This window comes from Miniopterus natalensis, chromosome 19 (genome assembly GCF_054644295.1).
Source record: "Miniopterus natalensis isolate mMinNat1 chromosome 19, mMinNat1.hap1, whole genome shotgun sequence".
Taxonomy (NCBI): Eukaryota; Metazoa; Chordata; class Mammalia; order Chiroptera; family Miniopteridae; genus Miniopterus; species Miniopterus natalensis.
The window spans coordinates 27,615,869-27,758,224 of record NC_142099.1 but is presented as its reverse complement, the minus strand read 5'-3'; the positions used below and the strand labels follow the sequence as shown (position 1 = coordinate 27,758,224).

General features: G+C 49.0%; 3 protein-coding genes and 1 long non-coding RNA gene across 4 annotated transcripts; 2 read left to right on the top strand and 2 right to left on the bottom strand.

Moving 5' to 3' along the window:
- Positions 1 to 44,334: 44,334 nt before the first annotated feature.
- Positions 44,335 to 73,228, top strand: CAMK1G (calcium/calmodulin dependent protein kinase IG). The gene is made up of 13 exons (XM_087827584.1): positions 44,335 to 44,465; positions 55,030 to 55,150; positions 59,618 to 59,746; positions 62,716 to 62,790; positions 64,946 to 65,084; positions 65,743 to 65,866; positions 67,184 to 67,259; positions 68,329 to 68,441; positions 69,200 to 69,278; positions 70,784 to 70,871; positions 71,074 to 71,495; positions 72,051 to 72,178; positions 72,320 to 73,228. Exons 1-12 carry the CDS (start codon positions 44,414 to 44,416, stop codon positions 72,139 to 72,141), a joined length of 1,509 nt encoding a protein of 502 aa, XP_087683710.1. The 5' UTR covers positions 44,335 to 44,413; the 3' UTR covers positions 72,142 to 72,178; positions 72,320 to 73,228.
- A 1,108-nt stretch (positions 73,229 to 74,336) lies between these two features.
- Positions 74,337 to 107,583, bottom strand: LAMB3 (laminin subunit beta 3). The gene is made up of 22 exons (XM_016207465.2): positions 107,526 to 107,583; positions 106,574 to 106,728; positions 96,248 to 96,362; positions 95,674 to 95,747; positions 93,786 to 93,977; positions 92,427 to 92,490; positions 91,863 to 92,056; positions 89,986 to 90,106; positions 89,118 to 89,306; positions 87,502 to 87,657; positions 86,948 to 87,144; positions 86,500 to 86,611; positions 85,323 to 85,701; positions 84,015 to 84,175; positions 83,675 to 83,895; positions 83,209 to 83,406; positions 82,729 to 82,873; positions 78,898 to 79,105; positions 78,349 to 78,490; positions 77,804 to 77,980; positions 76,879 to 77,032; positions 74,337 to 74,632 (listed from the first exon to the last, which is right to left on the bottom strand). Exons 1-22 carry the CDS (start codon positions 107,551 to 107,553, stop codon positions 74,496 to 74,498), a joined length of 3,519 nt encoding a protein of 1,172 aa, XP_016062951.2. The 5' UTR covers positions 107,554 to 107,583; the 3' UTR covers positions 74,337 to 74,495.
- A 5,373-nt stretch (positions 107,584 to 112,956) lies between these two features.
- LOC107532932 (uncharacterized) lies at positions 112,957 to 127,978 on the bottom strand. Its single transcript, XR_001602797.2, has 4 exons — positions 127,916 to 127,978; positions 121,970 to 122,114; positions 115,065 to 115,134; positions 112,957 to 113,094 (listed from the first exon to the last, which is right to left on the bottom strand). It is a non-coding gene; the product is annotated as an uncharacterized LOC107532932 (long non-coding RNA).
- Positions 127,979 to 128,270: 292 nt separating this feature from the next.
- Positions 128,271 to 128,755, top strand: G0S2 (G0/G1 switch 2). The gene is made up of 2 exons (XM_016207467.2): positions 128,271 to 128,287; positions 128,413 to 128,755. Exon 2 carries the CDS (start codon positions 128,444 to 128,446, stop codon positions 128,753 to 128,755), a length of 312 nt encoding a protein of 103 aa, XP_016062953.2. The 5' UTR covers positions 128,271 to 128,287; positions 128,413 to 128,443.
- Positions 128,756 to 142,356: the final 13,601 nt, after the last annotated feature.

Genomic DNA, 142,356 nt, shown 5'->3' with positions numbered 1-142,356 from the left:
GTCATTGGTGCTGAGCCATACCGACAGAGGAGCTCTCAAGGGAAGAGACGCACCTTCACTATTGAGGCCCCCAGGGATCTCTGCTTCCCACCCCGCCCGACACCTGTCAGTTGACTACTTCCTTAAAGTCTGAGAGATACCACTGCCCTACTCCCTGTGAACATATACAGCTAGATTAGCTTTGATTTATTTTACTTGCAAACAAAAAATAAATACACCATCCATTCTAATCTTATTGGAACACCCATTCCTGCCTCCAGCTAGAAGGGATCAGCTCATCCTCAGAGCACCCATAGCATTTTGATGACTTGTTTTTTCTGTGCTATTGATTTATCTCTAACCTTCAATGCAGACCACAGGTTCCTGAAGGTAGAATCCACGTCTTAGTCATCATTTTAGCCCACATAGCACCTCGCACACAGTAGTTCTTGATGAGTGTACGTTGAACAAATGAGCAAATGCATGATTGAACAAATGAATGAATAAATAAATGATCTCAAGCAATGCTAAGCATTTCTTCTGTTTTCCCCAGGAATTCATCAGACCATAATCCTAGAATCTAAAATCCACATAGGTGAATCAGTTCATTTTATTTTATTTTATTGATTTGTTGTCATCAACGATGTGCCACACACGGGGATACAAAGATGAGAGTAACATATGTACTCCGTCCTTAAGAACCCCTGGTGGCACTGGGCTGAGGATGGGCTGGGGGTGTAAATGAGGCAGAGGTACATGGCTCGCCACCTGGGGACACAGCCCTGAACACCCTGTTCCTGGGAGCGGCAGAACTGGGAGAGTCACACACTGTACACCCGCCCCAATCCTGTATCAAGGCCGCATTAAAAGCCATTTTTCAAGCCTGAGTAAGATGTTTATGACCTGATAGACGATGGCTGGCAAACTCATTTCATCATAAATATCACGGCAGATAATATACTCAGTATAAATGATGCACCTGCCTACGCCGGGATCCTCAGGGTGAGCGATGCTCCTCCACATGGGCTTCTTAAAGACAAATTATGGGCTGTAATTACCTGGTGTTTGATTTTCTTTCTTACGAGCTTTTCTTCGCCCTAATTACACTCAGGTGGGAAGATGGAAGCCACCACTGGGACGGGATGGAAGAAAAGGGCTCTGTTCCCTCAGCACTGAGGGATGTCAGAGAGGTGCCTGGAGAAGGGGCTGGTATTTCCGTTGCTCGAGGCGTGGGGAACGTCTGGCCCGCGGGCTGTATAAGGCCCGCGAAATCATTTGGTGTGGGCCTGCCAAGGCAACTGTAGGCAGGACTTGACATTCAACAAATCTAGGAGCTTTTTTCATAGCTACTTTTTAAGTCGATAATTTTGTATGGCCTGCAGAACGATGTTATAAATATCCAAATGGCCCTTGGTGGAAAAATGTTCCCCATCCCTGCGAGACTGAAAGAAAAAACTCAGCAAGTCAGCTGAGGAGAAAGTGGAGAAGTCGGTGGGGGAGAGAGTGGTGAGTTCTCAAGAGTGTATATTTTTCAGAAGATGCCAAGGACATAGAAGATATCCTTTCCCTGTCTCTATCACACACACACACACACACACACACACACACACACACACTATGCAGGTGAGATTCTACATCTCCAAACTGCCCCCCGACTGCAGAGGGTGGGCCCAGGTTTGTACACTGTCTAACCCACTGTGACTCCTGAATTCGACCCCCCTCCTGCTTTCTGGGTACACCCTTTCCTCTGTCCTCGCCAAAGCTTAGCTTAAACTTCAACTTTCCAAATACCCGAGCCCTTTACCTTCTGATAGACTCCCGACTGCTTATCAACTATTCCACCAAAATATTTCCTCTATGGTTTCTGAGCATTTTGTTACAATTTATACTTAAAAATTAAACCTCACCTTAAACAAGGGACCAGATTCTATTGGCTTAGTATCTTCTCTTGAGGGGGTCAGAGAAATTCTTCAAAGTGGGCAGGAAATATGTCATTAAAAATAAATCAGTGGATGCATAAGAGGGTCACTGTAATGTGGTAGAAAAACCTCTGGGCTGGAAGTCAGGAAGTGGGGTTTAATTAGTACTTTCACTATTTCTTATGCAAGTGATGTTTCTTCACTTCCAATTATAAAGTTAAGAACTTGGGTGATGGTAAAAAAAAAAAAATTTTCTTTTTTTCAAAAAGCCCATTCCGGAGCAATCTCATGTTCATTCACCTCCTATTGAGAAGAAAATGGGCCACCCAGGAGATGTGATGACATTTCCCCCCTAAGGAGTGTATGCTCCTGGCCTCTGAAAAGCTGCAGGCATCCTCCGTAGCCATTACTCACCCAACCAGATGTTATCCATTGTGACTTTTCACATCCTATTTCCTGATTTTTTTCCAACTACCTGGAGTTTCTCAAAGACCTCCAAAGGAAGACAAGTCACTTTAGCATCAGCCAAAACAGACACCAGGAGAGAGGAATCATAAATTAACAGCAGCAAGGCCTTGGGGCTGGCAGAACACTGGTGTGTGTGTGTGTGTGTGTGTGTGTGTGTGTGTGTGTGTGCACATGCATGTACGCTTTTCATGGAAGTAGGTGGAAGTAGCAGAAGCCCATCCATGTAGGCCCAGCCATTTCCAAGCCTCAGGGCTCTAAAATCCCTGGCATTGGAACAGCCACTCATAAAGGAAAGTCATATAAAATAGGCCGAATTTATTAACCAGGGTCTCCTCGTTTTTGTTTTCTTTTGCCATATTGAAAAGTAATTAAGTTTGGCTTTCAGGGTAATAGTCCCCATTCCCTCTCCATCACAGAAACCTGCACTTTAAAAGAGAGAGCCATAAGCGTACAGGTCCCCCCGCCCCCCAGGGAAATTTCCCACCCCAGCCTTACCTGCCAGGCAGCTCGGGTCAAAGGGCAGGTGCAAGCAACCCAGCACCATCCTCGGCCACTGAGCATCCCTTTGGGGTAGCGAAGATGAAGGGCTGTCCTGCACTTCTGCATAGTTGAAGCTCTGGGCTTCTGGACTCCCAGGTCCTCTTCTTTCCCGTTAGACAAAGGCAGTGAAGTGCCCAGCTCCAAGGACACCCACGGAAAAGGCGGCGAGTTAGTAGGTACTGATCTCACATGGTCACATCATGGACTTCCCGAAGCGGTTGCTGCTCATTCATTCTCATGGTGACTGTCACTCACTCCTTCCTTCCCTTATTACCCATTTATTATTTTCTTCTATGTTAAGCACTAGAACTACCAAGATGACAAAATTTAGTTGTTACTCCTGATTCAAAACAAGAGCAAAGCAAGTAAAAGGAAATCCTGAAGCTGAGGTCTCAGGATCATAAACTAGAGGGATGGACCCTTTTCCCCGAGGCAGGCCTTCCCTATCTCCTCCGCAGGGCTGAGGCAGCTCTAGGTAAAGTCACACAGGAGTGTTTGGGGACCTCTCTTCCAGCTCTGGGACTACCCTCTGTCAGGTGTCTAGCACCCCCTGATGACCTTCTGACTGGAGACTCCTTAGTTCATCATCACTAGCTATGGCACACCAACCAGTTGGTGGGACCAAAACCTCAGAGTTAATGAGCTAAGAGAAGTTTAGTAGGGACTGGAAGTCTGGAAATTTGAGAAGGGAGACTGTTGTTCCTGTAACTCACTGCCTAGTGTTCCAGGCTAAAAGAGAAAGGGCTCACAGCCCAGGAGTGTGAAACAACAAAAACAGACATGGGCGCTAGCAGTGCTAAGTAAAGTCTGTGATGACTACCTTTAGTTTTCCTGCTGGAATATCACTTGACCTAAGAAACACCCACCCTGTAGGTTTTTGTGTTTCACCTTAGGACTCCCATGTGAGCATCGGTAGCCAGGGTGGGGAAATGGAAGACTGAAGTCTCCATCCTCAGTTCCATCCATGCTTCGCCTCCTCCATGGAGCCTTTCCTGATTCCAGCTCTCTGTGCTGCTTTCCTTTATCTGACTTTTTTCCACATGTAACATTACACAGCTTAGAACAGGACTGTGTCTTACTTTGAAATGCTCTCCATCTGTTTTGTTTGCATACTTCTTGCTTTATCTGGCAAGACTGCAGGCTCTCTGAGAGCAGGATCCAGGTTTGAGATGTCCTTTGATGAATCAAGGAGGTAGGAAGAGGGACAGATCCAAGATCCACTCAAGGGCCTCACACTGGAGTGAGACGAGGGCTGGGGACACTGACTGCAGAGGCGGAGTCTGGGGGCATCTTCCCTCCAGTGTGAGGTTGAGCTGCAGCGTTGAAGGCTGTTGTGACTCTGGACGTGATTCAGGTTACAGTTGCTGGACGGAGAGTGACTGGGGGAGGAAGGGGAGGGCAAAAGACAGAGCACAGGGCAAAAATCCCAAGTAGTGGTTGGCATTAAGGCCTAGAGAGCAGGAAGCTGTCACCATCCAAGGAATGTCTGTTGCCAGCTAGACCCCAAGGCTGATGCACCAGTCTTGCACATCCAGGGAGAGGCACAACACAGCCCCCGAGGCACCAGGATGGGACTCAAGTCCTGTAACCAGCTGTAGAGAGGCCAGCTGGTGGGCAGGAAAGCCATTAAAATTGCAAAATGGGGCCATTGGGACTGAGAAGAAAGACCTGCCCTCAGGGGCTGGCCCTTTCCAGAACACTTGCAGCATCTCTGCTCCCATACTCCACCACCTCAGGGGACTTCAGGATTTGGAGTTGACTCCCTGTCTCTCCTGACCTGAGCTCTCTGGCCGGTTCTTCTCTTTGTAGCTGGTCCTAGGTATCTGCTGCGAATTATTTCTTGATTCCCAGGATTTCATCATCCAAGACTGCAACTTTGTTCCCTTTTGACTCAAGTCAGCAGTGGAAGGAAGATCCTAGCTGGCACCCTCAGTACCTGGAATTGTGCAAAGTACATACTTGTCTGTCTGTTCCAACATATCACAATGAACAGCTCACCAAAGCCAGTGCACACCTGGAGGGTGTGAAAAATTCCCTGCTGGTGATGTCAGGCCACTACAGAATCCACTTAAACTTCCCAGTTAACCTCTCTGTTACTCCTTACTTTCCCCTTAAGATCGAGGAGACCTGAGTTCAAATCTGCCACTTACTAGCCTGGAACCTTGGGTGACCCTCTCCAAAAGATAGAGATAATCAATCCTGTGGATAAGAGGCCTCTGCCCCTAATCCCTGGTGCCAACTAGCCAACATGCTTCTGTACCTCACACATCAAACAGTAAGCTCTGAGAATCGGTGATCAATGAAGACTTATTGACTTGGCCATTTGATCTGAGACTAAGGACATCAAGCTGCAGACAAGGACTCATTTATAGCAGGGGGGAGGACCACCAGCACCAGGGACACATGCCATCGGTCAGTGTTTGTGGGGAGAGCTGATAGAATGCACACTGGTAGCCCATGTGCAACGACAGGCACAAATTCTTCTCAGAAGACAAATAACCATGTAAATATGTAACGTCATAGCAGCATAAAGGCATGGGTCAAAAGACGGGTGAAGAAATGGGGACGGGGCACCAAGGGGGCAGAACTATGACGGAGCAGGAACCTTTCTGTTCAGGCCACTGCCCCACACTCTGTTTCCAGGTTTTAGTATGTTTTTAATCACTTTACTATTCCTTCTGCAAACCAATAGCAGGTCCCTGGTGGAAAGAGAAAATAATGATGCAGGCATGCGAGCCACTTTCTTATTGATCTCCTTTCTCTTCATTTCCTTTTGACCTAAGCAGAGAAAGCACAAGTCTCACTCTTCCGAGAAACCATAACTCAGACCTCAACTCGTGGACTTTAAGAAAGTGCTTAATATTTTTCTTCTTATGTCCCAGGGAACTACATTTCAGGTGTTTAATCATCTTTACAGCCCCCAGATATTTGGGATTTATGGAAAGCATTTAAACTCAGTGGAAAAAATAAAAAAACAGAGTGTCCTAAATTCAGGGTAAATCTCTGCTCTCGTTATGGGTGTTAATTTACGACTCGACGGTGATTTCAAGGCTTTTCCCCAGATCCTCTGAGGCTTGTAGTTGCCTGTCATTCAACCTGGTTTTATTCTCAGTGTCAAATGAATCTTATGTTCAATCATACAGAGTCTAATGTCCCCGCCCAGGGCCTTAGTCTGTGGAATTACAAGCCCTCTGAGACAAGACCAAAGCAGTCTTTGTGGTATCTCGTGTCCAGCCCCACCGTGGTGAAAATGCCTAATCCTTCAAAAGGCTTGGTTCTTGGGCACAATGCTCCTGGGGGCTGAGCCTGGGGGCCAGAGTGTCTCAGCTGCTCTGAGTGTGTCCCCAGCTATGCAATCCCATAAAGTTACTCCAAAGCAATGGAGTGGTTTCTGGGAGCATTAATCTGTGCTCACTGAGCCTACCTTCATTCCTGGTCCCTGGTGGTGGACCCTGCAGTCATGCTTCGAGAAGGAAGAAGGAGCTGGGGTCTGGGGCCTCCACTTAGGAGTCCAGTTTTCTCACCCTTAGGGTGGGAGACGAGAAAAGTGGTTAGAACCAATCAGGGAAGTGGGGATTCAAGGAAGATTTAAAAAAAAAAAAAAATGTATTTATTGATTTTTAGAGAGAGAGGAAAGGAGAGGGATTGAGAGATAGAAACATCGTTGAGAGAGAAACATCATCGATTGGCTGCCTCCTGCCCACCACACACTGGGGATCGAGCCCCCACCCCGGGCATGTGCCCTGACCAGAATCGAACCGGTGACCTCTTGGTTCCTGGGTTGATGCTCAACCACTGAGCCATGCTGGCCGGGCATCAGGGCAGATTTTGGATGGCAGGGGAAATCCTCATATCTCCTCCTGCCCAAGGCTGCAGGCACTCTATGAAACACCTCTGCAGCTACCGTCTCAAGGCACAGCACAGTCTCCTGCACCCGCCCTTGCTGTGAACCTTCACCTCTGGCTTCCCTGCATGTTTTCTCCTGCTCTCCCCACCTGAGCTCCCCCTTCAAGCCCATAACTTGCTTCATTAGCCTGCCCGGACTTGGGATTCAGCTGCTTCTCAAGGTGACCCTCCCGAGCCTATGTTCCTCACCTGCAGGCTGGTAATGTCGTCATCTTCACACTCCACCCAAATCTCCCAGGACCCCCAGGTTTCCATTGGCCTAGAAGAGAGACCAGACTGCCTGTTCCCACCCTGTGTCCCCCGTCTCCATGTCTCCAACCCACTGTGGATCCACAGGAGCCTCTCAGGCCTGCTCTCCCAGAGCTGAACTGAGCCCCAGCTCTCCTCCTCCACGTTTCCAGAGCACAGTCACCCCAACCATGTCCTACAAGGCCTGCTAGGTCCATGACACACCGACAGCAGACCAGACGAAGACAGAAGTAGCTTTTCAAAAGCCTATTGAAGGGACAGTGCCTTAGCCACATGGAATGAGAGGTAAAATTACAGAACTTCAGCTGGCGGGAGAAAGGGTATTTTAGGGAAAATCATTCAGTGGTACTGCTCTAATCATATTATATAGGATGAAAAAACACAATAAGGGAGAAATAAACTAAGGTTCACTTGGTTCCTACTGTGTGCCAGACCATGTGATGAGCTTTTCCTCAGACATTATTTTATTTCCATAATAACTTAACAAAATCTTATCTTACTTTTATAAAATTAAAACTAAATCTAAAAGAGATTAAGAGAATTAACTCATTCTATCCAGCTGGTAAACTGCAGAGCTGGAATCAAACACAGTCTATATTTTCTCCTAAATTTGGGAGTTTTCTACCCCAGCTTTTCCCCCATGGCAGGCTTTTGGCTTCTGGAAGCCACTTGTATTGATGCTCACATCCTTCCCAGAGCAGGCACTGGTGGTGGGCATGGTGCTCTTTTCTCCAGCCTCACTCTCTCTTCTGGCCTTGCACCACTTGCCACCCCAGTGAAAGGTCCAGGTTGAGCTGGTCACACTGGCTCTGATCCAGGGCCCATTAGCGGGGAGACTGACTGTCGTATTGCGCCCTCACCACCTTGGGACAAGGCCCTCTCACTCTCAGAGACTCCAGACCCTCTCAGGAGCTCTGCCTTGCTCCTGACTCTGCAGCACAGCTCTTCCAAGGAGAGGTTGCAGAAGGGAAGGGTCTGGATTTGGGCCCCATGTCACTCCCCACTAGCTTACTGCTCCAATGTAATTAATCTGGAAACGGCAGCCAATCCTTCTGCATCCTCCTGCCTATCTAGAAAAGAACCCCACAGAGGTGGGGGAAAGCAGAGAGTCGTCTCAGCTTGTGGTAATCCTGTAATATTTGAGCAAGATCCATTCAGAGCTAAGCTGCTACTGAAATGCTTGAGTGCTTGAGAAGCAGAAGAGCCACATGGTGCTTTTAAGAAACCAGCACTAGCCAGCAGCCTCACAGATGCCCAGGAAGTCCCAATTAAGCCAAATGACACCCTGCCCAACCCCAGTGATCATTCATTTACCTATTTATGATTTAGAGACTGTCTTCGGTGGCTCAGCCTCTTTCTCATAGTCCACCTAACAACTGGCTCCAGCCGTCTATGGTCACTTACAGCAGTGCCAGGAGGATAGCCTCCTTTCTCCCTCCCTCCATCACTTAGCTTCTTTGGAAAGAAAGGGTTAGTGCAGGAGCTCCTGAGACCCACAGGTCTCCTGACTCACCTTCCTGAACTCCATTCAAATCTCTGCCTCTCTCTGAGGTGTGAGTCAAAGGAGCTAAAAGATGAAGCATAAAGCTGTCAAATTAATAAGAAAAAGAGAAGCACACTGTAGTGGCTTAAATTGTGTTCCCCCAAAAGGTATGTGGAAGTCCTCGCCCCATCAGGACCTGTGCAAGTGACCTTTGGATACAGGGTCTTTGCAGATGTGATCACGTTAGGAGAGGTCATGCTGACTGAGGGTGGGCCCCAATCCAGTGACTCGTGTCCTTAGAAAGAAAGGGAGATTTGGAGACACACAGAGAAGCACAGAGGGAAGACAGAGGCAGAAATTAGAGTAGTGCAGCTACAACGGAGGAATAGTGAGGGCTGCTGGCAACCCCCAAAAGCTGGGAAGAGGCAAGGAAGAGGGAGCCCTCAGAGGGAGCAGAGCCCTGCCACCACTTTAATTTCAGACTCCTGGCCTCCAGAACTATGAGAGGATAAAGGTCTGTAGTTTTAAGCCACCTAGATTACAGTAACTTTTTATGGCAGCTCTTGGAGACTAAGACACACACCAAAAAGCAAATCATGAAGGAAGAAATGCAGACACAATAGAAAAATGTAAACAACGCTCAGCCTCCGTGGTAATAAAAGTGTGGCTTAAAACAATGACGTGCCCGTTTTACCTTTCAGATGGCAAAGATTAAAAAGAATTATAATGCCTGCTGTGGGCAAGAAGGTGGGAAGCGGGCATCTACACGCTGCTGCTGGGAACAAGTGGGAACGAATCTTCGGGAACATAGCATGGTAACATGCGTCAGAAGCTGTAAACCCATCCTGTTCCGGGAAATAATTAGGCAAGCGTGCGAAGATCTATGCCGAGCACTATTTTCATTAAAGCACTCTTTATAGTAGCAAAATAAAGAAGGAAATTTAAAGTTCAAACAATAGGGAATTGTTAAATAATTTATGTTATGTTCGCACAATAAAATTCTGAAGCCATTAAAAATGACGTTGATATATATGCATGGGTATCTATATTTTAATATATTTTTATTTATATCTATTTTTATATACAGGGGGTTGCAAAAGTAGGTTTATAGTTGTGAGTAGGCAAAACACACTTGGATTATTATTTATTAATCACTGTATTATTTTCCATATAAGTAACTATAAACCTATTTTTGCCCACATATATATACATATATATGTGTGTGTGTGTGTGTTTGTATATATATTTACCAGTCTTCTTTTATTGAATGTTAATTCTCAAGTAACATATAAAAGGGTACAGAGGTGCCTGGCAGAGGAGCTCATGGCCAGGGACGCAGAGCACCCCGTCCACCCTGGGACCTCTCGGTCGTATTTGTGGGGCCCGCTAGTATTTGTCCCTCATAAGAAAGGCAGTAGTTGAAAAGCACAAAACTGGCTGCCCCACAGAGCCCCCAGGGGTGCTCCTTTCCTCACACTGACGAAGGTTTTGTAATTCTGGCAGCAACCTCTGAAATGCTCCAACATGCCTCTGGGGTGAAAGCCTGGTCAGCATCCAGCTTGGCATCTCCCCTGTTCGACCGCCGTGAGTTTCTTCTCGGTCACTGGTATGACTGATGCCATCTTGGAGTCCTGAGTGTCCTCTGTAGAAGTCAGCTTATATTTATCGACAAGGAGAGATGTCCAAACATATTGCCAAGTAAGAAAATCAGGAAATAGAATCATATAAGTGTGTGCGTGTGTGTGTGTGTGTGTGTGTGTGTAGCCCCCTGTGCTCTGCCAGGCCTCTTTCCCCCGCTGTCCCCTCAGCCCTGGCCTGTCTCGTCCGGTCCCTCTCCAATGTCCTCATCCCCTCTGACCACACTTCTCAGCCCCTGTCCAGGTTTCCAGACCCCCGTCTCCGCCCCACCTCGACTCCCAGCCCAGCTGCCATGTCCAGTGGGCCCAGAGAAAGCGGATTGCGCCAGTTGTCCCTTCAGGCCTCACATTTCCCTTTCAAACCCGTGTTCCAACCCAAATACCTTTCACCTCGATCTGGAAGGTTCTCAGCTTCCCCACAGGCACAGCTCACAGGGCCTCAGCTTCAGCCCCTTTCCTGAGAGCGGCTACTGCCCACCTGTAGCGAAGCCCCCTCACCCTGCCCTCGAGGGTGCCAGGCCAGCCCACAGCCCGCCGGGGCCTGTCTACCCCACGGGAAGGCATGAGCCCTGCGTTTCTCAGAAAGGCCTCCAGGGCTCTGTGGGGGCAACCAGGTCTCTGCTACCACCCACTGCGGTGGGACCTAGAGGAGAGAGAAGTGGTGGGGACAGAGCTCAGGAACAGGGCCAGAGACACATGGGTATGTGGATGAGCGGGACACTGGTTTTTCCACCGGAGCTCCACAGACACCAAGGTCCTCGATGTCCCTGGGAGGGGGGAAGGAGAGGCCGGCTGGCTGGGCTCAGCGCCATCTCTCGCTTCACAGAGTGGCCCACAGCTTAGCTCTTTTGTGTGTACAGAATACCTTCAGGTCGTACTCTTTAAATGGGCCCATGGTTAAAATCAAGGTTTAGGAAAATACTGAACTGGGGCTCTAGAAGCCTGGGTCTCAGGGCTAAGGCAAGGGTTCAGTTTCCATGACCGAACATGCAGTCATTCATTCATTCATTCATTCATTCATTCATTCATTCATTCATTCCTTTAACAAATGCTCTGAGTCACTACTATGTGCCAGGCGGAGAGCCCAGGTCAGGCTCACCCGACTCACCGCAGAGGAAGAACTGCCTGACATTGAAGTCAGGGCTGCTTCCGAGGACGGGGAGCCTGCCTGGGCCCGGGCCCCAGTTTTCTAACAAGCCACGTCAAACACGGGGCTGAAAACAATCATTGATTTTCTCACAAATGCGCCTTTTGGACAGGACTCGGCGGGGATGCTCATGTTCACTCTGTGCAGAGGTGCTCCTTTGAAGCCCTGCCCGCATGTCTGGTGGCCAGTGCTGGCTGTCAGTTAGGACCTCAGCTGGCCTCATCAGCTCAGTGTGTCTGTCCCTGTGTCTGCCGGCTTCCTCGAGGCGTGGTGGCTGCTTCCAGGAGTGAGCAAGAGCGAGAGGAAGTGGAAGTGACCAGTTTCTTAGCGCCTAGGCCCGGGAGCTGGCGCATTGCTCCTTCCCCTGTGTTCTGTGGGTAAAGGAGTCACAAAGCCTAGATTCCAGGAAAGGGGACACAGACCCCACATCTTGATGACAGGAATGTCAAAGACCTTTGGGGTCATGTTTTAAAATCACCACAGCCTGCAAGTTGGGAAGAAATGGTCCCAGCTACGGGAAAGAAGAGTGGTGAGGGCTTTAAGACCAGCTATAAAAGCTTCTGTCCGTAAAATACAATGGTTGAAAATGTGGGCTATGGTATTGTTCACCCCTGGACCGCTGCACTGCTCCATGGAGTGACATGAAATATGCTTACACCTTCTGCTTATGGAAGATCGCCATAGACTGAATGATGGCTACCTTAGCCAAGTGCCCAATCCCAGGAATTACCTAGGCCCCAGACTAAGTATTCTCAATGTATTCCTCCATTCCTTAACTGACTTGATTTCCAGGCCCCCTTACCAAGATGGTCAGCATCCATAGGAAACATCTACACTTGTCAGCACTCCTTGGAAAATGCCACCCTTCACCTAATACCCAGGTCCATCTCTCCATTGATTAACACAGTTTGGCATCTCAGCAATCCTTTGGTTGTTAACACATCCCAGGCTTGCAGGAGCCTGAGGCCTTCACTCCTGTGGTTCTATTAAACTCTGGCCCCTCATATATAATAATTCAATCCCACAGTTATTAAAAGGAAAGCCTGTGCTTAGGCAGCTGACAGTTGGGACCAAAGGGTAAGATTTCAAATTACCCACAGAAGGGAAAAATCACAGTGCACATCACAGTTTTTCTCTCTCAAGGGAGTGAGATGTTACCTGTACAGTGATTTTCACTGAGTTTAAAATACACAAGAGGACTTTGAAATAATCTTGAGAGACGGCAATATCTCATTTCACTTCTCCACCCAAACCAGCCATCCTGCTTCCCCCCGAGTGAGAGAGGACACATCCAAGAAAAGATTCAGCTCCTAAACCGACAGGTAGTGACACAGGGCTAAATTTATTTAGAAATACCTAATTAAGCTCCAGAGTAAACTAGTCATCAAGGTGTTTAATTGGCAGCATGTGACTATTAGGAGCTAATTAAGTCGTTCTGTTGTACTTTAATGAATGTTTCTCATCCAGCCACTGCATGGCTGGTGCAAGTTTAAAGAAAAGAGAAGGGCCCTGCTGGCCAGCCAGCCCCTAGACTGTGTCTGGAGCTGTTAGCAGCACCAAGGAGGAGCTGAGCTGAGCAGAGGGGCAGTGTATGGGGCTGCGCAGCTCTTTCTATGCCCAAGCCCCCGAAGTTACTTTGAATTCACTTAATAAATAATTGTTGAGGCTCTCTTCGGTGTCAGCCAGGCAAGCAGAGAGGATAGTGGGGAGATTCTGGCTAAGCCCTGGTTCAAATCCCACCTCTGCCTCCTAGTTATTACATAGCCACACATCACCTGGCCCTTCTGAGTTTCAACTTTCTTGTCTGAAGGATGACAGGTAATACCTGCCTCATAAAGCTATGGTTTTAAAATAAAAATCAGGTATCCTCCACCCTATGTTCAAAATTCTTCAATGACTTCCCATCTCAGAGGAAAAGCTAAAACCCTCACAGTGGTATGAAAAGCTTTTAATAATTTTTGTTCTTCCCTGTCCCCTACCCCCTTATTGCTCTGCCTTCTACTTCTTTCTCCTCGCCTCTCACTTCAGCCACCCTACTCTGTTTGCTGTTCCTTGGACATACAAAGTCCCCTCCTGCCCCAGGGCCTTTGCACTTGCTGTTCCTTCTGTCTCTAATGTCCTTCTCCCCAAATATCCACATGGTTCACACCCTCCATCTTTCCCCAAGTCACCTTTTCAGAGACTTGTCTTCTGATGTCCCTATTAAAATTCTAACACTCTCTCCCACCTAAACTAAAAAGTTGGCAAATACTCTCTTCCATTCCTGCTTTATTTTTTCACTTAATGCTCAATCCCATCGAACATACAATATATTTCAACATATTGTTCGTATCTATTGCTTTAGAATGCCTACCTCATTCCAACATGGAAAGTAGACTCAATGAAAACAGATAACGTTTTGTCTGGTTTGCTCCCAGCTGCATTTCCAGTGCCTAGAACAGTGTGCCTGGTCCTTGGTAGGCACTTATTAATATTTGTGGAACAAATAAATGAATGTTCAATGAGATAAAGCAAACAAAGGACATAGCACAGTGCTTGATGCATATTGGTGCCCACATTAAAGTGGGAGAATCCACCAGGGAAACAACTCATCACACCCCTGTTGTTCGGATAAGCTTCCAACACCTCATCACTGGGAGCAGGGGGAGAACGGCCTAGAGACCTCTTGTGCCCAGGCAGAGTTGTTGCACTCAGCAACCCGCAGGATTTACCCAGCCCTGGCTGTAGGACAAGCATTCTGCCACACGCCCTGGGAGTTCAGATGAGAATGGCACACATTACCCGCCTATAAAAGCTGAGGGTTAGGGCTCAGCAAACTCCCCTGTAAAGGGCCAGATAGTAACTACTTTTGACTTTGCAGGTCATCACAGTCTCTCCCAGCTGCTCAACTCTGCCATTGTAGCCAAATAGCAGCCTTAAAGAATCTGCAAATGCTGGGCATGACTGAGTTCTAATACTTAATTGGGAATCCTAATACTTAAATTTTATATAATTTTTATGTGTCACAAAATATTATTCCTCTCTTGATTTTTTTTCGACAGTTTAAAAATGTGCAAACTATTCTTAGCTCACAAGCTATACAAGAAATGGACCAGATTTGGCCCGTGGACAGTAGTTTGCCACCCCTGGTCTAGACAGAGAAAAAGGAGATAAAATATTTTGCTTGTGACTGAAGTTTAAAGCAGGATGCTGCAGGCCAGACAGGAGTGGCTCAGCAGTTGAGCACCGACCTAGGATCCAGGAGATCACGGTTCGATTCCTGGTCAGGGCACATGCCCGGGTTGTGGGCTCAATCCCCAGTCGGGAGCATGTAGGAGGCAGCCGATCAATGAATCTCTCATCATTGATGTTTCTATCTCTCTCTGCCTCTCCTTTCCTTTCTCTGAAATCAATAAAGATATATCTTTAAAAATAAGTAAAATTAATTAAAAATTTAAAATAAATAAAATAGGATGCTGCAGACTAAATTTCACATAGGCTCATGGGAGATGGGGGTAACTAGGTAAGGGCCAGAGCTGATCTGTCAGGAGAGGTCTTTTGTTTAGGAGCAGGGATGGGGGCAGAACTTATGCCCAGAGACTGAAATTGTCTTTGCCAATCATTTATTTAATACAGGTTCCCTGTGGGAATTATAATAATTTCACAAGCCAATAGCATACAGGATAATGGCTTTTCACAAGCCAATAAAAATAACATACTTTGAATGAATTTACAATTGTTTCGGGCAAGAGTTTAAGAAAATAAAGTCAGGTGTAGTTTGAGGCGCACCTTTCTACAAGCTGGTTGTCAGGAGAGTCAGCTTAGCCAGCTCGGAGCAGGTGTCCAGCTGGGAGCAGGTGTCCAGCTGCCAGCGCAAAGTGAAAGTTTCTTGCTCCAAGAGCTCATTTCTAAGGAACCAAGGCACCGGAGTTGGTGGCAGGATACTATCCTTCCCGGGGCTGCTGCTCGGGTGTCCCCTCTGCTGGTGGAGTCGCTTTACCAGGGCAGGAGCCCCAAGCTCTTCCAATAGCACTTCAGACCAGCAAAGAGCCTCCTTGCCCAGACTGCACACTCTCGGGTGGTCCTCATAAACTCTGGTACTTCTGGCCCAAATGTCCCCCAGCCACAGCTGCCATAGTGGCTTCTCCAAGTGTTCTCATCAGTAAGTCCTCTGCAGCACCCTCAGGAGCTGACCTATTGGGTGCTTATCAGACGCCCATGATGACATCCTGGCACAACTTCATTTTTGTATCAGGTTTGGGGACGAAAAGCTTCCCCAGCATGGAAAATAACAGTATTAATAATAATAACAACAACAGCCTATTGAGTGTATCGGATGTGGCATGCCCAGCTCTCTGCATTTTATAAGCATTATTTCATTTAATCCTTATAGGAAGTAAATTTACCCCTTCTTTCAAGGGAGAGAACCAAGGCTCAGAAGCTTAGAATAAGTTTTCGAATTTTTTTTATTTAGAGAGAGAAAGGAAGTGAGAGGAAGAGAGAGAAACATCCCTGTGAGAGCAGAACATCAGCAGGCTCCCCCTGCTCACCCCTACCTGGGAGAGAGCCTGCAGCCCCTGCATGTGCCCTGACCAGGAATGCAAACTGGCAACCTTTAGGTGCACAGGACCGACACCCAGCCAACTGAGCCACACTGGCCAGAGCGGAAGGTTAATACTTTTTCCCAAAATGCACAGCCAATAGCAGAGCGGGAATCTCAGCCCAGGTCATCAGCCTCCAAGCCCACCCTCCGTCTCACTAGATCCCACACTGTGATCGAGACTCCCTCCCGTTTCCTCTGATCAGCTGCTGCCGTGTCCCTGGTGTGTCTGTGCTCATGTAAATAACCATTTCCTAAATACACTCAATGAAAAATCAATTACATAGCAAAGAGGCTGAGGTTTGGATAAACAACCTAATTGTTCCTCTGGGGCTGCTGGCTGAGCAGTTCCTGCAGAAAGAAGACTAAATTAAGAGCTCCACCTCAGGCACTGAATATACACTCTCTTCCTACATGACCCCGGAGGCCTGAGCCCCTGGGGCCAAGGCCCCACAGCATCCCAGGGGAGTTCCTAGTCTCTTATACCACTCCCAAGGGGGCTGAGTGAGAACCCCATGCTCAAAGTAGACCCCTTTGGTCTACTCAAGGTGCCTTACTCAAAGATGAACACTGGCTGCCTTCCTGATTGACTTGATTGCATCCCTCCAGGAAGACCTCCCTGCTTGCACTTCTGGATGCCCTTCATGAGTTCTTCGGTTCTATGCCTAAAATTTGGCTATCAAACTTTCTTTCTTTTGAGTCAGGACACCGTCCCTGACTGATATGAAAAGATCCCAAAAAGGTGTCAGTCATTAACACCTTACTGTGAATTAGTTCTCAGAGCTTTTCAGCCAGACAGGTAATTAAAACTGAGCCTTGGCTAGAGAAGATGTAGAATCCAGGTTTGGGGCATAGTAAGGGATGGCTGAAGACAGAAAAGTGGCCTTTGACAAGAAAAACTATGAAAGGATGGTATTCTAAACTGAATTTGCATGGGTCCCAAACCCATAGTTAGCGATTATCATCAGTCATTTATGGTGAGCCAGGCAGGGTGCGTGGTTGGTGATGCTTGAAGAACTAAGGTATGGTTCCTAACCTGGGACTCACAATTACCACAGCATACAGTTGGCTCTGTGGGAACACAAGAGCACACCTGTCAGCACTGGAATAAAGTGTTCAGAGGTCTGGCCATCAACTATGGAAGCAGTGAAATAACTGAAGAGCCCTGGGCAGAAAATCAAGAGACAGAGGTTCCAATCCTGGTTCTTCCGTGCGCGTTGCTATGTGATCTTGCACAAGGACCTTCATTCATCCATTTAGTCATTCATTCAACTTTGTGATAAGCTCTGGGGGTGAATAGAGTGATATTACTAGACCAAAGTCCATGTGCCCAATACTTCAAAAGGTCAAAACTTAAAACATCAGGCTTTGGAGTAAGGAAAGGTTAATTGATGGAGACGGCACCAACCAAAAAGATGGGGCCCCAAATGGTGCCTCAAATCCATCTTGCTTGCTGGCCTAGGTTAGGAGTACTTAAGGGGTTGGGGGCACATGTATGCAGAAGTGCTAGTAGGGCGAGTTTTCATTGTAGTGAGGCAAGAAAGTTAGGATTGGGAACAAAGGCCTCAAATTCTACCCTCCCCTTTTCCATCCTGAGCTGGTTCTGTGCTCATAGTGGTAACATCATAGATACTATTCCTGCTTTATTGTAGGTTTTACAGACTAATGGGGGAAACAGACATCAAAGAAATACTTTCATAGACAATTTGCCTATAAAATGACGAAGTTGGTCTAGACTGGAGGCTTTCAATCCTACCTGCAGATTAGAATTAACTGGGAAGCTTTAGGGGAGGGGAAATATGACTGTCTCCAAAGATTATCTCCAAAGACTGCAATTCAAACTGGTGGGGCTCAGGCACAGGTATTTTTATAAGTTCTCCCAAGTGATTTTAACTGTAATCAAGAGTAAGAACCAGTGAGCTAGACAAAATTTAAAATCTCTTTCTACTCTAATATTCTATTAGTCTTTTATATTCTATGGATAATCTAGGACATTTATGTGTACATATATGAATTTCTGTCTGTATGTGTATGAGAGAAAGACAAAGATACCCAGGGAGATTGAACGAAGGGGGGAAGAGAGAGAGAGGAGAGAGAGATACCAAGACCAAGTGGAATGTGGGTAAGACAAACCATTGGAGACCAGTGGGAAAATCATATATATCAATACTTCCAAAACTTGGCCAGAAGAATGTTCAGTTACAAGAGGCGACTGGCCTACTCAACATTCTTTCTTCCATTCTTCTTGAGTTATAAACCTCTGATTTAATTCAGGGCAGAAATGTGCCCAGCTCTCAACCTGCATTTCCCAGGCTCCATGGCAGCCAAATGTGATCAGTGAGATGCAAACAGAAGTCATGGATGGGACTCTAGAAACTCTCCTTAAGAAAGATACTCACCAAGGGGGAGCAGACTTCCTGCCCTTCACCCCTTCTTCCAACTTTCTGCCTGGAACAGAGTGTGTGGCCAGACATCTTTAGCCATCTGGAGCCGTGTAGTGACCTTGAGGATGGAAGTAATGAGCTAAGGATGTTAGAACAGAGATAAAAGGAGCCCGGGTCTCAGAGAGAATCATGTGTCACAATCTCCTGGACTGCTTATTTTTGGTTTTCTTTCACCTGAAAAAAAACCTAAAACCCCACTGTGTTTAAACAACACACTGCAGGTTATTTGACTCTGATACAGGCATTCTATGAAAAAAAAACCCTATTCATTCAAATAAGTTTGGGAAACACCGCATGCCGCAGTGGCATTCTCCACCTGGTCTGTCAGGGCTCCCATGGGACACTTGCCCATAATAAAGGTTCCTCACAGAGAAACCTGGTCACTTTGTTTAACTTGGCACTCAGAACCTGCTTTCCCCCCACTCCTTTCTCACGGTAATATGTAGTCAAGCACAGACACACAGGGAGTCTTTCAATATTGCACGAAACTAGTGTCTTTCATTCAGTACATTGAGAACCTCTGACATGGAGGCGTGAACACCCACCTGTTGAAATCCGCGAACACTCAATATCTGAGCAGTTCCATCCCAAACATCAATCAAATGTTTCAAAGCAGATGTGACAGAACAACCAGGGCAATGTTTCCTTTTCCATTTAGTTGTTGGTGCATTGCAGTGACAAAGTCACAAATGCTTCGCTCAGAACCAGCTCCAACAGCCCAGATCCCAAGTGGCCCGGGGGGGCTTTCTCACCAGCAGCCAGTCCGTCCCTGCGGGTCTTCTGCTCTGGCTCAGCTCTGTGTAGTGTGTTGACCTGTGTTTTCCTGCTCTGGCCCATCTGGAAGGCTTCCTGGGATGTACATGAAAATCAAGGCCGCCCAAGAGCTGGCTTTCAGAGTGAGGCCCCGCTGCCAACCCCATTTCTCAGGCCACCTAAGGGAGTGCACATCACCCAGCCCTTGGCTTCTGCTCCGTGCTAGCTGACTGTGGGCACACATGCAGCCTGCCCTGTTCAGGGGTGGCGTTTGACTTGGCCGTTTGAGGACTCCCAAGGAGATTGCCTGAATCTTCTGCGTTTAAAATCCTGAGACAGGTGACAAGTCCTTTTATTTCACAAAAGCATCATCTGAAAAAAATTCCTCTGAGAAGAAACACCAACAAATTCACAAAAAATACAAATGCCTGATATTCTTTCCCAAATTCAAAACAATGGCTCTTGTCCCTTTACATTTAACCAATACGTGTCTTTAGGTTCTTATAGATGATGCAGTTGGGCCTTGTTTTTTTTATCCACTCTGACATTCTTTCTTTTAATTGGTGTATGTAGATCATTCATACTTAAAGTGATTATTAAAAAATAAAGTGATTATTGATGTAGCTGAATTAATAGCTCTCAAACACTCACACAGCCTCACACTCACACACTGAAACATGCTCATGCTTACACACGTTCACACATTCACACTCATGTACACCTGCACACACTCATATGCTCATATACATGCACACTTACACTCACACACATTGCAGAGGTTGGTGAGAGGCCCAGAAAGGCCTTTTATTTGCTCCAGTTCACACAGCACAACTGGGACAGGCCTGGAATGACACCCCAAGGTGACTGTTCCCATTTTGGCGACCATACTGCTTCTCACTGGGCCAACAGGACCACAAGGGGCACGAGTGTGTCTGGGCACATTAATAGTGATCCTGTTTGCCGCCAGCCAGAGACCGATGCTTGACCCAGCCACCAGTGAAGCACATTCTTGGGCTTTGATTCTGTTAGGACGGGTCTCCAGGCCTCAGAGAGAAACCCTGCTGACCCTCAGGGCTGGCAGCGCTTTGCTGATACAGCGCTGGGCAGGGGGGATTGGGGGGGACTTGCCAGGACCAGGACCTCATCATGCCAGGAGAGAAAGGGCTACATCATAACAAAAATCAGATCACTCCTACCCTCCTAGAAGGAAAGCAAGACCTGTAGCCCGGGGGAGGGAAACTATAGATGATATCCTGGAGCAGTGGTCTTCAAACTGGAGTGCACAGTTGTGCTGTGTGACCTTAAGCAAATAAAAGGCATCTCTGGGCCTTCTCCTGCAACGTGTGTCACTGCAGGTGTGTGTGGCTATGTATAAAAATGTGAGTGTGTGAGCGAACATGAGTGTATGTAAATATAAGTGTATTTTTCAGTGTGTGTGAGTATGTGATCTGTGTGAGGCATGTATGAAGGTGTGGATGTGAGTCTGTGAGTGTATGTGTGCGTGAGTACAAGAGTGTAAGTGTGAGGTGTGTGAGTATATTTGGGAGTGTATGGTGAGTGTAGCTTGTGAGGGTGTGTGAATGTGAGTGCCTGTGTGTCGATGGTGAAGAGAAACATTCCACACATGGGGACTTTCCAAGAAGCATCCATATATGGCCGATCGTACCAGCTGCAGGTCCTCGGACTCCACACATACTATTCCTGGTGTCATCAGAGTTCCCTTTCCTACTCTCCCCTCTTTTAATTGCCCTTCTCCTACCTCACAAAAGAGAGATGCTTCCCTCACCCACCCCCATCCTTGGTAAGGTGCACTCTGCAGGTGTAAAATCCTTCAGGGCACTTAACAAAAAGACAATTAAAAATATTATTTGGGAGGTAGGCCTCCTTACCGATGAAGTCAGGCACAGCAAGCCCACCTCAGGACTTCACTCCTTGCCTGGGTTGTACATTCTGTAGCTAACAGAAAACCGCACCCCACAGCCTTCGTCGCAGGCCGTCAGGGAAGTAGTCTTTAATCAGATATATAGGGTGTCCCCAAAATGTATACACACACTTGGAATAATTATAAAGGCAGTGTTTATTAAAATGTATTTCATTTTCAGAAGCGAGCTGTCAGCTGTTAAAGCGTGTATACGTTTTGTGGGACACCCAGTATTATAGAGTAAGGGCAGGGGGCCTGTTGATAATTCTCTGGTCAGGATGTCATCTCTGCGTTCCTCCAAAGAGTCATTGCTCTGACAGGGCCTGGGGGAATGAAGAGGTGACCACATTGTAAGGGGTAACAAAGACCAAAAGTGGCTCTCCACACACACGCACACGCACAGTATTACACATAAGAAGCTCTTTTCAACTATTCTCAGCACTCAACCCTAGGAGGAGCCAAAAAACCAACAGCAAACAAACAAAAAAACCTTTGAACAGCCAAACCAGCCTAAGTTTGCAGCACCAAATGTTTTAAACAAGACAAAAATGCTTCCAGGGGCTCCTGAAGTTGACGAGTTGTGCTAGATAAAACCCACAGATAAAAATTTCATGTGATTTCTTTTGAATGCAATGTGCATTATTCAATAGGTAGTTAAAATCTATTTTATCAAATAATATGTTGAGATATGTATTCCAATTGCAATCAATCTTGAGACTATTTTGTCTTATAAAATGTTTAACATTTTTTCCCTCCTACACCTTCTATTAATCAAAAAAATTAAATACTAAGCTGCTGTATAAATTAATTTTTAGCAATACAGTTGACTCTTGAACAATGTGGGGATTAGGGGCACTCTCCCCGCTGTGCAGGTAAAAATCAGTGAATAACTTTTGACTCCCCCAACACATAATAGTCCCTTGATATCCAAGGGGGAATGGTTCTAGGAACCTTCACAAATACCAAAATCCATGGATGTTCAAGTCCCCAATACATATAAAATGGCTTAGATCAATGCATACAGTCAGCCCTCCACATCCTTGGACTCCAAACCACACATCAAAAATAGTACAGGTATTTACTGAAAAAAAAATCTATGTATAAGTGGACCCGTGCAATTCAAACCCACGTTGTTCAAGGATCAACTATATTATACTATATATACTTTCCTCCTTCACTGAATGTGTTGGAGAGTTTATTTCAATGTCTAATGAAATTAAAGGGGCTATTTCTGTTTTTTAATACAAGATTCCTATTTAATTATTCCCAAAAGCTAACACCAAGTTCAGGGCACACTTGCAGGCACATTTACTAAAAAAAAATGCCACACCATTTATCATGTTTTTTGGTTCATAAATAACTTACAATTTCAACTGCACATAGCATTGAATTATGAAACAGCTTATATTTATTCCTGTTTTTATAACTCTTTATAAAATAGATTAATTATATTCTTCATAATTTTAATCTTGACTGATTTTAGTAATATTTTTTCATAAAATTAAAAGTAAACCTTCTTATGGTGGTTTTCATGATCTTCCTCACAGCGTATATTGTAATGTTGATATGGATTAAAAATTTAAGTCGGACTTTTTCTTAGAGAAAGTAAGTCTGATTTGCAGCCTGGTTTGACAAGGAAGACTAGCTTTGCTAAATTGATTATGCACAAGGCATTTTCCATGAAATGAGTGAGCTAAACCTAAGCTGAGGTTCTGACAAAAAAGATACTTAAGCACATCATAAAATAAAAGCATTTTCTGTTTTAAAATTGCCTTGGGAAAGTGAATTGAAATTAACAATATTTTAATTTTTCAACCCTTTTTTAATAAGTTGGGCTAGGCAAGGTGAAAAAAATAACATGTAATTAACAGTCTTTGAGTAGACTTGAGAAAAGGCTCTCTGGATACTCCCAGAAATGGAGAGTGAATGCTTCTAAGGATGGATAACAAATCCCTCAGGGAGTCTTTTACTCTTTCAACAAAAGTGAAGAATAAATATTTTTGGATAATGGGTCACTGTGTAAATTGGGGCATTTAACCCAAAAGAGTTCAAACAATTAATGAAGTTATCATAATTAAAACATCTAGTCCTGTCAACTGATCAGTGTAAACAAGATTTGTCAGTGTTCACACCTAAAAAACAAAACAAAAAAATTTTAAATAGAATTGATGCTTTCCCCTTTCTCATTCTAGCAATAAGTGATATTTATTATCTAATTGGGAGAACCACATTAATCTCATTTAAAAATATAATTCCCCAGCTGATGTTGCTCAGTGGTTGATCCTGGACCCATGAACCAAGAGGCCACTGGTTCAATTCCAGGTCAGAGCCCATGCCCGGGTTGCAGGCTCGATCCCCAGCAGGGGGCATTTCTCTCTCACAGATGTTTCTCTCCCTCTTCCTTCCTCTCTCTCTAAAAATCAATAAAAACATATTTTTTTAAAAAGAAATATAATCCCAATTATTCTTATTATTTAACTTTGTACTGACAAAATTTGTTATATTTATGTTAGTTTGATTATTTGTACACTGATGATAATTATAATGGCCATTCATTTAAGAAGTAATTTTAACACATAGAGCATTATGGAAAATTTTAATATTAAAATTTCTGACTACACACAAAAACGAGTATATAATTAACACTACTGAACTGTAACCTTAAAAATGGTTATGAGGGCAGATTTTACATTACATGTTTTTTACCACAATTAAAATTTTAATTTTTGATTACATACATAATATTTTTTCAGAAATGCATACTTGGTGATCAATAAAGGATTAACAAGCATAAAAATATATTACATTAGAATAAAATTCTAGGAAGATGAGTTTGTGAAGATTAGATGATGCAATAAAATGTCCCAGTGTTGAAGAAACAGTTTAACTTCACATGCTTTTTTAAATGAGCAGTGATGGATGTTAAATCACTATGGTATTTAGGTTCCATTGAATGCACTTAATAAGTGATAACGATTTTATTTTAGAGTCAGTATTTATAATACCCTAAAATTATATCCTTGGAATGATTTCAACTTTTGGAGAAAATTGTAGATGTTTGAGGAGCAACATAGACTTTCAGGAGAACTTGGGAGGCATGTGGGTAGAAATGAAGGTGCCACCTTTGAGTCTGAGGACAAGCAGGGGTCCTGGCAGCAGAGACGGGCTCAGGCTCCCCATGCAATCCTGATTTTCCATCCTGTTCTTCCAATTTCATTCCTTAAGAGCCTTTCTTTCTCCTGGAGAAAGCAGTGACCCTGTGGACAGCAGTTTCCAAGCTGTATCCACTCTGTGTTACGCAGTCTTTCCTTTCGTGGGAAACTCAGTCAGGCTGGGATTTTCTATGCATGGTCTAGATCATTCCATTTAGGAAGGCGAGGGGTGGGGACCTTTATTTATTGAACATCTGCCATATACCAGATACTGTGCAGGATGCTTTATATACATAATCTCATTTATTAATAAGAATAATTAAGGTTATCACATGCAGTTATGATGATTATACTGAGCACTTAGTATGTACCAGACACTGAGCTGTCGACTTGACATGAGTGACCTTTACCAACCCCTACAATGATCCTATGAGGTAGGAGTTCTGATCAGTCCCATTCTACAGACGAGGAAAATTAGGTCAAATACATCTTTCAGAGTTAAACAGATAGCACGTGGCAAAGCCTGATCGTGGCACCAAAGTCCACCCTTTTGACCTCAAGTGCCATGCCCAGTGCAAATGAATCTCCCTGAGTTTAAACATCTTGACAAGGTGCCACTTGCCAAGTCTCAGGTCAACCTCACTCATTCATTTCCTATTTTGTTCCAGAAAGGAATTGAGGCGCTGCCTGATAACTACAATATTCGTATTTGTCTAGGACTCTCCCAATATGGAGTCACCTTGCTTCTTTGCCAATTTTATAAAGTGGACAGAATTGACTTTAGTATAATAATTACTTTATTATGATTACATAATTACTCTCTCCCTGCCCCCCTTTTTTGCAAATGAGGAAACTAAACCGCCCACAGTGCTTTCTGAAACTCACCCCACCCCATCGGCATCCCCCAAAGCCCTGAGCAGACAGCATCTGGCAGCTGTGAAAGCTGAGTCAAGGCCCTGATGCAACACCGGCGCCCCAAAGCACACAGGGCTCCAACAGCCGAACCAGGGGCGAGCTCTTAACACTCTTTCCAGCTTTGGACATCACCGAAAGTGAGGGCTCCTAATGGCCTGTCCCATCAAGCGGCGCCTGGCAGTCCCCCTCGTGGCTTTAAGGAGGGAGCCCGTGGGCCTGGCCCGGGAGCACACCCAAGGGGCCGCTTGCAGGTCCAGAGGAAGGAGAGTGCGGGGCTCAGTCCTCACGGCCACTCCCCAGTAGGGGTACTTGTCCCCTTGCTCAGAAATTGGACTTTGCCAAAGGGCCTGTTTTCACTAATTATCCCCCAGATAATAGTGTGGACCTAATATAACACGCAAAAATGCAAACAGAGCTTTGATTGTGAGAGAGACAGAGCCCTGGAGGAGCACCTAAGGCTGATGAAGTGACAAGAGATAGAGTAGCAGGGTTGGGGACAGGGCCTTCACCGGGGGCCTCCCCTGGGTTTACCTGCGGGGACTCCCAGAATTTCCTGCGCAGTCCCAGCTGCTGCTCCCAGGACCTGTGCATCGCAGGGAAGCCAACAGTCTCATTCTGGTGCTTTTCTTTCTTTAAAGGATTAGAGGGGAAAGAAATAGCTTTTGTTTTGCTTTTTTCCCAGTTGGCTAAACATGACATCCGACCTACAGACTTGAAAACAACTTGACTAGCAGTGTGAGCGATTAGACAGGACAACAGCCCCGGGGCGTTCTCTCCTGGAATGGGGGACGCCCAGGCTGTCTTTTCTTCTAAAATTTGTGGCAATCATCAGAAAAGAGCAGCTGTCAAACTCGCCTCCTGCCCCAGTGGGGCTGCCCGGTCACTGCAATCTTTATTTAATTGGGTTATTAATCTTGCAAAGCACTACCAGCCTCTCTCATTGTGCCTTTCCAGCTAGCCAGGTCTGGATTTTGCAAGCATGTTTAATTAAGCTCCAAAAGCCACAAGCCTCTTGTTGACACTCTCCCACCGGGCTAGACACCAGCCAGAACTCAAATAAATAAGTGGCTCTACCTCCCTGTCCATCTGTCCCATTGGGAGGTGGTGATGTGAGAACAGGACATTCCGAGGGGAAAAATGTCCACCTCATCAGAGGTTTGCTGCTCTCCAAGAAGGGAGGCTGCTATCCCGTGGAGAAACATGAATTAGAGTGCCAGAGGGAAAGGAAAGGAAAAGATGTTATTCAGACTTGTGCAGACCAGTCACCCCTCCCAGCCACGCATACTTGTCGGGAAGGAGACCCCCCACCACAGGGGAGCAGCCCCTCTCCAGGACTCTGTGCAATCCTGGAGACAACGTCTGCACCCTGGCGAGTGGGGGCGTGTAAAGCCAGGGGTGGGGGGGGGATGTCCAGAGATGGGTCTGGGGAAGAAATGCACTTGTGTATGTTCTACAACTGTGTTTTAACAGCTGTGTGCACATCTGCCTCACCTAATAAACTGTGAGTCCTAGCAGGCAAGGAATGCTGTCCGGCACAGTGCTGGGCACATAGTAGACACATACATTTTGAAGGAGGGAAATAGGAACATGGAGGGAGGGAGGGAGGGAGGGAGGGAGGGAGGGAGGGAGGGAGGGAGGGAGGGAGGGAGGGAGAAAAAACAGATGGGCAGGTGAGGATGGATGGATGGGTGTGTGGCTGGGTGGCTGGGTGGCTGGGTGAGTGGACAGGTGGCTGGCTGAATGGATGATAAGGATTTGGATGAGGGACTCCTCTCACTGTTACACAGACCCCATGGCTCTAGAAAACCAAGTTTCTTCCTCAGGCTCTTCTTTCACTGGCAGAGTCTCTCTCCCGGGCGGGTCCCCAGAGAGTGGTCAGAGGCTTGCGCGAAGCCTGCATAGTACACCACCGAAGCAACGCCAGCAGGGAAAAATCCCCATCTGTCTACCAGCTGTTTGAAGACAAGATGCTCAACAACTCACTGCTTGGGTTGTAGAGGTTATCTTTATTTTTTCATCTATTTGTTTTTACTGAATTACGTCCACAGGGCACCAAGCACTCAGAATAAGCAAAACTGCGAAAATGAAATCTACCATCTGGACTTTTCTAAACATCTGGGTACTTGGTATCATGTTGACCCCAGCTGGGTGTCTTATGGTCAAGTAGTTATATCCCAAAGCAGCAGCAGGGCAAAGAAGGAAGCATAAATAAGGGTGTTCAGGGTGACCATACATTCTAGAATGTCCATAAGTGTTCAGATTTCAAATACTCTGGCCCATTGTCAGGCTATGTCCCTATTTTTAATTTGGAAAATATGCTTATTCTAGACACATGGGTAAAGGAGAGAGTACAAGGGATTAGGGAGAGAAAGGCAGAAGTGAGGAAGGGGACTGCCTGGGGGTACTTCACTGCTTGGCGGTGAGACGGACAGCTGAAGACAGCACACGTGCCACAGGGTATTCCTCAGAGGGTGCTTTTCCCAGCGCCGCTACTTAAGGCTGGCTTGGGCCGCTCGCCTCCTCCCAAGCCCAAGCCCCGGGTGGAAACAGCCAGAGCACCAGCTTCTCCTGGAGTTTATCTTGCACCACTTTCAGTAATGCCCCCACTTTTCCTCACGCTAGCAATGTGGGTAGAGAAAGGAGAGTGAATCTCCCCATTCTACAGAGAAGACAACTGAGGCTCAGAAGCGAACAGGAGCTACCGGTGCTGAGCTAAAGGGAGAGGTGGAGGGAAGCTCTGGCTTCCAGGGGGCCTTCTCCAGACGGGGAGAGTACAGAGAAGCCTTAGCTGAAGTTATTTCCTGCTGCCCAAATAGGTATCAAACAAGAGGCAGGACGACAGGGAAAGCCTGGAAAAGACTGGCATCACTTTAGACATGACCCGGGCACACACACACACACATATGCCATATGTCCTTAAGGTTCATTTTATTTTAAACCCATTAAGAGAAAAATATTCTCTCTCCGGGACGCCCCTCCCTGCCTGCCTGCCCCGCATCTCCTCTTGGCTGTTCCAGGCTCGCTGTGGTGTGTTTTTGTTTTCTGACTGGGTGATTGATTACAGAGGAGCAAATTAGCTCCCACTGCTTTTAAGATGCATTTTCTCGCTTAAAGAGAAGATGATATGTGTGAGCATTACTTCTGTCCCCCGCTGCCCTCCTTGGCCGGGAGCCGCAGTCTTCGCGGCTTTAGAAGGGCATTCTCGAAGGGAGGAGGCACACAGGTGGCCCTCAGCACCCACCCTGCTGTGACCCAGCCCTGCACCCACCCACCGTCGCCTCCTCCGAGCCGCAGGGGATCTCTCCGGTTACTCCAGGCTCTTTTTACCCATCTCCATGTCAATCCGTGTGAATCCAGCTGCTACGCACAAGGTAGACAGTGTTGAATGAATGAATGGACACATAATGATGAACGGTGTATAAACACTAAGGTCTCTACCTAATAAAATACCTCTCTGTCTCCCTCTCTCCTTCCCCCTCCTTTCTGCTATGGACCTTGCTGCTCAAGGTGCAGCCCTGGACCAGAAGCATCGGCAGCCACTGGGAGCAGGATTTCCAGGGTCCCAGGTGACCTATAAACCTCGAGAATTCTCTGCATGTGGTGCTAAGTGGAGGCAGGATGGTAGACGAGACGAACCCTCATATGTCTCTCACTCAGGATATCAGATGGACACAGGTATAAAAGGCTTGGCTCAGGGTCATTGCAGACAGAGCGCTGGCCTAGGAGAGGGAAGGTGGAAACTCAATTCTGCCTTCCTTTTGGTTCTAGCCCGTCCTGCTATCTGCTCCTTCGGGGTTCTCAGCTGCCAGATCCAGAGCACAGCAGAGCTTTGCTCTAACTAATTGCCAACAGTTGGCTGTAGCTGCATTCGTTACTCAAAAAGGCTCATTAATCTCCTAATGCCAGTGCAGCCACAACTGTTAATGGCACCTGTCACCTCCCAACCCCCAGTGCCCCGTGGAGCATCCTGGCTCCTCCGGCAGCATAGCAGCAGGAAACAGCTTCCTTCTCAGGCTGAGTGCCTGGGGACATGGAGCCAGGCTGGTTTAGAACCCGGTTAGGCCCTGTCTATGGTAATACGGGGGGGGGGGGGGGGGCAGCTATCTGGGACCTCTTAGATGAGCTGAGTTGCATTCTCTCAGTCAAATTACGGTAGCTGTCCTTTTTTTTCTCAAGTATAGGGGTGGGCTCTACCTTTGAAAACCTTGCAGGATATTTGGGAACATGGAAAAGGTACCTTCTAGAAAGCTAATGATGTCTGAAGAACTTCAGAGCCTTTGGCCAGGGCTAGAGTCAGAGGCTCAGACCTGTATGTGTCCTATGGCTCCAAGAGTGTGATTTGGACATTCCCCTGCCTTTCTCCTCTAGCTCTGCTTCTGTGGGCTGTCTTTCTATGACTACGCGTCCTTAAGTGACGGGATCTGCTGTGCCTTTCACACCCTGGCCACCAGGGCCCGGCCCTGCTAACCCACCAACCAGCCGCCTAGACTCACAGCTAGACTTGGGGTGAAGGAGAGAGTAGGAGGGGAAGGGAAAGAAAAGATGGGGAGGGAAAGAGAGCAACTGAGGAAGGGAGCTGGTGGGGGCACCTCTCTGGACAGTGGGAGTAAGATGAATGTTAAGACTAAGATGCTTGTCCTGGCCGGCGTGGCTCAGTTGGCTGGGCACCGTTCCATGCACCGAAATGTGGCCAGTTCGATTCCCGGTCAGGACACACGCACCCGGGTTGCAGGCTCCATGCCCAGGAGGGGCGTGCAGGAGGCAGCCAACCAGTGTTATGCTTTCACATCAATATTTCTCTCTTCTCCCTCCCTCTGTCTCTAAAAATCAATAAACTATATTCTTTAAAAAAAAAAAAAAATGGGATACGATGCTTAATGGAGACTGATGTCACTGTCCCCAGTGGCTAAAGGACCAGTCCAGGTGAATGAGCCACCCACTAGGGCTAAGGTGGCACAGCTAATGGCTTTATTCTGTTTCTTCCAACATTTTAATATGAAATATTTTTTAGACAGAAAAGCTGAAAGAAATATATGGAAATGCCAATTGTTGAATATAGGCGGGGGTGCATAGGGGTCCATCTCTGTTGCTATTTCTGTTCGTCCAGTGGACCAGGCTCCCCGGCGTCGGTCAACTCCGTCAGCGTTGCACAGCCCACAGGAGCGGCCCTCTCCCGAAGCAGTTGTTAGTGCAATGCCGCCCTCTGCTGGCCGCAGTCCTCACTTCCCCAGGACGGCTCAGGCGGGCAAAGGGCTCTGACGGGGCTGGTCCAATTGTCCCCACTCAGCCCTTGGCCGTGCCCCTCCCGTGTCTACCCTTTGCCGAGGCCCCCACTTAGTGCTCATGGGACCCACTCAGGCCTAGCCGTGGGCTCCGGGACTGAAACCCAGCTAAGCTCAGACTGTTGAGCAATGCGTTGGGCCAGCCAGCGTCTTTGTCTTCATGTTCCTGCAGCCGGTCCCTGAGCATCTGCTGAGTGAGGCTCTGCGCGCAGCGAAGCTCCCTTTCCACGCTGTGGACAGATGCCTTGACCTCTCGGAGCGCCGTCTTCCTCCTCGGGGGCAAAGCAGACAGTGAGAAAAAGTGCAATAAATACACCTGAAATTTCAAATACACCTGAAAAGAATTAGAAAGCATTTGTCTTCTTAAAGCAACGCTGAACCCATGTGCCAGTGTGTTGCTGGCATCAGGTAAGTACCCTGGGCCTTGATATACTTGAGGTCATTCGGAGGTGTCTGGTGCTTAGACATCACCACCAATGGAAGGGATAAAGCCGAATGGGTCATCCAGACGGTGGCCCCCTGTGGGGGGAAGTCCCTGTGCAACTGGAAGCCGAGGGAGCAGCGTCTCCCCTGGGCCCTGGGCCTGTTTTATTCAGGGGAGGTTAGAGCAGCGGCTCTCACACTTGACCTGTGTCAGCATCGCCTGGAGGAGCTGTTAAAAACCCAGACTGCTGGCCCCGGCGTCGGTCTTTGATTCACGTGTGGGGTGGAACCTGAGAATTTGTATTTCTAACAAGTTCTTAGGTAACCAGAGCAGACTGAGAACTGCTGGGCCAGCTGTGCTTTGGTAACAGCTCCTGAACCTCAGTGGATTCACACCGTAAAAGGTGATGTCTCGTTCACTACATATGGAGTAAGAGTTGGTGCGGGTCACAAGCCAGCGGATGCCCTTCCATCTTATAGTTGCGGCTTCTGGAACATCTGACCTCCTTGGTTGACAAAGGAAAAGAAATGAGGTGTCATGTTTGGGTTTTTAACCATCTGAGTCCACAAGTGATGACATAGGTCACATCCACTCATTTCACTGACCAGAACTATTCACATGCCCCACCCATGTTCCAGGTAGACTTCTGCTATGTCCCTAGAGGAAGAAGTGAACTGGATGTTGGTGAACAATTGTACAGTCTATTACACCACCCAAGCATATCTCTTTTCACCTTCAAGAACATGTGCAATCAATTAAAACAGGATGGTGGTTAGTGGGGGCACATTTTTGGCCTTTTAAATGTTGGTCATAGAGTAAAGATGATGATGATGGTGATGGTGATGGTGATGATAATAAATACTGAGTGCTGCCAGGCCTGGTGTGGCTCAGTGGTTGAGCATCAGCCTAGGATCCAGGAGATCGGGGTTCGATTCCCGGTCCGGGCACATGCCCGGGTTGCGGGCTAGGCAGCCGATCAATGACTCTCTCATCATTGATGTTTCTCTCTCTCTCTCCCCCTTCTTTCCTCTTTCTGAAATCAATAAAGATATGTTTTAAAAATAAAAAAATAAAAATAAATAAATAAATACTGAGTGCTTACTATGTGCCAGGAACTGTTCCTAGTGCTCTTTGTGTATTAAATCGGCCCTCACAACAGCCCTCTGTGATAAGCACCATTTATATCCTCATTTTATAAATGAGGCAAAGTGTGGTTATGTCATTTTTCCAGGTCACACAGCTAGTGAGACCGAGCTGGGATGTAACCCAGCCAGTCTGACACTAGAGTCCATGCTTTATAACCATTCCTCTGCTCCATCACTGTGCAGTGAACTTATTTTTGAAGAGAGAGTAAGGGAGACCGCAGTGGGACTGCCTGGTGTCTGGATAAGCAAAGAGTCCAAACCTAAATGATCGAGAGATAAACAGCTCTACAGAGAGAGCATCCTCATAAAAGCAGCTCCACTGATGATATACAAAGGAGTTGGCTCAGCCGAGTAGGTTAAAATGGGATCCAGTTCCAACGGAGTGTTTTTAAGAGCACTCACTGAGGCCCCACAAAAGCTACAGGGCCATGCAGGTAATATCTCCTCCCCGAAAAGAACACAATCTTCCCAGCAATAGGTCAGCGATCAGGAGGACAGGACAAGATATTTCTCAATATTTCTCATAGGATTGCTTCCCATATCATACAAGGGCTCCTTTAATGAAACCCCAGAAATCCCCTTATTGTCACTTCCCTCCCTCTTCCCCCAACCCCCTCTCGGCCTTACTCCATCTGGAAATACACTTCAAGCTGCGTGCTCCCACCCTGAGGCCTGAGCATCTTCTCTCACTCTACCCTGGGGGGTCAGTGGCAGGCTCTTACTTACTACCATAGGAAGAGGCTTTAAGTCTTAGCGTGCCTGGGGTGCAGTCCCACTGAGCAGTGACTGAAACAGTTCCTTTGGGTGGATCACCTACATGCAAAATAAGCCTTTCTCCCACTGATGGTGATATGTTCTCAAAACTTTGAGGAGTTAGGGTCATCAAAACTGTTCCTTTTTTCTGTCTTACCAAAGACCCCCACTCGGCAGGCGATTAGGAAAGGAGGAGCTAGGAACACGCAGAGCTGGGAGAGGGAAGGGAAATCCTGCCTGCACACGCTGGATCCCAGGCGGTCAAGTGCCTCTGGCCGAGCCAGCGGTGGCCAGCAGAGGGCGCTGGCCTAACGCCTTAGAGAGCTTGGAATCCGGCCTCCGCCGGCGCCTCCGGTCACTCCGACATCTCTGGGAGAATGGTGCCCCCTCAGAGGGACCTGTTTAACCCAAACGGTCCTTGTCAGTGCATCAAACGGCTTTGGCCTCAAAATGTCAGATTTCTTTCCTGGGATTTACTGTCTTCCTATTTCCTGTTTTCCTTAATAGAAATTCAAAATCTCTTTGGCCATGCTTTTGAAACACCACGGTTTTCAGGGCAATCTGAAAATACTGGCTATTTTGTTTAAAGAAAACAAAAGAGTTCCTTAGTTCTCAAGGATATGTGATGAGTTATTCCACCTTTCTCTCTATGTCTCTCTCTCTCCTACACACACATGTGCGCACACACACTCAACATTCACAGTTTCTGTTGGCAGCTCACCCCCACATCTGCAGCCTGGGATCCAACTGAGAAGACAGATGATTGGGAAATAACTGAGTGCTCAGATAAGTTATTCTGCATCGAGTGTCTGTTTTGTAAGGGCCTCCAACCTGTTCGGGAGTGTGCTTAGCATTAATTACCAAGCACAGTTCCACTGAGTGGTGACTAACGCAATTCTTTCTAGCCCAGTCTCCAGGTGGTAAAAGGCATGGAAACACATCTTTTCTTTCTTGCAGGAGTGCCTGTCAGATGGACCAAGAGTGGGAATTGTGCTTTGAAAAACAGGCAATAACAGGTCACTTCTCAGCTGATTCTGACATGGAAAGCATGTTGCATACACACGCTCCTGGAGGCCCCCCTGGGCTCTGCCGCCAGATTAAGAATGAAAAAGTAGGGATTGAGGATTTCACACTATTAGCAAATCCAAGTCTTGAGAGGGCAGCGAAGGCAGACTGGGGATCTTCTATAACTCTTGTTTCAGGCCGTATGCAGGGGAGGCTGGCTGACCCCAATACTTCCTTACCCCAGCCCTGCCCAGTTGCAGAGGGATCCTACCCCCAGAGTCAGCCTGGCAATCCCTGTGGAAGTGCATTAGTTTGTTAGAGCTGCTCTAAAAAAATGTCACAACTGCATGGTTTAAACAACAGAAATTTATTGTCTCACAGTCCTGAACGCTACATGTCCAAAATCAAGTGTTGGTGGAGTTGGTTCCTTCTGAGACCACGGAAGGCAATCCATTGCATGCCTCTCTCCTTGTTTCTGCTGGTTTGCCAGCACTCTTTGGCATTCCTTGGCCTGCAGAAACATCACTGTGATCTCTCCCTTTATTTCACGAGGTGGTCTCTCTGTGGGCATGTCTGCTTCCAAATTTCCCCTTTGTATAAGGACACCACTCGTATTGGATTAGAGCCCTTCCTAACGACCTCATCTTACCTAATTACATTTGCAATTACCCTGTTTCCAAATAAGATCACATTCTGAGGTACTGGGGAGTTAGCTGGTTTGAGATGAGTTTTATAGATGAAAAAAATACAAGATGGGTGTCGTAAGCAAAAGGAGAGCAGCGACAGGGTACAGTCCATGAGGCATGGCACAACAAGGTCACACAGCCATGCAGCTTAGCTTTGATCCTGCAAGCAGGCCTGCGTGCTCAGACGTGCATTCCAGGTCGAGCCCTCTTTCAGGTGCCTGAAGAATGGAAACGCGAGAAGGTCAAACCCAGAGGACACGGGCCCAGTTCCGAGCTCTGACTGTAATTCAGCAAGAAAAGGTGATGTCAAGCCATGAAGGAGTGGGAAAGGGGCACGTTGAAGAAATATTTAGGAAACGAGATCAGCAAGACTGGGGGGCTGCTGGATGTGGACCGGTGAAAGGGGGGTGGGGGGGGCACAGGTGACGCAGGCTTCCAGGCTGGGTGACTAAGCGGATGACACAGGATACAGGTGGAAGCGCAGGTGTGGGCAGAGCTGGTCAAGTTCAGCCTTGTAGCTCCTCCCCACCACCCCCGCCTCGCCCTTCTCACCTCCCACTAGGTACAGCTTCAGACGTGCTGAACTTGGGGAGCTGTAGGACCCTCAGGGAGTGTTCCTCAGTACCCTTAAATAATTTACATTTTAATAGAGAAAATAAACGTTTGATCCAAATATACCTAGGCTCAACTACCTCCAAGTCCGCAACCTATTACTGACAATTCCAAAATCCAGAAATCCCAGAAAACCTGAAGTTTTTGTTGTTATAAATTCGAAGTTCGTTTGGCAGCAGAACTAAACTGAATGGACTTGAGTCTGACCCAACAACAGTGGCCAAGGACAGGTCCTATGTAGACACAGTGGCTTTCATTAGAGCCATGTGACACCCCCAGAAAGGGGGTGGGAGTGTGTATCCAGAAAATGTAGAGTGCTGTGTAGACCCCCCCAGGAGCCACCCACTCTGCTCATGAGAACCCCTGTGCCATCAAGACTACACTATTCTTCCCATTCTATAGATGAAGAAGCTGAGGCTCAGGTCTAGAATGGAAACCTCTTCCATGAGATACGAATTTGTCTTTATTCTCAGACCTCCCCAGTTCACTTTCTGGTCATTTTCATGTTGACTAAGCACCCCCCTCCCCCCACAGACATGCTTTCATACCTGAGCTTTAAATCGCCCTCTCTGAATCCATCCTGCCTTATTCCTGCAACCAGTTTTCCTACTGGACTCTTGTCCTGGGATCCCTGTAATAAAATCTGCCCAGTGCCCAGTTCCTCTGAGACAAGGGCATTTATTTGCTTTTGTTTCCACCCCTACCCTGGGCTTGGAGTCTCGTCTCAATACCTCCCACTAACACACACACCCCCATGCTACCTGCCAGCCTGCCTTCCCGAATCCCAATTTATATTTGTTGAATGAATTATTAAGTTACTAGCTGCTATACGCTAGGTACTTAAAGTCAGTATCTACTCTCAGGTCTCAAGACTTTGTGAAATAATAATTTTTAATATAATAGAAGATGGAATCAGGTATTGCTAAATGCTGTGGAGAGAGCGAATTATTTTGTTATGGAGGATTTTATAAAGGAGGTAAGATGTGACCTGAAGCACGGTTAGGAACCCTCCAAGCAGAAAAAGAGAGGACAGTCCAGGCAAAGGCATGTGGCATGAACGTCTTAAAATCCCCACTGCTGTTCTCTGCACACCTGTGAGACCTCGTTAGCTCTTGTGGGAACTCTGGGGTGTGAGGGTTTGCTGGACATGCCAGCCACTGCCCATCACCCCCCTCGCCGGATCTGAGCTGCACCGGCCCCTAACCTGTCCATTCCTACCTTGGTTACAAGTTATGATGAGGTCAGTCTTATCTTACGGGTGTCCAAAATGACTTGCTTTAAAGGCTGATGCTTCCCAAGTGTCCTAGGATTGCAAGAGGAACAGGGACTGCCTTTGGAGCTGCCCTTTCTTGTCCCTGGAATCTGCCATGCCCTCGTCCAGCAGAAGAACAGAAGAAGTGTCTCCTTCCCTTCTCTCTGCCACACCCCGTCTTGCAGGCCTGGCCCCCAAACATGACCCCATCAGTCCGATAACTTAGTTCCTCTAGGCCCCAGGATCAGTCAGTAATTTTCCAGTGCTACTGAGTACAGCGGTCTTGCCACCTCTGCAAGAAAATGATCCCCGCCCTCTCTGCAATCCTTTAGTTCCGTTGCTCTCCCCAAGGTTTTGGAAGGCCTGCACCGACCATTTTCTCTCTGCTTCCTCCCACCTGTTGGAAGGGGGGGAGGCAGAGTGTAGAAATGCTGAAAGTTGAGACCACAAAGCAGAGTGTGAATGCCAGCCTGCTCCCCACCGCCTGCTGAGTGTAAAGTGCAGGCGCTAGCCTTGGGTTTGACGTGCATTGTGCCTGTTCCAAGGCGCTGCACAGAGAGGCCCAGCCACTGTTCTCTGCCCACAGACCTTGCCCTGGAGGCATCGCACCTGCATTCTCTCCTTCCACAGGTTTTTTCAGTCCACCCCTGAAGGTTGCATTTGGACGATAGCCCTGGGAACAGTCAGACAAGAGATCTGGTGTCTAAATCCAGCAATTGTTCCCTTCCTCGGGAGTGAATGACTTCTGCTGCTTTGCGTTTATTGTCATTCTCTTCTGTAAATGTTCCATCTCAGCAACAATAGCAGATGAGAGCATCTAGGTGGGGACGCTGGCAGCCTCGGAGCCCTCCTTCTGAAGGCCTAGAAGGGAGACAGGGAGAAACGGGGAGGGGAGGCAGAGGGGTTCACTGTCCTCAGGAGGTGGGGGCAGAGGACCACTTGTGGTTGCTACTTTCCCCATGGGCCCCCGGGGTGGGTGTGCTCTCAGAATGTTGTCCAGCTCCCAGGTCCTGGGCACTCCAGTGGTTCAGCACCCTCCCAAGCCCATTATTAAGGAATGGTTAGTCTTTCACTGGCCCCCACTCACGATAAGTTCATAACCAGGGCATACGTTGGACTTTGCTGGTACTAGCATGCTCAGGGGCTCAGGACCTCTCTTCTTCCTGGAAAAGACAGTTACCCCAGGAGGCAAGAGGACCTGTCATCTCTGTACCTTAGGATCTTTTTTTTTTTTTTTAAAGTATATCTTTATTGATTTCAGAGAGAGGAAAGGAGAGGGAGAGAGAGACAGACAGAAACATCAATGATGAGAGAGTCATTGGGGATGGAGCCCGCAGCCCGGGCATGTGCCCTGACCGGGAATCGAACCTCGATCTCCTGGATCCTAGGTCGACGCTCAACCGCTGAGCCACGCAAGCCGGGCTGTACCTTAGGATCTTAAGCTGAGACCTCACTGCCCATGGAAACCTTCTGTCCCAAACATCTGGCTTACAGAAGTGCACACATATGCACACCCACAAGCACACACACACCGATGCCCACACTGCCCCTTCCCTGGCCCCGTCTGCTGGCCTCCCCGAGCTCTCCTGAGCTGCCCTACTCTCTGTATTGGTCTCAAACTGAGTCATGTCCCCAAAGGGCCCTCTTCCTGAGTGTTTATCCTTTCCAAGCATTTTCTAACCGTTATCTCATTTAATTCTTATGACCCTCTTGTTGAGAAATGTACTCCTTTATGCCCAATTTATGCCTGAGAACCAGACTCAGATATGAGAAGAAAATTGTCTAGGACCACGCCTCTAGTAACAGGGCTCCCAGTTCAATCCCGAAGCAGCTCTGCGCCTGACTCTTAGCTTTCTCACTGTAACTCTCAAAGGGGTGCGTGCATATTGCAGGGGCTAGGGCCTGTCTGAGGAGACACTCCTGAGGCCAGCTATTCACTCACTAGTCAAGTTCTTCCCTAGATGAATCCTTGCAGGATGCCTGCTCCATGCCTGCTCTGTGCTGGGCACCATGGGGACAGAGAAGATTAGCAGGCAGTCCCTGTGGCCCCGTTAGGTCCTTTCCACAGAGGGCAGAGGGCTTGGTAATCACCCTGGAAATGTTCCAGAAGGTTGACATCGTAGGGACGACTGGCCTAAGAGCCCCTTGTCCTAAGGGAGGAGGGAGCAGAGGGAGGCAGGGAGGAGGGGGGTGTCACCTCAATGCCTGGCGTGGTGTTTCCCCAATAGCACACACCTGACAAATGCTTGTTGGTGCTTATAATACCACTGAAAAGGAGCAGCGGTGTCCAGCCCCATCAGGAATGTGGAGAACTATGAGGCAGGGCTTTTTGAGGAAGGGTTGGTCGGAAAGAGTCCTGCCAAGAAAAGAGCAGCCAGAGGGGTGGACACAGGCCCAGGTCTGGGCAGAACGCTGTCACTAGAGGGCAGTGACAGCTCACTCTTGGGACTGAGGGAGCCCTGCTCTGCCATCCTTCTGGAGAAGCGAGAGCAATCCTGCCGCTTTATAATCTGTCCGTGCCCTGAGGCCCCCGAGGTGGGCACGAGACTTCTGCTGGGAGTAAACGCAACATTACTTTTCATGTGTCATTTGACCTCGACAGTAGGCTCGAGGGGTAGACTGATATTGCCGGCCCAGTTTGACGGGTAAAAACAGAAAGATCTTGATGTTTTAGGCTCACCCCAGGTTGCTTGGCTAATAAAGATGTTATGGAGACAAATGCCAGCCAGGTCCCTTAAACCCCAGACTGGGGCCCAATCCAAAACCTGTCTGCACATGGCGATGTGGGCCAAACGTTTTAGGGAAACCCTCACCATCATAATTTTCCCTTTAGAGGCCATCCCCTTTGTTATTTGTTCATTCCCTTCAGGCTTAGGAAGTAACAGAAAAAGATTAAAATGAAATTGGACAATCAGGTACTTGGTAGGTAACCTTGATAAAAGTTTGGATGGGGCAAGTGATACTCAGGACTGCCGGCCCGCTGCCCCTGAGCTCCCTTCCTGCTCTTTCAAGGTCACACGCCGGTGACCTTGGAGAGCCATGACGTATTCCTCCAGCTGTGGATACAGAAATACACCCAGATAATGATGGACACCAGGGAGAGAGGCACTGCAACCCCGGCAAGGGCCAGAGCAGGCTCTCACTTCAGGACCGACTGGGTCATCAGCCAGAACTCTCAGGTCCCTGGGGGCCTTTATCCCGCCCCCACGGCTTCCGGGAACAGGCACAGTCCAGGCCGGCTCAGCTGGGAACGTGACTCAGGCAACAACGGCGAGAGATTCAGTGCAAGGACCCAGCAAACTCGCCAGGAGGGGATCAGGGGAAAAGCTACTCATCTTGTAGACACCTTACCTGCAAGATCCAGCGCCACCCCGCCTCTCCCGGGGGAGAGCTGGAGACAGCAGAGGCCCAGGGAGAGGGATCTGAGCAGATGCGTGGCCCACCCGACACCCAACTCCCTGCGGACTCTAAAGAAACTGGAAGGTGCAACACAAATCAGAAGAAACGGGCTGTTACATATTCTTCTGGACTCTGCATGTGTATGGGGAGCCCATCCATTACTAACGCTCGGGATGCTTCCCCCTTCTGCTATCAACAGTGTCAAGCTCAGGACACACCAGGAAACTCTTCTTTTAGGTCTGAGTCAGCCCTTTGCTTTTGTAGATCTTTATGGAACACAATCTCTGCCATGATGGAGGTAATTGGATCATGGTTTCTACCCTCAAAGAGCTTGTCACTGTCCGGCAGCCCTGACATGTATCAGACCAATGTTCACCCCAGTGGAGCAGGCTGGATGCCGTTGCAGAGATGGGCTTTGGGAGAACAGAGAGGGTCATCCATCTGCCTGTGGACCCAGGAGAGGGTGTGCAGGGGAGGAAACTGTTTGCAGGTCCAGCTCAAATAAAAAGATGAGAGCATCACAGGCTTCAGGAACAATGCACACAAAGACACAGCAGAGTCGGTTCCTGGAAATACTAGAAATCTGGTGTCTTATTTTTAAAACAAATAAACACTAAAGTAACGAGTCATACATTGATCCGTGCCTGCGTGCCAGCCTATTGTCCCTTAATTCTATTCCTTCCCTCCTACCACCCCTGCCTGTACCTACTCCATCCTGTTACCCAGCTTCAAATTGGAATGTGCTGTGAAGTCAGTGTCGTTTGTTTGTTGGTGGCCCCTCATTATCTTTCTTGTTGTCCTTTCAGGCCATGCACAGGATGTGCCTTTCCCCCTCACCAGTTGCATTTGGGGCTTCTCTCCCTCATGCCCTCACTGACCAGCCACAATGCACTTCTCTCTGTCTCTCCAATAGGTGTGGCTCCTTTCCACCCCAGGACCTTTACACATGCTGTTCTTCTGTTTCTCTGACTTTTCTTCTACCTAATTCTTTTTCCTTCTGATTCCAGTTTGAAAGTCACTAGGTAAGGTCCCCATAACGTATACTTTCATAATGCCCTAAACTGTTCATAGCACTTATCACAATCATAATTATCTGCATTTGTTTAAAATCTGACGTTACTGCTAGAATGTAAAATTCATGAAAGCAAGACTACCTATATCGTTTATTACTGTATGCTCAGAGCCTAGGATATTGCCTAGGACAGGGTAAGTGCTTAATGACTACATGCTGCATGCATGCATGCATGAATGAATGAATGAATGAATGAATGAATGAAGGTACTTTTCCCTTCCTTTTTCCACCCTGGCATCTCATTACATCTTATTAGCATTTGGCTATCTACAAAGCTCAATCTCAAGATCTAATTAAATATAAAAGACAATGCAGACAAAGTGAGGTGAGAAAGAACTGCTCTGTCCTCATGAGCACACCTCCCTTTTCTCTTTCTTACATCAAACCATAAGAGGGTCCCTTACTTTGTGTATTTCAGGGAGCAGTGGAGGTGAGCACCTGAGAGTACACTTGGCCACACCTCCCTTTGCCAGCGTTACCTGCATCAGCTCAGACCTACCAGTCATTTAGGGGGAGAGAAGGCTGCTCCCTGGCAGGCATCGGCACCCCCTTCAGGTCCTTCCCTTCTTTCCACTCCTGCTGCCCCCTTAATCCAGGTCCTCATCCCTCAGCTCAGGGACTGCAGAGCTCTCCTGCCGACTTTCAGTCTCCACCTCCCAATTTCAGGCACATTGCGGTTTCCCACCAATGCTCTTGCTTAGGAACCTACAGTGAGTGACTGTCTACTGACTTTGCAGCCAAGTCCAAAGCCCTCTGCCGGGCTACTCAAACACCCTGCCCACCAGCCTCACCCCCACCGCATTGCAGGCCCATCTTGTCATTTCCAGCATGCATCTTGTGTATTCCAACTTCTGTGTCTCTCCTAATCCCACCCCACCCACCACACCTCCCAAATCTGGCCCTGCTCATCCTTAAGGCCCAGGCTGACTCCCATGAAAGTCTTCCATGAAAACTTTCTGATGTCTCCAGCCTACTGCAGTCTGACCCTCGTGGTCCCATCTCTGGTGACCACCTTACTTAGCTATTGATGGATCTCTGATGGTTTTCTGTACTTTAGCCTTACCTTGTCTATAGGGCACTTAGCTGATGTTTAATAAATATCTGGTTGAGTGGTTGATTGGGGAAAATGTAGAGGTAAAGCCATTAAAAGGCTCTGAACCAGCCCTGGCCTGTTTGACTCAGTGGTTAGAGCGTCGGCCCTCGGACTGAGGGTCCCGGGATTGTTTCCTACCAAGGGTATGTACCTCAGTTGCAGGCTCCATCCCCAGCCCCTGTTGGGGCATGTGCAAGAGGCAACCAATCCATGTGTTCCTCTCACATCAATGTTTCTCTCTATCTTTCCTCCCCTCCCCCCCCCCCCCGCCACTTTCTCTGAAAGGCAATGGAAAAAAATATCTTCAGGTGAAGATTAAAAAAAAAAAGACTGAACCAGATAGACCTGCAAGCACGGGTGTATATGAGGGCTCTACATGTGTTACCATGCCAAAAGCTCTCCTCCACCTCCTGAGAAACATTCCCGAATGCCCCTTCCATTCTCTGGTCACCTGTGCCAATGCTCAAGCAACAGATGCTCTGCCTGACTCCTGCCTCTGATGTCTGACGTGTGGCCTGGTCAGTAGCTGCCAGGGCATCTGCCTTCTGAGCTCAGCATAAAGAGGCAACACTCTCTCCTATGGCACCTGACACCTGCAGGACCTATTTCTGTCTCCACAGCTGAGCATGTATCCCTGGCTCCGGGGCTCGCCAAGGCCAGCACTCTACAGGTGGATTGGAAGAAAGGGGGCGGAAGGTGGAGGGTTCTGGTGAGCTGATGTTGACAGGCAGTTCCTCGCCCCATTCAAACTTGTACCAGGGCATGTGACAAAGCACAGAATGGACTGATTTGTGTGTTTGGACTGTAGAAGTGCTATGAGTATAGAGTCTGGGTCTGGTTTTATGTGCCTAGTACCTAGAACCCAGTCAGTGCTTGATAAATATTTAAGGAATAGTGTATGTGTGTGTGTTCTGGAGAAGATGTCAGACGCAGAGTTCAGCACCCTACAGAGATAAACTTTCTAGTGTTTGTTGATATCCATAAGCATTGCTGGACTGCCTCAGGCTGTGATTAAACTCCCCAGTCCAGTGTTCAAACCGAAGGAAGACAGCTGCTAGTTGGGATATTATACCTAGAGAATCTAAGCAACAGAAATGCAAACTAGAATTCAAGGCAGAAAAATATTAAGAAACAAGGGCTTTCCAGTCTCCACATTTCAGCCAGTGTAGAAACCCTACTACTGCTCAGGTGGGCATTTTCAGACAACACGCCCCAGCAACTGAGTGGTTAAGAGGGAAACTGAGGCAGGCAGCTCTAGAAAGCTTCTTGGATTTTCTGTAGTCACCTCATTCAGGGCAATGGAAACCTCTCATCCGATGTTTTGTTTTTGCTTTTTCTCTTTCCTCTTTCTCTATCACACACATCAATGCAAACACAATTGCACACATGTGCGCACACACACACAGCGTAGAAGGGCCTCTTTGCAAAAGCATTTTTCTGGATCAGACTAAATGCTGCTAGGAGCAAAGGAAAGCAGGGCAGAGGAGCGGAAGGAGAGCTGCAAGCCACCTAGCTACTTTCCCTCCCCTTTAAGGCTGCCTGGTTACGGTCCTGGGAAAGAAAATCCCTGCATTCCTCCCCTTTAATTCGGTTTATTGTTACAGCGCTGGAGCAGCTAATCCGCGCAGACCTGTAGGAGCTGGAGTGGGAGCACCAGGAGCACGAATTCTTTCCGAGTCCCTGGGTAAGACGAACCTGCTTCTTTTCTTGATGTGAGGAGGTTTCCTTGCTTCGTGGGGGCACGGGGCTCCCAGAGAGTGGGTTTGATGAGCCACTTTGTGAGCAACTTGGGTGTTTATTTCAGCCTGGGTTCCAGTCTCGCCTGATGGTTGTGGTATCAAGGGTAAGTTGTAGCTGCCTTGAGAAAGAAGTCTGAATGAGGTCCGAGTGGGACCTCCATGGGAGCCTTGAGTGGGAACCTTATGCACTTCTGGGCAGGAAAGGGGGAGCCCCATATCTGTCTGTGCCCCTCCTGCAGGCTGCATTCCAGGGACAGTCCTCAGGGCTCTGTGCCCGGGAGGGGCAGTCCATCCGCGGGTGTCGGGACCTCCAGAGTGCTGCACCCTTGCCCCCTTCATCTCTTAACCTCTCTGACCTCATCTGTCACCCAGGCAATTCCCGGTCAGCCTACCTGTCTGGGTTGTGGTGAGATTTAGGACGGCCAGGGGGCAAAAAGGAGATTTATAAACAGCCTGTGGCTCTGCAAGCCCAAGAAAGGGAAACCAGCCTCAGTGCCCCTGGCAGGGTCCGGGCCGGCTCCAGCTCCGCATCCCTGGCTGCATTCGGCTGCAAACTCAGCCGCCCGGAGCGTGCGGAATTGCTGTCGGTCGCCAGACCACTCCTCCCCCTTCCCCGGGGGCGCGCCCATCTCCCTCCTGCCTTTAAACTTCCTTAGTTCAGTTCGCAGGTAAAGATGCTAAAAGGAGGTCTGGACTCACCACCACCACCCCCATCCACGCTGTGGCCCCTTCTCTCCACCACGTAACTTTGACGCACAAACCTTAACCCTGAGGCTCCCGGAGGCACTGCGGGGCTCGGCTGGTCTGGCTGCAGTGCACGGCTGGCTGGCTGCTCGCTCTGGAGCCAGATAAATTGATCATGAGGAAAATCGCTGAGAAGGGTCAAGAGAGTCAAGCAGGTTCCGTCTTGGGTAAGGAGATGATCTTTCCCAGACCAGAGGCTGGGGGCAGAGCCTGGCCCCTGGCAGTGCTACTGACCCAGGCTTAACCAGAGCCGGAGATGAGACCCAATAGGCCATAACACAAAGTGCTTAGTAATACTGGCCGTGGGGGCCACACTTCACAGTTATAATGTGCTTTTGCTTAATTATCTTTAGGACGAGTCCATCAGGCTGGTAAAGTATCATTTCTCTTTTAGTAGAGATGAGACCACTGAGGCTCAAAGAGGTTAAGCGGTTTGCCTGGGGTTGCAAAGCTGGATGCTGGCAGTGTCCACTTGATGATAGTAGCATTTGAACCCAGGTCTTCTGACATAACCAGTGACCTTTCCCTGATGCTGCAGACAGCCACGGTGTGGGAGTGGGGATGGGGGGGGCGGGTATCGAGAACACTCTTTAGAAAAGGTGCAGAACTTGGGGAAGAAGCTTCAGGTTAGAGAGCGAAAGGTTTGGGCTACATCGGGGAGAGGCTCAGGCAATAGGTGCCTGGGGTCCCAGCCTCGATGCTAAGAAATCTGAGTGGTCCAGGGATGCAGCCTTTCTCAGGCCATGCAAGCCACGTGGGGGGTGGGGGGTGGGCAGGAAGGGAAAGCAGTCAGGTTTGGGAATGCATGAAAGCATCCTGAGGATGAGTGTGGAGGTAAGTGAGACCCAACCGCCACCACCAGGAAAGAGGCAACAGGTTGTGTGGTAGGGGGACTAGAGGCTGCTGCTGGCCTCTGTTGGCCTGTCATTTACCATCTGCTTGATTTGGGGCATTTTGTTTAACATGTTTTACCCATCAGGATCCCAACTATAAAATGGAGTTAATGATACCTGCCCTGAAAGGCGCCCGTGAGGCACTAAAGGAGAGGATGCTGGTGAAGTGCCTAGCACAGTGCCCACCCAGGGGACCAGCCGGGCAGGACTGGAGCGGATTCTGGCTGGGACTGGAAAGAATGAATCCCTCTCTGAGGGGAGAGCGCCTCCCTCGCCCCCTCTCCCCCGTTCACGCACGCACATGGCCATAAATAAATGGCCACACGGAGTGCCTGCGAGGGATGGGGCCAGCCGCAGCCTGCCAGAGCCGGCGGAGTGAATGGGCCGCGGGATGAATGAGGGAGGTGGAGCGGATGGCCTGCCGAGCGGCTGCACGCTGGGGCTACAACTGCAGGCGCGCGGTCATGGTCAATGGCAAGGGGGCCGGGGCTGGGCAGCTGCCAAAAGGAACACGGGTCCGAGCCCTTGGGGGCCAGCAGGCTGCAGGGGCTGTGCTGATTGTCAAACCTGGTGCCTCGGAGGGAAGGCTGCTTAGACAGAGCTGCTTGCCACAGCAGACCCGAGCTCAGCCTGCGCCACCTCTGCGCTCCCTCCCCAGGTGCAGATCCCTCCAGTCACCTTCCAGAAAGCTCAAGGCGCACTGGCGTGCCTGGCTGGGGCAATTTAGCGTAATGTTCAAAGGAGGCGCCTCTTGAAGGGGAGTTAAGCTCAAAGGCAGCATGTGGCAGACACAGTGAAAACTATTACCTCTGAAAACTCCTTAGGAAGGGGCCCTGGGTGGAGATGAACATATTGCCCATGAAAAAAAAAAACCCACACCAGCAGTGTTTCCCACAGTGTTGCAACAGGTCTCTGTTTTCTTGGTCGAGTACCAGATGAAGTAGTTGGTTTGCATTGCAGGGCCCTGATGTATGAGAATTTATATATCTTTAAACACTTCGGAATCACAGGGAGAAGAGATGCTCACGCTGTGAGAGGCGTGTGGGAGCTGAGAGCAGCTGAGGAAATAACAGATTCACATTGCCTGTCCTGTGCTCAGCCCGATTTAAATTGTCATGTTTCCCTCTCTCTCCATGTGCCTGTAGCGTGGGCCCACTGCAGAGCACGTTGGAGGTTGCAGAGTGCTTTCAGGCCCCCTGACGCGCTGGACAGCCACAGGAGTGCTGAGCAATAGACAGAGATCTTTGTTCCCAGTCAGCAGATGAGGACACCGAGGCCCATTGTGGTTAGAAGCCCATTAAGAATAAGTAGCCACCCTGGCACATGTGACTCAGTTGGTTGAGTGTCATCCTGGGCACTGCGGGGTTGCTGATCCTATTCCAGATCAGGGCGCATTCCTGGGTTTGGGGCGTAATCCCTGGCGGGGGGGCGTGCAGGATGCAGCCAATCAATGTTCTGCTCTCACATCAGTGTTTCTCTCTTTCTCCCTCCCCTTTCCTCTCTCTCTAAAAATCAATTTAAAAAATCCTTTTTAAAAAAGAATAACTAGTCCTGCCAGAGTGGCTCAGCGGTTGAGCATCAACCTATGATTCAGGAGATCACAGTTCGATTCCCGGTCAAGGCACATGCTCAGGGTGGGGGCTCGATCCCCTGCAAAGGGCATGCAAGAGGCAGCAGATCAATGACTTTCTCATCATTGACGTTTCTCCACCTCTCTTCCTCTCCCTTCCTGTCTCTGAAATCAATAAAAATATATATATTTTTAAAAGAATAAATAGCACCCCCTGCTCTTTCCAGTGACTCCTATGTGTTGACCTCTCAGCACCAAATGAAGCCCTAGGGAATGTTCCTCATTTCCTAGACGAGAGGCACACAATAAACCTCAAGCAACACATGAACTCTGGCTCGTCGCTGCAGATGGAGGAAACTGGTTAAACTTAAGTGTGGGTTTGAGCCTGAAATAAACTGCATGAGGCAGCTGAGAAACGTCCTTCCTCAGTGATTTTGTGAACAGAAACTGGCTAACGGAGTTGGCCTTGGAGATGGCAGGATCAGTGGGAGGGCTGGGGATGGAGTCCAGGTTCCTTAGAAGTCTGTCCCACCAGAAGTCTCCAGGAGCTTTAGGGTCCAGGGCCTGAGCTCTGGCCAGCTGACCAGCCATTTGAGTTGCAGCCCATGAATTGGAAACAGGTTCTGACAGCACACACAGACCCAACCACATGCCTGCGACCGTGAGGAGAGCGGGGCTATGAGTGACAGCAGCAGGCTGCTGGAAAATTCATATATTGCTCGAACAAATGGAGAACCACAGCAATAGACATAGCCCAGTCCCCGCTTTCCAAAGTAAGCTCTGAGAAATTCTAGATTCCCCTGGATGCTAGTAGGTGTTATGAAAAGAAAGCGTTTGACAGTCTAGTAAATTTGGGGGGGTTCCAGGTTAAATAGCATTAAGCAGGTGTCTGTAATAGTCCCAGAACCTTTTTAATAAGCTAATGTGGATCATTAAAGATACCTGCTGAAGAGGCAGAAAATCCACTTTGCTCAGAATCTCCTGGGACTAATATTCTAAAAAACAAGCTTCAGAGAAACTTAATCTAGTCCAATCTCCTGTTTTTACCAAGGAGAGAGGTGGAAGCCCAGAGAGGTACAGTGATCTGTGTGGGGCTGCACAGCTCCTCAGTGCCAAGCCAAGACTGTGCCAGAACTTGAGTTCTTTCTAGTGTGTCTCTCAATCCAGAGAATGATGGAAAGTCAAGTATGGGCCCGAGTCCAGGAAACGGTGGGGCCCCAGCAAGAACCATCCCAGCATTAGCCTTCCAGCCCCTTTATAACCAGGGTGCCCCAGCCTGGAGGCAGACAGCACATTCTTATGACAGATGATCTAACTGATAACCTTCCTCTCAAGGCCCACAGGCCTTTCTGAGTCATGACCCAAGGAAATGGAAAACTGTGGAAGCACAAAGCAGTCTTAGGGGGGCCTAAGTCCTCTGAGGTGAGGAAAAGGCCACATATGGTCCCTCGGGAAGGCTCTGAGGCCTGCTCACCATGCCCCACGTAACAGCACCAGGAAAGGCAGGTTGGCTCTTCCTGTAGGTGGAGCTGAGAGCCGTTACCTGAGGGTTGAAGGCTGTAAAGGTGCTGCTCAAAGATTCTCTCCTCCCCTGTCCCCATCTCTCTGATTTGTTGTGTCCAGTCTAGGTACTGGAGTGTGGGTTTGGGAAGCACACTGCATTGCATTGCATTGCACTGAACTGAACTGAATGCCTCTGTATTAAAACCTGGTGCTCCCAAGACTCTTATCAGGAAGGGTGACATTCTTAAGCAATTAGCCCAGCTGATTGATTTAATAAGCACCTCAGAACAAAGTCCTTAGTGGCTGTGACTCGAAAAAGGAAACTTTTGATAAGGAGGTCACATGGAGATAGGCAGGCAGGAGTGAGGGTCCAGAGAGAGGCTCCAGGGCAGTGTAGGACTTGGCACCTTCAGGATATGGTGATGACAATGAGAAGGCCACCGAAGATAATAAGCTCATCCTTCTGGGGCTAGTGCTGCTCCTGGAACCAAATGGAGCCTGGGAAGGAAGGAAGGAAGGAAGGAAGGAAGGAAGGAAGGAAGGAAGGAAGGAAGGAAGGAAGGAAGGGAGGGAGGGAGGGAGGGAGGGAGGGAGGGAGGGAGGGAGGGAGGGAGGGAGGGAGGGAGGGAGGAAGGAAGGAAGGAAGGAAGGAAGGAAGGAAGGAAGGAAGGAAGGAAGGAAGGAAGGAAGGAAGGACAGGGGTGCCCCATGGAAGAAGCATGTGAAGGACGCCTGCCTCCTGGGCTCCCAGCCCAAGATCTCTCACCAGCACCTCATAAGTAGCCAGGCTGGATGCACGGGGGTCACACATCATGTTTCCAGAAGCCCAAAAAGGCCTACTCAGAGGCTGTGTCCACCCCAAAGCTGTGTGTCTGCCCTTCAGGAAGAACTTGTCCTTCTGTGATCTCCACGCAGTTGTGAAATTTTCCCCCAAGAGATCAAGAAGACCATCCAAAAATTACGACTGAGTGCTAGCTGGAGCCAGGCACTGAGCTAGGCCCAAGGGAGACAAGGAGATGGACCAGGTCTTTGTCTATATGGAGTCGCTTTCTAGTGACGACATGACCTCAAACAAACAAACAGAATTTCAGGTTGTCAGGTGTGTTCCAGAAGACCGTCCCAGTTTCACATTATAGAGTAACTCTGGGGGGAAGGGGAAATGACTCTAGGTAGAACGGTCAGGAGAGGCCTCTTCAAGTGTCCCAGGAAAGTTCTGACACCAAGAACTGGACCTAGAGTCCACCCCAGGCCCTGCATTATCTGTCCCAGAGGTGACAATGATGGCAAGGGAGGCAATTCGATTCTGCCCTCCCTGCGGCTAGGCCCCAGGCAGAGCCTCTCAGCAAGAGCTTAGAGAGGAGGCCCTACTGCCGACCCTTCCCAGGTGCCCGGCTTCCTGCAGCTGTTCCTCTCTAGAGCAGTATCAAGACCACGTCTCCCCACCCTCGACACCCATCTGAAGTCCAACTCCTTCGCAAAGCCATCCCTGATCACGCCCCCCTCTCCCCTCCCTTCAGGGGTCTCCTCCTCATTCACTCACTTAACAAACATGGGCACTAGAGGTTCCAAGATGAGGAACGCATGGCCCTGCCCTTTAAGCACTCGCATTCTGGTGAAGGAAACCCACCCGTAAGCAGTCACCCCAGTCGACCCCTGAACTATTTTGGCCCTGACCCAAGGTGCTCATTCATTTGCTAACTCCCATCAACTCGTCTGTGTTCTTAAGTATTTATTTACATACCTCTTCTTGGTCTTTTCAACTTCATTGTAAGCACTTACCAGGGTTGTCTCATATCATAAAAATGTCTGTATTTAGTCCTGTGGGTATACAAGAGATACTCAACAAGTGCATGTTGAATGAAGGAGTGTTACCTCCACCACTCAAAAATGGTCCCATGAAATGGGGTGATTTCCTTTGCCAGGAACCATTTTGCAGAACATTCTTGAGGGTCTGGCCCTGTTGGGGAATGAGGGACCTGAGCCAGCCCCAAATGCCAGCATCCTTGTGTCTTCTGAGCCGTACGTGGGAAATCAGCTCTAAGTCTCAGAGAAGTCTGCTGGCTGTTGTGGAGCTTTGAAGCCCAATAGAAATTGTTGCCAGAAACAGAGAGAGGTGGGGAGTACTTTGGAAACAAAGGAGAGCAATACGGGAGCCTCGACCTTTTCAAGATTTGTTTTCTTTTCTTCTGAAAGGGCCTTGAAGTTTCTCTGCCATCAGGCAGGGGCGGGAATGAAGCAGGGGTTCAGATCTGGCCCCGGGCCCTTCCATGGAACTCTGAAGATGGAACTAAATTGTTAGGATTGAGTGTATGGGAGGAGGGGTGGGCGGGAAAGATGATTTCTTGTAGCCTAGCTTAAGCTAAGAATACTATGTTTTTAAGCAGCTATTTAAAAGAGATGGGAAAGAAGGAACAGTGAGTACAGATCTGCTAATGAGGCGGCGATGCCTCCTGGAGAGCAAGCGGGTCGTCATTCCCGGGGGCTCCACAAGGGGGAGTGCTGCCCGCCGGCTGAGGGCCTGGCGCCCGAAAGAAGGCTCGTGATTCGCTCCCACCTGGACAAGCAGCGTCCGCAGCCCTGTTCTTTGGAAGGCGAAAGAGACAGAGAAGGAGACCCACATACTGACCCCGCTGGTCTGGTTCCTTTTAACGCCCACCCCTTTGCCCTACACTAGTCAAGACTTCTTAGCTGCAGTATGTCTACACAGTAGGAAGCGTTTGGTCCAAGCCCAGATGCCAACTGCCCTGAGAAGTGGAAGCTACTAGGTTTGGGACTAAGAATCTGCAGAATCATATCTGACTAAAAATAGCCACATATTGTAATATTTCATCTTCCTCAAAGCAGTCTCTGCCAGTCAGGGTCCATTTGTCTCCACTTTGCAGACTGTGCCCTCAAAGTCCAGGGCAAGTCCTCCTCTGGCCAGTGTCGTGGTCCCTCTGGGCTGCCACCCTGCCAAAAGAAACAAATCCACAAACGGGCCCGAGATTACCGGCACCAGCCACCAGATCCACACTGAGCTGTATCAAATGTGTTTTTTATTAATTCTATAACCAGGCTGTGAATTTACACACTATACTAAAATGTGCAAAGAAAATGTAGATTCTTTATTTCCTATAAAATCTTACCCCACCAGGCAGCAAAGAGAATATAGGAAGCTTCACCTTTGAACTTGTCCATGATAACATCTCAGATTTCATAAAGAGTTTCATCTAGCTCTTGATAAAGTGTCTTTCAGAAAAACACAGGTGGCCTTTCCTCCTCCTGTCCTAGTTCAAGGTGGCATTTTACTTATAATTTACTTGATATAGCTTTAGTACGGGAGAGGGGGCATCAGACTCCGCAGGGACCTCAACTCCCAGCTGTCTGGAATCTCCTCAGAAGCTGATCGGTGACCTCTGAGATGTGACTGGTCTCATCTGGCCCATGGGAGTCATGCTGACACCTTCCACTGAAGGCCCAGATTCCAGCCATTTGCTGTTACCTGAGACTCCCTGATTGTGGTCATGTCTTCACCTAGACCCCAACTGACATTCCCTCTAGCAGCAATATTTCCCCTCACCAGGGCCATGGGCTGAGGAGAGCTGATAAATGTTTTGTTTGTTCGTTGATAAATATTTGACATCTGGTTCTTGGAGGGTGGGGGGAGGAGTGGGGAGAAGCCCTGATTGTAGCATTTGCCTATTTCCATGGTGTAAATACTCTCACGGTGGCTAACAACATGAGGCCACTAAGGATGGAGCAGAGAAGAGACATACACAGTCAGTTGTCAGGAGCTGGTACAAGCTGGCTCCAGCCCCCCACAGACCCTGGGCAACTCCTGCAGGTATGGGACTCCATCTCTCCCAGCTGCTCCCTCTAAGCCTGCCCCTTGGGTACTTTCTGACCTCTTAGATGTGGCTGCAACAGAGTTCCCCTTAGGCTTACAGTCTCCCACCAGCAGGGTCCAGGGAAGTCCACCCATCTACTCCTGGATGGATGTTAGCAAAGATGCATGCTTCTGACAACTACACTATTTGCCTCCCCATCTCCTCCCCAGGATCCACACGAGCTAACAGTATCTGTCTTTCCATGCCTAGTCCTCCCTAGCAAGGGCCTCACTGTGTCACATTCTTCTTATTCCCAGGATCTAAGCCTCACAGTTATGTCTTAATGGCAGAAGAGGTTTCCTTCTATGCTATAGACCCTATTTTATGACATGAGTGCTCCAGATGGGGATTACCAGGAATGAAAAAAACATCAACTTAATATCCCCCAAATGTTATCTCTGTTACAACTGGTTAATACAGGGGAGACAATGTGCTAAGTTCCCGTGTACACAATTTCAATTACTCATCATAACCAGAAGGGGCTTTGTCCCCATTTTACAGATGAGTGAATGGACTCAAAGAAGTTATTAACCTGCTTAAGGCAATGTAACTAGTAACTAGTGGAGGTAGGATTTAAACTCAGGTTGACCTCCAAACCTATGCTCTTTGCCTAATGCTAAATTGTGGAGACACAAACTTTCTCTTTGTTCTAAAGCTATTGGAAAACCCCATGGATTGTACTGGCTTTTTTTTTTTTTTTTTTTTTTTTAATGGGGAAAGAGGGGCATTGCCTAAGACATACAGCCATTAGACATACTTTCCCCCTTCTCTGTCAGGTTCAAGAAGTCTGCGGAGAAGGGTGCTGGCAGAAAAATGTCTCACCTCCCTTCAGTATCCCCTCTGTCCAGCTAGGGCAGAGTGTCCAAAGGAAGAGAGAGTCCTTCCAACCCACTCAATCAACCCCAAGAACATGCTTCTCTCTAGCAATCACGGCCTCAGAAAGGGCACCGTAACCCCGGGATGTTCCTACCAGAAGCATGAGAGTCAATCTAGACTCCTCTTACTCCACTGTAGACACATCACTTAGTATCGTAGAGAACTGGACCCCCAGAATATATCCCAGCCACCCGCCTCCCTCCTTCCCTACCACCATGGACCAAGCCACTTTCAGCTCCCTCGGGTTTCTGCCCCCTACATGCTCTCCATGGACCAACTCCTGCCCTCTCCACCCCATTCTCCATAGGGCAGCTCGAGTGAGCTCTTTAAAACCTCAGTGGTCTAATTTAACTCTCTTGCTAAAAATCCTTCAATGTCTCCCAGTATCACTAAGAAGAAATTCCAATATCTAATGGAGCCTTAAGGCCTTCTAAGGTCTGTCCTGTGCCCGCCTCTCCCTGACCACCCATCGCCCATGCCGTGCGGAGCTCACTCTGCTCCAGCCACACTGTCTCTTCAGTCCTTGGGGCTCTTCCCCCCTGTGGACTTTTGTATTTTTTTCCTTCTGCCAAATGCTCCCTCATACACTCTATGTTTGACTGGCTCCTTCGCAAACTTCTGATCTCACCTGAAATACTACCTGCTGGGAGAGGCCTCCCTGACCTTCATCTAAAGAAGACCTGCCCTGCTTGTCTCTTTTCCAAGCCCGGGCTTTGCTCTTTCGTGGTTTTCCCACACTTTGTCGCTGGGCACATGTTAGTTCACTAGCTTGCTGCCAGCCCCAGGAAGGCAGGGCCGTCACCTGTGTTTTCCATCAGGACATATCCTGCACCTGACACATCACAGGTGCCTACCAATGTGGTAACTCCAGAACTCTGATATCAAAGTTAGGACATGAAAGGCTCTTTATTTCGCCATCTATTTTGAATGATCGCCTAAGGAGTTTATCGCCACCAAACCAACACTGCAGGAAACGTTAAAGGGACTGCTGTAATAAGAAGTAGAATGCTCGGTGAAGCTGCCCTGTGAGGCCCTCCAGACCTGGGCTTTTGTTTCCTGGGAGTTCTTTTATTGCTGCTCGATTTCATCAGTTGCTATTGGCCTATTCGGGTTTTCTGGTTCTTCCTGATTCAGTTTTATATGATTTCACTCCTATGTGGAATCTAATAAACAAAATAGATCCAGAGACACAGACGCATGGAACAGACTAAGGGAAGGCAGGGGTGGGAGAGTGGGTGGGGAGAGATTAATCAAAGAACTTATATGCATATATGCAAAACCCATGGGCACAGAAAATAGTGTGGTGAGGGGGGGGCGGATGCAGGGTGGAGGGGATCAATGGGAGAAGGGGGGGCATCTGTAATACTTTTAATAAAGATAAATTTTTTAAAAATAATAATAAAGTTAGGACATGATTCAGTTCAGATTTTAATGAATAACTATTGAATAACTATTTCCCGGCACTGTGCTAAATGCTGTGGGAGTTACAGAGGAAACACAAAGCTCATTCATCTAGCATCCATGGGTTTAATCCTTAGCAGGTAGGAGAGATGTGGGAATAAGAATGATTGGGGACTGGGGGAGGTGGCAGAGCTGGGACAACAGAAAAGGAAGTTGGGCTGGCTCAGCAGTGTGCATAAACACCTTGGGGATCACCTGGTGACACAGGAAATGCGTCAGCTCAGCCCAGGTCCCATCAAGGTGGGTAATCCCATGTTAATCTGTACATGGATGTGTTACTGCCCTTAAATGCATAGATACAAAGTAGAGTTTCCACTGCAGACTAAACTAAAATCCCTGAACACTGGGCAAGCATAATGGGCGTGTAGTAGATGCTCAATAAATGTGTTGTAGTGATTTACAAAGCAAGTGGAGAGAAGAGTCTTATTTTTGCCAATTACCCAGGTTTTGCTCTTCATACTTCTAGTTGTTCCATGAAGGATGTATTTTCAATTCTTTTTACAACTTATTTTATTTGGGAAATGAGCTGACCAGGCCCTTTCTTCCCTTCCCCAAACAAAAGCATCCCCAGAAGCTTCAACTCTGGAGGCGATGGGCCGAAAGGAAGAAGATGACTGCAGCTCCTGGAAGAAGCAGACGACCAACATCCGGAAAACCTTCATCTTCATGGAAGTGCTGGGATCGTGAGTGCGGGCTGGGAGAGGAGGGAGCGGCTGGGCCTCCCGCGGGCATTGGAAAGGGGGCGGTCCAGGCCAGCAGAGGCTGAGAAATTGGGACATCTCTGCAGCTCCAAGGGACCTCAGGAGGTGGAGTAGAGGCCTTGCGGCGGCCGGAGAATAGGGAAGGTGCTTGGGGATAATACAGGGGACAGTTTAATACACTGGAGCCCTCAGGGAAAGCCCCTCCCCACCTCCTGCCCTGCCCTCCCCGCCCCCACCCCCACCCCCACCCCCGGGACCCCATAGTGGCCACAGCTCCTGACTTCTGGTCCTGGTCAGAGGAAAGAGACTTTCTGGAGCACTTCTGGAGATTCAGTGACCCTAGAACTTTCCTGGGCCCCCTCACCCACCTTGAGGGATCTTCATCTCCCCGGGCAGTGAAAGGTCAACCCCACTGTCTACTGCAGATGGAAGAAAACATGCTTTGGAGGCTCAGAGCAGGTGGGGTTCACACACCTGGATCAGCCGTCTCTGCTCCGTGGTTAAGAGCTGTGTTGGAAAAATAAAGTGGTGCCGCAGCCCGAAGCCCTGCCAGCCTAGGGGTGTCTGGGCCTGCCCCTTGACAGTGATTACACAGCTGGCGGAGCAGAGCGGCTCGTCTGGAGCTGACTCCCCCTTAGTCCTGCCTCTCCCGGGGGAGGCCACAGGCTCTGACGCGGGCTGGCAGCACCTCCACACCGCCGGCCCCCTCGCCTCCGAACCCCAGCCGGTCAGCTAATTAGCCCGGGCTAACTGGGCCAGGGGCCTGGGGAAGTGAGGGGCGGTTAGTGGGCTGCGCATCCAAGCAAGCCCTGCCCTTGGCCAGCCTGGCTAAGTTTAGCTCCCTCTGCCCCGGCTAGGAGGCAGTGACCTCAGGAGCGAGGGCTGGCCAGACTCGCAGTGTAGACGCGGAGGAGCCAGGCTCGGCCCTGAGAGGAGGCCTCTGGCCCTCCCTGCCCGGGTAGGGGTCGGGCAGGCCGCCAGAGCGTTGGCCCTCCACCAAGGGCCTTTGCCAAGACGAGGGAGGCTAGAGAGCTGGGTTTTGGCACAAGAGAGAGGAACAGGACTCATGAGTGAATCAGAAATGGTTTGATAAGAAGCCTAAAAATCAAAAGAAGGAGGCAGAAGGAAGCCTGGGATGACAGAAGCGTAGTCACCGTCTGCCCAGACTTGTGCTGTAGTCTTATCCGAAAATAGACACGCTGACGCCGTGGAGCCCAGTGGGGCCTGCCACAGCGGGTCCACACCCGGGCACATCAGAGCCACTGGAGTGTGTCCCTCTAACTGATCACTGCGGGAATGCTTAGGTAAAGAAAAGGTGAAATAGGTACAGCTGAACACCAACATACCCGCCTCCTAAATTCAACAGCTGTTAACACTTCACTATATTTATTTTACACACACAGACACACACTAATATGTAAGCTGGTTGCAAACATCATCACACATCACTTCTGAATCCTTCTTTCTGCATCTCCAAGGAGTAAAGGCATTTTCTTCTATATCCACAATGTCATTTTCATACTCAGATAATAATAATAATAATTTGCTATTATTGTAGCCTAGGTAATTTTTTGAAAAATACAGATTCCTGGGCCCCAGACCTACTAAACTAGGATTTGGGAAGACAGGACCCAGCAGCCGGGAATCTATATTTTGAGTGTTTCTGGTGGCTCTAATGTATCCAGCCCCACACTGATTTGGGGAAACTGAGAGGACAAGACAAGGTCAAGTCACTGTTTAGCAGTAGAGCTGAGGAGAAGCTAAGGAGAAAGCCCCTCTGTGGTGCTCAGGATGGGGACAGGCATCCCCCGCGACTTACCCAGGGGAGGTGCCGTGAAGGGGGGAGCAGTGGCGCAGAGCAGGCTCCCCCACTGGGGATGCACCAGAATCCCAGAACAAGGCCTCTTCTCTCCAGTCCTCAGCTCGGCTGCAACTACCCACCAGGGAGAATAGGCTTTTGCTAAATCTGCCCAGACACCACCCACAATTCCAGGGCCCTAGGACAGCTGTAGGGACACTGGGCAAAGCTAGTCCATAGCAGGAGGTATGTCACCCCAGTTCCAGGCCTCCTCCTTTCACTACCCGGGACGAGATTTTCCTCCTTGGTGCTTGCCCCCACCTCCCACATCACCCAAGCTCCCAGGAAGAGCGGAGAGCCGTTCAGAGCAGGAAATGCAGACCCAGAACTATGAAGCAATTACTCCTGGCTCTGAAGGCTCTGCCTGTCTTGCCTTCTGACCCGCACAACCTTGACTGCTCAAAACTAGCTCTCTGCTCCCCAATCTGACAGTCTGACAGATGGCACAATTAAATCTTCTCTGTCCCTGCCACACACACACACACACACACAGTAGAAAGCAGCCAGAGGCAGAAGAGCGGTTCAAATTGCCACAATAGGTGCCACTGACATACACCTGGATGTAAATAGTGCCCCAGGAAGGCCTAAATTTGATCTCATTGCACAAGAGGATCCCGAGTAGATGTCAGCTTTGAAATCGGGGGATCGTTCATGTGTGGTTGTAAAGGTAAAGGTGAAAGAAGCTCTCAAGGTAGATCCTAAAATGTCACAGCTGGAAGGAATCGTTAGGCCACAAGGTTCAACTCTCATTTTATAGATAAGGACAGTGGAGTCTCACCCCAACCTGCCGCTCCCCACCCGGGATTTTTCTCCAGCTTCTTCCCCGACCTCACCTGAAACATCACTTCCAAGCGTATTTTCCCCCCACTGGACTAACTCTCATTCAGTCCTTTACACTGGGCCAGGGCGCTCTCAAGTCAGCCGTGAACCATGTTCTCAGCTCTCCCGGGGGGCACTGTACACATCAGGAGAAGTCGCCGTTTCTCTAGCTGCTGTCTGCTGGGGGCAAGTGTTGTGATAATTATCCTGTGAAATACACAACGGCTCCGAGGCGAATGGCGCCTGCTGGAACTGTGCAGTGCGCAGCCGGCCCAACCACAGCAGGGCCATGTCTTTAGTCTCGGTTTTCTGTGATCTCAAAGTACCTCCTGCTCCTCTGTAAGTGTCTGTCTCTCAGACTAGACTCTAAGCTAGAAATTGATCCCAGAGCCTAACACAGAGAGGCTCTGCCAGCACGACAGGCATTCACTTGAATGTCTGATCACATTTTCAAGTTAGATATTAATTGCTTATGTGTCGGGGGTCTTCACCAGTCTACAGGCACCTTAAGTGCAGAAACTTACCTCTTTACCTGCAGTGGCCAGTCTCCGCAGGTGCTCACTAACCCTTGATTAAAGAGACGAATGAATGAATGAATGAATGAATGAATGAATGAATGAATGAATGAATGAATGACTAGACGAGCTCCGGAGGCTCTGATTAACTCTGCTCCAAGTGCAGCTGGGGAAACAGGAAACTCAGACACAGGAAACACCAAACATTTTCTGATTATATTCTCAAAGTCCTTTCACCAGCTTGAATGCTATTGGGCCTTCATTCTAGAATACCCTACTGGCACGGAAAGGATGGCTCAGCTGTTTCCTCCCTAAACTCGATCTCCTTTTGTTACTCCCAGGTGTCCTCCCTAATGGTAGTCAAATAATAATAATAAATCTAACACATGCGGTTTAATAGATGTCAGGAATACTTTTAAGCACTTTTATGAACTCATTTAATCTTATAAACAACCATATGAATCAGATGCTATTGCTATTCACACTTTTCAGAAAAAGAAGCTGGGCATATAGTTCAGGGACTAGTCACCTAAAAAGCCAGTCAGGCTCCAGCATCTATTGCGAGCTAACTGCCGTTCTGATGGCCTGGTCTCCAGAGGACCCCTTCAAACCAAGAAGCCTGTACTTTGAGACCCTATGCTCTGTTACTACGGGGTTCTGTCTGCTCCGTCTTGAGGAGCCTGCCCAGAGCTGCCGGGTTCTGTCTTCCACTCTCTCAGATGCTACCGAATGAGAGGATGCTCAGCCCCCCTGCCTCTGATAACTGGTTCAGGGTGATTATCACCATCTACAGTGCGTACAGGAGCCTTTCCTCTCTCACTGTATCTGAGCACTGTCCCCCAGTGCCACCTCCACCTGCCACTCTAGTGCGCCACACTGTGCCATTTAGGGAGAAGAAGGGAAATTCACTCCGCAGTGACCTCTCTTTAATGGGTTTGCCAAGTGAAGGAATGTCTCCATAGCAAAGCAGGGTCTCTGGGGGTCCTTCCCAGATCACAGATGCAGGAAGTAGCACCTCTCAGTCCGTAAGTCTGTAGTAGAATCTTTTCTTTCCCACGAGGTGGATGTCTGATAGGTTCTGCCATCCACAGCTCCCCAGGGGCCCACGATGACAATGGAAACTCATTCCCCAGTGACAATGGAAACTCATTCCCCAATGACAGTGGAAACTCATTCCCTGCCATGATCCCTCGGTTTTGCCTCCAGCAATGTTCTCTAGCCAGTTCTAATTTTTATCTCCCGGTGTCTTCTGCTCAGAGGCGCTTTCTCAGAAGTTTTCCTGGTAAAGCAAAGGGTGACTGGGAAGCTCTTCGCCCTGAAGTGCATCAAGAAGTCGCCGGCCTTCCGGGACAGCAGCCTAGAGAATGAGATTGCTGTGCTGAAAAAGTGAGTGGGGCTCGGGGTTGGCTGAGGACCACTGTGGGGTCACAACGTTTCCTTCACAAATTGCCTTCGAGAAGGATGGGGCTGGGTTTTTCACTCCAAGAGGCACTGCTCTCTTTGATTGAGCGAATGGGTCAGTTTGACTCATCAGCTACGTTTAGCCAGACAGCTGTCTTGGCTGATTTTTGCCCCCCAGCAAATTGTCTAGTGAACCAACTTGTAACAGAGCTGGTTTGTGTGCACAGACCAGAGGGTAATTATCCCAAAGAAACAAAAATCAACTGAGGGCCAACCCTAGGAAGAATTGATAATTAGCCTCAATTTGTTCCAAATCAAATGTAGGGTCAGCACCCCAAGCGTCATGGTAGAGGCTACACTAATAAGTCATAATATTTACAGCAGGGCTCGTAAAACCCTTGTGGAATTCCTTTGGTGTGTCAAAAGTGTAGTAGGCATCAGGACCACAAGGATGGAGCCAACAAAATTTCTTACCCTCAGGAGCTCACATTTTCTGGGCAGAGGCAGAGGTACTCATAACAAACTCTGTCCCCATTAGATGTGAGCCACACCAGCAGGAGGCAGAATTTGAAGGAGACAGGAATTCATTTTGCTACATGTGTTTTTTTATGAGTATGAACTATTAGGTACATTTTCAAAGATGAGGGACCTCGATGGATGAGTGGAATTTTGTGGAGGCAGGAGGGGCAATGCAGAAAAGGAATTCAGACTGAGATTAGCGTCAGTTTTAACGCAGAATCATGGAGGTGCAAGGGATGTCGCAGAAGAGTTAGTATTGGAAGCCCCTGAACTTAGAGTGAGCACTATCAAGGGACAGGCGATGAAACTGAAATGGTCAAGTGGGACCTGATTATAAAGGGTGTTGGCTGTCATGATCAAGGCTGTTGACTTTATTCTGTGAGCAGAGAAGTCATCAAAGGATTTTAAGTAAGAAGTCACATAGTCAGATTTATATTTTAGAGCCAGTGAAGGAGGGATTGGAGATGCCAGCCTAGAGGACGAGAGAACAATTACAAGACTTCCTCAGTAATCTAGGCAAGAGATGAAGATACAAGCAAAGTAGTGGCAGGATCATGCCATGGCAAGAAGACTGAGTTTATCAGGCATTTCAGAGAGAGAAGTGATTGAGTTTGGGGTTGACTGGTAAGAATATAAAAGAAAAGCATTAAAAATGACTCTGAGATTGAGTGATTAATTGGACCAGAATATCATCACGTGGGATAAAAAACAAAAAGGATGTGTAGGCTTAGAGGAAATGGAAAGAAATTATTTGGAGCATATTGAATATAAGTGTCCACCTATCTCTACATAAAGGTGTCTGGTAGGATATTGGAGATATAGGACTGGGCTCCAGGGAGATTAAAGCCGAGAGAGACTCCAGACTCATCAAAGGCAAGGACTGTGGCGGTCTTTGTTATTATTGGATTGTATCATCGGTCCCTAACAGCACAGATACATAAACAGCTCAATAAACATTTGCTCAGTGACTGAATCATCAACATGTTAATGTCAGCTTGGTAGCTTATATGTATAATTGAGTCCATCAGGTTACCGTTACAAGACATCTATATTTTTAGAAATGTTTTAAAGATGATAGGTACTATTAATTATATGTTTACTATTCCCCGGGCACTGCACCAAGCATTTGACATGCATTTTTCTTTTAACACTGATGTAACCCTATGAGACAGTTGTACTTTGGAGACAAGGAAAGTGAGGCTTAGATCTGAGTAAGCCAGCCAAAGTTACCCAGTTCATAAATGCCAGAGCTAGATCTGAACTCCGCCCCAACTGACTTAGGGTCTAAATTCTTAACCCCTGTGTTGCACAACCATGACTAAAACTTCCTAGAAATTTTCCTCCTGGACAGCCATGCGCAGAATTGTTGATTGTAAAGCCAGGCCTACAGCTAATACTATTATTCTGTTTGCCTCAGCCTCTGAGTAATCCCAGACAAAGGTCCTCCAGGGCAGGGTTTCTCGGCCTCGCCACTATTGACATTTTAAACCAGATCATTCTTTGTTGTGCTGGGGGCAGTCCTGTGTACTGTAGGATGTTTAGCGGTGTTCCTGCTTCTACCCACTGAATGCCTGTAGCATCTCCCCTGTCCCCAGTCATGACGATAAAAAATGTCTCTAGATATCACCAAATGTCCCCTGAGGGACAAAATAACCCCTGATTGAGAATCACTCCTCTAAAGTATCCCACAGAATGACCCTTGCAATGAGCATCTGCCTTCTCACAATATCCTGGAATAATAATTTTGCAAAACTTCCTGCATGGTTCCCCATGAAGAGGCCTCGCCAACCTAAGTCCCTCTTTCAGTCGTAGTAGCCTTTCTTCATGCAGTGTTTCTGACACCCTGAATACCCATGTTGCTGACTAACCTAGTGGTCAATGCTCCCTTAACCTTCCTCAGGTCTTTCAACTTTCTCTTTTGATAAAGTTGGAAGAGATCCCTAAAGTAACAATGAAACACTTATTACCTGAAGGCAAGATGGTCAATTAGCCATTCAAAAACACAAACTGAACACCGCTCTGGGAATCTTTTCTCTGGGATTTCTTTGTGACTGCCTAGGCACTAGGAAGGCTTAACAAGAACTCTTTCTTCCTAAAGATTGTCATTAAAAGTCTCAGAGGGAAGGTGGGGGTGGGTGGCAGGGTAGGGAGAGATTAACCAAGAATTTATATGCATACATGCATAACCCATGGACACAGACAATAGTGTGGTGAAGGCCTGGGACAGGGAGAGGGGTGGGGTGGAAGGGGTCAATGGGGAAAAATGGGGACATCTGTAATATTTTCAACAATAAAGATAAATTTTAAAAAATAAAATAATTTAAAAAATTTTAAAGTCTCTAACAGAAATAAGAGTCCAGTTGGGCCGGGTCTGCATCCTTTGTCTGGACAACCTAAACCACATGCCTTTCACCATGACCCTTACTTTTCCCCAGGATCAAGCATGAAAACATCGTGACCCTGGAGGACATCTATGAGAGCACCACTCACTACTACCTGGTCATGCAGCTGTAAGTGAAGGTGACCCGCTTCCCCCACAGACGTCCCACTGGAGGAGGCTGGTTGGTGGTGAGGGAAGGATGACAATTAAAAGACAAAATCAAGAATTAGTTCAAGAGGATTTGAAATGCCAAGAGTCCTTTTAGGATCAGTATGCCTCTGGGAGTGGACATGTTCTATGTGGACCGAGGGATAAAACTAAGGTTGATTATTGAGTTGGTACGTACCAGTACAGCCTTACCAGTTGTTAAAATCTTTCCTACCAGCCTGCAAGTAGTTGTGACCCCAACCCATCCATCCCCCTTCTCCCTTCAGACTTTCTGGACCTCCCCACAGCCCTACAATTGAAAGGCAAAGCCTTGCATAGCAGGGCCCTCCAGAGCCCTTCTCTGGCACCATGGCTTAAGTTCATTTTGACTAGTCATGTTCATCAAACTGGATATTAAATGCTCCAACATCACTCCAGGGTAAAATTACTATGGGAGTAGAAGCCACAGGTAGGTAGATTTTGATTCAATATAAAGAAAGACTTTCTCAAAAGGGAGCCACCCAAAGTTAAGAACATGCTGTGATTGTGTGTCCACATGTAGGACTGAAACGTTGCCTCATCATAAAGGTCTCCCCATCATTGTCACATCCAAATAAAAGTTCTGCCGGAGAGCAACTACCGTAGGGTTGGTCAGTGCTCCTGAGGACTCAGCATTGGGCTCAGAAACACTCTACTTATAAAATGCACACACACACACACACACCACTGCAGTCTCAGCATGGCTGGATTCAATCTTGTGACTGACAGGCTAATTCCTCATAAACTCTAACGAGCTAACTCCGGCCTCAGCAGCCCATTAACCCCTGGGCTCACCTGAGGCCCAGTGAACAGGTAGGAGTCCAGGGAGTAAGGTCGGGGGAGGGCCCAGAGCATCACTAACACTTGAGCAGGGACCACATGGCACCTTAATGAAGCCAGTTCAACAGGATTAGCACACAGTCATTCAGATGGCTAAGGGGAGGCAGGAGGGTGGAAAGATTCAGAAGTCACTGAAGAACCACCAAGCCTCCTAGAGCACCAGCTCCAGGACCCAGGACGCTCCAAGTCAGGAATTCATAGTAGTGGACAAAGGGTGTCTTTCTCTCAGGAGCCTCCCCCTCCCATAGCAGAGTCCAAGCTTCAGGATAGAAGCAAAAGGAGTAGGCTGTTATGCATTTTTATTGGAGAATTCTACACCCTTAGTGATGCATGGTCCTGACATGTGTGCATAACCACGTCCCTTGTCATGGGGCAGTGCAGGGGATTGGCACTCCTGGCTCATGGCTGAAGTTGTCTGGGATATTCATCCCAGAGAAGGCCTCAGAAGAGGATTTCACTGCCCGTACTTGAAAAGATTCATGTGACAGGATGTTCTTTTTGTTCCGTGTGGCCCTAATGGGCCCAATGGTAGAATTAATGTTATGTCTGCTGGTAGAAACTACAGGGAGTTGGGTTTCATTGTATAGCTAGAAATAGTAAGGTGACAAATGATAAAACAGTCTCAGGAGGTAGTGAGTTCTCTGATATGTTCTAGTACTTACTAGAAAACTTCTTGGCAAAAATACTGTAGATGGTATTCAAGAGATGGGGGTCAGACTTGTTCTTCAAGCTCTGCTAAATCCCAAGATACCATCCGTGTGAGCCTCAAACTACCACAACGCTACCCCTTAATTTCACCTTTAGGTGACCCAATTTTACAAATGAGGGCAGAATTTCCCACATAAGCACAAAATTCTCCATTCACACACCTTTTCTTTGCCTGATTTCAGTTTCACTTCTCCCTTTCATTGTTTCTTCTTTCTTGTGTCTTATGCTGGGAAAGAAGGCAAATAAGAAATGTGCCCACAGAAAGGAATTATTGGCTTCTTGTGAAACCCTAACAAGGGGCACTTTACATTTTCAAGGACATTTCCAGGGAGAAGTCAATGTTTAGCCCAAAGAAATGAGTCCCTAGTGATATCATTCCAGGCACCTGAAGGAGGCATTCTGAGGCTGGAGTGGCTGGTCTTCCCTGTGCACAGTCAGGGGTCCCTGTCTATTTCACCAAGCTGTGTCCCCATGGCTACAGAGAAAACACATTCACATTCCCTTGACCTAAAATAAGAGCTGGATTCCTGCTTTTGCCCCTGTGCCCACAGCGTTTCTGGTGGGGAGCTCTTTGACCGGATCCTGGAGCGAGGTGTCTACACAGAGAAGGATGCCAGCCTGGTGATCCAGCAGGTCTTGTCAGCCGTGAAATACCTCCATGAGAATGGCATCGTCCACAGAGACTTAAAGGTGCCAGGGCAGAGCCCTCTCTGGGGAGGAGGGGACAGAGAAATGATCCTTTAGGAAGTTGCATGGGTCATGGGCAGTCCGAGCTCTGTAAAATGAGATGGCTGGACTGGCTCACTCCTAAGGCCCTTTCTGCCCTTAGATTGAACAAATCTTGGATGAATGAACAATCATTGTCAATTTGTACCTCAGCCCTTTCCTGAACTTTTCACGAGGCCTTACCCTATTTGGATATCAAGATAATCTGCCGGTTTCTGGGACCCAGTCACAGTCATACTCAAATGTAATGAATACTTATTGAGGGTCAGCATTGTACCATGCATGTGCCAGACTTTAGAGATGTCAGAGATAGTTAACCAAGGGTTAGTTCCTTCAAAAAACAGTCTTAGGGTGGTTGGGAATGGGGGTGGGAGGCTGGGATTAGTACATTAAAGGCTATAAAGCTAAGCAAAGTCAAGGCCATAAGCAAAATACAGATTGCTGGGGTACAGGAGTTGAGGGTGCAAGTAGGAGGCAGGAGAGAAAAATGGGGGAGAGATGACCCTGGCCTTGAAGTCAGGAGCCCAAGGTGCAGCTTCCTAAGAAATTACATGTCAAGGGAAAAAAGAAATGTATGTTTCAGATGATTACTGTCTTACATGATATTTCTCTTCTCCCACAGCCTGAAAACCTGTTGTACCTCACCCCTGAAGAGAATTCTAAGATCATGATCACAGACTTTGGTCTGTCCAAGATGGAACAGAGTGGTGTCATGTCCACTGCTTGTGGGACCCCGGGCTATGTTGGTGAGTCTGGAGGCAGGAAGGAGGTTGACCAGTTAGCTACATTTGACCACATGAATATTATTCACAATTGTGAGGAGATAGGGTTCAATTTCAGCAATGATCCAAGTAAAGCAATCACTTAGGAGGTTCAGGGCCAGCCGATCCACTGATCTCTAAACTACCCCTGCTGCTCCCAAGCCTACATCTTAAAAACAGCCTACCCTGACTTTATGCCTTTGTCTTTCCAGTTAGACGAGGGGGGGAGACAAGGTCACAAACCCAGACACCCTTAGACCGCTGAGGGGTTGATCTCTAGCCCACTTTCCTTTCTTCCACTTGAGAGGAAACCTCAGCCACCCAAGTGTTCATTGTATCCAAGTGTTGGTATCCTGGAGGCATAGTGCTGAGTTTGAATCTAAGAAACACAGATGTGGGCCCCCAAATACACACCCTAGGAAGCTGGCAGAGACGGGGCCTCCTGCCTAAGCAGGAGGCTTCCAGAGCCCCCCAAAAAAGTAAGAGCAAGCAAGAAACCAGGTGACAACATTCCTGAGATCCATGGCGGAGAAAGCCGAGACTCAGAGCATCCACTCCTGCCCCTTCCCTCTTAGCCAGCCTCACCGGGTTGGGGTTAGGAAGTGGGAAGTAGAACCTGACTTAATAAAAGGAATCAGTTCTCTCCACAAAAGAAAGGTCGATCACTTACCATTAGGTATTTAGTCCCACTGGGCACAAAGCCCTGGTGTCTATGATAAATACAGAAGACAGACAAATGCCCCAGAGTTCCCAAACAGTGGGAGACATGACCCATTCCCTCATGGAGCTCACAATCTGATAGGGCAGACAAAACCCTGCCCTCAGAAGGTAGCAGAGACTGATGGGACAGGGACAGGGACAGCCTGCCCTCTGGGAGTTCCTCACTTAACAGGGGAGACTCAGTCTCTGCCTTCAGGGAGATCCTGGTCTAGTCAAGAGAGACAGTCTTTCCAGCTAGACACCCTGGGGGTCCCTGCTCTAGGGATCCCCCATCTGAGTGGGGAGACACAGGGCCTGCCTTCAGAAAGTACTCAGTCCAATGGGTGAGACATAGCCCCTGAGATCTCCAGTCTGATCAGAAAGTCATAGGCCCTGTCATGGGGACTTTCTAGTCTGATGGAAGATGATTTAGTCTGATGGGAAAGACACAGTCCCTACCCTAGAGGATTTTTCAGACTTACAGAAGCTGCACCAGCCCAGGGCTGCTATAAATCTTCTTCTCTAAGTCTCTCCCTGACCTTCAGCCCCCAACCCACAGTCTTCTCATCTTGCCCCAGCCCTGACTCTGCCTTTGGTTTGCAGCTCCGGAAGTGCTGGCCCAGAAACCATACAGCAAGGCTGTGGACTGCTGGTCCATTGGCGTCATCACTTACATATTGTGAGTAGAAGCTATCATTGGCTCAGTTCCTGGGAATTCTCAGAACCTGCTCACCCCTCCTTTCCCTCCCCATCCTCAAACGTCATCCACCTCCAAAGCATGTGCACGTACACATGTGTGCGCATGCACACACACTCTCATATGCACATACATGCACATATGCACATACACACACTTTCTTGTGCACAAAGTTCCACCTGTCCTGATTTCTACCAGGTAATAAAAACAGCTCAGTGTGAACCCACTGTTCAGCCACATGGTAGTCTGTCTTCCTGTACTCCACCCCCATTTACTGCATGTGTTGAGTCCTGCTCTGTGGAATGAGCAGTGAAAAGGGGAGAGGCCAAGCAAAACTCAGAAGCCAAGTGGGCACAATGTTTACGTCTTGGATTTTTTTCCTGGTGATGTCAGCCTGAGGCCCGACCATGGCCTGGATGAACCTGGTCATTGCTCCTCCCCACGCATCCTCAGGCTCTCCTTTCTAAACCTGCTCAGCACCCTTCCCCTCCATCCCTCCTCAGCTATAGCAAACTTTGTTCTTAGAAAAATAACCTGCTGTTAGTTATTTACCCTTTAGTGTGAATTCATTTCTCTATTTCCTCAGCTTATGTCCAATAACTACTCTCATTCATTCATTTACTCAACAAATATTCATTCACTGTCTACCCCGTGCCAATCGCTGGTTTAGGTACTAAATAATAAACTACAAACTAGCCTTAAAAAATCCCTCATGAAACTTACACTCAAGTGGCCATTCTACCAGCCTTCTTAAAGATATTTTATACCATCTAAGCATCAGGGAAAGTACAGGGAGAGGTGGCGAAGGTGAGGGGAATAACATCCAAAGGGACCTTCCAGGCCTGCCTGTCCCAAGCTTTGGCTGCTGCATAAACACTTGCTGGGACCTGCACTGTTCCTGAATCAGAGGCAGATCCACGTCCTGGCCACACTGCTGGTGGGGGGCCCTTGTTGCCTCCCTGTGTTCCCAGTGGGAGGCTGGGCATGGGGAGAGGCTGGCTCGGGGAGGAAGGGGGTGTTCAGCAGCATGGCCCCTTCTGTTCCACTGCAGGTTGTGTGGGTATCCCCCTTTCTATGAAGAAACTGAGTCTAAGCTTTTCGAAAAGATCAAGGAGGGCTACTATGAGTTTGAGTCTCCATTCTGGGACGACATTTCTGAGTCAGGTAAGGCCAGAGGGTGTGAAGGACAAGATGACAGGCTCAGGGCAGAGGCTGCCAAGAGAAAAGAGCTTAACAAAGGATGGCAGTCCTAGCTTTTGAAAGTCCCTGAGGAATTTCACAGAAAACAGGCTGCCAAGGAGAGCGGAGAAATCTTCATCTGGTTCAAGGGCCAAATATATTATTCACATCTAAGGTTCATGCTTTTGTTTTCCTGGAAACAGAACCACAGTCTGCCTGGTAAAAGCAGGGGAGGTAGTTCAGATGAGGGGCCAGGAGCGCAGAGCCAGGCAGAGGGGAGTCCTCCAGCAGGAGTTGCAAAACCAAGGCCACATTTTGCCTTTTACACACCAAGACGGAGACTATGCCAGGTCTCTGTGTGTGAAAGGCAATCATTGCACGTTGTTGGGTCCATTAAGTAGAGATCAGAGCTGGGAAAAGCCATTGCTCACATGCGTGCCCATGTGCGGGCGCTGGCCCCTAAATGGTGCAAATGTGCACATGCAGGCACGTTGATGCCTCGTGACGAGAGATGTATGCGCAGTGCTACGTGGGTGAGGCTGAGTAGAGCCTCTCTTTGGTGCTTTATGGTGGGTTGTTGTTAGGTGGTTTGGATTTTTCTTTCTCTTTTTAAGATTCTTAAAATTGCCTCTTTGGAAGATTAGCTAAAAGATGCATTCACTGCCACCCACCAGCCGGAAGTGAATTTCCATCAGTCATGAAATCTGGTCCTTAGCTGCTGTGTCTTTGATTGCTCCTCTTAGCCAAGGATTTTATTTGCCACTTGCTGGAGAAAGATCCGAATGAGCGGTACACCTGTGAGAAGGCCTTGAGGCACCCCTGGTGAGTGAGGAATGGGGTAGGTTCTATCTCCAACCCGTGGCTCCCCCAAGACCACACTGACCTTTTTACATGGTATGTTTCCCTGGAGTCTGCTTGCCCTGAGCTATTTACTGTCGTGGCATCCAAGAAGCACAGAAGTGTTCCTCAAGTCCAGCTAGAGGGGCAAACAGCATTTAATTAAGTGGCTTCTGACCCAAGGGTGGCATCTGAGTGTCTAGTCAAGTGCAGGGGGCAGAGGCAGCTAGGTGCCGTCATCAGCACTGGGGGGCAACACTCAGTACCAGTCACTCGGAAGCACCAGGCAGGGGCAGCTCTGCCGCGTCCTTCAGAGGATCACTTTACTCCACTCTGGGGTCAAAACCTGTTCCAATTGAGAGCAATCACCATTCATAAAGTAGGTAAATAAAATCTTAAAACACTTCCTTTTTTCTTGCTATACCCCTACGCAAGAATTTATAATAGCTCCCTATTTCCTACCACAGCAATCCCAGAATCCTTTGTCTTTCCAGGTTTTCCCTAATCTGGCTTGACCTCCAACTTTCTTTCCCAGAATTCCCAACACATCTTCTCTGTTCCAGGAAGGCCTAAGAGCTACACTTCTCCCCCTGACTTCCCCTGCCCCATATACCAAGCTCTTTACTAATTACACCTTGGGTTATACCATTTTCTGGTGAATGTCCTGCCTCTTGCCTTCAGGATCCAGAGTAGTCTCTGCCCTTCCCTGAAGCCGTGGCTCCTGCAGTCCAGGCAGACCCCCCATCTCTCTGTGTCAATTACACAGCTTACCATGAATGACTCTGGCTCATGGCATGAAACAAGGCTCCACACCCACACTGTAAGCCCCTAGGGATCAGGACCACGTCTGTCACTTTTCTGCATCCCTTAGTACCTAGCAAGTACTGTGCACACGACAAGTGTCTGAAGAACACTTAGAGACATGTGAATAAGGGGTTGAGGAAAAAGGAAATAGACAATATTGGGTGGCCTCACTGAAGAAGGCTTCCAGGAGGAGCTCAGTTCTGAGCAAAGTTTTGAGCTAACAGATGGTGACAACTCAAGTGCCCTTTGGCACAGGGGTTGCTAAACCTTTTTATAAAAAGCCAGATTATAAATATTTTAAGCTTGGCTGGCCATACCACCTCTGTGGCCGCTAGTCAATCTGCCCTCGTAGCATGGAAGCAGCCATAGCCCATATCTGAATGAAGGGGCATGTCTGTGTGCCAGTAAGACCATATTTACAAAAGTGGCAATAGATAGATTTAGCCTACACACCAGAGTTTGCTGCTCCTGCTCTAAAGCAAGTTTTGGTTTTGCCAAAGCTTAGGCCCCTGATGACCTTCCCAGGGGGATACAGAAGCTCTGGTTCCAGCCTTTCCTACTCTGGGCCACCCTTCTCCTTGGGCTCCATTTGGCTTAACCTGGACCTACAGGGACAGTCTTCTGCCCAACCCCTGGCTGAGTTCCCATAGCCACCCACTATCCCAGTGTCCCCTCTACACCTGCAGGATTAATGGAAACACAGCCCTCCACCGGGACATCTACCCATCAGTCAGTCTTCAGATCCAGAAGAACTTTGCCAAGAGCAAGTGGAGGGTAAGTTGTCCTCTCCAGGAGGCAGCAGGCTGTGCTGGGCCCCCAGAGCTTGGGCTGGGGCAGGGGCTGGTGGAGAGACTCTGGACCCTCTCTGAACTGAGAAGTGGGCATATTGGTTTCAAGAGGCCATGGGGCAGAAGGAAATTGAGCCCTGTGACCGTCTGAGAATGGAGATGGCCAAGGCTGGTCCGTGTCTCCTTAGCAAGCCTTCAATGCAGCCGCCGTGGTGCACCACATGAGGAAGCTGCACATGAACCTGCACAGTCCGGGTGTCCGCCCTGAGCTGGAGAACAGGCCTCCTGTCACTAAAGCCTCAGAAGCTTCGAGACCCAGCTCCCCTGAGATCACCATCACCGAGGTCCCTGCCCTGGACCAGAGCGCAGCACTTCCTGTCCTGACCCGGCTGCCCTGCCACCATGGCCTCCGGCCCACCGCCCCTGGTGGCAGGTCCCTCAACTGCCTGGTCAATGGCTCGCTCCGCATCAGCAGCAGCCTGGTACCCATGCAGCACGGGCCCCTGGCCGTCGGGCCCTGTGGCTGCTGCTCCAGCTGTCTGAGCATCGGGAGCAAAGGGAAGTCCTCCTACTGCTCCGAGCCCACGCTCCTCAAAAAGGCCAACAAAAAGTAAGTATTTTCACCCAAAGACAGAAGCCCCACCTTACTCAGTCTAAGTCTGAAAGAACTCAAGCAACAAGCTAAAATAAATTGACCAAACGATCTCTCCCACTTGAGGCAGTTCTGGGGGGTGGGAAGAGCTCTGGATCAGGGGTCAAGACAAATGCTGTCCTTACCACCCACTAGCTGTGTGGCCAGTGACAAATCAGGCAATGTCTCTACTCTATTTTGCTCATCTGTAAAATGGGTTCATTGAATTATATTTACCTGCTCAGCCTGCCTCACAGAAGTACTATAAAAGTTTAGTGAAGCAACAGGAATTAGAAATGCCTGCAGAAAACTGGGTATATGTGAATGGTGAGCATTAGAATCCTTGAGTTTCCAGGGCCTTGGTGCTCTGGGAGATTAAAGGGGGGTTGGTTGTCTTATTTGTCTTTTCTGCAAGTGCTTGCCCTTTCTGAATCTCATAACGGAAGGGCTGAATGGATGCCACAGGCACAGAAAGCTATCTCAGCTCTTCCTTCCTCAATTACATCACTGCCTGCCGCTTCCTTTCCTTTCCAGGAACTTCAAGTCCGAGGTCATGGTGCCAGTCAAAGCCAGCGGCAGCTCCCACTGCCGGGCAGGCCAGACTGGGGTCTGTCTCATTATGTGATCTCCGGAGGCTGTGTCTGTGTCACTGCAATTTTCAGGTGAGGGGACTAGAGGCAAGAGGGCCAGGCAGGAACTTGGCAGGGGAATTTCTGTCCCAGAAGAAAAGCCCCATCGGAGTCTGAATGATGGGGTGTGAGGGGTGCCAGCCCCATCCCCACCCTGAACCCTTTCCTCCACAGGAAAGATGGTCGACTCTTCTTTGCCCTTCCGACCCTGGGGTCCACTCTGCATCAGGAGGAAGGAAAGCCAGCGGAGCAGGGCCTTGCAGGAGCAGTTTCTGGTCAGAAGCAGCCAACTGCTTCCACTGGGGCTAGACCCTCCCCGAAGGCCCAGGCATGAGCCTCCAGGTGACAAGGCCCCGCTGAAGCCATGAGCAGGAAGAATGGCATTCACTGGCTTCCAGGTCACTCTGGCCTGCCTGCTCCGTGCCCCACTCCCTACGTGCCGTGGCTCTGTGCAGTGTGCGTAGATAGCTCTTGCCCAGGTCTGTGTTGTTTGCCGTGAAAAGCTTAACAGGCTGGCCAGGCTGTGCCACCTTCAGAGCAAAGCCATAAGGAGCATCTGCCCAGACTCCCCGCTCAGCACACACTCGCTCCTGCCTCTCAGGCCTCCGTCCTCATGGCCAGAATGGGCTCACCCATGCAGTCGCCTGCCCATCCGCATGAATGACAGGCAGCTGGGCAGTCGGCCTGTGAGTTCTCAAAGTGGATTTTTAACTCCAGGATTAGCTCCTAACCTTGCCGGACCCCCAGCCTACTCCAGCCCACTTCTGAGCCACCTCCCTCCCAGCCCCAGTCCAAAGGCAGTGCCACACCCTCCGAGATGATAAAGGAAGAAAACCATGACTCAGTACTGTAAGGAGTTGGTATCCTGGCCCGATGTCCTCCGCACACACACCCAATTAAGTAAAAAATTGGAATTTGACTGTTTTCATTGCAGCCAGTAATCCTACTCCTGCCTCTGTTCCCCTTTCTGACCCTGAAAGTCAGGCACACCGTTCTTGTCCCTCCCTAATTTTCTTGCCACCCAAACCCCTTCCAGCTTCATGCTCAGTGTTGTGCTCAATAAAATGGACATATTTTTCTCTATGAGGCTTCATTTGGTTCTTCTCAAAATCAGAAGCAGCTCAGGGTCTTGTGAGCACGCGTGGAGTGGAAAGTGCATGGAGAGCTTGAGGCAGGGAGAACCTAGCAGGCGTGCACTGAGAGCACGCGGCGTGCCAGGCCCCTAGCGACAGGAGTTACACATACCCACCCGTTTACTCCTCACGGTGACTCCTTGGTGGTCCAGCGCCAGCACCCATTCTCCTAATGACTGGATTAGGTGAGCATGAAGGTGAGGCTCAGGCCTGCTCTGCCACATCTGTGACCTTGGGAAGTTATGTAACCCTCTGAGCCACCTCGGTTTCCTCCCTTGTCAGATGAGAACAACAGCACCACCTACATCACGAAATAGTGCAGGTAATGTGTCCCGCACAGTGTCAATAAATAATATGATTACTAATAATCAAGATGTTCTTGTAGATAAATGTCCAGCACAGTGTCTGGGCTCTGGCAGACACAAACCCTGATGCCATTTCCATAGCCAACCCCCATACACACGCGCACACACGCACACACAAATACGAATCCATTACAACTTCCCTTTGAGATCCCAAAACACACAGGTTCTGGACTTAGTTCTGCTTCCAGAAGCAATGTGAATTTGGACACCTTGCTTCCCTTGTCTGGATTTCTATTTCCTCATCTGTAAATGTGAAATGGTATCATGTTCAAAGACGAAATGGCTCCTCTGGTCTTTCGGGGATGGGATCCATCAGGTCCCGGGGGGAAGGGGCCCAGCCTCCCTAAATGTGGGTGATGACCGAGCTGGACCGAGCAGAGCGGGACAGCCTATGCTTCATGCACCACCAGGCCGTGGGGGGCAGAAACAGGTGACAAAGGTTTACTTTATGGGAGACAGCCTAGTTTCCCTCTTTGAACCTCCAGGCTCCGTTCCAAAGCTTTTTATTGGGCCTTTTCACTTGTACATCGTTTGGGTTAAGTTTCTGTGTTGCTCCAGGATTCAGCCTCAATGGGGAAGAAGAGCGAGGACACTGCCCAGCCAAGCTCCCTCCACTTGAGAGCTCCTGGTCACAATGATATGGCTCACATCTGCCACCTCTGTCCCTCACATGTAGTTGTCCCATCAGCTCAGGCTCAGCTGCGGCCCAGAGTAATCTTAATAGCTGTACACCAGGGGTGGTCCAGGCGGTGCTTTCGGCTGCATAAAAGAAGCTGGGAAGCTTTCCAAACCAGTCTGCCCCCCGAAGCAAAGAGGGCTGGTGCGTGGGGCCGGGGACTGGCAGCCAGAGTCTCACTTGCAGGTGGCGTAGTAGAGCACCCGCTCATTGATGTGGTCGCGGATTTGAGCCACGTGCTTCTCCAGCCCCGTGAGGTCCGCCGAGCGAAGCATGATAGCCTGGCTCCCCTGCAGCAGTTCTGACTCCATGTCTGAGGGCAGATGGAACAGTAGGTGGGGCTGGGGAGACCCCCAAAGACTCCCGACCCTTCTTTCTCTCCCCACCCACCTGGACGCAGCACCTGCAGGAGGAATCACCTCCGGGGAGCCTCCTCAAGGGCAGCCCTCTCCAGCCCTATGCCCCTCCAGCCCTATCCCATGATTAGAGAAGCAAACATGGTAGAGACCAGGCCCAGGAAGCTCTCGTCCCAATTACCCCATGGCCCCCGACCCTTCTCTGCTCTGGGCTCCCTCAGATGTCCCAGACTAATGAGGGAGGCCACTGGCACCAAGGTGAGTAGCCCACTGCTATTGGACCCAGACAGCTGCCGCTCCTCCGATGATCAAGTGGGCATCATGGAGAAGAGCTGGCTGGGTGACCAGAATCCCGCCCTACCTTCCCTCCCCAAAATGCCACTCCAGATAAACCTAGCCCTCTCCCTCCAGTCCATTCTGCATACCACCACCAGCGTGTGCATGGAGGACTTGAAGGACTCCAAACTGGCTTAGTCTAGCCTGTCCCTCCTGTCACACTAGGCAGGAGACCCTCTACCACATTCACGAGAGCTGGGACCCAGCCTCAGCCTGAACTCTTATAGGAATAGGGAGGGAGCACACTGCCTCCCTAGGCTCCAACTTTAGGCAGCTCTAGTTGTTAAAAAAAAAAAAAAGTCTTCTCATTAAGCCAAGGTGAGGTTCTATTAGCAGAGTGTAACAGGGCTGTTACTGGACTGACATTCAGTCAGCGGGTACCCATGTGGACCTATGGGCTGATAAAACATGGACATTTTAACAGCTGCTGTTCTGTTCCCAGCCTCACCCTTAGGGCCCCCTATGCATGATCATCCCCATAATTCTGCAATTAAAGGTAAGTTCCAATGTTACAATCTGAGCTTTTTCTGATCAGTAAGTGCATGACACACCCATTTCTAAATATTTTTAATATCATCTCTGAGCCATTACTCCTTTATTTTGGCTGTTTTATATTTATTCGCTCTTTTGGCAGCAACAAGACAAATACCAAGACTTATATCAAGCTTACAGTTACTCAAAACTCAAGCCATTTTCAGGTGAACAACAACTCATATTTGCTTACTAATTACTTGTCATAAACTGTTTCACTACATCAGCCACTGAGAAACTCACCTGAGCTGTACTTGTGGGTTTAAGCCCAAGCGAGGCCAGCATGGAAGACAGCATTTCAGTGTTTCAGCCCATCCTTTTAGACTTCTGAGAGTGCCTTAGAATACTGGCTCTCTTATCTAGTGCATCATATGAAACATCGAGGGACAAGACTGGGCACCCACTGACCCAGCCCCTGGGCTCCTCTAACAGGGTCAATTCCTCTCACCTCACTCTCAAGGTCTGGCTGGTCACAGCCTCCTATCTATTCACTGCTGACCCAACAGCCCAACCTTCTCCTGGTTAGCCAGACAGATTTTTGTCTGTTTCTCTGAAATTCAGAGAAACTCTGAGGCATGCACGGGCACACCAGTGCGATGAACCCATTGTCATCACACCTGGGAGACTGAGCCTGGTTCCTGGAAATCCCTGTCCTCCTTTCTGAGACACTCCGAACCCTTTTGAAAGCTCCTTTCCTTATGCCTCTGCCATATTCAAAACCCTTGAATGGTTCTCTACTGCCTCCAGGGCTGACTCTGCCTCCCATCCTGGCATGGGGGCCAGGCACATAGATCCCGCTGCAATGACTCCTGCTACATCTCTCCATCCCATCCTGAGCCTCACCAGCCCTCCTCTCCTGATGGGTGCTCCTGCCCCATCCTCAGAACATGCCTCGTCCTTCCTGCCCATCCTGTCTTGAGATCCCTCCCCTTCCTCACAGCCTCTCCCGCATATCCTTCAGGCTGGTGTCTAATCTTGTCTTTTCTGAACGTTTCCTTCACTGGACATTTCGCTCGGACATTGTTTAGTCTCTGAACCTCCAGACATCTTATTATTTGGGATCTTATCATAGGCCCCCTTATGCTGTTAAATACAGTCATGCATCTTGTGAACAATAGGAAAAGTGGCCACATCTGGATTGCAAACTTCCTGAAAACAGGCCACATCTTGTGAACATCTCTACATTCCCCGAAGCCCCATCATTGTGGCCCATACTTACCAAGTGCTCGGGAACTCCCGACTGACCTCACTCCCTGACCACTGCTAGATCCAAGACTGAGCTCAGACGCTCCGGGGTGGGGCCAGCCTTCAGGGATGCCCTGAACCATCTCCTCACCTCTCATCCTGTCCATCATCTCCATGGTCTCCCCAAACAGCTCCTCTGCCTCCATCTTGACGTTCATGATCCGGCTGCCCTGCTCCCCCAGTGGGGGACTCCTACCCAACTGGTCCTTCAGCTCAGCATATTTTTGCTTTAGTGTCTCAAGTCCCTGAAAAAGGTAGAACAGTCTCTGTCACCATCATCATCATCCAAAGTCCTAAAGACCTTTGGCTAGAGCACCCAAATCAATACCGAAGGATAAAGGTAGGTGCCTCCTAATAACCCCAATGGATTGGTTTTGCCTATAAGAACCCCTAGGCCACAAACTGTGCCTTAAAGTTCTTCTGCATGCCCTTCCCTTCATCTGTAGTTCCTGTCATTTCTCGTTCACTCTAGCACAGTGTCAGGCACACAGTTGTTACTTAATAGTATGCTTGGCAGCTTGGCCACTGTACCAGGACTGTGAGTGCTAACGTGCCTGGTACACTGGGGGCACTGACATGGCTCTTTGATCTTCTCTCTGGTCTAATTCTGACCAGAGAGTGATGGGGCACCCAGGTGAGGCTGTCACGAGTATCTGTCTGGACTGGGCAGCCATGACAGGGGACAAGCTCTGGACCGGGTGTCAAGAGGCCTGCCTTGTAGATGAGCTTTGCTTTGGACAGAGTTACCACTTAGTCGGTAAAAGGAGGATTGGACTAGATTGTTGCCACCATGTCTGAATCAGCAACACCCAAGGCAGCCAGAAGTAGAACTCAGATGTCTGGCCAGATTTGGGTTAACCCTGAAGCCCCTCCTGGTTATTCTAGAATAACTGCTATCCTACGTGCCTAGAGCCCCTGGCCTTATAAAGTGGACAGGATACACCTATAAAGTGTCCTCGCATGCTCAGGAGCCCCCACCACTGTGCTTCCTCAGGCTAGCTGCGACCTCTCTGTACCTCCTGGGCACTCAGCGCCCCCTGGATGGCACCCTCCGCCAGCTGCTGAGCCTGGGCTGCCTGCGCCCCCTGCTGCTCGGCCTGGCGGCGGAGCTCGTCCATCCGTGCTCGGAAGCCACCCAGCTGCTCCGTAATGCCCGTCACCAGTCTTCCCGCTGGCCCCAGCACCTGCTGAACCTTTGTGGAAAGGAGACTTGGGTCAGTGGTGATTCTCACAGGCAGTGGTTTTGATCCCTCTTTTCTCCAATGCACCAGGCACCTAAGCTTTCTCCAACCAGAACATCCCTCCGGCCCCCTCCAATGCCCTGTCTGTCCACGGGCATCCAGGCCTCCCCCTTCTCCAGCTCAGTGGACCCCCATTCCTTTCTGCACCTGGCCACAAGGCCAGAAAACCAAAGGCTCAAAGCCAGGTTCAAGGCTGTAACCCTCCTTCTTAGGTCCCCGGCTCAGTTTCCATCCAGGTCACTTTCTGGCATCTTCTATGCCTTGTGCCTGAATCTGTCTGTTCATTCTCAAAACAAAGGAAGGAAGCCAGAACAGCTCACCTCAGCAACCCTGTCCTGGATAAGCCGCAGGGAGCGGCTGGTGCCCTGCATGGTGTCCTGAGCTTCCTGCAGCGCCAAGGTGCCCTGCCGCAGGTTCCCCACCACGTTCTCCACCTGGCCCTCCACTGCGTGGGCTCGGCTCCTGGGCCAGAGGGCAGAGGGGAGAGTGAGTGAGCAGGGAATGGGGAGGCGCGTGCCTCAACCCACTCACCAGTCCAAAAGAATATCCTTCCCAGCCAAGACAAGGGGTGTATTAACTCAGGAGCTTTTCCCTCCCGGACCCCACCCAGCAGACATGCTGAACGCGAGTGTTATATCGGAGACACCTGTGGGCACGGTGTCCAGTGTGGAAGGCAAAGGTCACCTTGAGTAAAGCATCACCTGAATGCTGTGTCTCACTCTGCCCTCCCCCACCACAGTAAGCACCCCCTCCTTTCTCCCAGCCCCTGGCACCCCTCCAGCTTGCAGAACTTCTTCTCTCACTTCCAGCCAGACACATGGGGAGCAGAATCCCAGGCAGGGAGGAGGAGTTCAGGGCCAGGACCGTACCTGGCCTGCTCAGCCTCAGCCTGGAGCCTGCGGGCTCGAGCAATGTCCTGCTTGGTCTGGGACAGCACCAGGTCCACGTTGGGGAGCCTGGCTGCAATGGCCTGGATCTCGTGCATCTTCCTCAGGACTGTGGCTGAGTCCGTGGGCAGCCACAGTGCCAGCACTGCCTCACTGACCTCCTGGATGGTGGCTGCATCGGTGTCAGGGTCTAGAAGACAACTGTCTGTCAGACTAGGGAGCCTGAAGGTCAGAGGCCTCTCCAGGGTGAGAGGCATCTATGGAAGGCATCACTGTAGCATCTCTGCCTGGTGCCCATGGCCCTGCCGCCCCCTCTCAGGCACACTCAGGTGCCCATGCTCTGAGATTTCCGGAGGATGATTGTTGGCACAGCTGTGGCAACTAAGTGTCTGGTGGCACAGGAAACTGCAGGCTGGGAGAAGGGGGTGGTGCCAGACAGCTGGGCCTGAACAATGCCTAGAGCACAAACACAATCAGCCCTCAACTCGGGAGGGCGGCCAGGAACTGGAACTGCTTCCTTGGCAATAAGACCCCTTCCACGTGCCCCTCCTCAGACCAGAGTGCTCGTTTCTGCAAAGGCAGATGAAAGTGATCAGGTCTTTGCTTAAATGTCACCTTCTCAGAGAGGCGGGCCCTGGCCATCCAATCTAAGATCACAATCTCCACCCTGCGCCGGCACTCCTTACCTTCCTTCTCTGCTCAGCTGTTCCCTGCATTATCACCACCCACGTGCCAACGCACAACTCATTTATCTGGTTTTCTGTCTCTTTTCCTTCTAGAACGTGAGCTCCATGAAGGCAGGGTCTGGTTTCAACCACAGCTCTCTCCCCGGCCTCTAGCACAGTGCCTGGCACTTGGAGGCACTCTGTGTTTGTAGAGTGAGTGAATGATTCGAGGGCTCCAGGCCCAGGCCTCCCCATTGCTAGTCAAGCAACCTGGGTCAAGTGAAATGGCCTCTCTCAGCTCAGTTTCCTAATCTATGAAATGGGAATAATCATCCTCAACCTGAAGGGCTGAAATGAAACCATCAAGTAGCAAGAATTTTACAAACCATCTCTGGGGCAGAGAGTAAGCTCAGAAGTACAGAGAGGGCTTCTCCTCCCCATCTCTCCCTGTTCACCTCACAGATTCCACCGGTACTGATGTGGGAGGGAAGGGGACACCCACCCACCCAGATGGTTTGCCCTGGACTTGAACTCCTCTGGGGCACTGGGGCTCTGGGCCCAGCATTACTCTGCAACCAGAGGGTTTCCTCCACAGCTACCTCACAGGTCCCAGCCCCAAGTCAGGTGGAAGGACGTCCCTGGAAGGTAGGAGCCACACCCCCTTCACGTCTGCGCCCCTTCGGAGCCAGAACAGCACACTGCAGGAGCCCGAGGCATAACTGTGGTTGGGTTTAATGAAGTAGGCTGACCCTCAACTACAAGCTTTCACAAGGACCTCTCCACAAAGACCAGCAACCTCTCATCTAACCCAGAGACCTACCCACAAAACCAGGCCTCATATGCACCTTCCCAGAAAGCCCCACACTGAGCACATTCCCACAGCCCTGCCCTCCTTTATCCCGCATCACTTCGGCTGAGCCCAGGGGCTGAGTCTGCATTTCACTCAGTTTCATGGGCTTCCAAGTCTCAGGATGGGTTCAGCAAGCATACATTGCTCTGAACAGCAGCGTGTGGGGAGCTGAGACTGAAAATCAAATTAGACTCGGTCCCTGCCCTCATGGAGTTCAAAATCTGGTGGGACAGAGTCAAGGAAACACAACCCCGAGTGAAGGGGGTAAGCACAGGGTGCTGGGACGGCCACTGGAGGGGCACCTAACCCAGTCTGGCGGGTTCAGGGAAGCTGCCTAGAGAGCGGGACACCTGGAGGGTTCCTAGGGGAGGAGTAGGTCTTAGCAGGTAAGGAGAGGTGGGGCAGGGAAGACAATCCAGAAAGAGGAAAAACATTAGCAGAGGCAAGGAGGCGAGAGTGTGTATACGTGTGTGCACGCACACGCGAGCCCACACACATCTGTCTCATGGTACAATGACCTAGAATATGAACTGCGGAGCAAGAAGAATCCTGCCTGCACTGCCTCCAAGCTGAATGCCCTTGGGCAGGTTGCTTAACCTCCCTGTGCCTACTGTCTTCACCTGCAAGGGACAAAGAGGTAGGCAGTCAGGATGAAGCAATAGAATACAGGAGAAGCACTTAGAACAATGCCTGGGACTTAGTGAGAACTCGTTAAACCTGAACTATTGTTTAGTCAGTTCCTTTTGAAGACTTAGGAAAGGTGACATCTCCTCTTCCCCCGCAGGCCTCCCCCTAGGCTGGCCCTGGGTGCCAGCAGCAGCTAGTACCCACACCTCCCACACCAGGACTCTGGAGAGTAGACCATGCCAGGGAGGCTGTGAGAAGGCTCTGTAATAGGACTTGACCTGAGACACAAGTATAGCTGAGAAGACACGGAAGGGGCCCCATAGCCCCACAACTCCCGCTGTTCTGTGAGCCTTGCACCCCGAGGAAAGACTTCCTACCCACCTCCCACTCCCCGGCAGAGTGGATGGCCATTCTGACTCAGGAAAGCTTCCTTATGTCTCCGCCTGAGCCCCAAACTTGGCGCTGCCCCTCTGTTGATGTTTGTCAGGCACCATCTCCCTGCATCCCCAGGTAAATTATCTTCCCCATTCTGGAGCTCTCCTGGAAGGTGACGCCTGCATGACCTCAGAGAAGCCAGAGGACCTCAGCAGGTGCTTCCTGCCCCTCTCTGACCTGCTATCAACTCTCAGGAGGGGGCTCTGGCGTGTTTGGAGCAAAAGCAGCACAATAGTAGCAAGAAGAACCACTGTCGTTACACCAAGCCCTCAGCTCCTTTTGACTAGGCTCCCAGCCAAGCAATTCCCTGGCAGGGACCAGAAATCTAATAATATCGACTCCTATTCCTGAGGCACCTTTAATTTTTCAAAACACATTTTACATCAGCTACTCGATCCCCAGAATAAACTTGTGAAATACTACCATCCCGGTTTGTAGAAGCAAAAGATGAGGCAAAGGGAAAAGCAACTTGCCCAAAGTCGCCAGGTTCCTGAGTCCTATCCGGGGAATTTTCCACTCCCCAAGGTGGCATGGGAGGGGATCTGGCTTATTTATTCATTCCACCAACGTTGGATGTCCGGCCTTATGCTAGGCGCCGGTGACACAGAAAACAAGACAGACAGTCATCCCTGCCCTCTTAGAGCTTGCAGTCTAGACGAATGAATTCTAGAACACAGGCTCAGAGCAGTGTGATGAAGGTCAGATGCCAAAGGGGAATGGGAGGGGAGGGGTTGACCAGATTTGATGGTCACAGAATCCCCCACTCCCCCCGCACCAGGTGATATTTAAGCTGAGACCTGGAGGGCAAAAGTCAACAGCCTTGGAAAGAGCATTCCAGGCAGAAAAACAGCACGCAGAAGTCTCCAGACAGTCAAGAGCCTGGCCTGTTCAAGGGCGGTCAGTGAGCAAAGCAGGAAGACACAAGGCCGCCCACCCAGGAGGTGAGCAGAGGCCATGGTAAGGAGTTGGGAGTTTATTCCAAGACCAAGGGGGATTTTAGGCACGAGTGGGATGGGATCCCACACATACATTTTTCAAAGGTGTTTTAGGCCGTTTTGTTGAGAACGGACCTGAGGGAGCAGGAGGGGAGGTGGGAAAACGGGCCGTGTCAGCAGCCAGGGGAGCGACGGGGCCTGGCCCAGGTGGCATAGAGGCAAGGGAAGGAGGTGGCCGGCTGTCCTGCCGGGACCGCAGGAGTGGAGACATCAGCCCAGGGGTGGGCAAGGCCAGGCTCACCTGAGAGGAAGTCCCGAACCTGCTGGATGAGCTGCCGAGTGCGCCTGACGTCGTCCTCCATCTGGGAGCGGCTGGTGCTCACCTGCGTCTCCAGGCGCTGAGCGTCCGACTGCACCTGCGAGGCAGCCTCCTCGGCTGCCCTGATCTGCAGACACAGGCTACAGGTCAGCGATCAAAACCCCAAGGGAGCCTCCCAGCAGCCCCCCAGGATCCTGTGGCCACCCACTACCCAAGGTCTACCTGGGAAACATTTGTAACTAACTCAGTTTGGTCCCAGAGAAAAACGATGTGGAATCAGGTAAAAGAAAAGCCCAAAATGTTGGCACCAGAGTCGACTTCTCACTTGAGTGGGGCCTGGGGCAAGTCACCTGACATCTCTGGGGCTTGTCCCCAGAATGTAAAATGGAAACTGATTTCCCCGGGGTTTCTGTCCTCCCTGCCTCTTCCTACGGGTGCCCACCTCACCTTGGTCACACCTACCATCTGTCTGGTCTGCTGGAGCTGGGCGTTGAAGCCCCGCAGCTGCTCGGCCACCTGCCCTGCTGTCCGGAAGGCCCCACCAGCCTTAGGGAGGGCACCTCTGCAGTGGGAGCCACAGGCTGTGCCGTTGTCACGGGGACAGAGCTCGCCAGGGCACGATCCTGGGGTACAAGCTGTCTGCCTGGAGCCCCCACAGAGCTGTGCAGAGAGGGGCAGTCAGAGGGTACCAAAGGCTCCTCAACAACCACTCCCATCCCACACAAATAGCCAGATGTCTCCATGGCAACTGGGCACCAGAAACTTGTTTCCTTGGCAACCACTGAGTACGCGGTGAGGGGCCAAGGGTCAGGATAAGTGGGGGAGCGGGGTAGGTTCACATGGCCCTACCGGGAAATGTGTACAAGCAGTTGGTGTGTGACAGACTCGGGTAGGGGCTCCAAAAGTGGGGCTCCATGCCATGACTCACCCTGTTGATGGTGGGTGTCAGATCAGGCAAGGAAGCCATCTCCAGCTTCAAGGCTGCGAGCTGGGGGCCACCAGCCCCTCCTCCGCCTCCCACCTGCTGCTCTAGCCTCTCTGCCTCTCTCCGGCTGGCCCTGACTTGGAGCAGCCGGTGGGAGCTGTCGGAGACCTGCCTGGCGGCCTGGGCTGACCGCTGGTAGGCTGCGGTTAGCATCCGGAAGGCTCCTGTGGGGATAGGAGAGGGAAACTGAGTCACCCCTGGGCCCAGAGGCCTGGAGATGCAGGAGCAAGAGGTGTGGCATGGCATGGCAATGCCCACGGCTCTCTGAGCTCGCGCTCCTCACCTGAAGGGTCGGCACTGCTGATCTTTTCAAACTGCTCCCTCTTATTTTGGTACAGGACAAGGAGGTGGTTGACGCTTCTGTCCAGAGTCTCCAGGTCTCCTGGGAGGGACAAGGTCTCCTCCTCTAGGGGCAGAGTGGGCTGCAGGTCCTGGAGGCTCCGCCTGAGATGGGAGAGGAGCCTTCACTACCATACAGGAGAGGGGCTGACTCCCCAGAAACAGCCCTCCCTTTGAAGAAATTGCTATCAAGTCAGGAAAAACAGAGAGGCTTTCAGCAAACGAAGCAGGAGGGAGATGCCACAGGCTGAAGAAGATTCTGCTGGGCAAAGGCTGAGAGGTCCGGCCTCCCCCTCCCTCCAGTGCTCTGCAAGCAGATCCAGGAAAATCTCTCCTTCCTCGACTGCTGTGCCCCTGACACCCCTGATTCTCTTTCACCTGCCCACAGCTGGCTTCCATGAGGAGCACCCCGACCCTCCTCATGGCCTCCCTACAAGCTGACCTCAGCCACCACCTGTATAGCCGAGGTGCCCAAGGCTCTCTCTGGAGTCCACACTTGCCCACTGAGCTCCCACAGCCGCTGCCCCCTGGTTGTCTCCACATGAAGGAGGGTCACCTGTCCAGACCCACAGCCGTTGATCTCTCAGAGACTGGCCTCTCTCCAAGCCTTGCATTCTCCACTCCAGGCTTTGCTCGGGCCTGGACCGCCCGTCCGTGGACCGCCCATCCAGGCCTGTACTTCCAGCCTACCAAGTGCCCAGGGACTCACTCCACAACCGTGAGACTCAGGTCAATCACACACCTGGACCGCTCTGGACACTAAGTCTGCAAGGGCTCGGGGAACGGAAACTAATTACAGAAGCTTCCAGAACCAAATCTCACTAAGAAGGCGACTCTGCTGGTAGGAGTGGGTGTGGGTGGGACCGCTCCCATTCCAAAGGCAAAGACAAGCTATTTTTAGGTCCCCTGCCTCGCGGATGCCCTCCGCCAGGGTGACTAATCCAGAGCTGACTCTCACAGGCAGTGCCCAGCACTTGAAAGAACGCCGGGCTTGGGCTCCAGCCTGTGCTCAGAGTCCCCTCAGCGGCCGGGTGGCTCTGTCACGTCATTTACCTGTGCCTGTTTCCTCATCTGAAAATAGGCACTCACCACACCACCACGCAGGCCTGTTGTAATGGTTAAAAGAGCACGTACGTGAAAACGCTCTGTAATCTGCAAAGGGCTCTACCCACGCAATGAAAGACTGGGGTGCCCCTGGTGTGAGCCCATGCGACAGAATTCTCCTAAGGGCTTGGCAGGGAAAGAGGATTACCTGATAGAGAGGATGGCATTGGCCACCTGGGCCACGTCCCGCTCCGTGGCCGGGGCACTGCCGAGAATTGCCTGGATCTGCTCGATCTTGCTCTTCGCGTCCCGGATCTGGGAGGCCAGGCGGGGGTCCTCCAGGCCCGACCCGGGCCGGAGCGTGGTGGTGGCATTGTGGAGGCTGCGGAGGCGCCGGGCCTGCTCCTGGAGGTCAGCGTCGTAGGTCTGGAAGCAAGGGTGGCAGGCCACGCACACCGGGTAGCGGTCACAGTAGCCTCGCTGGCACTGGTCACAGCGGGGCCCGGTCAAGCCGGGGCGGCAGAAGCAGCGGCCTGAGGCTTTGTCGCAGCCTGGGCCCTCGGTTCCCCGGAAGTCACAGTCACAGGCTTGGGGGCAAGAAAGGCAGCCGGGTCAGGGAGGTGAGGGTGTCTGATAGGGACAGTCTGAAGAGGAGGTCTGACCTCGGGGTCTTTCTCACTTGGAATAATAGACTGTCAAGGCCCGAATAAAATCATGGAGATGCCAGCAACAAGGGCCAGCCCTTTCTTAGCACCGAGTCCCTTCCAGGCACTGTTCTAAGCCTCACACTCACCATCCACACAGCAACTCCTCTGACCTTCACGCCCAGTCCACGGCAGAGCTGGCCCCCTTACGTTGCCATCTTTACAGATGAGGCAACTAAGGCACAGAGAGCTTAGGTACCCCTTGCCCCTTTCGCAGAGGGGGAAACTGAGGCCTGCAGAGGGGGAGTGACCCGCCCACATCACTCAGTAAGGTCAAGAGAGAGCAGACCCGGTGTGCATGCTCCTGTGGCTACTTGTCAAGTGGACTTTCTGGGGAAATGACACCTTCCCCCTCAGGACACACTTTCTCCACTTACGAAGAGGGAAGAAATGTCCTCCCCTCCCTGCGGCAGCCCTGGAGGTGACTCTGAGAAATGCTTTCTCGGGGAAGTGGGGAGCAAAGCAGCCTTTCTGTGTCCATGGGGACACAGGGATGACCCCATGTCACTGGCCCAGGGCTGGAGCAGTGGGGAGCGGGTGCTCTCACGGGGCCACTAGGGCCCACGCCACATGTGGCACATGATAGCCTCCCATACCACAGACCACGCGCCCCCACCACGCGCCCACCCAGGCGCTCATCCCGCCACAGCCTCCGCACCCCCCTACTCCGTGGGCATGTACCTCGGCATCCCACGGCCGAGTCTCTGTAGGTCTGGTCCGGACACTGGAGGATGGCTGCAGCATTGCACGTCAGGCCACCAAACCCTTCCCGACAGGGGCACTGCCCTGTGAACTGTGGGAGAGCACCATGAGGGAGCCCCCTCGAGCCCCAGCCTCAGAGAACCTCCCTGGTGCAGTGGCCCCCAAACAACGGCTTCCACTCAGAGACAAGTTCTTAAGTCAAAGCCCCACAGGATGGCCCCACAGAAGGGGCGGCGAATGGGCATTGCCAAAGCTCTGAGCCACAGAGGGAGGGACATTGGGTGGCCTCCCCAAAGGGGCTGGGGACAGAAGCAGCCCAGCCTGGCTTTGGAAAGGCCCAGAAGGGCAGCGGGAAGGGAGATGGACATGCTAGTGGACGAGTCCCCTCTCCTGTTCAGGGGCCCACGGGGCCACCCCCACCATGTACCTGGTTGCACTGGGGGCTGAGGGAGTTGTTTGGGTCGCAGGCACATGGCTCGCAGCCCCGGCCGCTGGCCAGCTTCCAGTGGTAGGGAGCACACTGGTCACATTTGGGGCCCACCACATGGGGCAGACACAGGCAGCGTCCAGTCTCCTCATCGCATGGCATGTCCTGTCGGGACCCCAGGATGCTGCAGTCACAGCCTGCAGGAGGGAGGGCTGCTGAGTTTGGGAGACAGCTCACCAAAAACTCACCCCCAGAAAACATGCGGCAGAAGGGTCTCAGCCTGGGACAAAAACCAAGCAGGGCCCATCCCTCCAGATAATCTGGCTGACTCATAAAGCCACTGAGGTTCCCACCAGCTCCAGCACCTGCCTTGGCCGCCGGCCCTGCCTCCCACCCGTTGACTCAGTCCCACCTTCCAAACCGGGCCTGTGCTGCCCCCTGCTGGAAGTCAGTGGCACCGCACCTGACACACAGCACAGTGAGCCGGGCAAATCAGGGATCTGGTGGCTCCGTACGGCCTGCCCCATGTCACGCCAGGCTGGGCCCCTACTCACGGTGGCAGCCCTGCGGGTTGGCGTAGGTGAGTCCCGTAAACCCCGGCTTGCACAGGTCACAGCGCTCCCCCTGCACGTGCTCTTTGCACACACACTGCCCGGTCGCTGGGTCACAGGGAACCCCCGGCACTGCGCCATCCGGGTCACACTCGCAGGCTGAGAGACAAAAGCAGCCACCACAGTAGGAGTAAGAATGAAGAGCAGAGAGTTAAGGGCACATTGTAGGAGACAGGCTTCCTGGATAAAAATCCATGTTCCACCACTTACTGGCGTACAGTCTTGCAACCTTAGTCAAGTTATTTAACCCCTCCGTGCCTGTTTCCTCCTCTGTAAAATGAGGATAATTAGCCCTCATAGGCTTCTTTGGAGGAATAAATGAGCAAATGTTACAGGGACCAGGGCTTGGCACCTGTTAAGTACTATACAAGTTCTGTTGTCATTTACTGAACAACTACTGTGTATCGGCGCTGAGCTGGGCACCCTCGTATGTTGCCCTAAGTGATTCTCATGATAACCTTGAAAGGTGGAGATGATTATCCCTACTGTACAGATGAGGAAACTGAGGCTCAGAGATGGTAAAGAATGGACTCAGTCCTCACAGCAAGCAAGTGCTGGAAACAGAAGTCAAACTCAAGTTTTTCTCACTCTTTCCATAAACAAATAATATCAACAGGGAGTGACTCAGCCTGCTCCCACCGCTGCAACCTTTCGTGCCTTCCAAAACACAGGTTCTCTTCACCTAGAAAGTCTTTCCTGACTAACCCGCCCAGTCAGCCTGCTTCCATCCAGTCTGCTCTCTCCTCTACGAACCACTGGACCTTGTGGACGAGTTAAGTCACTGCTGGGTGTTCCATCACATTCCACTCATTTCTTTGTTCACTAAACATTCTTCGAGCATCAGTTATCTGTTTGTCATTGTGCTGGGGCTTAAGGATACAAGATATAATCCCTGCCATGGAGGAATTCCCAATGTTTGGGGAAAATAGTAAAATATAGAGCAAACCACATTACAGCATGTAAAGGCAATGGCATATATAAAGACAAAGGGCTTTGCCCCTCCTTTTCATGTGTTACGGTTTATATTACCAAACAGAGTCTGTTCTTCTCAGCGGCAGGAACGGTATCTAATATTTACTTTTTTCTCTCCTATGCCCAAAGTAAGGATTATATATGTTTGATTGACTGATTGACTAATGGTCCAGGTGACTTGCTTAGAGGTACACAGCTAAGTTAAAACAATGGCCTACAGCCCGGCTAGCATGGCTCAGTGGTTGAGCGTTGACCCATGAACCAGGAAGTCACAGTTCGATTTTTGGTCAGGGCACATGTCCAAGGTTGCAGGCTGAACCCACAATAGGGGGCGTGCAGGAGGCAGGTGATCAAAGGCTCTCATCACTGATGTTTCTATCTCTCTCTCCCTCTCCCTTCCTCTCTCTGAAATCAATAAAAACGTATCTTTAAAAAAAAGACCACAAACAATGGCCCACAAGTCCTGACACACAGCCAAGTCTTCTTGCTTCCTGAGGGCTTGTGTGTCCCCAGGGACGTGTGCTCTGTTGTGTCCAGAATAGATGGAGAGTCCTGAACAGATGGTACCCTGCAGAGCCCCTACTCACGGATGCAGGTCTCCTGAATGGGAGCACCAGGGCGCCGGTTCCGGAAATAGTGAAGCTGACACCGCTCGCAGTTCCTGCCCTCAGTGTGGTCCCGGCAGTTGTCACACACCCCTCCATGTGCCCCCTGGCTGGTGGCAAACACAGCTGGATCGAAGTGACAGGTCTCTGAGTGGCCATTGCAGTCACACCCTAAAAAAGGAGTTCCCAAGGTTGACGTTAGACCAGCACCTTTGCCATCTACAAAGCTCATCCCGTTACTTCACTGGCATCTCACAACTCTGCAATATGCTCAGGTCCGGGAAATGGGGAAACTGAGGCCCAGAAAGACTTGTGTAATTTATTTAAGGTTATATGGCCAGTAAAAAAAGCAGAATAGAGTAAGAACTCAGGTCTCCTGACTCCGAGCGTGGGGACTAACCCAATAATAAAGTCCATGTTGGGCCAAAAAGAGTTCTTTGAATGGTCCATTCCAACCCTCCCGTATTGCCACCATGGATCTCCTGCTGGGTCACTGCTTCTCTCTGGGCTAGGGACCCCTGTTTCACTCAGTTATGCGAAGAAAGGCCCTGACTCTAGGGGACCAGCCGAAGCAGGAAACCAGATACACCCTACACAGGATAGGGCAAGTGAAGAGGCCAGAGAGGAAGGATCCAGAAGAAGCCGTGTGGCATCAAAGCGTGGACCAAGCCTGGTCTCTCTGGACCTGGCGAGGAGAAGGAAGGGGAGGCAGAAGGAGGTTGCAACCCAAATACTCTCTCCATCCCCACAGAGCAAGGAGAGCTTAAGTTGCAGAACAGTTAGGATTAAGTTTAAATAAAGAATACATTCTCCCTGTGTCCCAGGAGAGGTCACTGAGGCCCAGTCATACTTTGGCATTCATGGGGGTCCTGGTCATCCGCAGGTCTCCAGGGCTGATTGTTGTAGAAGGGTGCACAGCGTTCACAATTGGGGCCGGCAGTGTTGTGCTGGCAGACGCAGACACCATGGACCTGGGGAGGGGCCATGAGCCATCAAGAACGGTTATCAAAGGAATGGCCCAGGATGGACCTGCCCTCTGCCCTCTGGCCCTCTTCCCAGCACTCAGGGTCCAGCTCAGACCCCAGCTCTTCCAGTGTTCCTGTGTGTGTGTGTGTGTGTGTGTGTGTGTGTGTGTGTGTGTGTGTGCGCGCGCGCGCGCGCGCGCGCGCACACACGTCTGCACGGCTCCTCTAGCGAGGTGTCCACAAGCTCATTCCTTGCCTTTGGTCACCCCAGTGATGCCCAGTCCAGGGCAGCTCCCAGAAGGTACTCAGACATCCTTGTTGCTAAACTGTGATTCTAGAAGCTTGTGGGTCCTCTAGAGATTTCTATTCCAACAATCTATGGCTGAGGTTGTTTGGCTAATGGCTGTGTAATGAATCCTTACTAGACTCATTAAGGTACAAAAATAGAATAGCTATTGTGTGCTAATTGTCTTCCAAATTAAGCCCAACACCCCCAGCCTGGCATTCAAGGGCCTGTATGTTTGTCCCATTCTCATCTGTACCCCCTCCGGACAGCACAGCCGAGCTGAGCTTCGGAGCAGCAACCTCCACAGGCCCCACTTTCCTCACCTTTTGGCTTTACTGATGCCTTTCTTTCTGCCTGGAATACCTTTCTCTCCCTGGTCACCAACAGAACCTTGCTAGCTACAGTGGGACCTCCATCTCAGGCTCCCTGGTCCCTCCGGTTCCATGCATTTCAACCCTGAATGTGCTTCAGAATCATATGGGGAGCTTTTAAAAACATACCAACAACAGGCCCAATTCGGTCAGAATCTCAGGGACAAGGGCCAGGCACCAGGGCTTTTTAAAGCGGTGATTCCCTTGTGCAGCCAGATTTGAGAACCACGGGGGCTGGGCGTGCCCTCTCCCTGCCCTCCGGCCCACAGCACCTTGTATCCCCATCTGCAATCGCCTGTTCAGGTCCTTTGTCTTTGGGCCCTAACAGAGCACATATCCTCGGACCTGGCCTCCTTCTGGCCTCCTCTGCAGCCCAGGCCAAGAGCTGGGCTGGAAGTGGAGAGAATAAAGCTGACCGATGTTCATTTTGCCTGTATTTCCCTCTCAGGTCAGGTTACATGATTTCCTGGTGCCCACCTATGGGCAGGGCAAAGAGCGTGCTACCAGATGTTAACAGCACAGAAGCCCCAAGACAACAAAATGCCAGGTCCCTCTGCTTCTTGGCCCAGGGTTCTCTACGGGTGGATCTCAAGTTTGGTTTCACAACTAAAGCCCCTGGGTTGCTGGATAAGATGAGCCTCTCACCCCATCCCTGATGCATCCAACTCTGCTGGTCTGGGGCATCCGTGTTAGACTATCCTCTCACCCTGCCCCATCTCTCACCCCTGGGTGGGACTTCAGAGTCCCCGAGCTCTCAACCCTGGCAGTACATTAGGATAATCTCAAAGCTTCAAAAAACAAAGGTCTGGGCAATCTTTTTAGGAGACTATTTTGTGTGGCTGGAGTTGAGAAGCATGGCCCTAAGCTCCCCCACACCCACGCTTGTGCTTATGTGTAACTGAAAACACCAGGCTGCAAACCTAAGGAGTGCTACAAAATTCTCTTCTTTAAAATGATAATCGCCGACTTTTCTCACCATCGCTAAAATATTAAATACTCATGACTTAAATGTAGTGCCCGCCCCACTTTACGGGAGCCTCACAGATGCCCTTAGTTGCTCTGGCCTTGCCCCTTCCCCTCCGTCCCTCCCACTCTGGACTGTCACCTGTACAGGGGTGGAGGGGCCAGCAGGGGCTCCGGGATCCGGGGCGCAGCGGTCAGCGTGGCCATGACAGAAGCAGCTCCCTCGCAGGCGCAGCTGGGACACTGCATAGTAGGCACTGGGGGGCAGGTAGCCCCTCTGGGGCACAGGGGCGAGCCTGGTGAAGTTGACTCTCAGGTTTGTGATCCCCCCCAGCTCTGAGAGGGGCAAACGCAGAAAGGAAGGGGTTGGGAAAAGACAATAAAGAAGCAATTAGAGGCAATTAGAGTCTCCACAGGCGAAGTGGAAAAGGGAAGAAATTCTGGTTTACCATCCTTTATTGCCTTTATAAGGTTATTCTAGGGCCCATCCTCAACCCTCCAAGGCAGAAAACACACACACACACTGCGAATCAGGCCTTTTGTGCCTCTGGGCTACCGCAGTGCCCCTGGGGGTAAGCAGGGCAAGTATTCAGTCCAGCCACATTGTCCAAGACATGAAAGACCAGAAAGGTTCCATGGCCTGGGTTCCAATCCTGCTTCGTTCTCTACCCACAGTCCCACAGGCTGGAGGGGTAGCCACACTGACCTTGAATTTTTTGACTTTGAGTTGCGGGAATCCCAGAGGCTAAATCCATAAGGTTAAGTTGGACCTAAGAGAGAAGAAAGAGGGAGGCACTGAGGAGGAGGTGGAATGTGTCCCCAGAAGTCTCCTTTCCGTTCAGTGCCCCGCCCTCCCCATGCTATCCTTCTAACCTGGGCCCTGAGACCACCACGGATGTGAGGCCTGCCAGCTGCCCTCGGGGAGTGAGATGGTCACTGGGCCCTAAATGACTGCGTGTGTGTGTACAAGCTCTCCTCTCCATTGAAAATATAGTGATCCCACGAATCTCTTGACTTCCTTGGGTCAGAAATTACATAGTAAGATATATAACATACATATAAGGGTTTAGGGAATACTAATTTTCCAAAACCCTGAGTGAATGAGAGGATCCAGAGCCCAGGATGCATGGATGTGGTGACTACTACCCTCTAGACCCCAATTTCGACTATGCTTTTTCTTTTTAATAGAAGTCATTTATTGGATGTGACTTTATTTCATATCCCAAGAAGAGTTTTCACATCAACCCTCCACAAGTCAGAAAAAAGTCCTGTATTTTAATCTGGGGCCTGGAGATTGTGGTCACTGTGATCTGGATGTGACTATAACCAAGGAGCAGCTGTTACAGCGAAGGGAAGAGATGCACTGTGTTCAGAGCAGGTGAACCTCTAAGCAGGCCCTGCAGATGAGAGCAGCTCCGAGGGCTCACCTAAGCCCGGGCCAGAGAAAGAACAAACAGCCTCCCACTGGCGATGGGGGAAGCAGTGATGACAGGAATGAAGGGATCTGACCCAGCTGGGAGGATTCAGGGAGAGGCATTTAGAGTTGTTTCTAGAGCAGGTTCTCATTTCCAGCTCAGGGTTTAAGTTTAGGGGACCTGGAGCTGTGGCTTATACCTGGATGCCCTCAAGGGCAAGGATGGGACGAGGTGAAGAGATTAAAAGGAAAAGTTCATTCTCTTGTTCAGCCCTACCGAGGTGAAAGCTGAGGTTGGATTAGATTTGTGTGATTTGCTCGCTGGACTCTAAGTAGCCATCTCAAAGTCCTTGCACTGGAGCAAACTTAGCTGTGCCAGCTCCACTATGGGGCCAGGCCAGCCCATGAGCCGCGGGAGAGGGGGCCATGGCAGAGGGCAGGGTTGGCTCCTGCGTGCATTCAACGTGTTTCTGAAATGCCCTTCCTGGGCAGCGAAGGGGACAATGAATGTTCTGAGGATGGAGAGCTCAGGAAAGACATCGAGGAGCACTGCCCAAGGGTGTTCTCATCTCAAGAGTCTGGGTGAAGGTGTGAGCGATGCCATGTCAGAGACCTCGCCGTGGCTACATGTTCAGGGTCCCTTCTACTTACCCTGCCCCCATTTAGGTGCCCGTTAGTCCTCTGGGGCAGAGACCAGCACCGAGCATCCTGCCAGCTCTGAGGGTAGCCCTGGCGGACACGGGGGAAGGTGGACTTGCAGTCGGCAGCCAGGTACTGGTACACGTGCCAGGTCTTACCAAAGTCTGGGGAGCGCTCGATCAGCATCCCGGCGGGCATGGGCCCCTGCGGAGACACAGACAAGGTGAGGCCTGAGTGACTGAAGGAAGGACAGGCACCTTGGGGACACAATCACAGAAACAGGTTTCTAAAGCCGTGCTGGGGACTGCTGTCCTGGTCATTGTGGAATGCTTAGCACCATCCCTGACCTCTACTCACCAGACATTCCCATAGTCATGACAACCAAAAATGTCTCCAGAAATTGCCAAATATCCTCTGGTTGAGAACCAATACCTTACACCAATACCTTGGGCCTGTCTTGTTCACAGTTGTCCATCCAACATGCAGCACATAGTAGGCGCTTAGAACACATTTGTTGATTGAATGGGTGAGTCTTTAGTCTGCTTCTTCCCTCCCCATTTATATCTGTAAACTCATCTCTCAGCAGTTTGCAGCCCTCCATGTCCCTGTGTCTCAACACCAACAACATTTCCCCCTCCAGACCCTATTTCCACTCCCTTGCCCTCTCCCCAGTCATACACCTTCTTGCTTCTTGTTGCTGGTCTTTGCCCTTTACTGTTCCCTTTGCCTGAATGAAGTTTGCCCTTCACCTGGCAATCACTGGTCTAGGAAAGTTTATCTTCCCTGGGTGGTACATTCTCTCACCCGCCCCCCACAAGACACAACAAGCTAGATGCCCCCCTCCCACGCTCCCCAGAACCTCTTAGCAGTATCACAGCATGTACTAAGGCAACTCGAGGACCATGATTCAGCTTGACTCAGCTTTTATCCCTGAGACCTGGCACCAACCTAACATATAATCAGTGTTCTAAATGTCTGTAGCAAGGATGGGCAAATACATGGATGGGGGAGTGAGAATTAAACACTGAAACCAGCAGTATCCATCCCAGTGAAGGTTACCCTTCAGAGTTGTCACCTTAGAGACTGGGCATTTACTCAACGACACTGGCATTTCTCATAACACATGTGATCTTTTCTTGGAGTGAGGCTCTCAGAGCTCATTTCCTCAGCAACACGAGAAATTCGGTTCTATTGCTTTTTATACACAGCTCGTTTTAACTCCCGAAAATGGCATCGCCCTCCCTGGTCATGTAATCTTAATAACCAAACTTGATTCTTGAATATTTGACTATTTCTGTGGAAACATAAAATCAAATCTCTTCTGAAGCAAACCAAAAAATGACCTGTCACGAATGAATAAACATTTTCCTCCGAAAGGAGCACCTCGGAAGGCTGGTCTAACAGCGGAACCCGAAAGTACCCTGAGAGGTAACGGTGCTGAGTGAGTAGTCAGCTCACCAGAGGGGCCGCTCAGCTTACGTGGATGGATGGGCCAGTTCTTGGCTGTTTGTTAAACTCAATCTCATCAGCAAACTCATCGAAGCTGAGTACACCAAGACACACAACTATGTAAGTGACGGCCCAGTAGAACTGGCACTCGGCAGAGCTGAATCAATTAGAGGCGTTGAGGATGGGAAGGCAGAGAGGAAGTAGATATATAACCACTGCGGGGCAGAGACAGGGAGCCTGGAGTGGCAACTGTTCTCCCTGCAGTGGGACCTCTGCTGTCATCATGACATGGGCTCTGGGTAAGTGTCGCCCAGTCTGGGGAAGAGAGGCCCCCCCAGCCTGAGGTGCCATCCCCCCAGCCCAGGCAGACAAGAACTCTGCGCTCCCTGTGAGTCAGTTAGCATTGCCCAGGGTCCCCGCTCCTATCCCTTGCCGTTCCCAGGAAACGCACCTTAAAATCCATCATGATGTCTTGGAGCTGGAATCTCCTGTCCAGGTCCAGCTGCAGAGAGACAGGGTTCACATCTGGAAGGACAAAAAGGAGAAACTTCAGACCAGAGAATTTCCACCTTCCCTGCCTGAAGAAGGCTCTGTACCATCCCAGCTCTGGGAAGTCAGAAACTCTCTGACCTCAATTCTCTTATTTCCCTCTCGGGGAGGAATGGTACCAGCACGTTTCTACTTATATTATCTATTCAAGATCCTGTCTGGTTTTGGCCAAACTTCCTGCCCACCATGACTTGATGCCCCTGATACCTTAAAGGGGTTTCAACTTATCTATTCAACACAAACCTGTTCCCAAGCCTCAATTCCTTCAGCAAGCCCATTGCAGGTAAGTGGGGTGAAATACCTACAAAATCTGAAAGACTTCACACCTGGAGGCAGAAGGTCTGCTGGTCAACCACCACGTCCCAGAGCCCTAAGAAATGCCTGGGAAACCCAAAGACTTCCCAAGCACCCTCCAGCCACCCCATGGTGGGAGCCTTCTCAAGTTTGGTCCCCTATAGGTGGCAGGCAGCCTTTACCGTTCTGTGACTGCCACCAGCGCGTGGGGCCTGAAGATGAAGCCACATTCTCCACTCGGTGACTGTTGTAATTGTGGGGCAATCTGGAGTCACACTTGCAGCATTTCATCTGCCACTGTGGGGACAGGGAGACAGCAGACTCAAGGGTGGGGTCCAGATAGAATTCTCGTCTTGTACCTAAGAGTCCAAACACTCCCTCCCCAGAAGGAAAGTGGAAATCCTCCCCAGAAGGATCCGCTGATTTCATTAATACACTTGAAAGGATTAACCTCTTAAAACAAGGATACTGGTCATCTTTTAATTTAATTCCTTTGTGTCCATCCTAAGACATAGCCAAGTGAATAGTAAGTAGATGTTAGGGTTGGGAATGAGGTATGAGGTGTTAGAAAATCTTTGGTACGTGACATTGCCTTGAAGAGAAACTTAAAAATGGTGCCAAGAAAGAAAAACACACACATTAATTTTGCATCTATGTGCTAAATGCAGGCCACAGAGTTTTATATCTCATCTCACTTAATCCTGGCAGGCTGCAACCCAAGCATGTGCCCTGACTGGAAATCAAACCGAACCGTGACCTCCTGGTTTGATAGGTCGACAGTCAACCATTGAGCCACACTGGCCAGGCACACATTCTGAGCTCAGTTTTCTCCTCTGTAAATTGAATGTAGGTTAGAAGAGGCATCTAATCATTCAACAAATACTTATGTGTTAGCAGGGACTATGTGTTAGACCCTGCTCTGGCCTCTGGAGTTATAACAGTGAACACAACAAAGACCCTGCTGTCGGGGAGCCCACATTCTGGTAACATTCAGAGCATCTCTAGGGCTTTCCAATACTCATATCTGGGACCTGGGGCTCTTTCCCAAGTGTGGCCTTCCCTACCCAAAGGAGAAAACCCTGCGGTCCTCAACCAAATAGGACTCTGTGAGTAGACGGTCCTGAATCCAGAAACGTATGTAGCCCTGGGGCTGAGGACAATGACTCTTCCCATGAAGATCTGGGCCAAAGTGGGCAGCCAAGGAGGAAACAGCCCCACGGGGAGGGCCACAAAACCACACTTTTCCTGGTCTGCCTATGCGTGGAGTGAGACAAGAGACGGAAATGAACGCCATGGGCTCCACGGGGGGGCAGAGATCACCAAGAAAAAGAACATGGCCCTTGTTCTTTTAGTTTGTGTGTGCGTGTGTGTGTGTGTGTGTGTGTACACATGGGTGCACACACACACCACCCCACAGAGAGAGTATAACCTTCTCCCAGCTGCCTCTTCAACACACATAAAATTGTCTTATCTGAGTACCTGTGGCCCCAAGCCTTGTGCCCAGAGTAAAGAACACTGTTGAGAGGGCTCCGGATTTACCCATAAGCAGAAGCAAGGCTTGGACAAGAGGCCCCCTGAGCGGCTGGTGGTCCTCCACACCCTCCACGCCTCTGCTTCCCCTCAGCCTCCTTCTCGGAGGCCTTCCAGCACTGCCCCTCCGCCCTGCCCAGGGAAGGTGAGAAGCTAACAAGGTGATGTCTGCTGAACTGATTAACCCGGCAGCTCAGTCCCAAAAGGATCGAGTTAATTAATATGTGACTTCGTTATAAAAACTCCTTGCCCAACACCATCTTTCCTCTCCACAGCTGACAGCTTGGAACAGTGGCCACAGGAGGGTGCCAGGTCCTGGCTCTCTGGGCCTCTGCTTTCCACCCCTTTCCAGCTCTCCCTTCCAATCTGCAAAGTAAGAGAATTGTTACCATCCTGGCCTGGGAGCTGTCCTCATCATGTCCAAAAATGCTTTTTTAAACAACAATTTTTGGACGTTTAATGCTCCAATAATGGTTGGCACGGGTGCCCTGCATAAAACAGCACCCACTGCCCTCCGCCCCTCTCTGTCCCTGTCCATCCCTTGCCTTGCCACATTTTTCTTCATAGTACATATCTCTACTTGACATACTGTGCATTTATTGTCTATTTATTTGCTCATAGTATTTGTTTATTGCCCCCCGCCCCCCCCCCCCGGTAGAATGGATGGATACTCCATGAGGACAGAACTTGCTTGGAAAAGTACCTGGCACATAGAAGGCCCTCGATAAAGACTGACTGAGTGAAAAGTAAACGCTCAATAGTGCCAACATTTTCATTTTCATTATCACCAGACATTCCTTCCTGCACTCAGGAGGGGTGGGAGTGTGAGGAGGTAATGAAACATCAATAGTGAGGAATGGAGCGCCTGCCATGTGCCAGGTACTGCATTAGGAGTCTCAGTACAATAACTTATTTAAGCCTCACAACAACCCTATGTGGTAAGTGGTATGATTCCCATTTTACATATGAGAACACTGAGGCTCACAGAGGTCATGTGACTCTCCTGTTGACTGATAGGCAGTGTCAGCACCAGAATCAGAGAAGGACCCTTCCCTCCTCTGTCTTCTCTCTCCCACCCCCTCTCTCTCACACTCTTTCTCTCTCTCTCTCTCTCTCCCCCCCTTCTTTCCTCCCTTCCTGCCATCTCTCATTTCTACTACAAACCAGCTGGGTGCACAGACATCAGAGAAAACTTGATCAAGGGGGACAATGTCTGTTTCACCCAAAGGCCTCCTCTGACCCTGAAGCTGACCATGGGGGAAGCTAAGGCAGAGACCGACACTTGGGAAGGAAGCTGGCTTCTCAGATTGACCCGCTCAGTTAACACGGAGGCTGCAGATCTGTCCGTGACTGAAATAACTACGTGGGCCCTGAAATAATCCTTTCTGGGCAAGAGAAGCCTCTTGCTGGAATCCGACTCTCCTGCAGAACCCTAATTTGGCGCTGGCAGAGAACATGCCCTTCTCCCCACTCTGCCCAGCTTCTCAGGGGCGGACTTTCCCACTCGCCACCCTCTGTCTGCACTCAGCCCACGTCCCACAGAGAGACCAGGGCCAGCTGTCTTCCAGTGGCCTGTCACCAGAGCTCTCTCTCCAGCCCTGCTGGGAGCTGGTCCCAGCCTGCTCCCCGGCCAAGAGAGCGGCAGGAACACGGCTCTGTCTTTCCTTGGGACATGGGACACAGGGGCTAGAACAGCTCAACCCGGGACTTTGAATACCCTTGATGTTCCCAAATGATGGAACATTATGTAACTTTAAAATACTACTGAGATAAATATGGGGGAAATGCTTACATTATAATGTTTTATGAAAAAAGTTGGGCATAAATTTGTATATACATCATGATCTCAAAACTACATATATTTTAAAGAAATAGAAAAGCGTTTGGAAGGAAATACATCAATGTTATAAAATTGCTGATATTCAGTCATTTTTACCTACAAAGAATGGCAACTACAAACAGTTTAACCTAATATCTCTGGGAAATAAGATTATAGGCAACTTTTCTTCCATCTTTGTAATTTTTTAATAATTTAAACCTTTCATACTTTGGATATACATTAACTTTTATACTCAAGAAAATAGGCATTACTGTAAAATAAAACAAACTAAAAATGTCCCGGGTGCTCATCGTGGGCTTGTTACCCTGCCTCCTCCCATAGTCCTCACAGTCTGGGGTCCCCATGCCTTCCCCACCTTCCTTCCACATGTGCAGGCGCAATGGAAGGATCAGATGGCCTCGTGCACTAAATCTATGTGCTGCTTATCATAGTAACACTGCTAAAGGAGGGATTTGTCTCAATCCTTAGAGACAGGTGAAGCAGCAGGCTCGGGACAGGTATTTTAAGTAGCTTTGCTTGTCAACTGGCTTGATGGGTGGTGGCCCAAAATAGACCAGCTCATGGCAGAAGCCCACATGAAGACAAGCTGTTAATTCCTTCTTTCTTCATGGGCCTCAGTTTCCCTTCCTCTTTTATTCTTACATGCCTCCATGCTCTGTGTGCGTGTGTGTGTGTGTGTGTGTGTGTGTGTGTGTGTGTGTGTGTGGAAATGCATGATTCTCAAGGCAAGGCATGTGCTACGTGCCTCTGTCTCTCCCAGTGATGGGACCTCTCAGCTGCAGCTGCTCCCTCTCTGGGGTCACTTGGCTGGCATCTTCCTGGCTGTGCTGCCTCAGAGACATAGCGTTATTATCAATCCAGCCTGTCAGGCCTACAGCCAGTTTGGCTCCTGCTTGCTCTCCATCTGGAAAGGCTGAGCCTCTTTCCTTATCCTGGAGCCTTCTAGAAGCTCAGCTCAGTCTGGCTAGAAGACAAGCCCTCCCAGAGAGCTCAGGGAGGGCAAAGGAGAAAGCAAGAGCCAGCAAGAGCCTGAATCACAGTGGAGAGGGGTGGGGAGAGGACAGTAATGCAAAGCAAAGCTCTGTGTCTTTGCAGAACACAGCTAATTCCGGGGGGGGGGGGGATAGAAAAATAAGCTCTGGCTAGACATGGCCCAGCTCCCACCCACGAGCAAGCCAGAGGCCACCTGTGTCTATATAAGGAGCTACAGTCAGGGTCATGGCAGCCAGGGCCAAAAGAAAGAAAGCCAGGACCAAAAAAAAAGAAGAAAAATCCAGCTCCCTGCAAGGAAAAAAACATTCCCTCCACTTCGGCTTCCTCACAAGAGCGGGATGAGATGATGACACTCCTTCTTGCTCTAGCATTCTGTTAGAATTCTCCCCCACTCCACCCAGCTTATCAGCTCAGAAGTTAGACACTCCAAACAAGAAAGTGAAGGAAGCAAGAGAAATATAAGCCATTGGCCAGACCGTATACTGGAGAAACACAGGGAAAGAAAAGGCCCTTAAAGGCCTTTGGCCAGCAAGGCCTCCATTAGAGCACACTGGGATCTGCCGGTCACTTCTATGTCCATGGATATTGCCAGCAAAGGTCAAAAGTCAAGGCCTGCTGGGGTGTGGGAGGAAGGATTGCCCTAATGCCTTGAGGAACATTTTGGCCAAAGCCTTAACTCTACACCACCCTTATCTCTATCCAAACTCAGTTCAGAAAGGTCACTTTCTGAAGCCGATTAGAGATGATGTGTACCACCCATCCAGAAATCACACTGCACCACGCTCTCCCCTGAGCACTGTGCTTGTTACCTCATTTCATCCTTCCAAAACCTCCGAGGTAGGTGTATTCTATTAAATGGTGGGTGCACTCATTTCACAGATTAGGAAAGGAAGTCTCAGAGAAGTAAAGAAATGTGTCCAAGTAAAGAGAGCTGGGAAGAGAGGAAGCAGGGATTTTTGCTCCAGGCTACCTGCCTCCAAATCTTTCTGTCCTGTTCTGATTCAAGAGACACAGTGGTCACTTGGCAACCATGGAAAATTGCAGGGACTGAAATTAGTTGTCAAGATGCTCTCTCTCTTCTGCCCTGGGAAGGGTAGCCTCAACCCCAGCCCAGACCAATAAAGAAAGAGGTGTCCCCTAGACCTCAATGCAGAGAGTTGGCTCGTATGCCTGGACCTCTGCAGGCTCTACCAGTGACAATGGTTCCTACAGTCCCTGATCACAAAAAAACAAAGTAGGTCTTCAAGAAATTTCCCAGACACTTCTAGTGACCTGAATCCCTGGAGCAATGGGGTGAAAGGTCAGGCTTGCAAACCTGTGAGGCCACCCAGGTTTGTGTCCAGGCCTTCCCATCACACCTTTCCCCTCTTGTCTCTCTTTTTAGCTCCATAAGTCACACTCCTCAGCCCTTAACAACTAGGACCCAAGAATCTCACATTCCACCAACCCAAGTTTTGCTCCCCTCTGATAGCAACTCTTTTTCTCAACGCCCCTTTCTATTTTCTTCTATCTCCTCAAAATTTACTCATCCTGGGTCTTACTCTCTTGGGACCCTTTGCAAGAGCCACAGCTGACTTTCTCATAAGCAAACTCTTGCTGAGATATAAACAGTTGACAGTAGATGAATATGGTGCCTTTTCCCAAGGTGGTTTGCATTTTAAACAAGGAACTCAACTATGTTTCATCCACAGGAGTGAATCCCCAGTGGTTAGAGCTTTGAGGGTTTCGGACCTCCTGAGGACTTCTGGGAAACAGGGGAGCAGATACTTTGGTCAGACAGTCTCAAAGTCCTCTGAGAGCAAGGAGAACGAGACTCTCAAGACCTACATGAACACTGTCGTTTTCCTGCCCACTCGCCACGCCAAAGGTCAAGAAAACAGACAATCCTTAAAGAAAGAAGCGGTTGTTGGGTGTGTGCATGTGGGTGTGGGTGCACTCAAGAGCACGTGTCAGGGGGAGACGTCATCTGGCTACTGCTCCTCAGATTGTTTCCAAGAGACAGAAATGACAGCCATTGGGTTTCCCCAGTTAATTGACCTGAGGAATGCACTGTGTAAGACTGTTATATGGCAGCTAGGTAATTAAGTTTTCCCCCAATAAGGGAGGGAGCGGGGGGTAAATAAAGCATTTGGGGGAGCAGATACAACATTGGAAGGGACACTGTCAGGAGCAGAAATAGGGCTGGAAAACTCCCAGGTGAAGCCCACTGGTTCCTGAGGAGTGTGCACCAGCCCAGAGATGACCAAGGGGCATGGCTCAGGCCCTGCCAGTGCTCACCTGAGAAAGAACACAGCAGACCCTCAAGGTCGCACACAGCCCAGCCAAGTCCAAGAAGCTGGCAGAGATACCAGAGCTGAACAAATGCAATGGTTGACTAACCCAACTCTTTGATTTCATAAATGAGGAAACAGTGGTCTAGAGATAAGCCACAGCCCTTGTAAGGTCATGTTTCTATTCTAAGTGTCAGAGCCAGGACCAGAACAAGAGCCTTCACCCCTAGTCAGGCAACTTCGCTGACCATGACTGCCTCCAGATTCTCTATCACCCACCGCAAATCGCTGTCACCTCGGAGGCAGAGCGTGGGATGGCCCAAGTACGCGAGTGTGTATCCTGACTGGGGAAGAAATGCTCAGGAGAGTGATTCACAGATGGGGCGGTCTCTGTGTGCAGACACTGGTCCCAGAGGTGGATGGGAAAGAGATGAAACATTTAGCATCCTCCAGGCACCACACCAGTGGTCATGTGGCTCATTTGTTTATACGGTCTTCACAACAACTTACTGAAGCGATGCCGTCATTACTTCCATTTTCCAAATGAGGAACTGAGGCTCAGGGAAAGCACAGCGAGAACAAGAGTAGGGGCACATCACAGACATTTCATTCATGCTTGAGCTTTAGAAGACAATGGTGCAATGAGGTTACCCAGAGGTTATCTAGAAGCTAGAAGAAAGAGAACAAGGGGACAGGATGGTACTGCAGCCTCAGGCCATTTAGTAAAAAAAAAAGCCTGAGTCTAAGCCCAGACAGCTAATGGGTAGTCAAGGTAGGCAGCCTCGAAGTGGGTGGGGAGGAGACCACAGGCAAAGCTGGCCAAGTTCTATGACCATAGGAAGGGTTGCAATATGGACCCCAAGCCTACCGAAGCTAGCCTTCGAGGCCAGTAGGATTTAGCCACTGAGATAAAATTAGGCAGAGAAAGTAACATGTCAGCAGGCTAAGATGGCCCACAAAAAAGGGGACATACTCTGAGATTAGAAGCTGGGACAGACAGTTTTGGAACTGGAAGGGGTCCCACTGGCTCCTGCAACTCCTATTCCACTGAGTCCCCCTGGAGCTGGGGGTGGGGAGTGAGCATTGCAAAACTGTCCAAGGTCATTAATCCCCATGGCACCTGCATCAGTGCCAGGTCAGTGGGGAGGCAGCAGGTGCTGGGTGATCTTGTACAGAGCTCAGGGCTCACAATGTGACCCCTGTATGGAAATAGAACAGATGCCAACCAGAGGCATTGATTTAAGGAAGGTGTGTAGATGGGGGTGGGGGCTGGTAGAGAGGAGTAAGGGGAGAGGGGAAGGAGGGAGAGGGGAGGGGGAGACAACTAGCAATGCAGCTGTGTGTCATGCCACCCTCATTTCCAGCTGGGGTGGCCAGTACACCCTCCCACCTTTAACTGCACAACAAACTCAATACCTATGTGGTGTCATCAGAAGCTGGGGGTCCCAGCACACACCTCCCAGTAGCTCATGGGGATAATAAGAGTTACCTCATGGAGTATTGTGAAAAATTAACTGAGATAATTTATATAAAACTCTTAGTATGATGCCTGGGATGAATAATATGTGCTTAATAAATTATAGCTGCTATATTATCTAATCATAAAATAAGCTTAAAAACTGAAATTAGGACTCAGCAGAGTTAAATCTGGGTCCCTGATTTTCATCACCCAGCCACTGCTACACCCAGCAAGGGCTCAGGGCACATTGTATGAAGGGAGTATCTGTGCCTTCAGCGTGTGGGTTCACTGCTGGCAACCACGGCCTCTAGAAAGTTAGACAGGTAAGGGAGAGGGAAAGTGAAATCAGACAAGAACAGAGAAGTGGGTAGGGGAGAGAAGCTGGCTCTCAGAAGTCAGCTCATTCCCAAAGAGAGTTGGAGCCAGGAGCGACCCTAAAGACCATTTCATCTGACACTCACTCACAAAAGGGAAAACTGAGACTTAGAGAGGGTAATATCTGATCACACCACAAACGAGTGGTAGTCCTGGGGTTACACCCTGCACTCAAGATGCCCTACCCTCTACTCTTTCCAAGAGGGTGCATGGATCTACTCCCCTTTTAGAAAAAGAAAAAAGAGCCAATGTTTCTCAACTCGTGTAGTACCAAAATAGCTGAGATTTATCTATCCCCAGGGTTGCAAAAGTCTAGACTTCTCTTTTGCAAGCACCCCGTTTTGCTCTCGAGGGGCAACTTAAAAGCAGGGAAGGCAAAGTTGGCTCCTTGGGGCATCCAAGGAGGGCAGGCCAAGGTGAAGCTCAAAGCCCCAGATCTAGAGGGAGAGAGGCTACCCAGACAGGGCTGGGCTGAGGGGACGGCCCAGCACAGGGGGCTCTGATTTCTCCTTGGTTCCTCTCTCAGAAAGCAGGTCAGCCTAAGGAAAGAAATCAGAGGTCTCCCTGAAATTTCTAGACATGGCTCAGTGGCACAGGATTCTGAGAGTGTGTGGGAAGGGACAACCAAAGTCATTCTATTGCCCAGAAAGCTCAATACTGCCAGGTCCCTCGATGCTTGTGGAGTAATCTGGGCCTCGGGGAGGACTCGCCTGATGCTGGCCATCTTGCCCAACACTGTCAGACGGGTTTTCCCGTATCCAACTGGGTGAGATGCAGAAACCACAGCCATCTCTGCTCAGCACATTCAAAGGACAACTCAATACCATCTGTGATTAAAAGTTGCCAAAAGAACATCGAGGACTAGAAGGACAGCGAGGCTCAGAGGCGGTATCAGATACATCACCATGGTACTCAGATACACCATGGAATATTCTAGAAAGAGGAAACCACAGATAACCCAAGTCTCCTTCATGGCAATCAATATTTCTCACTCCCTTTCTCTCTCTGTCTCCCCCCTCCCCCGCCAAAGGCTGCAGAGACTCAGGGCAAACCACACCCTCACCCTTTCCTTCATCCAAACCTGTATTTTGAGGGCAAAAAAATAGTCCAATGAGTTAAGGGGCTGGGAAACAAGAAAACACTGAATGATTTCAACCATGGTGAACATGAGGAGCAAAGAAAGATCCCAACCTTGTTGAAGTTCCTACGAAAAAGCTCCTGAGGCAATGTAGAAAGAGAAATCTGAAAGAAAACTCACGACAGCTCTTTGAACAAATCAGTTGCCTATATAGGCCGTGTCCACTGATGTAGCTCGAAGAGCTGGAGCTCCTGGATTCGCTCAGCTCATTTTCTCCCTTGTCAGCTGAGTCCCTGAACCTACTTGCTAACCTCAAGTCACTTCCTCATTTATTTCACTGATCTACATCCTTTAACAACAGTTTGAATGTTCCCCACTTTGCCTGGGGTGATAAACACATGGACCAAGGAGGCTGAGAGGTAAGAAAGTTGGATCTTCATCCATGATCATTGCAAAGCATAGAAGGTAAACTCCAGCCTACAGTCGTATTTTCTCCTGCTAGCTCTGTCCACAGCCATACCCCAACACTGGCCAAGGAGATTACGGCAGTAGAATTACCAGCCCCTGGCAGGACACAAGCCAGTGCACGTATCCTAGCACCTGTGCTCCACAGGCCTTGACTCTGTCCACCAAGAATGGCACAGCAGACTCCACACATAAAGCATCGATATTTATGTGATTGCCCATCTCCAAGACTTAAATGACTGTCCTGCCCATGCCAGGGGCTGAGAAAAGACTCCAGTTTGATGGAGCAGAAGAGAGAAAAGAGCTATTCAGCTACTTATGAGTACATTTTCTCTTGTCCAGCCTTATATTTTTCTTGCACCCCCCCATAGGGTAGGGGGCTGGGCCTGTAGCAAGTACACTCTTAAGTATTCAGTGAATGAATACTTAGAGGCTCACCCACCCCACCCCACCTACCTTGCCTTCCTCCAGCCCTGGGGGCGAGGAACTAGAGCCTACCTCGCCGTACTGCGTGCAGTAGGTCTCAGGCCTGGTCAGTCCACAGGTGGATGAAGCTCGGAGATACCGGGTCCTTCCAATGAGCAGGTCCCCAACAGGTGGATAGCAGGCCCCACGGGAGCAGGTTTGCTGGGCACACAGGAGGCTGGGCAAGACTGAAATCACAGGGGTGCTGGGGTTCAGGCTGAGAGGAGAGTGTCTAGACAGCTACCCCTGAGTCCCTCAGAGAGGCAGACATCGACAAGACTAGACCCTCGCTTCTCTCCTGCTCACACTCGCTGGTAAAGGTAATTATAGTAATCCTGAGGCTGCTGGGTAAAAAAGCTGATTTCATATTCTGAAACCCCCAACTTAAAAGATAAAAAGCACTGGCAACCAATATCCATGGATGAGCCTGAAATTTGGTATCCATATGTGGCTTTCGAATCAAGCTTCAGACACACGATGAGCCACCAGGACACAGTCTTCAATTCTCCTCACCAGCAGCGTGGCCTCTGTCGACAGCACAAGGGAGGGCTGGCTGCTGGCCACTTGTGGAGCATTGGGAGAAACCTGCATTCTTTCTGCTCCTTTATCTGCAAAGTTGACCCACATTTGTGAGTGCCGCACTACAATTCACCAGAAAAATAGAGAACTCAAGCCATGATGGGTCTGGACCAGCTTGAGAATGAAAGGGTGAGAAATAAACTCCACAGGGCACTCAGGGAGCCAGAAACTACCCTCAGAGGGGAATAAGAAGACTCTTGGGAGCTCCGCAGGAGAGGCAGCAAATCATCTTCCCCGAAGGCTAAAGGAGCAGAGAAACGTCATGGGTGTCCCCAGTAGACAAGTGTTCCAACTCCTAAGACTAAAGGGTGACAGGTAATGCTCACATTTTGATTAACTGTTCTACCCATAGTTGTCACCTCCCTGCTATATGACAGGTCCTGGAAGGATGGGGAAGGATACTTACCAAAACACAGGAGAAGGACTGGCCTCATCTTCAGCCAATGGGGTGATCCCCAGAGAGGACCTCACCTGGGGCAGAGCAAAGCAGTCTGCGTAAAACAGTACAAACCGCTAGGACACACTGGCCCCTTTTCTGTTTCTGGACTCATGCTTTCTCAGAAGTCTTTACCTGGAGTCTTGACCTAGGACAATTCTGAGCAGCAGGTGCATTTGAAGCCAAAAGCTTGGAAAATGCCAGAGCCCTGGATTACTGTCCCAGCTGGCATATGACTCACAGGGTGTCCTGGGAAAACGTCATCCCCTCCCACACTTCAGCTTCCTCCTCTCCGATGGAAAAGAGCAGGATGGGCTGGCCCTGCCCCAACAGTCATAAAGACAACCTGGGGAGCAGGAAACAGCTGGGCCATTGGCAAGAGGGGAGCTGCAGAGAGGTATGAGGCCTTGTTGCTGCCCATGAAGGGGGACTGGCCTTTTTCAGGGCTTGGCCCACCCACATGTCCAAAGGTGGGTGGGTGAGAGTAGCTGAAGGTCTGGAGGCAAACCCTTCCTCCACTGGCATAGCCTCGGATACCACTGAGGGCCACTCGAGGGCAAGGCTGTGGTGGCCACAACTCTGGCCTAAGCAGGTGGCTGGAATGTGATGGGGAGGCCTGGCCATCTTTAAAAAGTGAGTGAGGATTTTCTCTGAACTGGAAGCAACCCAAAATGTCTCTAATGATGGGCTGGGGCTGTGCAGGGGGGCGGGGGGCGGGGGGTCTGGGAGGCCACAGAGTGAGGATTCCAAAGGAAACGGGATGGATGCTGGAAGGGTCCTGAAAGGCAGGCAGGCTTGCCCTGCTCATGCAGCGACCACCTCTGCCTCAGACCAGATGCTCTTTCTGCTCCAGAAACAGCCACAACTCCTTTGGCTGGGGTAGGGGGATGGGTGGTGGCAAGGCAGGGCCAGGGAGGGAACTGGGGCTGTCCTGGCACCTTTAAATTATACATCCTAATGCTTTAAAATCATTCCTTGCAATCAGTTCCCAGATGTGTCAGGGGCCCAGGGAGGAAACAGGTAGCCTGAGGTCATAGTTAGTTGATCATGACCCAAGAGGAAGACCCATCTTCTGGTTTACCTCCAGCGCTCTCTCTGCCCTCTTGCTCCCAGAACAAGGCATTCAGAGGGGCCTCAGAAGGGCCCTGGCCCTGCCAGCCAGCCCACCCTTCCCACTTCTCTTTGTGCTCAGCCCCGAATCTGACTTGCTTTCTTCCAAGTCACTGAGATGCTGATCAGATGTGAAAAAGCAATTCGAACAGGGGCAGACATTTCATCTGGCCTTTGCAGGTGGCTCATTCGGGTGAGCTCGCAGGAAGAGAAAGAATCGGCCCTGCAGCCAGGCCCCAGACACCCGGAGCACAGCCCTTCTCCCCGGCCCGCCCCCAAAGGGCAGGCGAAGGCAGGTAACATACCTGGCTCCCTGCTGCCACTGTTCTTCCTCCAGATCGCCTCTCTGAGAGCACCCCTTGAATGTGGGGGTCTCGGCTCCTGGCTCCCAGTTTTTAAACGTCGGCCTCACCTCTGGAGACTCCGGGGCTGGGCGTAGCCCACTGCAGGGCGTGTCTCAGGAATCTGGCAGCTGGCACGCCCATCTGCCGTCACTGCACCCCCACAGCCCCAGGACAGGACTGGGCAAGTGGGTGGGTCCCAGAGGCCTCACAGCGAGCCTGGCAGTGCCCACCTGCCTGTGAGTGCCTAGGGGGTGGAGGGGAGCACGGCAAACTGAAAGCACCAAGCAAGTACTTGAGGCCATTCCAGAGCAGGACTCGGAGGGTGAGAAGGGCACAGGCATTCGTGACAGGCGTTGCACTTGGCGTTTCTCAAGGCGCGTAGGGGCCAGCTTCCTCTGTCCTAGGCCACCTGCACAGGAGGCCAAGCAGAGGACACAAAGATCAGGGCTTGTAGATAGGGTGCTACAGCCCAGATCTGGCACCGGGCTGGAAGCAAGGAGACCCACACATCCAGCACCCTGGGAAGCACCAGACCCACCCCTGCCCCAAGGAAAACAAAAACCGTGGAAAATCCCTGCTTCTTGGGGAACTCAGAGTAGCCTTAAAAGGCTACAGCTCATCAGGAAGGGGTCAAGGCCCAACTCACCCAAAGACGCTTAAGAGGATCTTAAGAGGATAAGCAGGAATAAACTCGAAATGCCTCCCCTCTGGCTCCCTCCCTGGCTCGGCAGGGAGCCCCAGGACAGGTGAGTCACTGCCCCCAGCTTAGGAGGAGGGCTGGTCTGCTAGCCTCTCCCTCCCTGGGCAGGAATGCCAGCCTAGAGGGCCAGAAAACAGGCCTGACCACAGTGGTGGAAGGCAAGGCTAAAGCGTAACCGGACCAATTCGCCCTGGCCCTGAGCCATGCCTAGAAACACAGCTTCCATTGTGGGACCCTGGGCAGGCTCCTGGCTCAGGGCCACCAGGCTGAGCCACTGTAAATGGCAACAACAGGCCAGATCAAGAGGACACTCTTCCCCCAGGTAAGGGTCAGAGAGCTTCAGAGAGATCTGGAAGGTCACTGCTGGCCCTGGAGAGCCTGCACTGGCATTGTTCAGGAGCAGTGTTGCCTCAAGTTTCTATTTAAAGGAGACTCTTAACTTGGAATTCTGGCTGGCAAGTCTCTCCTAAGCAGGAAGCTCTTCTACAATAGGAGGGTTACGTCCAAGAAATTGATTTGAGAACCCTTTGGGAGAAAATGTAACATTTTGTGGATTAAGCTGGAAATTTCTAACCCTCAGTTTCTAATTAGTCCAAGAAATCTAGATGGGAGGGAGGCATACTATAATTAACAAATGGGCAAAAAAGTTGTTCAGATGCAAAATGGAAATTCCAATAAATGTTAATGTCTTGACCCCTGTAAGCACTGCAGTGAAATCTAGCTCAACCCAACAAGCCTGAGTCAATATAAGCAGACTCCTTTCATGGGCCCAGCCTCTGCAATGAGCACAGACCCTCACTGAGTCACCAGAGGAAGGTCACTGCTGACACCCCGGGTTTTGAGGTCACCTGCCTGGTTTCTTTCTCTCCACTTCTCCAATTCCCTAAACTCAAGGCTTCCAGGAAGCTTGGGTCCTCCTGGAGCTGCTGTCCTCTGCCCACTACCAGGAAAGAGTATGTCACAAACCGCTCGTTAACAGTTAACTCAGCAGAAGAGCCCGTGTTGCAATCCCAGATCCCCAGCCCAGGTGTGACTGGCGTGTGGTGGGCCTCACCTTTAAACCCCCCTCCTACTCCCCCGTTATGAGGCAGGAGCCAGGTAAATAAGCCTTTAGTGTCTCAGACATCACAGGCTGGGGCAAGTCCAGGGAGTGGTTTGGCTTCGCAGCAGGAAAATGGCAATTGCTTTGTTTGGGCCCCCCACGCACTCCTGCCAAGTTCAGGATGTTATTTCTGCAGAACCCAAGAGTAGCCCAGTCAGCCTTACTCCTTAGGGACCCTGAGCACTCCCCAGGGTAGATCTAGTGCTCCCAGGCACAGGCTTTGAACTTCAGAACCCAATTTATTCAGGCACAAGAAGACTAAAATAGAGCCAGAGGCTGGCTTAAGACACAGCCAGGGCTAACAAAGAGGCAGGGGTGTGGCTCCACCACTGCAGCCTCCCCTCTGTGTGCTCTTCCCTCTCTCCCTGCCTCCCATTGTCCTGCTCTGGAGCCCTCAGCCCTCAGCGCCCACCCTGAGCCTGGGCCCACTTGAACTTACCCCTCAGGAAAATGGGTGGCCAAGTCATCCTGGACTCCTGACTCTCTCACCCCCACATCAACTTATCAGGCAATTTTGCTGGCTCCCCTTCCAAAGGCAACCAGGACCATGCCCACCCTCTTGTCTGAGCCTCTCTTCCCCAGACTTCTGCAATAACCTCCCAACTGGTCTGCAGTCCAGTCCCAACACCCCAGGTCATGGCCTCCCCTGCTCGGAACCCTGTACCAGCTCCTCACTGCAATCCAGGTCAAAACCAAAGCCCTTACAGAGGCCCCACATGATACCAACCCCCATTACTTCTCTACATGACCACTGTTATCCCTCTTTCTCCTTCCACTCCAGCCACGTGGTCTCCTTGCTGTGCTTCCGAATGACCAGACTGCTCCTGTCTGAGGATGTTGCCCCAGCAGCTCTCTCCGCCTGGACCACTCTTTTTCCCATGTTAACTCTCTTATCTCTTTTAAGTCTTTGTTCAGATACCACCTTCTCAATGAGGCTGACTCTGACCACCTTCTTTAAAATGACAACTAAGTCCGGCCGGGCGTGGCTCAGCGGTTGAGCGTCGACCTGGGATCCAGGCGATCGGGGTTCGATTCCCGGTCAGGGCACATGCCCGGTTGCAGGCTCGATCAATGACTCTCTCATCATTGATGTTTCTATCTCTCTCTCCCTCTCCTTTCCTCTCTCTGAAATCAATAAAGATATATTTTTTAAAAAAATAAAAATAAAAATAAATAAATAAATAAAATGACAACCAAGTCAGGTGGTACCAGACTTATCACTTTGTAAGTTTTATAAATGTCTAACTACTTATACCCCTGAAACTGATATAATATTAAATGTCAACTGTCATTGAAAACTAAAATATAATATAATAAAATGACAACCAAGCTCCCTGCTCCATCCCTCTCCCCTACCCTAGCACTCCCAACCCACCTACCCTACATTATTGGTTGGTTGGGATTTGTGTGTGTGTGTGTGTATGTGTGTGTGTTTTCAACTCTTACCTCCTTCTAACTAACTACATAACTTACCTGTTTATCATGTTCACTTTCTGTCCCCCTCCACCAGAATGCAATGTCCAAGAAGGCTGAGATTTTTGTCCATTTTGCTCACTACTATTTTCCAACTGCCTAGGAACAGTGCCTGGCTCATGTTAGGTGCTCAGTATTTGTGGAATGAATGGACTCACACTGGAGAGTAAATCACTGATATAGGTTCATAGTCTCCATGCCCTTGTAGGTGTAGTTACACTCTCAGAGGGCACATCTGGACATTTGGTCACCAGAATGGATGGCTAATAGTAGTAATTCATACATCAGCCAGCTGTGGGGTCGGGAGGCCTCCTTTGAGACAACTCCCCTCAGGCTGCAGAAATGTCCCCATGTTACTGTAGGCAGACTCCTTCTCTGCCTGTTCATCAGTGGTTCCTGGCAGTGTCTCTGACAGGGGCGGGAGTGGCATTGGAAGCTACTGTCTCCATTATCCATATGTGAGACTTAAACCGTCCAAATTGCCAGCGAGATCAGTCAAGATCTGATCAATGGGACGTCAAAGAATAAGGAGCATGGGAAGGAGGGTGGAGGAAGGAACGGAGAAAAGAGCTTAGGAAGGGTAAGAGAGCCTGGTCCAGGCTGTGAATGCTGATGTTCAGGTGTTGGAGGAAGGGGTGCGGGGTGACTAAGGCTCAGGCATCACCTGGATACAGTGAGTCATGGCTGAGTCCTTGTCTGTGGGACAGGGTGGGCTCCAGGAGTGGCCCTGGCATTTGCCACGTGACTCAAGCTGGCGTGGCCCTCTGCTCCAGCACAGCTCCTCAAGTGCCCAGACAGCCAGTCACTCGTCTGTGAAACAAAGATAGAAACAAAGAGAAAAAGTGGGGCTGCTATGTTACTGAGCAGACAGGAACCAGCTTCAGGCAGAGGCCACAGTAAGCAGAGGAGGAGCCTGGGCTGCCTGTCATGGGGTGAGTCTATTCCATGCCCTTCTCTCTACCCCCACTCCCACCTCCCCAGCCTGCATGTCTGCCCAACAGACAACCATGCACATTGGCCTCAGGCCTGAGATCTGGGAGAAATCAGACAGGCAGCCTAAATTAACTACAGCTAACATTTCACTGAGTGCCTGCGGCATGCCAGACACTGTGCTGAGCCCTCTGTATATATTAACTCATTTAATACCCACTCTATCTCTGTGGAGGCTGACACTCAGTTATCCTTCCTTTACAGATGGAGAAAATGAGGCACATTTTCAATAACTTGGTCCCAGCCAGTAAGTGGTCATTTGAGCCCAGACCAGTTTGCTCTAGCACTCATATTCTTAGCTGTAATTTAAAGCCTAATGTCACCTAAACTCCCTGACTCCACCCTTGGGAATCCTTGACCAGAGTCCACTAGACTCTAAACTTCATGTTTCTCAAACCTAATCAAGACCCAATATCTAAAAATTTATCTTTGAGCCCAGCTGGAGTGGCTCAGTGGTTGAGCATTGACCCATGAACCAGGAGATCACGGTTCGATTCCAATTCCAGGGCTTCATCCCCAGCAGGGGGTGTGCAGGAGGCAGCTGATCAATGACTCTCATCATTGATGTTTCTATCTCTCTCTCCCTCTCCCTTCCACTCTCTGAAACCAATAAAAAACATATTTTTAAAAATAAATAAATTAATTAAAATGTCTCTTTGAGCCTTGCTCCAACTCTTGGAGCACTGATGTTGACAGAGGGCTCCTGGGGAGACATTGCAGAAACATCTAGAACAGAGACTATATTTTCTTTGTTTTCCATATTGACGGCCTCTCTTGTGTGGGCACAGGTGGAGAAGGCGCTGGCCTCCAGATCCCTCAGCCCTGAAGCTCTGGTACATACCAGCAGGGGTTCCCCGTCACACCCATAGGAAGCTGCTCTGAGTGAGGAAGCTAGCATCTAGAAGGAGTGAGAATTCAGAGGACGTGACCGGACAAACATCACGGTGAGCTGACAAGATCACACAAAGGGCGTGATGACGCCATGACACAACTTCCTCCTCACCCGGGAAGGGAGGTCCCCTCCCCTGAGGGCAGGCTCTTGGGTCACCTTGGGGAGGCCTCAGTTCCCTCTGTTCTACCTCCCAGAGTACACCCCCAAATGTCCCACCCCTTCCCTCCCAAGAGGTACAGCCCGGTGCAGCTGCAACCTGGTGGTGTCAAATGCTGGCTCTTGGCTGGCTGGCCTCCCAGAGAAGGGGGAGGAGTACCTTGGCATTTCTGCTCCCATCACCGCCCTACCCACTGCCCTACCTTCCTCTGGCAGACCAGCCAGCTCATGGCCACACCCCGTCCTCCACCCCCAAACACCTCTACTGCCCAGCCTGGGCCCTCTGGGAATTAGATTCTCGGGACCTAAGTCCAACCTCTGTGACCTTTGATCAGCACGTCCCTGCAGTGCCCATGGTCACGTGGGGTCTGCGTTTGAACTTGAAAAATCTGAGACCTAGCTTCAACTCTGCTATTCAGTAGAAGCATAAACATGGGCAAGCCCCCTCGGCCTCAGTCTCATCATTCATAAATACAGGTGTTGGATTGTCCTGGTTCTCAGCCCAGGCTGCCCCTCAGAATTACTTACAGAACTTACAAGATCAGATCCATAGGCCAGGCCCCACCCAGGGATTTAATTGGCTTGCAGAGGGCCAGGGGCATTCAATATGCTTTCCAAGTTCCCCTGAAGCCTCCTCCAGCTCTAGGATGCTGTTCTCAGGGACGGGTGGTTTAGCACAGCACTTAAAAGCCTGGACTTTAGAGTGAGAAAGGTTAAGGTTCTAGTCTGGTTTTGCACTCACCAGCTGTGACTTTGGACAAGCAAAGAGACTTGCCTCCAATGGGAACAGTTAACAATCTTCCTCAGGGGTCCTTGTAAAGATGAAAGGAAACAAGGGTGTATAACTCTCAGCTAAGTGCCTGGCAAGGTGCTGCTCTCTAATGGGTGTTTGTCCCCATGTGTGCATCACACAAAGGTGTCTGGGGCTATGATCAGCAGTTCGTAACAAAAAGCAAATATCAGTCTCATGCAGCTGTTTTATCGCTCACTCACTGGGCAGTGAGTAGCTGGGCTGCTCCCCTCCTGCTCCCTCCAGGGGATCCAGGTCCCAACCAGAGAATCTGCTTTGTTTATTCCACTCTACTCTGTAAGGGCTGCAAGTCCCCCAGGAGCCATGACCTGGACCAGAAGGAAAACCAGGAAACTCAGGGGGCAAACTGAGCTGAGCTCCCCAATAAGGGTGATGCTTCTGGCCTTTCTGGACAGAGAAGGACAGAGGGTGGGGATAGGAACAAAGGAGCAACCTGGCTTCAAGCATAAGTGTGACAGTTTTATGGCTTCAAGAGTTAGTCAAACCAGAGTCAACACCTGATTAAGATAGGAGTCAAAGCTAGTCTGGACAGCAGGTTTCTTACTTAGCTCGGGCAGGTGTCCAGCAAGTCTGAGGGCTGTAGAGAAAGGCACTTTCTTTTTCTGGGATCGTGGTGAATGGTTTAGATCTGCAAAACCTAAAACATCCTAAGAGTGCCTGCTGGAAAACTTTAGAAACAGACAATGAGATCTCTGTAGGTTACACCCAGAGGGTACATATCTGTGAGACCTGCATGCCATTCAGTCTCTAAGGGAAACACCGCCGCGGGTAGGAGCAAATCTTCAAGGAGATGATTCCAGTATGTTGCAGGGTGACCAGCCATTCTAGTTGTCCGGGACTCTCTTCGTTTAAGATCTGAAAGTTCCACGTCCCAGGACACCCTTCAGTCCCAGAAGAATGCTTGGTCACCTGGTTGACCATTGATACTTTTATCTCCCAGACAACTTTTGAAAGTGTCACCCCAAATGGCTCCGTAAGCTTTGCATGAAGATACACACTGATCTGAGAAGGGGAAGCTGGCTCTGAGTCCAAGAAAAACCTGGATGGAAACAGCCCAGGAGAATGAGACTCTCCCGCAGGAAAGAACTCGGGAGCTCCAGTATGAAAGCTGGCCCATCGTAGGAAAGCAGTCCCCTTCGTGGACTTGGGGGGGAAAGTAGTAGCCAAGAGGACTTTTGTTCTAGAGACTCTACTCCTGCTGCTGTGGACTGATGACAGGAAACTTTTCCCAGCCAAGTCACACCATGGACCCATACCGAGTTTACAGATACATTAACACCTCTGTCTTTTTCAAGTCAAATACTGTTAAAACAGGGTGCCCCATCTTGAATTGGGGCTACTGTTAAGGAAGGCATGCACACGCACATCCGCACACAGACACACACGTAGAAGCACACATGCCCTTGCACTTTTACCTATTACATACTGTCTCGTTAGCTTTAGCCTACTGCTCCATTTGCTATACTGGATGCAGAATGCACTTTGACCTGTACACACTCCACTACCTCCAGATTAAAATCCAGAGTCCACAGCCAGGCATGCAGGGTCCTGCTGAAAAAAAAAGCTGCATTTCGGACCCCAACTAACATAGCCTCCTTCACTCAAGTGCTCTGACCCAGCTGTGCTGTTCCCTTGACCACACTTGGGCTTGAGTCATCTGGCTCGACGTCTGCACTGCCCTCTCCGCCACCTGTGTCCTTGGCTAAATCCTAAATCCAAACTTACTTCAGATTCCTGGGTCAGAGATGGCTTCTCTGCTAGTCTCTGTCAGTTCTTCCTAAACTCAAGCAGCAGACCTTACCGATACAATTCAATTAGCAATCAGTTCTGTTCTGTTTTGTAAATCCCTTCTATCTCAAATTGACTTAAAAGTTTTGCAACTTTTAGTTATTTTGTGATTTTTCGCCAAACCTGGATTGCAAGCCCCTTGAGGACAGGGACAACTCTTGTCCACTCTTTGTATCTCCTAATGAAGTGCATAACCCAGTGTTTGCACAGAGTAGTTGCTCAATAAATAAATGCTGGTTTATTAGTATGGATCCTTAGGGCAAGGGAAACCCTCACAAAAAGTATTTCAAGAATATAATGCCATGAATATGACCCCATGACTCCCTCCCAAGACAACATAGAGAGAAAATCATCCAGAAAATGAAATGTTTTCCCCTTAAGAATTGAAACCTGAGAAAATTCATGAAAAACTGATCCACTGATCAGCTGACTTCCAAGGCTGTGCTTCCTGTTCCATCCACCATGGCTGGGACTTGGAGATACAAAGGCCAGGAATCAAACGGGCAATACTTTTAGTATTTGGAACTGAAATACTTCCTGGGGTTAAGCCATAGATCCAGGGCCTCAAGGAGCTCAACACGCAGCTTTCAGAAGCTTGGGAGGTGATAAAAGGGATAAATGTGGGTCCAGGGGACAGGAGGGCACAAATGGAGAGTGTCTTAGGAACCAAGAATTTCTAAACATGTTTTTTTTTTAAATATATATCTTTATTGATTTCCGAGAGAGGAAAGGAGAAGGAGAGAGAGAGAAAGAAACATCAATGATGAAAGAGAGAGTAATCGATCGGCTGCCTCCCACTGTATCCTGACCAGGAATCGAACCATGATCTCCTGGATCCTAGCTCGATGCTCAACTGCTGAGCCACACCCGGCCGGGCTCTAAACATATTTTAAGGATTCTTTGTCACTCCCAGGGAATCAGTAGCAAAACGTGGGTCAGTCCCTGCCTGTCCCTGTGCTTCCAAAGATGCTGTGTCCCACTAGTAGTTTTAGGCCCATCCCAACCTTTGGCCAATGAGTGTCAATCCTGGTACACTAAGAAACCCCTTCCCACAACTAGACGGGGTCTAGGAATATTTTTTTCTCTAAGGCCATTGACTGGGGATCAACGGGGTCCTGTTATCCCTCCAGTTGTCCAGGGGACCTGAGCTCAGCTCTGAATCCCCATTGACTGGGGATCAATGGGGTCCTGTTATCCCTCCAGTTGTCCAGGGGACCTGAGCTCAGCTCTGAATCCTCCCAGCAAATCAGTCTGCATATTGATACCCCTCCGCTCCCAGCTTCTGCCTGCTCCTCAGAGCCTGGGCTTTTCTTCCAGTTTTCCTCATCAAGTCTCAGCAGACCCTTCTGACTTTTTTTTTTAAATATGTGTGTTTTTTTTTCATTGACTTCAGAGAGAGGAAGGAAGAGGGAGAGAGAGATCAAAACATCAATGATGAGAGAGAGTCATCAATCAGCTGCCTCCTGCATGCCCCCTACTGGGCATGTGCCCTGGCAGGGAATGGAACCTCAGTCTTCAGGTTCATGGGCTGACACTCAACCACTGAGCACACCAGCTCGGTGACCCTTCTGACTTTTGACCTCTCCAGCCTATTTTGGTCCCCAAATGAACACACGGTCCTTCTCCAAAAAGCAAAACACATAGCTGTTGAGTTTAAGAAATGTTGCTGAAAATTTGGAGATGACACGGGGAAATTACAACCTAAAACTAAATATTAGCGTACACTGCCCGCAGATCCAGCACCATAGCATGTTCCTGCTGACATCTACCTCCTTAGCTCTAAGCCTTCACCAGGTTGCTGAGAGTAATGCTCAACGCCGGTTATGTAGGAGAATTCCCTGGAATTGTTTTTTATAATTTCTGATGCCCAGGCCTCATCCCAAGAGATTGAACTGGTCTGGGGTGGGAGTGTAGGAATTGCTATTTTTCAAAGTTCCTCAGGTGATTCCAACATGCAGCCAGGATGAAGAACCACTGACATGGGGCCTTGTAATCAGTCAGATAGACAGAAAAGTGAATGGCAAAGAATATGGACCCTGGAATCAGATTGTCTAGTTTTGAATCCTGTCTCAGCCACTGACTAGCTGTGTGATTTAAGATGCATTTCTTAAGCTTTCCATTCCTGTTTTCCTATCTGAAAACAGGAATAAGAGTTTGCCTACCTTGTAGAGTTGTCCATAAGATTAATAAATTAATACATACCACGGTCTTAGAAAGAAAGCATCAAGGGGCTTTTAGCTTTGACCATTCCATGTGAGCCATAATGGTGGCATGGCCCATGTTGGAGGCAGTGGAAATGGAGAGAAACTGATAAAGTCAAATTATGGCTGAAAAGATGAAGAAAAGAAAGGAATAAAAGACGGTCTCCATGTTTAGGACTTTAGGAATTAGATGGGAAGTGATGCCATTTACCAAGATGGGGAAGACTAAGAGAGGAACAAGAATTTTTTTTTAAAGGAAAAAAATCAAGAATTTCATTTTGCATGTATTAAGTTAAAGACACCCATTAGATATCCAAGAAGAGCTACCTATTAGACAGCTTAATACATAAGCCTGGAGCTCATGAGAGAGAAACAAATTTCAAAGTCATTATTGTATAGAACTGTGCTGTCTAACATGGTAGCCACTAGCCACATTTATGGGGGACATTTAATTTAAATTTAGATTAAAAGTAAATTATAAATTCAGTTTATCAGTCACTTTAGCCACATTTCAAGTGTTCAATGGGCACACGCAGCTAGTGACTGCCACATTGCACAGCACAGATATAGAACATTTTTATCATTGCTGAAACTTCTATAGGACAGCACCATGGAACGGTAGGAAATCATCTAGGAAGCAGTTCACATTTCTGGATACACATTAGAATCACCCCAGGGATTCAGTCGATTCATCTCGGGGAACTCCCAGGCATTTATAAAAGCTTCCAGGATGACTCTAAAGTAAAGCAGGGCTGAGAACCACTGACCAAGGGAAATAATGTAGGCAGAGGAGAGGGACCATGGCAGGACCCTGGGGTACCTCAACATCAAGGGCAGTGATCCTCAACCTTGGCTGCACATTGGATTCACTTTAGAGTTTACAGTATTACTGATGTCTAAGCATCCTACTTAGAGGGATTTCTGATTTAACTATGCTAGTGTCACTTGGCTTTCAGAGATTTAGAAAGCTCCCCAATGATTCTAATATGCATTCAAGATTGAGAACTACTGATTGAAAGAGAGTTAGATGTAATAAAGGTGACCTAGGCAGAAGAAACTAATAGGGTAGGATGAAAACAGGAGAGTTCAGTGTCCCTAAAGCAATGAGTAAAAAAAAAAAAAAAAAGTTTCTAGAAAGAAGATATGGTTATATCTGTTGAATGCTAATATTCAGTTCATTCAATAAACAGCCTGCAGCCTATTAGATTTTGGTGGGGTGGTGGGAGTGAAAACCATGTGGCAGTGGGTAAAAGAGCGAAAGGTTCATGAAGAAACTGATACAGTGATTGTCGACAACTGATAAATAGTTTTAGGTAAGAAGAGGGGCAAAGAATCACACAACAGCCAGATAGTGACTTGAGGTCATGGACTAGACTTTTTAGGATATTAGAGTATGTTTGTATGCTGATGGACTACTATAATAAAGGAGAAAATAATTAATTATTCAGGAAAGGGGAGGGATCTGGCAGGGACTTCACTCCCTATCCAAATTCCATACCCTCCTTCCTCCTTGCTAAAGATCCTCAGTGTTTTTCAAGTATTCAGAGCAGTTGTCCTTTCCCCAGCTCAGAGATTAGCCTAAACCTTTGGTTCTCAAATTTCAGCATGCACCAGAATTACCTCAAGGGCTTTTCACAGCAAAGACAGCCAGTCCTGCATACAAAATTTGATTCAATAGGTTCGGGGTAGAGCTCAAGAATCTGCATTTCTCACAAGTTCTCAGATGATGTTGCTGCTGCTGTTCCCAGGGACAACCTCTGAGCCCACCAGTCTAAGCTCATGATGGTAATCCTTTCCTTCATAAGTAGTCTTAGGGATGGGCATTCATCCCAGTTCTGGCCAATGAAAGGAAGTCTCTGGGGAGATTCTAGGCAAGGTTTCTTTGGCAATAAAAGAGAAAGAAAATCCTCTCTCTTTTCACTGGATGTAGTCATATTGAGTGAAATGCCTGGAACTGTGACAACTATCTTGGAACCATAATGTGAGCTATACTATAACAAGTTTCCATGCTGGAGATATAAGATTGTAAAGATGGAAAGAACATGGGTTCTTGATAATGTTACACTACTGAATTAATTGATCCTGAAATCCCTGTTTTGTGAAATCACATATCTTTCTTATTATTTAACCATTTTGGCTTAGATTTGCTTACTTGAAGCCAAAAGCAACCTGAGTTATTCATGGATTCCCAAGACCTTAAGTAGATGAGTCAAGATCAGATGGAGGGGCAGCTCTATATACAAAGAACCAGAGATGCTTCCTCCCTGATGATATGACAGAAGGTAGAGCTGATAGATGTGGTGGTTGGAAAATTAAGTAGCTCCTGTCTGCTTCTTTTTATTGCACCAGATCATGAGATGTCAGGGGAGAAAACCATACAGACTGTTTGTGGAAAGGTCTTTTTAGAGCGAAATAAAAATAAGTGACTTGGAAGACACAATAAATTATAGCAGACTGCCCATTTGAGATTTGTGGTCTTAAATTTACAGTTAGCCTGATTGGGTAATTTACTCCAACAATGATAAACTGCTTGAGTCTAGATTGATATAGAGCAGATAGCTGACTCCAACTATGGTTAAGTCTTTCTGGGTAAATATGAAAGAAACAGAGAAGGGAGAGGGAGTAAAAGGCGTCTGCAAGGAAGTGCTCATGACCGTCGACCATAGAATCCAAGCCAGGTTCTTCCCATCCTGGTTAGTCTTCCTAGTCTTTGTCAAGTTTTGAACGGGTTTTCTCCTGGCAACCCAGCAGGAGCTCCTAGCATGCAGCTTGTATTAGTTTCCAATTGCTACATAGCAAATTACTACAAACTTAATAGCTTAAAACAAAATGTGTTTATCAACTCACACTTCTGTAGCCAGATGTCTACCACAGCGACTCAGGGTCTCATAAAGCTAATAATATCAAGTTGTCTGGCGAGCTGAGTTCTCATCTGGATCTTGGGGTCTTCTTTCAAGCCGATGTAATTGCAGAATAATGCAGTTCCTTATTGCTATAGAAAGCAAATAAAATCAGGAGATACTTAAGAAGTAGAATGACAAGTCTTGGTGCTTATTGACAGAGACAGGAGTAAAGGATGGTTCCCCGGCTTAGGACTTGAGCTACTAGGTAGACTATGAAGTCTAAACTAAAAAAGATGGTGGTGCAAGTTCAAGGGGTATAAATGTTGAATTTGGCTTTAGACATGGTAAGTTTTATACCTGCAAGATACCCAAGTGCAGATATAGCACAGACAGGGAAGACAGAGCTAGAGCTCAGATTTGTATGTCATCTGCCTAGAGGCAGTCATGGAAGCCTTGGGAGCAAACTAAATCACCTAAAGCAAGCATGTGGAATAAGAAAAGAGGCCTCAGGACTGAGTCCTAAGAAATGCTGACATTTAGAGGTTGTATAAAAAGCAAAAGTGAGAAAAAGAACTGAGGAGTGTCCAGAACAGGGTAGGAAGGAAACTAGGAGGCTGCGATATCATGGAAGCCAAGGAGGATGTGCTTCCAGGCGAAGGGAGTGGTCAACAGTTCCTGGGTATGACATGCGCAGTTGATCGTAAGAATTCTTCAATATCTGGCTCCTGCCTGCCGTTGCTTCATCTCCTGCCATTTCCCAAAACCTACCCTTTATGCTCTAACACGAATCTTGCCTAACTTCTGGACCATGCAGTGCTTTCTCATGCACCCTCGCTTTTTCATATGCAGCCTTTTCTCACTCCAAACCTCCCCAACCCTGAACCCCACTCTACCCAGTTACCCAGTGAACACGACCCATCCTTTAATACCTTAAGCTGCTCAGTTCAGTTCTCCTCCACTCTTGGGCTTTCTCTGACTACCTCCTTCCCACATTGAATCAACATATTTCCCATTCTATTTGTCTACCTGGGAGTATTTCCATTACTGTGCTATCCTAGTACAATGTAGTAACTTATTTAACGCCTGTGTCCTCTACTAGAATATGAGCTACCTCAGGGCAAGGACAATTTTGTATTCCGCTTTCTATAACTATAATTAACACAGCGTGGAATACATGGCTAGCTTCAACAAACGCTTCTGGACCTTACTGCTGCCTACAGGTCACCTAGGGAATGTGAATGTCCTGGGCTGGGGTGAAAGACCATGGGAACTGCTGACGTGGAGCAGGAGGGAAAGACAAGTGAGTAATAAAAGCAGAATAACTGAATCAATACCGTGTATTGATTGCTTCGCCTGTGCCAGACCACTAAGCCCTTTACAGTGCTCTAGCTCACTCAGTCCTCGCCACACGCCCTCTAATCGGTGCTGTCATCACTCTCACTTTACAGGTAGGGAAATGGAGGCTGGAGAAGGTAAGTCACTTTTCCAAGGTCAGACCCTGGGAAGAGGGGCCAAGGCTTAAACGAGCCCAAGTCTGTTCGGCTCCAGATCCCTGTACTCTCAAGCCCAGCTAATATTTGCGCTTGGGAGAAGTCCCCCGTGCTGACTGCAATGGGTGAAGTACAGTACTGCCATTCAGGAGCGGTATGTGGGCAGCAGGGTGCCCATGGCTGCCCAAGGCTCCCAGCACATCCTATGGGCACCGCCAGCTAGTGGTTCTACGTGGCCAGAAGCCATGAGGGACAAAAGCAACCTCTCTGTGAAGGGTCTATTCCTCAGAGTGGATTTGACAAGGCCCTGGCATCCCAGGAGCAGGTTGGAGGGGTGCCGAGAGTGAGCCAATCGTTGCCACGTCAGACACTAAGCTGGGAGTGCAAGTGAAAGGTGAGGAGCCCAGAGTGGAGGGAACTAAGCCAAATTGCCAGGACTTGAGCAATTATCACCCCAAGGACAAGCCACTGTGCCCAAAATAACCTCCCAAGAGAGTTTTAACGGGTCGTTTTGCATACTCTGTCCCAGTACTGACTTTCAGGTCTGTGCCACTAGCATTGATTGGGCCCTATTATATGTTAGCACCACGCAAGGTGCAAGGATCTGGTCTTCCGCAGAGACAAGGCAAGCCCACAGAAAACAGTGGAGAGCTGTGTGACACGACACAGCACCGACCTGTGCAGTACAAGCCACAGAGGCAGCTGAAATTCACAGAAAGGAGTGGTCAGGGTGTGCTGGCACCCGCCGAGGTGGCTTCTTGGAGCACATGAACTGAAGGAAGGCAGACGGAATAGGAAGGGAACAGCATTTCAGGTGAAAAGAAGAGTATAAGCCAAGTGAGACGCAACAATGCAAATGAGTTACTTCTTTGGCTGTGAGCAACCCGTCTGTGAAGCAAAGCGTTCTGGTCAGAGACGAGTGAGAGATAAAGTTAGATGCGTGGAGAAGATTAGATCATAGATGTCCTGGATTCCAAGAATTTTGGTCAAGCAGATTCAACATGCAGAATCCAGGAATTCATCGTGTGGGTGAGAAATCATCCCAGGCTTTACACAGGCAATTAAGAATAAAAATGTGATTTAGGAAGATTTATTGGCTGGTAGTGTTTGAGACAGAATTAGAGAGGAGAAAACGAACAGCAAAAAAACTGGCTGCCCCCTCCCCCCCAAAAAAGTCCTGAATGCTTCTTTGAACATCCATGAAATGTCTTACTGCATACAAACTTACAAATGTGGCTCCCCCCACACCAGGCTTCACAGTCCAGTGGAGATGACATTCATTAATCCCATAGTTACCCATTAAGTACCTACTAGTACCAAGGAATATACTGGGCCCTCGGGACACAGGGAAGAACTAAACAAAGTCCAGGCCCTCACGAAGCTCATTCTCCAAAGGATGTGGAAGACAATATAAAAAGCAAACTAATAATTATAACAATATAAAATCAGTACTAAGTGCTACTGAGAAAAATAAAGCAGGGCATTGGGTAGAGGATGGTGGGATGAACTGGTCAGGGGAGGCCTCTCCAAGAAAACGCCACCATATGTCAAGCCCAGAGAACAGGTAAAATGGTGATGCCACTGCTAGAAATAAGGATACTGAGAAGGTGACTTAGTTTGTAAGAGTGGAGAGAAGGTGGGAGTCTTGTTTTAAGTGTGTCATGCTTGTGGTAGAAGCAGGATAACCACACAGGGATGTCTAGACTCTAGAATGCTAACCTTCAAGACCAGAGGAAGATAAAGGTTAGATAAGTAGATTTAATAATCATCTATTAATATTTGAGGGATGAGAGACCTTCTCTCCAAAACAAATTTATGTGGAGTGAAACTAACTCAAGGACCAAAAATCATTGGAGTATAAGATACACAACTAGTTTTATCAATGGTCTCCTCCCTACAGCCTCATGGAACCCCAGGGGGGGTAGTGACTTCAGTAGGTAGCAATCGGCTGGTTAACAAAATAATACTACTAATAACTGAGGTTCATACACAACCAACCATCGAAAAAAACCTCTGTCCCTTGTTCCTTCAATCTCCAAGGCACAGTTGTAGGGACAGCTCTATTCTCTTTACCCCTTGGACCACATGTTACCCCTTTTAATTGTTTCCTCTGCACATAGCTCTGGGTACTTTCATGTTTGGAAGAAAGGGATTTGGAAAGCAAGATCAATTTTAAACTGGTCGTCTCTGTCTTCCTAGAACTGTCAATAAATAAATATTGGGGTAGACTCAAGGGTAGGGTGACCAGCTGTTCCAGGGTAGGGTGACCAGCTGTTCCAGACTGCTCAGAACAGTCCCAGTCTCTGCACTGTAAGCCGTGCAACTGGGAGAAACTCCTCTGTCCCGGCCAAAGAGGGCCCCTTGGTCACCAAGGCTGCTCAGACCTTCATAGCGATAACCTGTGCCTGACCTGTGTGTTGCAACACAAGGCTTTACATCTCTAAAGTGACATCAGTGCTTTAGAGCATGGGCTTAGTTTCCCAAGCCCTAACTAATCCCCTGCCCTAGAGGCTGCGTTCTCTTTTCCCACCCAGACAGAGAGGCTGTGTCAGACCTTCCTAGCTAGAGGGTGATCCTGGATTCCTCAGCCTTCTAATTCCCTTCATCTCTCACTCAGCCCCAGCTAACACCTAAATTAGGAACACCAGCTCCACGGGCCACTGCACTCCATGCCACTTGCTGCCTGCCCTCTCTGCCCAGCCCTGGCCAGCAAGCTGGTGGGGTCTGGGGATCAAAGTCAGATTATGAAAGAGGGAAACTCACCTGAGGTGGTGATGTGCTGTACCACTGAAAATCACAAGAAAGGGGAACTCCACATAAATTGCAGTCTGCTGACCTCGAAAGACACGCAGGTTGAGTCTGAGTTACAGAAACACCGGAAATACTGACATGTTAATTTCGGAGTTTTGGGTTCAAAGCTGGGCTAACTCACCTTCAGAACAGAAATCAGGGAAAAGCCCTGATATTAAGGTGCACGTAATATGTTCGCCCAAAAGCCACAAAGTCTGCAACACTCACAGATCTTGGGAGAGCCTACAAGTCATTTCTGCCAGTTATTAGAGACTTTCCCAAAATTATAAGGAAGATTCAAAGAAAATGACAAGACCGATATTAATCTCTGCTTAGTCCCTCGTTACGGAATTTTCCTGCCTGAAAGAATTATAAGCAGGGGATACAATCTTCCAGAAATAATCCCTACTTGGCCCCTTGTCACCTTGACTGCTTATGTACAGACAAAAATGTAGAATGTTAAGTAAGCTATTTAGGCAACCTTGCCCCAATCTGCACAAACCAACCCTATTTCTTGAACTATGAGTAGCCAAGGCAAAAAGTAGTTGTTATTGCTGCCCTTTTATAAACTGAATTGTCTGGGAAATTGCCTCAGACCCTCAAAGAAAGATTGCTGTTAAAATTTTCACTCAAATGTCTGATCCCTGAAACAGCTCTTCCTCCTACCCCTCCCCCGGGGGCTCAGCCTGAATGATTGTGACAGGCTGTTGCAAGGTTGCATCACTGACCTTTGCAATTTTCTGGCCAGTTTGATTTCCCTCTTCCTCCCCCTGCCCTCTCCCTTTCCTATTTTAAAGCCCTTTGGCCTACCCAGTTCTCTTTTTCCAGACTTGCTAACTCTGGCATATGGAGAACCAAAGTTAAATCAGACCCCCACCACACACACGCACACAGGGATAAGGTTTAATCCTAGTCACAATCAATCCTACTGTCCTCACACTTCCAAGAGTCCTCTCCATTCTTTAACTTCTCGCCCAGACTCTCTGCTCTCACCCTTCTGCCCCTCAGCTGTTTCTAGGATAAGCTGAGCTGGCACAGTGGAGTTGCACCCCCCAGATCCAGGCAAGTGGCAAATAATTTTTGAGGACAGCATGAAATATTTACATTCCAGGCCAGCAGACTAACTTCTACCAACAGCCCCTCTTCTATTTTCGCCTCCCCCCAGCCCCCAACTTCACTTCTCAGTTGGGAAAAGGGGCGACTTGGAGTTAAAGGCAGTTCCCTGATACACAGAAGTACATACATAAACACCTGCAGGCACAGAAACTCACACACACACACCTGTGCACAATGGCATACCCTCAATGAACAGTTATCTATCAGGTGACCCTCACAATGCAAGCACCTGTACATAAAACCGGTCAGGCCCGAAAGAAACAGTATCAGTGTTCACAGCCTTAGGCAGAGCCCGGGGGGCTCACCCGTTCTTTACCAGGATCCCTCCCCCTTGCCTTCCCCGCTACGATCCCCCCAACTGTGGGAAGGTGACAACCCTTCTGAATAATAATAATAATACAGTGGTTTTTCTGTTAGATAGGACCCCCGATGTCCTCATTAGGGGTCCTTCTCAGCCTACCCGGGGCCGAGGGCAGCTGTGCGCCCACCCACGAGCGAGTCCTGCCCCAAATGCACTGGTTACCCCCCGGGCCGGCTCTCGCCCTTGCACGCACCTGGAGCAGGACCTCCCGCGTGCAGGCCAGCCCCACCCTGCACCCGGGCGCGGTCTCCCCCTCCGGGTCCCCGCGGCCCCGGGCCCCCCGGCTCACGGGCCCCGGGCGTGCACAGCTCGTGGCCGCCCCGCCCCGTCGCTGCCCCGCCCCGCCCCTCGCCCCTCCCCCCTCCCGGGCTAGCACGGCGAGCCGGGGAGGCGGGCCCAGGAGGAAGATTTAAGCGGCCGCGGGACGCCGCCGGGGTGTCAGCTGCGGAGCCTCCAGCTGGAAGAGCCGCGGCTGTCCAGAAGGAGAACAGCGACCCTCCGGACCGACGGACGAGCCCACTGCCCCAGCTCGCGCCGCCTCCTTGGAGCTCGCAGCCCGGTCCAGGTGAGCCCCGGGGCTGGGCGCGGCGGGGCGCGGGGACGCTTCCCGCGGGGCTGCGGGGGGATGCTGGCGCAGCTGGGGCCACCCTTCAACGACTAACGGCCCCCTTTCCTGCTCCGCGCCGCCAGGTCCCTCCCGCCCCGAGAGCGCAGAGCCGCGATGGAGACCGTGCAGGAGCTGATTCCTCTGGTCAAGGAGCTGGTCGCGCAGAAGCCCAGCCGGAGGCTGGTGAAGGTGTACGTGCTGGGCGGCGTGCTCGCCCTGTTCGGCGTGGTGCTCGGCCTGGTGGAGACCGTGTGCGGCCCCTTCGCCGCCGCCAGCCGCCTGCGGGACGAGCAGGCAGCCGAGGGCGCGCTGCGGGCCGCCCTGGAGCGCCAGGCCCTTCAGACGCAGGCCCTGCTGGAGAAAAGCAAGCGGCACGAAGGCGTCGTCTGCAGCCGGGCCCTCGCCAACCGGCAGCACGCCTCCTAGGAACTGGGGGGACCCGCGGGAGGTGGGGGAGAGGAAGGAGGCGGAGAGCCAGAGGGAAGCCGAGAGACACGGAGGCCGAGACGGGGTCACGTAGAGAGCGCAGGAGCCCTGCGCCCCGCAGACCTGCTTCGGAGAAGCCACTGACTCCTAGGGCCGAAGGAGCGCACAGATCCACCAGAAGGAGTTTGGGATGAGTTTTGCTGCTGTGCAGCACTGCAGAAGGATGCCATGCCCTAAGCGACGTGTCTTTGAGCTGAGTGCACCTGTCATTTTGCACTGGGGCAGAAGCAGAAATGCTTTTTATATTATTATGAGTATTATTGTTATTATTGTTATTTTTACAATCACCACCATTTTGCATTTGGAAAATGAAAACGTTTTTTACTAAATCTCAGTCTCTGATTCCTGAGGGGCATGGTTCCCTGGGGGGGAGGGAGCGAGGCTGCAGAGGGGGATGGGCCTGCTGGTGAAGGGGTCTCAGCTGAGTGAGCACTGGGGAGAGCAGCTTCCTGCAGGTCAGGCAACACTTTCTTCACTTCTAGGGACCCCGATATTTATATTCCAATCTTATAAGTCTGTTGAGGATTTGTTTTTGTTTCACACTAGGGGTGGAAAGATAGAAGCTTCTGCAAGTCCTACCAGACTTAGCATTTTAAGATCAGAAGATAAATGAACTTCTGAGCTAGAGAGCATGAATGGGAGATTTTGATCAGTCCTAGGGCAGAAAATCCATTTGTCATTTCACACCTGTGCACCAGAGGCCCCTATGGCTGATACCTCTTCCTTCCTAACTATATGTTAGCAAGAGAGAGAGGGAGAGGGGGAAGGCGAGGCAGAGGGGAAAAAGCAGCCAGCTGGCAGGTAAAGAGGGAAGGCAAGCTCCCAAGAACCCCTAGTTGGATGTCTGGTTCTACCCAGCCTTCCTCCTTATGAACTCACATCACAGTAAGAGAAGCTCTAGGTGAGAAGGGGAAAGACTGGCTGTCACAGACCGGAGTCCTCTTCCTCCAGGGGCCAAGCTTGCTTGTGATAACTAATTCAGTGTGTCTACAGGGGTCTCAGCAAAGGAAATTTTGAACAGAGATGTAACTAGGGACATGGGCTGGATGCCACTCTCCTTGCAATTTTAATACATCTCCTGCCCTAGCCAGGCACAGACATTTCACTCTTGTCATCGATAGCGATGTCTTTTTGCCAAACATCCTGATGGCTCCTGTCATTGCCTCTGATGAGACTCTCTCCACCACCACCACCCTCCCGCACACCCCTACATTTTGGTCCTGCCAGCTCAAATCCTACCTGGGGTTCCTGGCCTTGATCGAATGCCACCTCTCCTGAGATGTATCCTTATCACTCCAAATGAAAAACAATCAGAATGGGGTGAGATTAATCAGGGGAGAAGAGATTAATCTAAGGAAGAGAAGACACTCAGTGGCACCGCTGCTCTCCGTTTCTGAATGGGGAAGCTCAGCCCTGTATTAAGGACATAGTCTCACCTTAAATGTCCAAAACCTTCTTAGGAATTCACCCAACTTACTCTTCCAGTTGGTCTTCCCAAGGGCCTCTTTTTTTATGTTAATTATTCATCCATCCAGCTACCACTGGGCCCAGCTCTCAAGAACTGAAACAACCACCCCCAGGACATTCTCCCCAAACCAGTCCACTGCCAGGCTGTCCTTCCTTCATGCACTGAACCTAACTGAATGGGGAAGATGATACAGCACAGGATTTCGGTCCAAAAAAATCAGTTGCATGACCACAGAATTAATTATGAAGGCTTATTCTAGCAGCAGATCATGTGAAAAAGGAAGGCACAGGTATTTTCACCAATCACAAGTTCAATATAGGCCCCCAATGGCTTATGACAGGGCTGCTAAAACAAAGTAGCACCTTATTGGTAAAAGTAGAATGTCCAGGAAGAGGGAAGAGAGGTGGCTTTGTTTTACTTGGCAATCTGGCAGGCGGGAAACAAGAGAAGTTAAGTCCGACCGCCTGGAGTGCTGTGCTTGGCATTCTGACTATTTGTGAGCAGCTCTGAAGCCTTGAACAAGTAAGTTACTTATAAACTGTCTGCCTCAAGTTACTTAAACTATTTTCTCATCTATAAAATAGTACCTTCTTCATGGGATTAATTTTGCAAACTAAATAAGTGCTTAGAGGGTACCTGGCATATACAGTGAAGCCTTGAACAATTTTAGGGGCACTGACTTCTGCTGCAGTTGAAAATCCATGTGTAGTTTTTCACTCCCCCAAAAGTTAGCTAACTACTTCATTACCCATGGGGGATTTGTCCCAGCTCCCCCTTTCACCTGGTGAATACCAAAAATCTGTATATGTTCAACCCCCTCTTTATAAAATAGCATAGAACAATGCCTACAGTAGGCTTTCTAAATCTGTGGACTCCCAACCACGAATTGACAAAACTGTACAAATACTTATTGAAAAAAGTTATTGACCCTGGCCAGGTGGCTCAGTTGGTTGGAGCATCTTCCTGAACACCTAAAAGTTGTGGGTTCAGTTCCCGGTCAGAGCACATACAGGAGGCAACTGATCGATGTTTTTCTCACATCGAGATTTCTCCCTCTAAAAATCAATAAAAACATATTCTCAGGTGAGCATTTAAATAAAAAAAGAAAGAAAGAAAAAGTTCTTGTATAAGTCGATTCACGCAGTCCAAACCTGTACTGTTCAAGGGTCAACTGTAGTAATCTCTCAGCCAATGATAGTTGTTGTTGTTGTTGTTATAATTTAAGCCCAAACTGCTTTGATCAGAGTGACTTGGGCAGATAAAAGTCCAGAAACCATGTCACATACAGAAGAATCAAAGGATCATTAGAGAAGAGAATATAGTATTACATAACAATTGCCTCCAAATAGGTGAAGAGTTGCCATACTGGTCCAATAAAATACACTAAAATGAACTTATTTTATGTGGCTTGAAAGTGCAGAACTAGGACTAGCAAGTAGGAGTACAAGGAAGCAGGTCTGACGTCATTCAGAAATCAGAGCATTTCAAAACATGACAAGTTGTCTTGTGATGTACAGAAAGAGCTTCATTACTAAAAGCACTCAAGCAGAGGCTAGAAATTGTCTGCCAAGGATGGTATAAACTGGACAGGAAATTTCTGAACTTGGAGGGATGTTAGTCTTATGGCCTCTGAAGTCCCATCTAATTATAAGATGCTAGGATTCTGTTTAGTCAACCACCAAATAACGGCTGCTTCTCTAGAACCCTCCACCTCCTCTTCTCTTTGATCTTTTTCTCAGCATGTTGACAAATATTTTCCTTCTTGCGGAGTAACTATTAAAAGTAATAAATTTAATCTCCCAAATAAACTATTTCCTGATTAAATTTATCTAGCAAATACTCTTGCCTCTTAGAAAACACCTAAACCTAGTGGCTGAATCTAATGGCTCTCAAACTTGGTCATAATGAAACATGTATTAGTCACCTTGTTCAGTACAAAACACCACAGAACTCTGGTCTATGAATATAAATTAATATTTTATGTTATATCAGATGCCAATTTGCGTTATGTTCTAGTGAAAACAAATAGTAAGAATCAACTGGGAGAATATTAAAAAGTGAACACATTCTTGGAGAAAGTTTGATCATTCTATAATCATGGTACCCAGAATTAGTTTTAAACCCATTGACTCAATCAATGACTACTCGCCTCAGTTAAAACACTTTTACAAGTCAATGGATCAGTGACAGCCCTGAGAGTCAGCCAACCAAATAAATATGCTTCCATAAATGATGCCAACCCACTTATATCTGGGAAAGGACACCACTCCCTGAACTCCATGCTTCCCAAAAATCAACAATGTACTTACTGAGTTCCTGGGATCCAAACTCTATTTGTCCTTCAATCTGCTGCCAGATAAATCAGACCCAACACTAACCTGAACTCAACTAGTTTCACTGAACTGTCACCATTTCTATGATTTTAACCAAGTAGGTCTTTGTATAAAATCATTGCACCTCCATCTTTGTATAAAGTAATTAGAAATTTTAGTTTACAGATGTGGATTCTGATAGATAATTATACCTAGGCTTTTATATAAGGTGATTAGACATTTTGTTTGGAAAGTAGATCATTGAATAATTGACATAGGTCCGTATAGCTTCATTAAACCTTTTGTTTGAGAGGTGAACCATTTGACAACTATTTTTGCCAATAAACCACTTAGTCTCCTAGTGCTCATTTTCTTTTGCTTTTGTTTGTCTATAAGACAAAGTCTTATTCTATGCGTTTTTGTTTTGTTCTGGAACTCCTTGCTTCTCAGAGGTAAATAAAAGAGTGTTTCCTACGGAATGGCCCAATAAGTCACAAATCTAACCCAAGGTGGTCCTGAGGGATGACAGTTGGAGGTCCATTAGACTGGTGACCAGTTCAGGAAAGGGCAATTGGTCAAACTTAGCTTTAGGTTCCACAGAACATTCATGAGGGCCACTGTCTTGTCGACGTGTGACAGGTTACTTTTAGTTCACATTCCAGGGTCAAAGATTGTCAGGTCATTGACTGCATGGCCCTTTCCTAACATTTGCTTAGAAAAGGGAACCCAAGATACCATTTGCAGGCACACACTCTTACTAAGTAGCCTCTTTTGTCTCTCTTGGGTTCTTCTATGTCAAAACCACAACTTCCTCTTGGAAGAACTCCTGCTCTCCATATAAAGTTGCATTGTAATCCTAACTCTTGCACTTACTTTGATTAAAAAGCGAACAGTTTTGATTTAGAATAGCAACGGCCATCATGGAGAACTTCTGGCATGTCAAAATCAATAAATTAATTCATTTACAAGGAACCCCAGAAATCTAAAAAGTCAATAGGTAGCTTCTTTAACTAGTTTGCTGAGGTTTAAGAAACAAAATTCAAACTCCAGCATGGCCTTTTCAAAGGCTCTGAAAACCACCCTCATTTCACTTCTCTCTCTTTTCACTCATCTTTACCTGCCCTTTTAGGTGAGCCACCAGTTTTTTCAGAATTTTCCCTGGGGGAAAAAGCAAACACGTTATAAAATTGTAAAACCAGAAGGCAGACCTAAAGAAGTTGGTTTGTTTTGTTTGTTGTTGTTGTTGTTAGTTTAAATAAATGGAATTGTTTTTTTTAAAGTTAAACCTTGGTCTGGAGTCATATTAAGAGTTATAATTAAGAATTTTCCTTTCAGGAAGCCAGGTAGAAATCTGTTACATAATTCACGATTTTATTAGGTGCTGATTGTTCTGAACTACAGATCAGTGCCAGCTAATTCAGTCGTCAGTCCTTCAACTGGAGAAAAGTATTTAAAACCAGAAGGGCAAGAAAGAAAACGTTTTAATAACTCATCTGTGTCAAATTAAGAAAAAAGTGCCTTAAGAGAACAAGAAAAAAATGAAAACACAGTACAAAAGACAATTCTAGAAGCCTTTCTTTTAAAGATACATTGAACAGAAATTCAAAATTATAAACTAATGAAAATTAAAACAGACTTCAGGAAACTTTAGAAGAACATTCTGGGGTAGACTCAATAGTTGACGTAAAGGACACTTTTTTTTTCATTGTTGTTTTGTTTTGTCTGTTTCCCTCTTTCTTCTAATGGGCTCAAATACGAATTAGGGGATTTAATGAGAAAAAAATTAATTGAAATCCAAAACGAGCCGTCTAGAAACTACTCAATATGTGGCTAGACATTTTCAAAGAGCCTCAGAAAGTAAATAAACTGAAAACCTCCAGATAAAACAACTGGCTTCTGAAAGGAAAACAAAACTAAGAGATCTTCTATCCTCTAAGAATTGGGAGTCTATAAGTTACCAAACTTGTAGATATTAGAAGCAGATAGGCCCTTGGAAGAACCAATGTATAATGACAGGGAAAAGGCCTTTTTTTTTCTTTGCTGTGGCCTTCCACAATTTATGAGCAGCACCTGTCTGTTAAATCCCAAAATTGTGGGCCTCTCTGATTCAAACAGTCCCTCTGTTCAAACTGCAGACAAGATTAGCTACTCTCAAGGCTACATTCTTACACCCCCCTGCTCCCTGCTGTTTTCACAGCTCGGGGGTAATTCACACCAAGGAGTCTCTAGTTAGTAGAAAGTTCCCTTCCCACCCTCCCCTTCAAACAAGCCTCTCTTGAGCTCCTCATAACTTTTGTTTTAAGCGTGTTTTACAGGCTTGGGAAAAATACTGATAAGACACCTCCCCTAGGACATCTGCGGGACTGTCTCCTGGAAAGAAACAAATAGTAACTTTTCAAGACAACCTCCCTGGTATATCTGCTCAACTTCGAGACAAACCAAACCTCTCCCTTCCTTGTCACCTAGCAACAGTGCCTGCTTAAAACCCCAGGCTGCCCTTTGTTTCTTGCTTCTGTGTTGATTAGCATGCGTTGGCCCTTTCCCTTCTTGGGGAAAGTAAAATAAACTTTCTCTCTGTATCTCTTCTTTTAGTTGTGAATTCTTCCACAGCCCCATGTCACGGGCCAAAACCCTAACACAGTGTCCCTTTTTTGGCTAAGAAACAGAAAGATGACCATCTAAGATCTGTTCAGTGATGCTGCTCCAAAGGAGACATGAGCACTCAACAATTTCAGTCCTTCCTCTAAATTGATGCCCCCAAATCTCAGCAAGATCAATGTGCAACCATATCAATTATACTCCCCATGGGGGTAGAGCTATGTTTAATTTGGCTCACCACTCTGTTCCCAGCTCCTAGCCAAGCACTGAGCATAGAGTAGGTGCTCATTAAATAGTTTTTGAAAAGTAAATACATAAGTGGATGAAGAAAGAACTTTTTGTTGACATATTGTTGTCCATGCCTTAGTCCAAAAAAATGAAAACTTCTGAATTGGGTGTGATGCTCCATTACTAATCGGTGTAAATCAGGCTGTCATTGTCCTGGCTTATGGAGCCCCTACCCCACCTAGATCCTGTTGAAGGCTCCTGTCTTCCCTCTACCATCCACGTTCCTATTGATGAGATCACCATAATGGTTTATAAGCCACATAGGTTATTGCTTAAGGAGTTTATAATTGAGAACTATGTAGACACACAGGCCCCACAGAGAACACTGGACCACTGGAGTCTCTTCGTGGGAGGGAAAATCTGTCCAAACCTAGTTCTTGTTTCAGTACTTTTCTTTGAGGCAAAGCCAGGAATCTGAGAGCAAGCGCCTGCTAAAGGTGGGACAGGGGTTCTGCCTGGTGTGCCTCTGGCATGTTTAGAGCTAACAATGGTAATGGATTAGTCTCCAGAGCAACCAGGACCACTTCCAATCATTCAGGCCCTGGGCTGACTCAGAAGGTCTTCAGTCCTTTGGGGAACCCTGGCGCCTGTGGCCCAGGATGGGCTCACTCTGGCTCCCCTGTGGGGCTCCTCTCCCAGGGCCTCCTGCCTACAACCTTGGTCCCAGCATAGGGCCTTCTTCCTTGGCCTGAGTTTCACCTTCTTGTATCAGGTGGCAGACCAGCTGGTTCCAGTCCTGAATCAGATCTTCTGACTCCTCCCAGAAACCAACCAACTTCTGAGCAGGAAATCTTGCCCCTCCCCAAAGAGAGGGAAACCGCAGAGGAAGAGAGAAATGAAACAGAAGGGAAGGCAGAGGAGGAGAGAGAGGAAGAAAAGACGCAAAAGGAGAAAGGAGATCCATACAAAGAAGTAAAATTTGTTTGAAACCTCAAGGTAAGACTTTTAAAAATCCCATTATATATTATAGCATCACCACGGTGTCAGGGCCTCGTTCATAGTAAGTATTCAAAAAAACACTATTGAAATAATGCATCTATTGGAATAAACTAGAGGGCTGGGCTGAAGAGAGATAGATGTCAGTGTCAAATGCTGGTCAAAGAGAGAAAAAGAGAAATTCCCAATGAGTTATGAAAGAAATGTGTAGGAAAGGGAGAGAAAAGGCGCAGCTGAAACTAGACGGCTGTTACTGGCACTGGATGCATTCTGATCATTTTGGGACCGAAAGTTAAGTTGGAATCAAAAAGTTGCAAAAATCGTTTTTAAAACGCCTGCATGTTCTTTGAAATCATACAAAGATTGCAGGTCGTAAGCATTTTGTAAAAAGTGGCTTTAACCGGATGACAGAGCACAAACATCAGGCGGTCTCCTGGGAATTGCTGAAAGTGCTGATAGCTGCATCTCGCATCCAGTCATCAGCCAGGCCACCGTCATTAATCCTGAGGCCTGCAGCTCTGAGGAAGGCTCATTTTATTTCAAGAAGTTGTCTCCATTGGACTAAGGAAGGCCTAAAGTTGTCAAGCAAAAGTCTTCATGTGCTCCTCACCTATTTCTTATTCCCAGTCCTGCCCGGCTGCTGGGGATACTGACCTTCTGAGCTTTAAAAGGGCCTGTTCAGAAAGAATTAGAAAGCACTTCTTTCAGGCCAGTGCGAGAAACCCTGACAGGGACAGGAAATGCCATTCCCACTCCCACCATCCGCCCCAGCCCTCGGCTGCCATCAATAACAGTATCGTCAGAAGGCTGCGGTTTACTGATCCAGCCTTGGAGGGATTATAATGGCTGGACTCAGGCTTTGGAAAAGGTCTATAGACGATGGTGATGTGTTTTCCTGACAGCTGCTGGCTTTTAAGAGTCCTACTCCCCCAACTTTTCCAACAGAGCTTAACAATTCAGAAGGACACCCTTGAAGGGGGTTTTTTAGTGCCAGTATTTCTCTTTGGTGTTTGAGTGAGTAAATCAAAGTCAGAAGCTGAAAGGAGCTGGGGAGAGGTACAGAGAGATGGAAGAATCTCACTTCGGCTTGCTTGCCAAGATGTAAAAGGATTTTTCCTTTCCCTCTTCAGCATGATATGAAAATATAACCCCAAGTCCAAGGTTGCTCTTATATTATTTCCGTACAGCTAAAAGCTTCCTGCATCCAATTTCTGAGCTGGAACAAATCTTAAAGTTAATCTAATTTAATTTCTCATATTTGCCAGGTGAGGGAATCAAAGCCAAGGCAAAGGAAGGCCTCTTCCCAAGGTCACATATATGTCAGTGGTGGAGGGGAGATTGGAACTGATCTCCTGATCCCACCCAGGAGTCTTTCAAGAAACCACCCAAACTTTACCAGAAGGTGCCCCAGACGCCCGAGAACCCATGAATTCTGCATCTGCTGATTAAATAAAACGTTCCGTTAAAAGTTGCTCAATTAATCCTTGCCTGGCCAAGATGGAAAGAGGGCAAAGATTTGCCTAATAGTTAAGATTTTCCAGAATCTGTTTTGTAACTGCCAAGGGACTAGAGACCATATTAGGAGAATTGAAGGCAGGTTTGTCCTAAGAGACCTAGAATATTTTACATTCCTACCATTGGTCCAACATTTTACGTCTCATCTTTTTATATAATCTCACAACTTCTCCACTTTACTAATATTTTCTAATTTGCTCCAGTTCACAGAGGGAATAACATATCATTATTATTTCTGCATGTCTCATTAGTAGGCCCAGGATCACTCTCTGGAGGAACGTGGACGCTTACAGTTCAGTGACCATTGCACCCTAATTCTGGCCACCCCCCAGCATGCTCCAGTTTCATTCTACGTGAGGCTCCTCTGACTGCCGTGCTATTTCTAGACCCTTTGCATGAACATATGGCGTTCCCTCTGCTTGGAATGCCCTTCCCCCAAGCCCAACTTCATCTCCATAACTTGTACTTAATCTTCACAACTTAACTCCAGGGCCACCTCTTCCCAGCAGCCTTTCCCCCACTTGGGGCTGATATGAGTGGCCTGCTCTGTACTCTAGCAGTACCTTATGCACACCCTTGTTATTAGCTATTGTGGTTTTTCATTTACTTGCTTACCTTCCTTATGTTTAGCTACAACTTCTTTGAAGGGTGATACCAAATAGTGCTCAGCTTTTATATTCCTGGCAGCTAGCACAGTTTGGATTATTTATTAGTGTTTGGAAAAAGCGGATGAAAAAAACAAATGACATATTTCCCCTCCTTTCCTTCCATTCAAATGATTTAATAAAAAATCTCATTTCCACACTCTTGACCCTTGGGTAACTTAGGGGGGAAATAGAAGATGTCACGATTACAAGTTTTCCCTCGTTTCAAGCCCGACAGCCTACTCGAAAGAGCTACCTAGGGTTAAACGTGGGAGTTGAAAAGCCATGTTAATTTCTGCTTTAAAACAAAATGCACTTATCACAGTAGGAGAATTTACATGCTATAAACCACAAGGCCGATTGACCTGGAATGGAGGCAACAGCAGGTAAGGGTGTCAACACTCTTTTGGAAAATGAATGGACGAGTGATACGTGACTTAGCAAACTGAAGGCTGCTGGAGGAAGCCCAACTGTGGTGACAGTGTTACAGGACAGGGGCTGGCCTGGAGCGCGTCTGTCTCAGGCCGGCCTGTGGTGCATGGGTCCTTGACTTCGTGTAGGGAAGATTCGGCAACAAGAATCCAGATGGATTTGAGAGTATGTTTATTAGTGCTGGGGAGAGTGAAACAAAGGAAGGACTTTGGGTAGGAGCAACAACAGGGGAGAGCCTAGGAGGTGCTCTGCTTTGGCTCTCTAGAAATATAGGAAAGAAGTGAGCCAAGACAACAGGGCTGCTGTTAGCTCACTGGGAAGTCAGAGAAAAAGGGGGCCTTGGAGACAGGATCAGGGGCTGAGCCCAGGTCGAGCTGCTACTGCTGACCGCTCCTCTGGCCACAAGTCTTGTGGGGACCCTTAGAAATAAAAAGTTCATGCCTGGGAGGGGGCATGGGCATGCTCTAGAGCGAGCCTGAGTTGGGTCTTTGTCCTGAGGTGTGTGTTTTTTCCTGCAGGCAAGAATCTTAAGGGAGACTTTCAGTAGACTATTCATCAGCTTTCCAGGTACATTTTTAATATGCTGATGCATTAAAATGAGTGTATGGGGAGGTTTGGATAACTCTTTGGTCTGTTTTACTTTTATCTTAGGTCTGTCAGGCTTTAATGAAGTTTTTGTTATTTGTTCCCCAACTTCCTCTGTCCTTGGGTTTATCTGGCATAAATGGCATTAATTGGGTCTTTGTTCTCTATTTTCCCAGGCCAGGGTGATTTAAGCTATGTATTCTTTGTTTAGGAAGCAGGGTATAAACCATTCGCTCTCAAGTGTCCTTAGTTAGGGAAGATAAGGTCTGTAATTCACAAGCTGGCTGCAAGCTGTCCAAACTATTTGGCCTTGTTTAATTTTCTTGCCTCAGTTTCCCCATCTCTCACTTGCCCAGGGATTTTCCTAGCTTCTTGCTATCCTGCTACAACAGGAAGCCAACAAGAAGCCACAGAGTGGAGGAGAGTCTCAAGGATCTGGGCATCAGGATCTCAGAACATAGAGGGGGGGGCCAAAAATAGGACACTCTGGATCCCCTCTCCTGCCCTCCAACTGAAGAAGGAAAGTCTATTTTCTGGAGAAACTGGCCTAAGAGGCAGTAGGTTCAGCAGAGGTTGGGTTTAGGTGTGGAGCTAGAAACAGAAGGGTTAGAGAAAGACTCCACCCTGAAAGATAAGATTCCCCAGCCCATTATTCTGACTCAGCTCCCAGACACCAACAGCTGGTTTACAACCCTATTCATTCACCCTGCTCCAGCCCACACCAGACAGAAAAACTAAGGATACTTCTGTGTAGAAAAAACTGCAGGCACTGATATTTGAAATTGTCCAGTACTCTCTGGGTTATCTTACAGTAGAACCAGCAATTAATAAGCCCTGCCATCACATACAAAGCTTCCAGCAGCCAAGGAATGGACTCCAGGGGTCATCCATCATGGAATAAAAGCCTCTCACGCTGAAGATAAAAACTCCAAAATAATCGAGAGAGCAGAAGAAATCATTAACAGCAGCGACAGCCACAACAACATTGAAATTGCCCTTGAGATAAGGGAAGACAGTACCTCCATGAATGAAGAGCAGGAAATCAATGTTTTTAAAAGGGAGTAGGAACCAAGAAAGAGCTTTTTAAAGTAAAAATACAACTAGAAATTTAAATTAAAGTGAAGCATTGCACGATAAAATTGACAAAATCTCCCAGAAAGTAGGTTAAAAAGGAAAATAAATTTAAAAACAAGACAACAACAATGAGAAATGTACAGGATCCGTCCAGGAGCTCTGACATCTAATACAAATTCCAAAAAGAGAGCACACAGAACACTGAGGGAATCCATTAGCCAAAGAAATAATTTCTCCAAAAGTTCCCATAATGAAAGATCTGCATTTCCCTATGGAAAGGACCCAGTGTGTGCTCAACACAATAAATGAACAAAACTCTCCCCAAAGTACATCATTATAAACATTAGAACCCCAGCAATAAAAGGGTCCCAAAAGTCTCGAAAGAGGAAAACCAGTTCATAAACCAAAGACCAGGAATCCAGGCAGCAATTGGACTTCTCAGGATCAACACTGGAAGCTGGAAACTGAAAGGCAACACAGCAATGGAGTCCACTTCCGTGAGAAAATAATCTCCAATCAAGAAATCCTTACCCAGCCAAACCATGAGGGAGAGAGTAAGATAAGGACAAGCAGGCAGAGTTGCCACATGGGGCTTTATGTGGCCATGATCTGATGGATTAATGCCCACATAAACATGTTAAATGTAAAATGACACCCCTGCATCCAAGGTCTCAAAAAATGTCCTTACCATTTATGAAAAGTCAACCAAGAAAGAGAGAGGTTGGAGTTCCTGTGTGGATGGCAAAGGGATGTCCCAGCTACCAGCCTATCAAGCTCCTAGTACCAATGGGAACAGGAGGATTGGGGGCTCCAAGAGGGATACCTCCAAGGAAAAAAATCAAACAAACTACCCAATTAGTTTAACCAATTTATCTTTCTAGCTCTTCTCAGAGGGTTTGGAGAACATGGACAACTAAGCAAGCAAACAAAGGTGTGATTGTGGGAAGAATGGAAGGAAAGAAGTGCAATCACAGTGCATTACATTGCTCAGTGTAAACAACTAGTCATGATCATCTGAACGCTGAGTATTAATTAAGATGATGAAATAATAGTATTAAAAATGTAGAAGAAAGAAAATGAATGTCTTCATGTGTTATCAAAAAAAACAAAATATTTCTTAGTAGAAAACCAATAAATAATTTCTAAAATTGTGAAGCTATGAACACATATTGTTTAAAAATATGTGGTTAATTCTCAGAGGAAAAAAAAGGCGTTGCCTCTGAAATGAGGCCAGGGCATGGAGAAGGAGGAGGAGGGACTGCTGTTATTCATAAGCCTTTTGTACCATATAACTTTTTAAATCCTCATATATTGAGAAATAAAAAATAACTTTTTAATTTTTTTTAAGTAAATCTTTATTGATTTCAGAGAGGAGAGAGAGAAACATCAATGATGAGAGGGATATTGATTGGTTGCCTCCTGCACGCCCCCTGCTGGGGATCATTGAGCCTGCAACCCCGGCATTTGCCCTGACCGGGAATTGAACCACGATCTCCTGGACATTCAACCGCTAAGCCAAGCTGGCCAGGCACAAAAATTATTTTTTAAAAAGAGAGAGGGTGAGTCAATCATAATGGTAGGCTCCCATGGATTATATTCAATCTACCTACCAGTCAACGTGTTGATGCCTGAAGCCCTTAAATTAAGCCTCAAAAAAGCTGTAATTTAAGTACTTACCTAATTACCCAG

What these genes read in the sequence shown, in the direction of transcription:
- CAMK1G (XM_087827584.1), top strand. Translation starts at nt 44,414, where the DNA reads ATGAGGAAAATCGCTGAGAAGGGTCAAGAGAGTCAAGCAGGTTCCGTC. An exon ending in GGCGTCATCACTTACATATT is followed by an intron (nt 67,260 to 68,328) that starts GTGAGTAGAAGC and finishes GTTCCACTGCAG; the next exon opens with GTTGTGTGGGTATCCCCCTT. An exon ending in AAGGCCTTGAGGCACCCCTG is followed by an intron (nt 69,279 to 70,783) that starts GTGAGTGAGGAA and finishes CTACACCTGCAG; the next exon opens with GATTAATGGAAACACAGCCC.
- LAMB3 (XM_016207465.2), bottom strand. Translation starts at nt 107,553, where the DNA reads ATGAGGCCAGTCCTTCTCCTGTGTTTTG. An exon ending in ACTGCACGCAGTACGGCGAG is followed by an intron (nt 96,363 to 106,573) that starts GTAGGCTCTAGT and finishes CTGTCCCCACAG; the next exon opens with TGGCAGATGAAATGCTGCAA. An exon ending in GGACCCCCATGAATGCCAAA is followed by an intron (nt 89,307 to 89,985) that starts GTATGACTGGGC and finishes CTCCTTTTTTAG; the next exon opens with GGTGTGACTGCAATGGCCAC.
- G0S2 (XM_016207467.2), top strand. Translation starts at nt 128,444, where the DNA reads ATGGAGACCGTGCAGGAGCTGATTCCTCTGGTCAAGGAGCTGGTCGCG.